The sequence below is a fragment of the Mirounga angustirostris genome, unplaced genomic scaffold (genome assembly GCF_029215605.1).
Source record: "Mirounga angustirostris isolate CCGP_5_RB_7025 unplaced genomic scaffold, mMirAng1.0.hap1 SCAF_18, whole genome shotgun sequence".
Taxonomy (NCBI): domain Eukaryota; kingdom Metazoa; phylum Chordata; class Mammalia; order Carnivora; family Phocidae; genus Mirounga; species Mirounga angustirostris.
The window spans coordinates 446,917-589,837 of NW_026991726.1; the positions used below are offsets into that span (position 1 = coordinate 446,917).

The 142,921-nt window shown below is 45.0% G+C and overlaps 1 protein-coding gene and 1 long non-coding RNA gene across 5 annotated transcripts; one reads left to right on the top strand and one right to left on the bottom strand.

The window, feature by feature from the left end:
• Nucleotides 1-1,150: 1,150 nt before the first annotated feature.
• Nucleotides 1,151-22,089, bottom strand: LOC135363071 (uncharacterized). The gene is made up of 7 exons (XR_010408793.1): nucleotides 21,140-22,089; nucleotides 20,214-20,889; nucleotides 7,370-8,039; nucleotides 5,754-6,697; nucleotides 3,524-4,008; nucleotides 2,096-2,294; nucleotides 1,151-1,846 (listed from the first exon to the last, which is right to left on the bottom strand). It is a non-coding gene; the product is annotated as an uncharacterized LOC135363071 (long non-coding RNA).
• A 257-nt stretch (nucleotides 22,090-22,346) lies between these two features.
• On the top strand, nucleotides 22,347-119,577 carry LOC135363104 (TBC1 domain family member 22A-like). Of its 4 annotated transcripts, XM_064583794.1 has the most exons (6): nucleotides 22,347-22,553; nucleotides 38,461-38,517; nucleotides 39,503-39,843; nucleotides 45,022-45,198; nucleotides 113,562-113,739; nucleotides 119,552-119,577. In XM_064583794.1, the coding sequence occupies exons 3-5, from the start codon at nucleotides 39,666-39,668 to the stop codon at nucleotides 113,576-113,578; spliced, it is 372 nt and encodes a 123-aa protein (XP_064439864.1). In that variant the 5' UTR covers nucleotides 22,347-22,553; nucleotides 38,461-38,517; nucleotides 39,503-39,665; the 3' UTR covers nucleotides 113,579-113,739; nucleotides 119,552-119,577. The 4 variants fall into 4 exon arrangements, with proteins under 4 accessions (XP_064439864.1, XP_064439861.1, XP_064439862.1 ...); XM_064583791.1 differs by lacking the exons at nucleotides 113,562-113,739; nucleotides 119,552-119,577 and adding an exon at nucleotides 56,370-56,743; XM_064583792.1 differs by lacking the exons at nucleotides 22,347-22,553; nucleotides 113,562-113,739; nucleotides 119,552-119,577 and adding an exon at nucleotides 56,370-56,743 and having other exon boundaries at nucleotides 37,920-38,517.
• The last annotated feature ends 23,344 nt before the right edge of the window (nucleotides 119,578-142,921 follow it).

Genomic DNA, 142,921 nt, shown 5'->3' on the forward strand with positions numbered 1-142,921 from the left:
ACCTTGGCCAACCCCCCAGTCAAGGGAAAAGAAAGGTCTGTATCCGGGTGCGTGTCAGCTCCTCTTGGTATGAACGTGCCTTCCTGGGTGGGACTCAGAGCGTGGTTTGGACCAGAGTCAGGTGAAACCTTTCTCTGGCCTTGCTTTGTGGTGTGTCTTCCAGCTTTCTTCATTTCCCTGTTTTCTGTGTGGGCCACAGGAGTAACCAGCCATTTCCTGTCTGGGGTCAGGCTGTGGTGTCCCAGCAGGAACAGGGGTCTCCGCCCCGAGATTGTGCCCATAATTCCTTTTTTTAAAAAAGATTTTATTTATTTATTTGACAGAGAGAGACACAGAGAGAGAGGGAACACAAGCAAGGGGAGTGGGAGAGGGAGAAGCAGGCTTCCCACGGAGCAGGGAGCCCGATGCGGGGCTCGATCCCAGGGCCCTGAGATCATTACCTGAGCCGAAGGCAGACGCTTAACGACTGAGCCACCCAGGCGTCCCTGTGCCCATAATTCCTAAAGTGGCCTCTCTGATTACATCTGATCTGTAATCAATCGGGGATTTCAATATCGAATAAGGGAAATTTTATGACAAATAAACAGAAGAAAACGAGTCCCCTTTGAAAATAAGTGGGCAGACACAAAGGCTCCTATTGCATGATTCCACGTACAGAAACATCCAGAACAAGTAAAAGAATAGGGAGAGAAAGCAGCTTAGGGGTTTCCAGGGTCTGGGCTGGGGGAGAAATGGGCAGGGGGGCTTCTGGTTCGGGGACTCCTTTGGGACACGAGATATTCCGCAGCAATGTTCTGGGGTGTGGTGGCACAGCGTTGGGAATGTACTTATGCTCATCACATGTTCAGTTGAAAACAAGTAATTTTATTTAAAACAAATAATAAACAGTATACAGAACATGAAAATGAACAATATGAACCAGAACAATATGAACCAGAGAGAAAGAATATAGGGGGAGGGGGTGAAACAATCTGGCGGGGCGTCGGGGTCCGGCGATGGAACTAAGGGCAATTGTACAAGGAGCTCTCCCCGCAGGGCTGTGGGCTCTGGATGTGGCTTTGGGAGCCCTGCGGGAGCAGGAGTAGGGGCAGGGGTTGGGATAGGGGCAGGGCCAGGGGCAGGGCCAGGTGTAAGAGCAGGGCCAGGGGCAGGGGCAAGGGGAGGGATAGGATCAGCAGTCGTGGCAGGTGCAGGATCTAGGGCAGGACCTGGGTAAGGAGCAGGAACAGGAGCTCCGGCAGGCGCAGGGGCAGGGGCAGCAGGTCTGGCAGGGGCAGGGGCAGACACAGGAGCAGGAAAAGGAGCAGGAACAGGAGCTCAGGCAGGGGCAGGGGAAGGGGCAGCAGGTCTGGCAGGGGTAGGGTTATGAGCAGGAGCAGGGTCAGGGACAAGAACAGGAGCCCAGGAAGGGGCAGGGGAAGGGGCAGCGAGTCTGGCAGGGGCAGGGACAGGAGCAGGAGAAGGATCAGGAACAGGAGCTCAGGCAGGGGCAGGGGAAGGCGCAGAAGCAGGAGCAGGAACAGGAGCTCAGGCAGGGGCAGGGGCAGGGGAAGGGGCAGTGGCTCTGGCAGGGGCAGGGGAAGGGGTAGGAGGAGGGGCAGGAGCTGGGTTGGAGCAGTGGCAGGTGCAGGATCCAGGGCAGGAGCTGGGTCAGGGGCAGGATCCACGGCAGGAGCTGGGTCAGGGGCAGCTGCCAGTTCTTCCTGGTCTGCGTCAGGCTGTCCGTGGGTGGGTGCTGGGTCACCTGCCTGCTCCTGGTCTCCTGCTGAAGTCGCAGCCAACACCCCTCCGTCCAGAGCTACCGATGGAGTTGGAATGGGCTCTAGCTCCTCAGGTGGTGGAGCAGCTGTGAGAGGAGAAAAGCTCACCCCGTGCCCGCTCTCCGTGGAGACAGAACCCACCCAGGGCCTCCCAGAGAAGCCGCAGCCACGAAGGAGCCCTCCCCGGGGCGTCTCCCCGACCGCAGTCCACCCGCTGGGTGCTCTGCGCCCAGTCGTTGCTCCAGGCCCCACACCAGCCTCTGGGGGCTCGTCCCTGTGGGGCCAGCACCGACCCATCCCCACACACCACAAACACCCAGCCCCAGCCTTCTCACCCTCGGGCTCGGTCTCCGTGGGCTCCGACTCCTAGACCACTGTCCGGTGACCAACCACCTGGGACAGTGGTCTGGGTGGTGTTGGAGGTCTTGCTCGGCAATCCCCAGCACTTGTTTTTGGGGATGCCTGTTGGGTCAACCCCGCCATCAGGGAGGAGGGCATGTCCGCCAGCCGCCTCGGGAGGTCATCCGTGGCCTTCTGCAAAGACAGGGACGGGTAGCCGGCTGGAGGCAGCACAGCCCTGCCTGGCCATCCTCACTGTCCTCCTGCCCAGTCCCCCTGCTGCTCCCAGATCAGACACAGACCTGTGAGTGCACAGCCCTGCACCCGGGATGCAGTGACCCATCCCTGCAGGGCTATCGGGATAAACCCTGGGTAGAAGGGGCAGCGCCCGCACACCCCATCCCACACAGCCAGCCTTGCCCTTGAACATGACCTGCCCACTGGGAATCTGACCCCTCATCAGCCTGCTCCTGCTCAGGGTGGCCCCACCCCGCATGACCCCTCTTTAAACAAACGCGCACACACGCGCACTCACACACAGACACGCACACACACACACACACGGAGGGGAGGGGACCTGGGGCTGCACAGGTGGATTAGACCCTGTGGGCCTGGGTGGCCGGCTCTGGGCCTCCTGGTGTCACCTGTCGGACCTTCCGGCCAAACGGCCAGAGGCGGTGGGGAGCCCTGATCGGACATCCCCAGCGGGGGCCAGCGTTTGCAGGGCGGGCTTTCTTCAGCCTGCAGCATCCAGATTTAGGGAGGCAACAAGCCCACATGTTCATGGTTCGATGATCTCCGACGAAATGAGCTGGGCAGGGGGCTGTCTCTGGAATGTGGGTGTCTGGTTACCGGGGTTCCAAATTCTGTTGGACTCTGTTGTCAGGGAAGTGAGGTCACCACTGCCTGGGGTCCCCTTACCCAACTTCCTCCTCACACAAGACCCCCGCCCCCGAGGGCCCCCTCCCCCAGCTGCTCAATGCTCCCCCTCCCACCATGCCCCATCCATACAGTGACTCCCTCACAGCCCCCCCACAGCCTTCCCAAGGCCTGGGTGCAGCTGGTGTCCCCGCTGTGAGGACACAGAGCTGGCTTCAGACTGGGCTCCTGTGCGTGCCCAGGGCTGTGACCCTGGACAGACCCTGTGCCTCTCAGGGCCTCCCCAGGCTCCCCATCTGCACAGTGGGGTGTTCTGGCTTCTACTCCTAGGGACGCCATCAGGGGTAGGACCTCTACATACATTCCGGACCTGCTATCACAGGAGGCTGGGGCACACTTGGCAATGCAAGGAGGAGCCAGGGGCTGGGCGGGACATGGAGCACAGCTCAGAGGGGCCTGGGTCTGCTCTGGGGTCTGGGCAAGGCCACCCCCCTCCTGCCTGTGTCCCAGCCCCCATGGAAAGGTTGTAATGAACTGATTCTGACCTTGTCCTCTCACAGCACAGACTTCCAGGGGCTTCTATTAGGGTTAGGCTCAGGTCCCAGGGACTCATCTGTGCCCATGTGCTGAGCAGTCCCCACAGTCGCTCCCAGCATCCCCGAATCCTGGTCACAGATCCCTATGGAATCACCTCCCCTCCGGGGTGGATGGCCTGTGTGACCGCACTCTCAGGAAGAGAATGGGGCCAAAGGCTGGGATGTCATTTCCAAGCTGATGGAGGAAAGTCTGTGACTTCTTCTGGTTCCCTCTGTCGTGTGTTCATTCTCTGTCTCCTTCTCTGTTTCTGTCTTTGTCTCTGTGTCTCTCACAGGAGCAGGATCTGTGGACTCCAGGGGTGATGTGAGAAACCTCAGAAGCCTCTCTTGTCCGTGTTTCCCTCTTCTGTCCTGGGGCTCCGTTCCTTCCTAAGGCCTTGTCACCCGGACCAGAGCACTGAATCTGGACCCTCTTCCAAATGGAGGCCCGGAGGCTGCAACAAGGAGGGTCTTGGCCTTGGTCCCCAGGCTAGTGGTCAGTGCTCTGCCACGTTCTGCGTACCCAGGTCCTCAGCCCCCCAAGCCCCCAGTCTGTCCCCTGCTCCGAAGGACCTCGAGGGAGTACAAAGCATTTTCCCAGGACTGGGAGCACAGGGGGTCGGGGATGGAGATCCAAGGCCAACAGGCTCTCCCACAAGCCTGTGGGACCCTAGGGACACTGCATCTCTACAGCCCAAGTGACAGAAAAGTAAGCTGAGGCCTTTGTGCTGTAGCCCCTCTGGACTTGGGGGTGGGTATCTCTTCCTGCTTCCAAGTGCCCAGGTTGGTGATGGACACTGGAACCCAGACCCTGTCCTCTCCCAGTGCCCTGGCAACCGCCCTGGGCCCCTTGGGGACCCCTGACCCTCAGCCTGGCCTGTCTCCCCTCCCCATGCTATGGATCTGTGTCCTTGCCAGGAGTCCTGATGCCCTGCCCCATGGCCCAGCTGTCTGCAACCTGTTTCTTCTTTCCCCCCTGTCACCCACCTCGCTCCCAGGGTTTCCTCCCCTTCTGACCCCCAGTTGGGCAGTCAGAGTGGTGTGTGTGTGGGTGTGGGTGTGTGTGTGGGAGTGGGTGTGCGGGTGCACGTGCCTCTACGTGCCTGGGGATGCCAAGGTCATGTCCCCACATGGGACGGGTGGGTAGTTCTTCCCGACGATCTGAGGGGCTCTCACCCCCAAAGCAAACCTCATGGGAGGGTTGGGACTGGCCTAGGACTGGAGAGCAGCTCCTTGGAATCTGCACCCCTGAGTTGTCCTGGGCCAGTCCCTGCCTCTCTTGACCCAGGTTCCCAACTGTCCCTGAGGGTCGGACGTGGAAAGGCTTGAACGTGGCTGCTCCTCCAGGGGTAGGTGGGGGACAGGTGCACCAGGCTCACAGGCCTCCCCACCAAGAGGGCCAGCCAGGTGTGTCATGGCCAGGTGTGCACAGACGACCTGCCCACAGCTCCTGGACCATGAACCAGCCCTGCGGCGGGTGTGCACGAGACCCATGGCTCCACACCTGACCGGTCCCCCGCGTTCCCTCACCACCTCGGAGACAAGGGCTCTTCTTTGTCCTAGGGCCTGTCATCCTTCAGACAATGAGAACAGAGGGATCCGTATGTAGAGGAGGCCGGCAGGGCGTCCCACGCAACGTCGTGTGCCCATCTCTGCTTTGTCGTCTAGGCTTAGCGGCGGACCCCCACCTACAAAGAGGCCCGCGGGGCAGGGACATTTGTCTGCCCTGTTCCCTGAATTATGGAAAATGTCTAGAAGGGGCTTCCTGTCCATTTGTGGAGTTGATGAAGCCCAGCCAGCACCTTCTAGATGTCTGAGTGGCTCTGGGGCCCCTCTGCCAGCCCCCAGGGATCCCTGGTCTGGCTCCACCCAGGATGGGAGCCCCAGATGGAATGTGAAACCTCCTCACAGCCAGGAATGCGGCTTTGCCCGGGACACAGGACAGCGAGGCTTGGGGCAGAGAGCTCCTTCACGGTGGAGAGGAACCGCCTCAGCCCCAAGCCACCCTCCCCGTGGGCTGGCCACAGGGTCGGGGAGTGGTCCCAACAGGCCCGACGGCAACCCCGTGTGTGGGGCCTGGCCTCGTGAACGCAGGGTTCCCAGGAGTCACCTGAGGTTCGGAGAGGGGACGTGCCAGGCCCGAGACACACAGCCCGCAGGTGAGGGGGAGCCTCCGGGAGGGACGGGGGGCCCTGCTCACCTTGGTGAGCAGCAGGTGTGGGAAGGGCTGGGGAGGCGTTCCTCGGGGAGGTGCTCTGGGAGAGGGGTCACAGGAGAGGGCCTGGCCCGGCTCCACCAGCTTCCTCATGCTGTCAGCACGGACCGCCCACAGCCTCTGGTTCGCCCCCAGCGGCAGGGCCCACTCAGGTTCACGGTGGTGCTGATCTGTGGATAAAGGAGGGACAATTCACAACACAGAAACTGCAAAACTATTCCTGTCTGTGTCCTGAAGTGCAACAGAATATCCAAATTGTTTCGGATCATCTTCCACGTATGTGAAGGGTGATTTTGTACCTGGCCAAGGATGGGGCTGGACCGGGTGTTTGTGTCTGTGTGTGAAGGATCAGGTGTGTGTGTGTGTGTTTGAAGGACTGGGTGTGTGTGTGTGTGTTTGGCGTGTGTGTCTGTGTGTGTGTGTCTGTGACGGGAGCAGCCCAGACCCCTTGGGTTGAGATCATGGCCACGTAAGGGGCACAGCCATCGTGGCACCCCGGGTCGTCAGTGTCCCGGATGGCGTCGGGGCAGGAGACCCTCCAGGCACTCCCCGAGCCCGGTCCTGGAGCGCCGTCGTCCCCACACTCCCCCTGAGGAACTTCATTAGCGTGGCTCAGCGTGGCCGGTCGGCTCCCTCCTTTTGGGTGGACGTGGCGCAGGTGCACTCTGGGTGGGCGGGGCCCTCCCACCAACGGTGGGTCGGAGGCAGGTGGATCCTGCGCAGGCACACACGGCCCAGCAGACGGCGCTTGCGCGGGACCCCACCTGCCAGCAGGCCTGAGCAACCCCGAGGGGCTGGCTGTTGCCTTGGTCCTCCTTGTCCCGATCTCCACTGCCTGCTCAGTGACCCTCACGTCCTCTTAGGCCGGAGGCCAGCCCCAGTCCCGCCAGGGAGGGCCGCTGGACTGACTGGACGTGGAGACCTGGGGACTAGAGAGAAATGAAATATATGAAATATACCCCCGCTGCCGAAATGGCCCCCACGTTCCACTTCAGTGTTCGTCTCAGTGCATGGCGGGGGGGGGTCAGGGGAGGGTGACGGGGACAAGTGTGGCAGGGAGGAGGTCAGGCCGCCTTTTCCTCCTCGACATCCCCTCCCCCTGTCTTCCTGGCAGCAGCCCCTCTCCCCAAAATCTGGCACTCAAACACCTTCATCTCCCTGCTTTCAACCCCAACCCATCCTCCTGAGGTGGGAGTCACTGACCCCATCTCCAAAGTAGAAAACGGAGGTCCCAGGAGTTCCCACAGGAGCTTGCCAGTCACAGGGCTGTGACATGGCCCTGCTGTCGGTTTGAACCCAGCTCAATCTGACCCAAAGCCTGAGCTTACAGAGGAGCCGGAGGAAGGAGCCTTTGAGCCCAGGCTTGGAGGTGAGGCCATCCTGGATGGGGGTCATAGGGAGGGAGGGCAGGAGTTCTGAGGGGCAAATTCCTGCCGGGCTCCCTGGGGGACGAAGGCCCTACAGAGGCTGGAGTGGGCTGAGGGGTGCACACTGGGGAGCATGTCTAGACCAGATCACGCAGGGCTCTCTGGATATTGGGCAAGGAGTCAGGGGACACTGCGGGTTGGGGGGTTCAGGGGACACAATCCGGGCAGTCTTACAAGAGCCACAGCTTCGTAGATTTAGAAGGAGCTTGGTGGGCATGTTATTGTCCCCACCCAAGCATGGATCACCAAGCAAGCACCAGCCGGAGGTGAGGAGGCTGCCGCAGTTTCCTCCTCTGTAGAGTGGGGGCCGTGGTGGTCGTCTGAGTCCTTCCAGGCCTGGGCATGCTGCCTGGAAGGTCCAGAGGTGGCTTCTTGTCAGAGTAGCTAGCTGTTCCAGTGAGATCAGTACTCAGAGACGTCTGAGTCAGGAGACCAAAGGGACGCCCCACGTGCCCAGTTCAGCAGGATGCTCTTGGACATGGTGCCGATCTTCATGTCCAGGCTGATGGGGTTGAGGCAGCGGCGCCCACCTGCTGCATGGAGAGCGGCAGGGAGGAGCCGTGGTTGCAGACCCCGAGACACGGTGCTCGTGTGAGTCCGAGGCTCCCACAGATGTGATGGAGGCTGAGGAGAGGGAGGTGCTGACAGAGGCTGAGATGATGCCTGAGGTCTCCAGCGACGACTGGGAGGTCAACTCCGGAACTTGAGGAACGGCAAGGCCAGCAGAAACACCAGACTGTGTAAGGCAACCCCGGTCAGCATCTAGCCCAGAAGCTTCTAGAGACTGAGTCTTCTTGGCCCCTTGTGGCTGTGGAGTGGGGACCCAGGCTCCAGGAAGGGATGTCTGCCAGGGAGAAAGGGTGGGACAGTCACCTCCTTTTCCTGGCCATCAGGGATCCTGGGACAAAACCCACACTAATGTCGTCCACATCTCCATCGGGCTGGAGGAGCATGGAGAGCGGGTAGGCGATGTCCCTGCTGCACAGATAGGGGCTGCATCTGAGCTGGTCCCAGGACTTGGAGTGACCGCTCCTTTTGGTCTTGGGTGTTGTGTTGGGAGTGTGGTGGCAGAATGGAAGGGCTGACTTTGCATTGATCCGACATCCTGGGTGAATGGGTGCTCTAGGGTGTCCATGGGCACAGGTGGCTGTGAGCCATACATGGGAAGGTGTGAAGGAAGCACACAGAAGACAGTGCCCTGAGCTATGCAGGTTTTCTGCTCATGGGCAGTGCTCCTTGGCAAAATTCAGCTAGTCTGCTTGTTCCTAGAGCACAGAAGGCCCCTAAGGTCGTGAGTGGTTCATGGGAAGACAGGTCAGTCTGTTGCTGGGCATCATGCCTGGCAGGAGGAGAGCTTCAGCCTGAAATGAACGTCTGGGGGTGACCTGGAATGCCAGGTAGGGTAGAAATTGCCAAGGTAGCCTGATCCACTCCAGTCTGTATTGCTTCTCTACCCAACAACCCAGACCTAGACAATGGCCCTCTGGCTGGCTGGCATCTGGAACGGTTAGAATGTTCCTCTGGTTCAGTCGAAGGAGAAGATCAAAGTTAGTAGAGCAAAGGAAACTATGAAGATTAGGGCAGAGATACATGGAAGAGAAGAGCACGTGAGAAAAATCAGTGAAAACAACAGTTCTTTCTTTTGCAGATTTACCAAAATTGACAAAGAGACAAAAATGGAACCACTTTATACCAACCAATTGGCTCCCTGAGATGAAGCAGATCATTCTGAGAAGCACACAAACTACCAAAGTGACTCCAGAAGAAATGGAAACCCTGAGCAGACCTGTAATAAGTAAATAGACTGAAGCAGTCATGAGAACTTCCCAAGAATGAAAAGTCCAGAACCTGATGCTTTCCCTGGTGATTTGTCCCACACGTTTAAAGAAGACAGAATACCAATCCTTCTGAAAGTCTGAAAAAAGTACAAGAGGAGGGAACACTTCCCACGTCCCCCTAGAATGCCAGCATTGTCCCGATTCCAAAGACTGACAAAGACCTTACAAGAAAAGACAGTTGCAGGCCAAAATCCATTATGAAGAGCGAGGCAAAAATCCTCAACAGAATTCTAGCAGATAGAATCTAGCAGCACATTGACAGGACTCTACATCATGACCAAGTGTGATTTACACCAGGAATGCAAAGGCTGTTCAACGTAGCTAACCAGTGTCCTAGACCACATCCAGAAGAAACATGATCATGTCAATTGTTGTAGGATAAGCTTTGACAAAATCCAAACCTTTTCATAACAAGTGTTCTCAATAAAATAGAAATAGAAGATTCAATTGTGGTAAAGGAGAGGTGCCTGGGTGGCTCAGTGGGTTGAGTGTCCGACTCTTGGTTTGGGCTCAGGTCATGATCTCAAGAGTCTTCAGATTGAGCTCCAGGGAGGGCTCTGCACTCGGTTGGGAGTCTGCTTGGAGATTCTCTCCCTCTGCCCCTCCCCACTCTTGGGCTTGCATGCTCTCAAATAAATAAATAAATAAATAAATAAATAAATAAATAACTCTTTAAAAATTATGATAAAGGATATTTATGAAAAATAACTCATATGTATATCATCCTCTGTGGTGAAAGACTGAGAGTTTTCTCCTTAAAATCCCCAAAAAGTCAAGGATGCCCATGTCCACCTCTTCATTTCCATATTGTCATGGAAGTTTGGTCAGAGAAATTATACAAGATTAGTTACTAAAAGCTCACAAATGGAAAGGAAGAAGAAAAAGTTTATTTATATAGGATATGATCTTCTATGCAAATAATCCTAAGAACTGGAAAAACTCTGTACGAGATTATAATATTTCCCGAAAGGTATGAGCAGAGAAGACCAACACATATGGATCAATGGGATAGTGCTGAGAATCAAGGAATACATACATGTACAGTCAGTTTTTTTTGAGCACGGAGACCAAGATCACTCAATGAGGCAAAAACAGTGTATGCAACAAACGGTGTTGAGAAACCGGATATCCACATACGATGGAGTGAAGTCAGAGCATTCCCTTCCACCCTATAAAAAATGAACTCCACATGGATCCAAGAATGAACTTTAAGAATGAAAATTCTTAACACTCAGAAGGAAGCTAAGAGCACCTAGGGGCAGATCTTCCTTCCCTTGGATTTGGCAATATGGTGTCTCTTGTATGGCACCCGAAGCCCAAGCAACAACAGAGAAAACAGAGACACTGGACTTCAACGTTGCTAAAAACTTTTGTGAATGAAAGGGTAATCTCAAGAGGATGTAAAGAAACCCAAAGAATGGTAGGAAATATTTGCAAATCTCATACGAGTCTTGCATCTAGAATGTGTACAAAACTCCTCCAACTTAAGAACCTAAGCAACCCTACTGAAAATAATAGACATTTCTCCAAAGAAGATAGTCAGACGACCCAGTGAGCACATGGGGCGATTTTCCTCATGAGATCGTAGGAAATGCAAGCCAACAGCACAGTGACATGCCTTCCCCCACCCAGGAGGAGGGGCTCCAAGATCGGGTCAACCTTCCTTTTGTAAATTTCCACGAAAGGAAGCAGGCAGAATCCTAGAGATGTTCTTCCAGTGGTGACCCCTGTGACGCTCCTGGATCCGAGTGGTGCCAAGGTGGACTGCAGCCAGCGCTACAGTGTGCTGCCCAGATGCGCTCCTTGGGACGAAGGCTCTCGTTTCCTCCGTGGCCGGGAGTGCTAGCTGCTGATGGCTCAGAGAAGTCCCTCTGAGGAGCTGCCTGCAGCTGCAGGGCCCCCCTCCCAGGGGGCAGCCGTGCAATGACTGGTTTGTGCACAGTGCAAAGGCTCCACCCTCTGGTCTCAATTCAGGATCTCTCTCCAGGTGGCCCCTCACCGTTCAACCTCTCCTCCCCAAGAAGCTGCCTGCACACAAGGATCAGCCATGCCCAAGACTCCCCTGTTACCCAGCGCTCCAATCTTTGTCTCCCTGCTGCAGCTGTGATGCTCCCTCTCCCTGGAGCCACTCCTTGCATTTTGTCCCATCTTGCCCGCTCGCCTTAAACTACAGTCACAGGTCTCATCAATTGTCCCGACCCCTCCACGCCTCTCAGTGAACGCTGCTCATTCATTGTCTCATCCTTTTCCAAGAGTGTGCTCACAGACACAGCAGTAAGAGCTCCGTAATCAAACATTTTATACATGGGAGAAGTCATAAATAATAGAACAACAGCAGCATGCATTCCCTCGGCCATCAGAAATAAAGCATAATCAAAAAACTGAAGCCCCTTGACTTCCTTACTTACTGATCAAAGTCCCCACCAATACCCAGAGGCAACCACTCTCCTGAATTTAGTGTTTAGCATTCTTTTTTACTCTAAAAGAATGGAATTAGGGGTGCCTGGGTGCCTCAGTCGTTAAGCATCTGCCTTCGGCTCAGGTCATGATCCCAGGGTCCTGGGATCGAGCCCCACATCCGGCTCCCTCTTCCGGGGGAAGCCTGCTTCTCCCTCTCCCACTCCCCCTGCTGGTGTTTCCTCTCTGGTTGTCTCTCTCTCTCTCTCTGTCAAATGAATAAATAAAATCTTAAAAAAAAAAAAAAAGAATGGAATTAAATAGTGCATGCATCCATATTCAACTTTTTTTTCATTTAACCTTGTGAAAATCATTTGTGTTGATATATGTAACTAATTTATTCATTTTGTTACCATATAGCATCCTATTGGATAGCTATGTATCATTTACCAATTCTCCTAGAGATGACTTGATGACCTTCCCCGCTGCCAGCAAAAGCAGCATGTTGCAGTGAATGTTCTTGTCTTTGCACACTTGGGCAAGCTGCTCTAGGGTACACACCAAGGGTGGAATTGCTGGGTTGTAGAGTATATGCATCCTTAACTACTAGAAATTGCTAGATGGCTGTTGAGAATCACTAAATCAATTTATACTCCCACCAGCAGTGAATCAGTTCATTCTGCACCGCTCACAAATCCACATCCTTGTCAATTTTGGCATTGACAGATTTTTAAGTTTTAGCCCATCTGTCATGTGTGAAATGGCATGTCCTTGGATTTAATTTCCATTAGCTTAAATCTTAGTGAAAGTGACCTTCTTGTTTGTTGGGGCACCTGGGCAGCTCATTAAGCATTTCCTTTGGCTCAGGTCATGATCCTGGGGTACTGGCATCGGGCCCTGCGTCAGGCTACCAGCTCAGCGGGGAGTTTGCTTCTCCCTCTCCCTTTCCCCCCTCCCCCTCTCGTGCTCTCTCTCTCTCTCTAATAAATTTAAAAAAATTATTTGTTGCACAGGGGTGCCTGGGTGGTTTAGTCTGTTGAACTTCTGACTCTTGATTTTGGTTCAGGTCATTATCTCGGGGTCATAGTTTTGAGCCCTGTGTGGGCTCTGCGCGCTCAGCGGGGAGTTGGCTTCTTCCTCTCCCTCCTCATCTGCCACCATCCCCCATCCCCTCTCTCAAATAAATAAACAAATCTTTTAAAAATTATTTGTTGCACAAATAAATACAAAGTGCTCCACTCATTCGTTCTGGTTCATGCATCTGTCCTGTTTGATGCCTGCAGAGATCCCATTCCTAGACTGTACATATGTTATACTCACTTTATACACCTGGCCTTCTACCAAAGGCTTCTTTTACATCCTATCCTTACCAAGCTCCCCAGCCAAAATCCATTTCTGGGGATTGTTTCTTCTTGGCTTTGTGTTTTGATTATGTTGCCATGATGCTGACCTATTCCTGTGACTTTGCCCTGGCAGATCCTCCCATCTCCTTGTCTGGAGACTAATCTGTCCTCTAACCTCGTGCTTGGCTGAGGTCTTACATCCGTGACCTTGACCCAAGTCATCCTAAACCAATCATAAACGTAGGCTGCAAACAGGCTGACCCCTTGCTCTCCTGTTTCTGATTGGCACTACTAACCCTTTGCTCAGTGGGTCCTGAAGCCTTCATCAATCTTGGTGTCAGTCTTGCTCCTTCCCCCAGGAGACCTGAGGCAGGAAAGCATCCTCAAGCTATAGGGACAACCGATCTAAGATGCTATAATTGCATCCAGCCAGTCACTAACTACTGTCCATTTTTTCTCTGTGAACTCTACTTCCATCATCTTCGGTCCTGCTGTCACCTCGCTGATTCTTTTTTTTTTTTAATTCTTATGTTAATCCCCATACATTACATCATTAGTTTTAGATGAAGTGTTCCATGATTCATTGATTGTGCTCAACACCCAGTGCTCCATGCAGAATGTGCCCTCCTCAATACCCACCACCAGGCTAACCCATCCTCCCACCCACCTCCCCTCTAGAACCCTGTTTGTTTTTCAGAGTCCATCGTCTCTCATGGTTTGTCTACCCCTCCGATTTCCCCCGCTTCATTCTTCCCCTCCCGCTACCTTCTTCTTCTTCTTTTTTTTTTCTTAACATCTATTGCATTATTTGTTTCAGAGGTACAGATCTGAGATTCAACAGTCTTGCACAATTCACAGCGCTTACCAGAGCACATACCTTCCCCAGTGTCTATCACCCAGTCACCCCATCCCTCCCACCCCACCCCCCACTCCAACAACCCTCAGTTTGATTCCTGCGATTAAGAATTCCTCATATCAGTGAAATCATATGATACATGTCTTTCTCTTTTTGACTTATTTCACTCAACATAATACCCTCCAGTTCCATCCACGTCGTTGCAAATGGCAAGATCTCATTCCTTTTGATGGCTGCATAATATTCCATTGTATATATATACCACATCTTCTTTATCCATTCATCTGTCGATGGACATCTTGGCTCTTTCCACAGTTTGGCTATTGTGGACATTGCTGCTATAAACATCGGGGTGCACGTACCCCTTCGGATCCCTACTTTTGTATCTTTGGGGTAAATACCCAGTAGTGCAATTGTTGGATCATATGGTAGCTCTATATTCAACTTTTTGAGGAATCTCCATACAGTTTTCCAGAGTGGCTGCACCAGCTTGCATTCCCACCAACAGTGTAGGAGGGTTCCCCTTTCTCCGCATCCCCGCCAACATCTGTCGTTTCCTGACTTGTTAATTTTAGCCATTCTGACTGGTGTGAGGTGGTATCTCATTGAGGTTTTGATTTGGATTTCCCTGATGCCGAGCGATATTGAGCACTTTTTCATGTGTCTGTTGGCCATTTGGATGTCTTCTTTGGAAAAATGTCTGTTCATGTCTTCTGCCCATTTCTTGATTGGATTCTTTGTTCTTTGGGTGTTGAGTTTGATGAGTTCTTTATAGATTTTGGATACTAGCCCTTTATCTGATATGTCATTTGCAAATATCTTCTCCCATACTGTCGGTTGTCTTTTGGTTTTGTTGACTGTTTCCTTTGCTTTGCAAAAGCTTTTTATCTTGATGAAGTCCCAATAGTTCATTTTTGCCCTTGCTTCCCTTGCCTTTGGCGATGTTTCTAGGAAGAAGTTGCTTCGGCTGAGGTCAAAGAGGTTGCTGCCTGTGTTCTCCTTTAGGATTTTGATGGACTCCTGTCTTACATTGAGGTCTTTCAACAATTTGGAGTCTATTTTTGTGTGTGGTGTAAGGAAATGGTCCAGTTTCATTCTTCTGCATGTGGCTATCCAATTTTCCCAACACCATTTGTTGAAGAGACTGTCTTTGTTCCACTGGATAGTCTTTCCTGCTTTGTTGAAGATTAGTTGACCGTAGAGTTGAGGGTCCATTTCTGGGCTCTCTATTCTGTTCCATTGATCTATGTGTCTGTTTTTGTGCCAGTACCATGCCGTCTTGATGATGACAGCTTTGTAATACAGCTGGAAGTCCGGAATTGTGATGCCGCCGGCTTTGCTTTTCTTTTTCAATATTCCTCTGGCTATGCGGGGTCTTTTAAGTTTCCATACAAATTTTAGGATTATTTGTTCCATTTCTTTGAAAAAAGTGGATGGTATTTTGATGGGGATTGCATTGAATGTGTAGATTGCTCTAGGCAGCATTGACATCTTCACAATATTTGTTCTTCCAATCCATGAGCATGGAAAGTTTTTCCATTTTTTGTGTCTTCCTCAATTTCTTTCATGAGTATTTTATTGTTTTCTGAGTATAGATCCTTTGTGTCTTTGGTTAGATTTATTCCTAGGTATCTTATGGTTTTGGGTGCAATTGTAAATGGGATGGATTCCTTACCTTCTCTTTCTTCTGTCTTGTTGTTGGTGTATAGGAAAGCCACTGACTTTTGTGCATTGATTTTATATCCTGCCACTTTACTGAATTCCTGTATGAGTTCTAGCAGTTTTGGGGTGGAGTCTTTTGGGTTTTCCACATAAAGTATCATATCATCTGCAAAGAGTGAAAGTTTGACTTCTTCTTTGCCAATTTGGATGCCTTTGATTTCTTTTTGTTGTCTGATTGCTGTGGCTAGGACTTCCAATACTATGTTGAATAGCAGTGGTGATAGTGGACATCCCTGCCGCGTTCCTGACCTTAGGGGGAAAGCTCTCAGTTTTTCCCCATTGAGAATAATATTTGCTGTAGGTTTTTCATAGATGGCTTTTATGATATTGAGGTATGTACGCTCTATCCCTATGCTCTGAAGAGTTTTGATCAAGAAAGGATGCTGTACTTTGTCAAAAGCTTTTTCTGCATCTATTGAGAGGATCCTATGATTCTTGTTCTTTCTTTTGTTAATGTATTGTATCACATTGATTGATTTGCGGATGTTGAACCAACCTTGTAGCCCAGGGATAAGTCCCACTTGGTCATGGTGAATAATCCTTTTAATATACTGTTGGATCCTATTGGCTAGTATTTTGGTGAGAATTTTTGCATCCATGTTCATCAGGGATATTGGTCTGTAATTCTCCTTTTTGATGGGGTCTTTGTCTGGTTTTGGGATCAAGGTAATGCTGGCCTCATAAAATGAGTTTGGAAGTTTTCCTTCCGTTTCTATTTTTTGGAACAGTTTCAGAAGAATAGGTATTAATTCTTCTTGAAATGTTTGGTAGAATTCCCCTGGGAAGCCATCTGGCCCTGGGCTTTTGTTTTTTGGGAGATTTTTGATGACTGCTTCAATTTCCTTAGTGGTTATAGGTCTGTTCAGGTTTTCTATTGCATCCTGGTTCAGTTTTGGTAGTTGATACATCTCTAGGAATGCATCCATCTCTTCCAGGTTATCTAATTTGCTGCCATAGAGTTGCTCATAATATGTTCTTATAATTGTTTGTATTTCTTTGGTGTTGGTTGTGATCTCTCCTCTTTCATTCATGATTTTGTTGATTTGGGTCATTTCTCTTCTCTTTTTTATAAGTCTGGCCAGGGGTTTATCAATCTTGTTAATTCTTTCAAAGAACCAGCTCCTAGTTTCGTTGATCTGTTCTACTGTTCTTTTGGTTTCTATTTCATTGATTTCTGCTCTGATCTTTATGATTTCTCTTCTCCTGCTGGGTTTAGGCTTTATTTGCTGTTCTTTCTCCAGCTCCTTTAGGTGTAGGGTTAGGTTGTGTACTTGAGACCTTTCTTGTTTCTTTAGAAAGGCTTGTATTGCTATATGCTTTCCTCTTAGGACTGCCTTTGCTGCATCCCAAAGATTTTGAACAGGTGTGTTTTCATTTTCCTTGGTTCCCATGTATTTTTTTAATTCTTCTTTAATTTCCTGGTTGACCCATTCATTCTTCAGTAGGATGTTCCTTAGCCTCCATGTATTTGAGTTCTTTCCGACTTTCCTCTTGTGATTGAGTTCTAGTTTCAAAGCATTGTGGTCTGAAAATAGGCAGGGAATGATCCCAATCTTTTGGTACCGGTTGAGACCTGATTTATGACCTAGGATGTGATCTATTCTGGAGAATGTTCCATGGGCACTAGAGAAGAATGTGTTTTCCGTTGCTTTGGGGTGGAATGTTCTGAATATGTCTGTGAAGTCCATTTGGTCCAGTGTGTCATTTAAAGTCTTTATTTCCTTGTTGATCTTTTGCTTACACGATCTGTCCATTTCAGTGAGGGGGGTGTTAAAGTCCCCTACTATTATTGTATTATTGTCGATGTGTTTCTTTGCTTTTGTTATTAATTGCCTTATGTAATTGGCTGCTCCCATGTTAGGGGCATAGATATTTACAATTGTTAGATCTTCTTGTTGGATAGATCCTTTAAGTAGGATATAGTGTCCTTCCTCATCTCTTATTACAGTCTTTGATTTAAAATCTAATTTGTCTGATATAAGGATTGCCACCCCAGCTTTCTTTTGGTGTCCATTAGCATGGTAAATGGTTTTCCACCCCCTCACTTTCAATCTGGGGGTGTCTTTGGTTCTAAAATGAGTCTCTTGCAGACAGCATATCGATGGGTCTTGTTTTTTAATCCAGTCTGTTAGCCTGTGTCTTTTGATTGGGGCGTTTAGCCCATTTACGTTCAGGGTAACTATTGAAAGATAGGAATTTAGTGCCATTGTATTGCCTGTAAGGTGACTGTTACCATATATTGTCTGTGTTCCTTTCTGGTCTATGTTGCTTTTAGGGTCTCTCTTTGCTTAGAGGACCCCTTTCAAGATTTCCTGTAGGGCTGGTTTTGTGTTTGCAAATTCCTTTATTTTTTGTTTGTCCTGGAAGCTTTTTATCTCTCCTTCAATTTTCAATGACAGCCTAGCTGGATAGAGTATTCTTGGCTGCCTATTTTTCTCATTTAGTGCTCTGAATATATCCTGCCAGTCCTTTCTGGCCTGCCAGGTCTCTGTGGATAGGTCTGTTGCCAATCTAATGTTTCTACCCTTGTAGGTTACATATCTCTTCTCCCGAGCTGCTTTCAGGATTTTCTCTTTGTCTATGAGACTCGTAAGTTTTACTATTAGATGTCGGGGAGTTGACCTATTTTTATTGATTTTGAGAGGGGTTCTCTGTACTTCCTGGATTTTCATGCCTGTTTCTTTCCCCAAATTAGGGAAGTTCTCTGCTATAATTTGCTCCATTATACCTTCTGCCCCTCTCTCTCTTTCTTCTTCTTCTGGGATCCCAATTATTCTAATGTTGTTTCATCTTATGGTATCGCTTATCTCTCGAATTCTGCCCTCATGATCCAGTAGTTATCTCTCTTTTTCTTAGCTTCTTTATTTTCCATCATTTCATCATCTATATTACTGATTCTCTCTTCTGCCTCATTTATTCTAGCAGTTAGCGCCCCCATTTTTGATTGCACCTCATTAATAGCCTTTTTGATTTCTACTTGGTTGGATTTTAGCTCTTTTACTTCTCCAGAAAGAGTTTCTCTAATAACTTCCATATTTTTTTCAAGCCCAGCTAGTATCTTTAAAGTGATGATTCTGAACTCTAGATCTGATATCGTACTAATGTCCGTATTGAGTAGGTCCCTGGCAGTTGGTACTGCCTCTTGTTCTTTTTGTTGAGGTGATTTTTTCCGTCTTGTCATTTTGTGCAGAGGAGAATAGATTAATGAGAGAACAAAATGCTAGCAGAGTAACCACGTCCCCAGAAAATATACTCTAAACAAATCAGAAAAGACCTGAAGCAGTGGGATAAGAAGGGGAAAGAGAGAAAAAAAGAAAAAGAAAAAAAGAAAAAGATAAAGATAAAAACATAAACAAACCAAACAAAAGAACAACAACAAAAGAAAAACCAGTATGTGATCAAATATCATCTATATGGTATATAGACCAGTGCCACACACTAGATTTGGGGTGTATTTTGGTCTTTTAGAAGAAAGTGTCTCCCAAAATTTTAAAGAAAGAAAAACTTATATATGTACAAAAATAAGGGTTGATATGATGAAGGGATGGAAAATGACTGTAAAAATGGAAATTATAAAAAATTTTATAAAAGGAATTGATAAGAAGTTGTTTGAAAAAAGAAAGAAGAGGATTTGAAAAAAGAAAAAAAAAGAAAAAAAAAGGGAGAGGATGTGATCAGGCAGGGGAATAGAAAACACCATATACTAGAGATTTAGGGTATATTTTAATCTGTTAGAAGAAACTATCTCAAAATTTTAAAGAGAGAACAACTTATATATATAAGCCAAAAATACGGGTAACTACTATGAAGGGATAGAATATGACTCTAAAAATGAAAAATAAAAATGTTTCTTTAAAAAAAGGGATTGATAAGATGTTGGTTGAAAAAGGGAAAAAGAAAAATTCAAAAAGAAAAAAAGAAAAAAAGACAGTTAAAAAAAATTAACTCTGAAAGACTAAAGAATCATGGTAAAAGAGCCATGAATTCTATGTGCAGTAGTCCCCTAGCGTTGGAGTTCTGCCGTTCTCATTGATCGGTAAACTTGGTCTTGGCTGGCTGTTCTCGCTGATCTTCTGGGGAGGGGCGTGTTGCCGTGTTTTCCAAATGTCTCTGCCGGAGGTGGAATTGCCCCGCCCTTGCCCCCTCCCGGCTAAGTAATCTGCTCGGGTTTGCTCTCCGGGGCTTTTGTTCCCTGCGAGCTTTCCGTACAGCTTTGGAGGCGGAGAGTGAAAATGGCGGCCTCCCAATCTCCGCCCTGGAGGAGCCGAGAACTCGGGGCCCCGCTCCTCAGTGAGCCCCCAGATAAAAGCCGTCAGTCACTCCCATCCCCGGTCTCTGGCCGCACTCCGTGCTCACCTGGCCTGTGACCGTGCGTCTCTATCTATGGCACCCGACCCCGGGTGGAGTCTCCAAACCCAGCAGATCCCGGCGGTGCGCTCCGCGCGGCTCCTCCCGGGGGAGGAAGGTGAGTCTCCCTGGATCTGCCGCTTGTTGGGTCCCTGCTGGAGGAGCAGGGGCCCGACTGTGCTGCGGATCACGGTCAATGGCAACCCCGAGCTGAGAGCCCGCGCCTGGGCTCCACCTCTGCAGCTGGCTTCCCTGCTCCGATCCCTGGGAGCTCTGCTGCACTCACGCACCCCCGGTCTTTCTGTGACCCCGAGGGTCCTGAGACCACACTGTCCCGGAGGGTTCCACCCCCCGCTCAGCCACCCGAGTGACGTCCCTCGGCGGAGCAGACTTTTAAAAGTTCCGATTTTGTGCTCCGCGGCTCTATCACTTGCCAGAAGCGGCCGACGGAGTCCCCTCCCCCGCCGTCTATCCTCCTGAATATTGCCGTGGATTCACTTCTCCGCACGTCCTACCTTCTAGAAAGTGGTCACTTTTCTGTTCAGAGTTGTTGCTCTTCTTTTCTTCGGTCTCCTGTTGAGTTTGTAGGTGTTCAGAACAGTTTGATCCCTATCCAGCTGAATTCCTGAGAGGAGACGAAATCCAGGTCTCCTACTCCTCCGCCATCTTGCTCCGTCACCTCGCTGATTCTTGCAATGAGCCAGAAGAGCTGCACAGAACCCCTGAGGTCCCCAGTGATGTCCACAGGGGACCCCGGAGGCTGTTAGGAGCCAGTCTATGAGAGGATTTCTGAGGCCTCGGGGCTGTATATTGGGAAGAGGTCCCTGGGGCCTTCCTGAGCTCCACTAGGAGAGAATCCCGGGAGACTGCCTGAGGCTGTGTCAGGAGGGAGTCCCTGCGGATCCACTGAAACCTTATTGGAAGATCTCCGGAGATTCCCTGAGGTCATGTAAGGACAGGATCCCGGAAGAGCTCATCAGGCTATGAACAAAGGAGCCCTGAGGATCTAGTGAGGGTATGTCAGCTGGGGATCACCAAGGATCCATTAAGATCACACCAAAGAGAAGATTCCTGGAGTTTCTATGGTGACAAAAGGGGGTCCCTGGAGAGTTCCCATGGTTGTCATTCATCCAACACACACTTGCAGAGGCAGAAGACCTAGGCCCCACTGAGCAGGATCTCACAAGCTACCTGTGGACACAGAGATCATAAAAACAGTCAGGTAAATGTTGCAGGGTGGGCGCAAGGACCTGTGGAAAGGGCATAAAATTCGGTGTCCGCGAGGTGAGCGAGCCATTCTGCTCTCCCGGGAGGGGCAGCCTTTGGGGGTGGTGGGCATACGGCTGACATACTGATGTAAAGAACCCGGCGCAGATCTTGCGTGGGGCAAGAACTCCATCAGTGCTACCCATCAGTAAGCGAGGGGCACGGGCACACTTACACATGCAGCCCAATTCTTGTCTCACGAGAGAACTGGCGGAGGTGCGTCCGCGGACTGTCCTGCAGTCGGGAAAGGCCAGGACCTGGCTTCTCGGTCCGGGTCCGCGACCAAGAGAAATCCAGCGCCAGTCACGCACGTCACCCCACATCTTCGTTGGCTACGTCGAGTTAAAAGAAGCAAACACCGAAACACCGAAACATAACTTCAGCAGCTGTCATTTCACCACGTAACCAACGCAGACTCGCTCTTTTCAAAGATTTCACTCACTCGAGCGAGCTCTCGAGCGAGCGAGGGCACCAGCCGGGAAGGGGCAGGCGGAGGGGGAAGCAGAGTCTCCCCGCCGAGCGGGGCCCGACGCGGGGCTCCAGCCCAGGGCCCTGGGGTCACGACCCGAGTCCAAGGCAGACGGCGGGCCGACGGAGCCGCCCGGCGCCCCACCAGTGTAGACGGACTCTCCCTCCGCTCCGCTTCGTGCCGACTCTTTAAAAACCCTGCCGGGGGCTTCCTGCGCCGGGTTCCGCGACCCCCAGGAGCCCCCCGCCACCCGCTCCGCCGACCCCGCTGCCCCTCGCTGCCTCCGCGCGCCCCGGACCCTCCCGCCGCCTCGCCCTGCGGCAGAGCACAGAGCCGGACGGGGGCCCCAGCCAGCCGCCCGCACCGCAGCCGCCACACCCCCTCCCCGGCGTCGCCCTTGAATGCCGTCACGCCCGCGCCTTGCGTCGGCGCGCCTGGGCGGAGGCGTGACTTCCGGGCGCGCGGAGGCGGGACTTCCGGGAGCAGGCGGAAGAGCCTCTGGGCTCTGGGGTCACGACCCGAGTCCAAGGCAGACGGCGGGCCGACGGAGCCGCCCGGCGCCCCACCAGTGTAGACGGACTCTCCCTCCGCTCCGCTTCGTGCCGACTCTTCAAAAACCCTGCCGGGGGCTTCCTGCGCCGGGTTCCGCGACCCCCAGGCGCCCCCCCCCCCCCCCCCCCCCCCCCCCGCTCCGCCGACCCCGCTGCCCCTCGCTGCCTCCGCGCGCCCCGGACCCTCCCGCCGCCTCGGCCGGCGGCAGAGCACAGAGGCGGACGGGGGCCCCAGCCAGCCGCACGCACCGCAGCCACCACACCCCTCCCCGGCGTCGCCCTTCAATGCCGTCACGCCCGCGCCTTGCGTCGGCGCGCCTGGGCGGAGGCGTGTCTTCCGGGCGCGCGGAGGCGGGACTTCCGGGAGCAGGCGGAAGAGCCTCTGGGCGCTGGGCTCGGGCGTCCGGGGGCCGCTGAGGGGCCGCTCGGGGTGCAGGAAAGGGCCGCCGGGCCTGGCCGGCCGCGCTCGAGGTGTCGGGCCGCGGGCCTGAGGGAGGAGGAGGGGCCGTGCCCGGCGACGGGGCCCGGAAGCGGTTCTGGAGGCGCAGCAACGGCGAAGTCCCGGGCAGGTGGGTGTGACGGGGAGGCCGGGTCGGGGTCAGGGCTCGGAGGTCGGGCGGGCGCGTGGGCCCGCGGGCCTGCGGGTGGAGTCGGGGGTCTGGGGAGGGGTGAGCTGGGCTGGGAGAGGGCTGCTGGGGACGAGAGGGACGTTGGGGGGCCGGGGGGCTCGAGCGCAGGGTCTGGGCGGTGACGGGGGCTGCGCGCAGACCGAGGCTTGAAGGGAGGAGGAGCAGGTGCGCGCGAGTCTTCCCGAGGCCGCAGGCTCCCCTCGGTGACACTCCTCGGCAGGCTCTCCTCGGTGACAGCCGAAGGGGACCGACTCGGGTCGCGCTGCGGAGTTCGGGGAGTGCGGACCTGGCCCGCTGGCCGCGCGGGCTGCGCTTGCCGGGCGATCGCCTCTCCGGGGGGCGCGGCGGTGGGACCCCCTTGAATGGCCTTCTTGTCCCTCCCGCGCTCGGCTGCGCTTGCCGGGCGATCGCCTCTCCGGGGGGCGCGGCGGTGGGACCCCCTTGAATGGCCTTATTGTCCCTCCCGCGCTCGGCTGCGTTTGGCCTCGAGCTCGAGGACTCGCTCCGGTGGATTTGAGCCTCCCTGTGAATTTCCACGTACCCCACCTTCCGGCCGCAAAACCAACTCCTTTCTTGAGTCCGCAGCAGGAAGCGAATTAAGGAAAAGAAATTAAACAAAAAATGAAGTGCGTGCAATGACCCGGGTGCACCCTGGAAGCTGTTCGGCTCCAAAGTCCTGATCAGCGTGCGGCTGATCCCCGGCCCGCGCCCCGGGGAAGGTGAAGACAGTGCGTGGACAGTGCCTGGCGAACTTAGATTAGAGAGAAACGGATGTCAAGATTACTTTTTCTTTTTTAAAGATTTTATTTATTTATTTGAGAGAGAAAGAGAGAGAGCATGAGGGGGGGAGGGTCAGAGGGAGAAGCAGGCTCCCCGCCGAGCAGGGAGCCCGATGCGGGACCCGATCCCGGGACTCCAGGATCGTGACCCGAGCCGAAGGCAGTCGCCCAACCGACTGAGCCACCCAGGCGCCGCCACACTGAGGATTTCTTTTCTTTTTTTAAATATTTTATTTATTTATTTGAGAGAGAGAGAATGAGAGAGAGGGGGGAGGGTCAGAGGGAGAAGCAGGCTCCCCGCCGAGCAGGGAGCCCGATTCGGGACTCGATCCTGGGACTCCAGGATCATGACGTGAGCCGAAGGCAGTCGCCCAACCAATTGAGCCACCCAGGCACCCCCGATGTCAAGATTTCTTTTTCTTTTTTTAAAGATTTTATTTATTTATTTGAGAGAGAAAGAGAGAGAGCGTGAGAGGGGGAGGGTCAGAGGCAGAAGCAGACTCCCCGCCGAGCAGGGAGCCCAATGCGGGACTCGATCCCGGGACTCCAGGATCATGACCTGAGCCGAAGGCAGTCGCTTAACCGACTGAGCCACCCAGGCGCCCTGCCATCATCTTTTAAATTATGGAGTCTTACCAAAAAAACTGTGTCACTGGTGTATCTCTAGTAGGTGATTTGGCCAGGGTCTCACACTGCATGAGAGGTGGTCTTGCCAGTAGCCCCCCCTCCTCTATTCACGCTGGTCCTTAGGTTGTCTATTTGGCTGGGGCTTTCTTAGAAACTTCTGGGTGAAGCAGGATGTGTGATGTGGTGGAAGCACCTCTGACTTGGTTCTGTGGTCTGGGTTTCAGCTTTTTTTTTTCTATTAATCTCTGTGTGACTTTCACCAGGTCATGTCACCCCTGGGGCCATCAGTTTCTGCCAGTGTAACCTGCTGAAGCTGGATGAGACCTAAGTGGCTGAGATCTCCAGGCACATATTTGTTCGGTCTGGTCCGATTCTCTTTGATGAGCACGAGAGAGGGCCTCTTGGAGGAGCTTTGAGAGTTTGAAAATTCATTCATTCAGTAGATATTTGTTTAACCAACTCTTGGTGCCAATAACAGTTCCAGGGGCTAGAGATACACCAGTGAACAAAACAGATCAGAACCAGTGCTGTCTCAGAGCTTACAGCGGAGCTGGAGGGGCAGAGAATAGAGACCATGACTAAGTTAAGAAGAGAGTTACCCCTGAGAAGGTGGGAACTGTTATCCTGTTATTGAAACCTCAAGCAGAGAATTGGGATTGGGAGGCGTGTGGAGTGGGGAGGGTTTCCCGGTGATAAGGTGGCCAGAGAAGGTCTCACAGAGGAGGTAACATTTGAGCAGGACTCACAGGAGGGGAGCGAACAGGCCCCCTGGGTGGCTGGGAGGACAGTGGTCTGGGCAGAGGGCCAGTGGAAAGTCCCCGGTTGGGAGCGACAGCGGTGTGCTCGAGAAGAGCGGGGGGCCTGGTGCCTGGAGCCAAGGGAGGAGGGGGAGAGTCCTGGGGCACGAGGTCCGGAAGCTGGTGGGGGCAGGCCTCGTGGTCACAGTGGAAAGACGTGGGCTTTCTGTCTCTTATTCTGACGGGGGAGCGCTTTGGATGGTCTTGGCAGAGGTGAGGCAGGATCCCTTTGGCCTCTGGGTGGATGGCAGGTTAGGGGCTGGGAGGGAAGGACGGACGCAGGGAGACCAGTTCGGAGGCTGTGGTGAACGTCCGGGTGAGAGAGGACGGTGGTGTTGCAAGAATCAGAGGGCGGGTGGTGGGGATCAGGACGTGTTCAGTCTGTGACTCTCTGGGGCTGGTTCTCTCTTGGGCCAGCGACCCACTTGGCTCCGAGGGGCGGCTGCCCTCTGCAGTTGTCGGTGGCACTCTTGCCACACTTAGCTGTCAGTGGCAGGACGAAGTCACCGCCCACCGCGGTGCGAGTGCAGGCGGCCCTCCGGCGTGGGTCCGCCGGGGCCGCGAGCGCTGCGCGCAGGAGGCCGTGCGGGCGGTGGGGCCTGTGGAGGGCAACCTTTGTGAGCGGGATGGAGGCAGGAAGGGCCCAGACTGAATCGGCAAGGCTGTGGGTGCTTGGGGTGGAGCTGGAGGAGAAGACAGCTCACGGTGTTGTGGCTCCGACAGCTTTCAGCTTCCAGCGGCCACAGCCCGAGGAGTCTCCGAGCCGGTGAGACATCAGCTCCACCGTCACTGTAACAGGCCGCCATCACTCATCAGCTGAGGGGAGGACTTGTTGGGGGGACAGTTCATTCGTTCAGAACGCATTCTGTGTGCCAGGTCCCGTGCTGAATGCTGAGCCAAGAGATGTGGCTCTCAGAGGCTGCTGGGGTGAGGGAGACGGTAAGCACATTGGTAAGTTCTTCGAAGGTCATCATCTGGGGGCGTTGGCAGAAGCACAGGACCCTGCGTCAATGGAAGGCCATGCCTTTCCAGAAGAGGTCATGCCTGACCTGAGACCTGTAGGTGGAGAGGGAGCCAGCCCACAGAGATGCACAGATGCGGAGATGCGGGGTGGGCGTCAGAGCACTCCTGGCAGGGGAAGGGTGCTGTGGGGACCCTGGGGCTGGGGAGGAGGACGGCAGGAGGGGAGCCTTGTGAGAAGAGGGGTGGGAGGCGGGCAGGGCTCGGAAGGCCATAGAAAAGGGCCGCCATGAAGCACTGAAGGGTGGCGATCACCAGGGTTCTGGCCGGAGGGATGGGGCGTGGTTGCAGACTGATGAACCCCAAAGATGTCTGCATCCTTATCCCTGGAACCTGGAACCAGACCACATGGCCAAAGAGTGGAAGGTGCAGATCTGCTGACGCTGAGGTGGTACCTTTTCCTGGGTGGCCTGGTGGGTCCAGTAGAATGGAGTGAGCGCTTAAAAGTGGTCAGAATCAACAGCAGATGGACGCTTGTCTTGTCGCTGGCTCTGAAAGTGGAGGCGGGGGCCATGAGCCGGGGGGTGCGGTGGCCTCCAGCATTTGGAGTGACCTTCTGCTTGCAGCCGGCGGGAACCTCGGTCCTACAACCGCAGGGAACTGGATTCTGCCAACAGCCTGCATGAGCAGGACGTGGACTCTCCCCAGAGCGTCCAGAAATGAGTGCAGTGGCCAACACCTACACTTTAGTCCCGTGAGAACTGCCTTGGACTCTGACCTCCAGACTTTAAGATAATAAGTGTGTTTCAGGCTGTGTGTGGAGGACCGTTAGAGCAGCCACAGAAAAACCCTGAAGTGGGAGGAGGAAGGTTGGAGGAATGTGCGGGAGGGATGTTGGATGGGAAGGGTTGTGGGTAGCCCTCCGCACCTGACCCTGCAGAGTCTTGCCCTTGAATGTGGACAGGGCACCTGCTTCCATCTTCCCGGGTGGGCTGGCCCCTCACCGCCCACCTCTGCGAAGTGCATTTAGTCCCAAAGGACTGGAACAGCACTGGGAGGGCTCTTCCTCATGTCTCCTTGGGTCCAGGAACCAGGTGGAGGCCCTGCCTCTTTTTCCGGAAGCTCGGATCTGCTGCCCTGACCAGCTTGCTCTTGCGTTTTCAGAAACCTGTTTGTTTCCTTGCTTGTATTTTTGAAGTGGCTGTTTGGACGGAGTGCCTTTTTATTCCTCTCTTCCCGTGTTGCGAGGAGCCCGGGAGTCTCTCGGGTGGGTCTTTGTGTCCTGGGCGAGCGGGTCTCTCTGGGCTCCGTCTGTAAGTGGAGTTGGTCTTACTGTGCCAGCGCCTTGGAAGCACCGGGGGTGGGGGTGGGGGTGGTTTGCTATGCACACAGTTCCTCTTGCTTGTTTGTTTCTTGGTGGTCCTGTTTGATGTTACTAAATGCCTTTTTAGCTGGTCTGGAAACATTTTGAAAGATGAACTTGATGTGAATCATGTTTTTTCTCTTTTACATATTTGTCTAATGTAGCAAGTCTAGACTCTTAGGGGTTAATCTTAAGTGAGGACAGAAATGATTAAAATAAATAAATCCCTGATGATTTTGATTAAACTTTTTTTTTTTTTTTTAAACTGAGAGCAGGGGCAAGTATTCCATTCCCCGAGGGCTGTGAAGACATGGTCGGAGGTCATGGGTGGGAACAAGTCAAAGTGCCCTGGGAGCCTATGTCTGTTTCTCTGTTCCCCAGACTGCCCTGGGCCAGCCCTGCCTGCGTGCAGCACGGAGGAGGACGGTGGCGCAGTGACCGGGGCCAGTATGGGACACCCGCCCCGCCCCGGCCTCTCCAGCAGCTCTGTCTCTAACCGCTCCTCAGCTTCCTGGTGCTCAGACGTGTGCAGTTTGGAGTCTGGCCCTGCAGGCCCTTCGGGGTGCAGCACGGGTCCGCCAGGGGGGTCCTGCAGACAGCCGGGTGTCGGGATGGCCCTGTGCCGGGCCCTGGGAGCGCAGACAATGCCGAGCGAGGCTGCGGACAGACGTCCTGGGGCAGGGTTTTGTGCCACACCCCGGACGAGGCACCGTGGGCCTTGTTGTGACACTGTACGCTCGAGACTGCTTCTCTCCTGCCGGGGTCCTGACACGCGCCGCGCCGTCGGCCCTCCCTACGGCCGGGGGTTTGCAGACCCGGAAGCCTGGGCTGTGGGTGGGTGGCAGAGCTGGCTCCCACTGCTGGCCCCTGGGCTCGGCCCTCGCCCGGCTCCTCTGGCCTGGGGGTCAGGAACGCGGTTCTCGTGCGCTCGGATTTGCACAGCGTGGGGGTTCTTCAGGAGGAGAGGAACAGCTTCTTCTAATTTCACCCTGATATTCCCTCCACAGGCCAGAGGCGGAGGGGTTGGGAGGCCCAGAGGGAATGGGGCAGCCTGGGTTCTTCCCGTCTGTGGGGCCCTGGGCTTGGGGGACTTTCATTTTGAGTATCCCTAGTCTTTGTGTTCCACCATTCTGAAATGCTGTTTCCTCTTTTCTGGGGGTTACCATGGCAATTCCAGCCTGAGTGCTGAGGTTCACAGAGGTGGGTGCCCGTGGTCGTCAGTGGTTAGAACAGTGTGGACCGCCTGCAGTCACGTGAATTAAGGGCTGCAGATGCTGTTGCCGGGGCTCGCACAGCCGGCCGGGGAGCCCGCGCACCAGGCCCTGTGGCAGCCCTGCCCGAGTGTGCTCCCGTGTGCCCAGACGGTGCTGCCGAGCTTGCGTCTGTCCCAGGCCCGCGGCTCCTAAGCGAGTGAGCCGCCTCTGAGCCCAGGCATGCTAGTTCAGGGCAGAGCTGGACACTTCTGGGTCCCCGACGGCATTAGCTCTGTTCCCTGGGGACCCTCCTGGGTGTTCTTGCCCGTCCTGGCATCCATCCTCTGGGGGTCTGCAGTTCGCCGGCGCTGGTGTGTGCCCACTGCCCCGGCTGGCATGTCTGTCGCCTGCTGTCTTCCTTCTCACACAGCCTCTGCACTTGAGCTTGGCCATGCTGCTCGTGGGCAGCCCCCCTCGATACGCTTCTCAAATGTGCCGTGGAGCAGCTCTGCACCTGTTCCCGCGTATACCTTGCTCCAGTTTTGAAATGACCCTTCTTTCAGTGAACCTTTGTACTAAACTAAAAGAATAAGCCTTGCTGGCTCTAAGGCTTATGCCCAGGGGAGACAAACAGCGCTTAATTCCTGTCTTCTGGATGAGCTCCTGATCCTTCACGGAAAGCCCTCCGCAGGGTGACTGGGAATGTCACGGGGCACTGGGCATGATGTGCGTGGAGAGCAGGGCAAAGGGCAGGGTCTTGGAAAGGGGACGGGTCCCTCGGCGCCACTGTGAACATTGGAGGCAGGGGGCAGTCCGTTTGAGGGTGTTGATACACGGGGTTCTCTAGTTTTTCCAGTGAACTTGTTTGCAGGGGCTGAGGCCAGCCAGTTGGTGGGACGATGTGTTGGGCTGTCGGCGTGGGGATCTAAAGGGGGCCACTGGCCACGCTGCTTTCAGAATTCAGGCCGGCTCTGGGAGGAGAAAAGCATTTTCCTCCTCCTGTCGGGGGCGCTGGGCAGTTTGATGGGGTGGGGAAGGAGCACATAGGCCTGTCTCCGCCGACGGTAGCCGTCTGCCGGGACGTCTGCCGGGCGAGCTGGTAGTGCCTCGGGTCGGGCCGCCATGGCGTGGCTCTGGGCCCCGTTTTGTTTTCTCTTTAGGATTGTGCTCTTTCTTGGATTAGTTTTCTGTTCCCAAACCACTCACTAGAGCTGTGTGGCATTTTATTTCCAGACCAAATGTGGATTCAGAGACCGGCCTGATTTTCAGTGGCTCAGTTGGGATGGGTCAGGCCAGGGAAATGCAGGAGCTGATCAGAGGGCGCTCTCCTGTTGGGTTCTGAGAGAGTGTGCTCTGTCCTGTGGAACTTAACTCCTTCACGTGTAAAAGGCTCAATCATTCAAATATTTGTATAACGAAGAAGCATTAAATGTCTCAAGCATTTATTGGATGCCTTCTGTGTGCACAACAGGCCCTAAAGTTTGCTGGCCTGGGCCCCTGCAGGGCAGTCTGGGGGGCGCTCCCAGTTCGTGGGGCAGCGTGGGCGAGGGACGGGAGATGCTGGTGGAGGAGGGTGGGGGTGACCTCAAACTGGACCTTGAAGGACCGTCCGTTCCTATAGGTCCGTACTTAGTTGTGGGGGTGTTCTGTAGACAGGGCCCGGGGCTGGCCTGTGTGGCAGCCGAGTGGCTGCATGAAGGCCCAGCCGAGGAAAAGGTGAGCAGGAGAGAAGAGCGTGGCTAGCAGGGACCTGACCGAGGGGGCTGGGCGTTCAGACGGGGTGGGCTGGAGGCCAGCGCTGGCCCCAAGCGGGGGTGTTGGTGAGGGGAGGGGCGGGAGAGGAACAGGGAGGGTTCCAGTTGTTCCCCAAGGGCGACAGGAAGACCTTGCAGACTTTGAGCTGGGGAGTGAAGCTGTCCCCCGACTGGCAGAGCCGAGACCAGAACCAGAGGCAGCCGCGTGGGACAGTGACAGAGGGGAGGGTGGAGCTGTGAGAAGTGGTTCAGGGTTTAGGAGGACGTGGAGATTGGCTGAATGCGGGTGGCCTGCTTCAGGGAGGAGGGGAGGGGGGCCCTTGGGCTCCTGGATTGCCATTCATGGAGATTAGGTCATGGAGGGAGTTGGTGACCTGGGCAGGAGGAGAGACCGAGCCCCAATCCAGGGTGGTGGGGATAGCAGGTGGGTTTTGACGCCACAGACGTTGGCGGCCCAGGAGGGCCAGGAGCTGCTGGTGGCAGAGGGGCGTGGGGGGGTGCAGGAGGCAGGGTGCGCTCGTTAGTCTTCTGCCTGATCCGTGGGGGTTGTCCCGGGGCTGGACACTGTGAGAAGTGGGCATGAGGTGTCGCAACTGGGGCGGAGCTGACTTCCGTAGTGGACCCGTTAATGTGAGGTGGGGAGCGTGTGGCTGAGTTGCCAGTGGTGCCCCAGAGGCAGCGGTTTGAGAACCCTTTACCTAGAGACGGTCAGGAGCATCAGGAAAGCGCGTGGTTTCCCGTGAAGTGGGAAGAAGGCAGGGCTGGGGCCTCGGCTGTGGGGTGTGGAGGTCAGGAATGTGTAGAACAGTCTGAGGAGCCCCTGGACAGGCCGGCAGGAAAGGGGGTGCGGTGGCATGGGGGGATGGAGAGCAAGGTCGGGAGGGCTGGACGAGGTGCGTCTGGAGGCCAGACGAGGGCAGGAGGATTGTGGGAAGGTGGGACTTGGGGGTGGCTGGCCACCACGCTGTACACTTTCCCTGCTGATTCCAAAGCCTCCTTTCTTCCTACTCATCGTATCTTCTGTTTTCCATAATACACACCCATCACTTTTGTCTGGGTTGAGGTCTCGTGGACATAGAACATTGTAGGAGTTTTGGGCGACAGTGTAATGATTTGATACGTGTATATCTTGTGAGATGATCACCACAGCCTGTCCTTAACCTCCACCACCACACAAGGTTCAGATTGCTTTTCTTCTGGTGAGAACTTGTGAGGTCTTCTCTGTCAGCTGCGGTCAAGTCTGCGACACCGTGTTACTAACTGTAGTCACCGTGCTGCCCACATCACTTCCCCAGGACTTATTTAAGTTTGTGCCTCCTGCCCACCTTCACCCTTTTGCCTGACTCCCCCCACATCAGGCAGCCACCAGCCTGTCCCCTGTATCTGTGAGTTCACACGTTCCTCTTCTCATGTGGAGGAGCACTTTTTTGTAAACATGCTCATTTCCAAGATCTATTCCAAGAGACTGTCCATGGAGCAACCTGCTGATCGACTCAACAACTGCCCGAGTCTCTGCTGGGTTCTGGGGGCCCCAAGGAGCATGACAGGAGACAAATCCTGTCCCTTTCACGGGGAGCTCTGGCCCTGTGGGGGCACTGGACGGCCAAGAGTGTGTGGGACAGGCTGAGCGGCAGTGCCGGGTGGGGTGGCGCGGGTGTCATTGCTGGGACAGCTCGAGAGGTGCTCCGGTCTGGGTCCGTGGGGCCACGTGTGCCTGCAGCTGGCTCCGCGGGGGCCGAGAGCTCCAGACTCTGCTGTGGGTGGAGGGACGATGGAATTGTTTGCTGTGGTGATAGTGGTGTTTCACGCATTTTCCTCTGAAGCCCTCTAAAGTTAATTTCCTTGGAAAACTTACTTCTGAATATTTTATAAACCTGGGGAACATCGCTGTGTGTTAGAGCGAGCCTAATGGTAAATCAGTCGCCAATTGAGTTCATATTTCAGAAAAGCATGTTGAGCGCAGAGGGGGCGCAGCATGGTTTGTGAGCCCGGCCGGGGAGGCTGGTGGCTGGGGAGGTGGTGGCCGCGGCGGGGGCTCCCGACCTGCCCACTGATGCCCCGCGCCCGAGCTGCGGGCGAGCACTTCATCCTAATTGCCGGCATAGGTTCTTGGTTTCCTTTTAGGTGCTTAGGACACTTCTTTTCCGTACTTTCCCTTCCTCTCACGCTTCACTGTCTCAGGGCTGAAAGCAGCCCTGCTACTCCAGCCTTTCACTGAGGAACAGAGAGCCATCCTGGTTCCTGGCTCGTCAGTTTTGTTGCCGAGCCAGGGCCTTGGTGGTGGGGCGTCCTAGTTAGACCAGAGACATGTTTGCCAGGACACGCGGGAGAGAATCGCCCTCTTGCTTCTCCCGCTGCTCTGCTCACCTGTGTTCAGATGATCGCCTGCCATCGTGGGAGCCGGGGGCGGGCAGGGGTTGTCCCTGTGTCCCTGGCTCCCTGGCGTCTCTCCAGCTCCGGTGCCGCTGCCTGCAGCAGGTGCTCAGCCAGTGTCTGCCGAATGAAGGGTGCTCTCCAAGGGGGACCAGGCTTGAGCACTTGGCCATCCACAAGTGGGCACTCAGACAGCCTTAGATTCTGGTTTTTATTATACTTTCCCTGCCCGAGTTGTAAAGGTGGTGGAGCAGAGTCCTGAGGAGCCAGCGGTGATTGTTCAGGGGTCCCCGTCTCTCTTCTGTGGGCCTCCCCCAGCTGACCCGTGTCTCCAGCCTGTCCTCACCTGTGACCTCCTCTGCCTGGGGGCGCCCCTCGCTCCCACCTCCTGCTTGTGGTGAATCTCAGCTTTACTGTCTCTGTCGCCTGCCTTCCCCTTCCTGGTGGGGGCGTTGCAGGGGTGACTCCCTGTGCCTCATGCAGGAGGGGTGTGCTCTGTTGAGAACTCAGGGGCTATTGTCGGGGGGTCCTCTTCCGGGCGCCATCCTGGGGGGCATCTCTCCACCTGCCTGTCCCTGGGCTGCCCTGTGGGGTGCGGTCCTTGGTCTGGGCGCCTCCCTCTCAGCTGGATGGGAACCTCTGTGGGGCCACAGGGTTGGGTCCATGACTCATCGTGAGTTCTCGTGCATTTGTTCTTCCATCTGAGAGTCCTTCCCGGCCACCCAGTTGTGTGGTCGCTAACGCTATACACTACGTATACTATATACAGGATGGAGACCCGCCCGCCCAGAAAATGTAGCTGTGGTCCCCACTGTTGGCCTGCTGATAACCAGTGAATCCTTCTGAAGTTTCGTGGTCTTAGTTCAGGGGTGATATCATGTCTGTCATCTTCACTTGAAGCTACTAAAATGTTTTGTTCTGGGCTGGTGGCATTAGGGACTTCTGTCATTCGGGGCTGCAGAGGTAGACTCGGACCTGTTTAAAGGTCAGCCGGGTGGCTGGTGCAGAAGGGCTGCCTTGCTCCAGCCTTCGCCCCCCACGGCACAGCCACCTTCCCGGACACCCGGTCAGGGAGGAGACCCTCCTGCTTCTTCCGCCTCTCCGCCTCCCTCCCTCCCTCCCTCCCCCTTTCCTCCCTTCCTTTCAGCATCTTTGTGGAGACGTCATTTACCTGTCCTCTATTTCACTCACTTAAAGTGTACAGTTCAGTATTTTTAGTCTGTGGAGTTGGACGATCATCACCATAGTCAATTTTAGAGCATTTGCCTCACCAGCCGTGACTCCCCAGTCCCTCCTCCCCAGCCCCTGGCTGCCACTCATCTGCTTTCTGTTTCTGTAGACTTGCTTATTCTGGACATGTGCTTATTCGTGCGTGTGGGATCATATGAATGTGGTCTTCGTGACTGGTTCCTTTCGCTGCGCGTGATGTTTCCAGGCTTCATCCACGTGGGAGCGGCTGTCAGCCCTTCATTCCTTGTTGGAAGCTGACAGTATATTCCGGCGTGTGCCTGGTCACCCACCGATGGGCCTCGGGACTGTTTGCGCACTTTGGCTATTTGGAGTTGAAGCCGTTGCATCCTCTTCCCAGCCCCAGAGTCCCCTCCACCCCCAGCCCTCCGCTCCCATCCTATTCTCCGTTTGTTTTCATCACCATCATGAGCTGGGAGTTTTGACCACCATGTATGTATCTGACACGGTAGATAGTTTCATTTTCTCGTTTTAAAAACTTTTTATAGATGACATCATACTGTGCATATTCAAGTTACTCTTCAGTGGTAGGCTTGTAAGTTCACCGATCTTGGTTCTTGTAGTTCCTTCGTTTTTATTGTAGTTAGTATTCCATTATAGGTGTATGTTCCAGTTTGTTGGAACTCAGTTGGAACTCAGTTGATAGTGGACAAAGGGATAATGTGAATTCATTCTTCAGTTGATGATGGATAAAAGTTTTTCTTAATTTTTTTTTTTCTTTTTAGCGTTAGCGACATCGCTGAACCTGCCTTCTGCGTCCTTACACAAGGGGTTTTCATGGCGTGTGCCTAGAAGTGGCATTATGTCGTGTGTATCTGCTTTTTGTGAGGAATCACTGGGGTCCTCTTTAAAGCAATGAGTTACTGTGGTGTTTTTAAGCAGTACAATTCATTAAAAAGTTTATTGGTGAACATATTTTTTAAAGAAAGATTTCATGATGTGCTACTTATTCTTTTAAAATGGCTTTAGATGAAGCCTGTTTTTCTTTTTGGCTATGCAAGACCAGATAAAAATGCAATTTTAATAAGATAAAATGAGATGCCTTTTAGTCTGAGCTTGAACTTTGCTGGAACATTTTCTGCTCAATAAACACAAGTGGTGTGCCCATGAAGAATTAATGCACTGGCGCTTTCCTGGGAGGCAAGGGGCCTGCAGCTTGTGGTAACACTGCAAGACCCATGGAAATGCCTTGCACATAGAGGGCAGAGGCCCACTGCCTGCTGGTTTTGAGCCCTATTCGTGTACTGAGACATAAGGGAAGGGTGCAAGCCAGCAAGGTAGGTGCATAGTACCGGTGAATGCTGTCTGTAGGTCACTTGGCGGTAGTCAAGCTGCTGCCATTTATGGCTGTCTCATTTCTTACACGTTCTTATTCCCATTTCCAAGACGAGGAAGCTAAAGCCTAGAGCAATTACCCAGGCCCTTTGCTTCTTAAAACAGGAAACCTACCAAGGTCGGGGAAGCCTCCAAGAGATTTCTGGAAAGGGACCACGACAGAGGGGTTGTGCATGACCTCCGTGGGCTGATATTCTTTCTTTCAAACAATGACAACAAACCCCCAAACCCTCCTGGATTCTGTGGGTCAGACTGGTCTCTTTTCCATGGTGTCACTGGGAAGGTTCAGAGGCTGGGAGGGAAATCAGAAGAAGGCTGGTGACTCACGCCTGTCGAGGTTGATGCCGGCCGTCATCAGCTGGGACACCCCCTTGAAGCTGTTGGTTCTAGTGCTTACATGTGGGCTTCTTCAAAGCCTGGTGGCTGGGTTCCAAGGGAGAACCCAAGAGAACCAGGTGGAAACTGTGCTGCCTTTAAAAACTTACATCTTCATTGAGACTCACATATAATAATAGTTCACCCATTAAAATTCACGTACAACACCATTCCCTCATTTAAGGGGTGAAAGTCAGTGGTACTGCGGTGTATCCGTCGCCACAGTCAACGTTAGAATATGTTTGTCCCCTCAGGAAGAAGCCCTGTAGTCTTCTGCTGTCACCCCAGTCTCCCATCCTCCACCCAGGCAACCACTAGTCTCCCTTCTGTCTCCCTTCTAGACATTTCATGTCAGTGAGATCATAGAATAGGTGTTTTTTTTTTTAAGATTTTTATTTGTTTGACAGAGAGGGAGTGTTAGTGAGAGCAGGAACAAGCAGGGGGAGTGGGAGAGGGAGAAGCAGGCCTCCCTCGGAGCAGGGAGCCCGACGTGGGGCTCGATCCCAGGACCCCGGGATCAGGACCTGAGCCGAAGGCAGACACCCAACGGCTGAGCCACCCCGGCGCCCCAGAATAGGTGTTTTTTCATGACTGGCTTCCCACGCGTAGCGTGATGGTTTCAAGGTTCTTCCGTGTTACAGCGTGAGCTAGCACTTTATTTTTTAGCTGATGACTATTTCACTGAATAATATTCCAGTTTACCATGTTTTTGTTGTCCAAGAACATTATAAATGCCAATTCATTTTTTTTATTTTTGTAGGTAAACTTAAAGGTTCGTGCGAGTTTGGAGTCCAGTGTGCTTGTCTTTGCCTGCCTCGTACTCCTCATAACCCCGTCGCAATGTGGGGGCTATCGAATGTCCGTTAAATTTTGCTGAAACATTTTAGGATATAAAAGGGAACATTTTCTGTAATTAAAATGTTGTGTCACAGGCACAGACATGGAGGAATGAATGGAAAACTGAAAAAATGCCCCAGCATAGAGTAATCTCCTGCGTATTGAAGACAGTGTCCGCAAACCAGTAGGGAATAGGATAGGTTTTTAACCAATGTCATTGGAGCAGTGGATTATTTTTTAAAAAAGTTTTCTGCAGGCGCCTGGGTGGCTCAATCCTTAAGCGTCTGCCTTCGGCTCAGGTCATGATATCAGGGTCCTGGGATCGAGCCCCACATCGGGCTCCCTGCTCGGCGGGGAGCCTCCTTCTCCCACTCCCACTGCTTGTGTTCCTGCTATCGCTCTCTCTCTCTCTGTCAAAAGAAAAAAATGTTTTCTACAGTCTGTAGCAAAATAAAATAAATTCTAGGTGACTCAATACTCAAGGGTAAAAAATAAAACCACACAAGCGTGGAACTAGGACACAGTTGGAGATTTATGCCATCTCAGTAAGTCGGCTGGGCTGAATGTTCGTGCGCTCCCAAAACTCACAGGAAGCCCTACCCACCAGACTGAGGGTGTTAGGAGGTGGGGGTTTTGAGGGGGTGAGGAGGTCCTGAGGCCAGAGTCCCCCATGGTGGGATTGGAGCCTTTATAAAAGAGACCCCAGAGAGCTTCCCTGCCTCTTCCGCTGGGTGGGGACGCAGCAGAAGGCACCAGCTGAGGCCCTCACCAGATACCAAATCTGCCAGCACCTTGATCTTGGACGTCCAGCCTCCAGAACTGTGGGGAATAAATGTCTTTGTTTATAAGCTGCCACATGCGTGGTATTTTTGTTATAGCAGCCGGGATGGACTAAGACAGTTGGGGGTGGGCCTTTTTAAGTAGAGTCCTCAAAGGAGAGCCCCGTGTAACGCATAAAAGTGAGGTTGACTTAACCACAGAGACCTTTAAGCTTCCATAAGCCAAGAGGATGGCTTTGTCACCTGTCTTTCACCATTCTGTTCTCTTTTGGTTTTCTGCTGCTGCTGTAACAAATCAGCATAACCCTATTGGCTTATAATACACACTTGCTGTCTTATAGTTCTGGTGCTGGGCTAAGATGAAGGTGTTGGCAGGGCTGCAGTGCCCCCGAGACCCGTGCTCTTTCTCATCTTCCTGCCGTGCCCGCGTTCTCGGGTGGTTGATATCTCCTGCTCATTTCTCATGGTGGCATGAGGCTGGGGAACCTCTAGGCCTCACATGTGTGTTCCAGGCAGATGAGGAAGGGCCCACACTGCTGGTGACTGAGCTGCGCTGGGTCACAGGGCCTCCCCTGGCTGGACGCCCCCGCCGAGGAAGGGGTGCGGGTGCGGCCACTCAGTGGACCGCCCTGGTGTCTGCCACGGGGGCTGTTTTGTTTCCATCTGTTTTCCAAGTTTACTCTGATGAACAGAAGACTTTATTTTTAAATTTAATTTTTATCTTTTTTAAAAAGATTTTACTTATTAGAGAGGGAGAGAGAGAGAGAGAGAGAGAGAGAGAGAGGGCACGAGTGGGGGAGCAGCAGTGGGAGAGGGAGAAGCAGGCTTCCCGCGGAGCAGGGAGCTCAATGTGGGGCTCGATCCCAGGACCCTGGGATCATGACCTGACCTGAAGGCAGACGCTTAACCGACTCAGCCCCCCGGGCGCCCCCAGAAAACTTTTATAATAAAATCATTAAGTCTTTAAAAAACACATTTATCTTCTTTTCGTGATTCTGCATTCTGTTTTTGATGAAATGGCAGCAGATGGGAATTTCCAGACGGGCATTTCAGCATTAGTTCGTAGTCCTGCCGCTGGCACACGGTCCGGGAGCAGAGGCTGCTGGAACTGGGCGATGCTGAGTGGCTCCCAGCTCCCAGCAGCCTCGTCGGCAGCGGCGCCTGAGGCCCTGCCGATGCGGTCAGGGCTGCGGCTCCCCGGGCTGAGGCCCATTTGCCCGGCAGGCTGAATGCCCCGTTGTGTGTGTGGCGTGGACCTGTGTGGCGCCATTCATCCCTTCCAGACGGGCCCTCGGGACCCGTGGCAGCTGAGGGAGAGTTGCTGCTCAGGCGTGTAGGTTACTGGGAACTGGTCCTTTTCCCGAGTTAGTGTGGGCTCTTGAGGAAGCTGGAGAGAAGCTAATCGGTTTTCCTTTCTTTTTAAACAGCATCCAGCATGTGTACGGCGCCCAGCACCCCCCCTTCGACCCACTGTTACACGGCACGTAAGTGAGGCCTGTGGTCATGCTGCATCACGCACGCGCCTGGGCGTCCTGGTGACCCGCCGGCCTCCTCGGGGTCCTGAGGGGAGCAGCGTGGTCTTCCCTCGAGCAGACACGCGTCAGGGCCTCGCACGACTGGTCCTCCGGACAAGGGCAGAGGAGGAAGCCCAGCCCAAAGTGGAGGAGAGCACGAAGCTGGCACCCCCTTAGCTGACGGGAGGTCCTGGCCCCGGGCCTGTTCTCGGTGGTCAGCTCACTTCCCTTGCCCTCCACTGCACGCTCTGCCCCTGTGTCTGGCTCCTCCACCAGAGCCATGCAGGGGGCTGGTGTGACCCCCCGCCCGTGCTGGCGGGTGTCACTGGGCCCCCCGCGGGGGCTCTTGCCCTAGTGGTGCTGTGTCGCGTCTGCACGCCGAAGGACAGCCGCTCCTGCCCCCGCCGCCCCCACTGCTGCCTTAGGTTTGCGGGCACTGGCCCGTGTGAGGTTTGGGGACTCCCTGTGAATGCCGTGACTGCGGTGCTGGGGTTCCTCCTGAGTGGCTTCTGTCACTGAGCAGAGACTGCTCAGCGGTACTGCCCCTCGAGAGCCTCTCCTTCCTGCGCCCGAATCCTAGGAGTCCTCTTCTGTTTTTTTTTTAGGATTATTTATTTGAGAAAGAGCGAGGGCACAAGAGTGGGGGGGGTAGGGAGGGGGGCGAGGGAGAAGCAGACTCCCCACCAAGCAGGGAGTCGGATGTGGGCCTCGATCCCAGGACCCCGGGATCACAGCCTGAGCCGAAGGCAGACATTTAACCGACTGAGCCCCCTGGGTGCCCCAGGAGTCCTCTCTCGGATGCCTCTTTGGGTTGTGCTTGCTCTTCACCCTCAGCTCAGTTGACACTGGAAGCTTGAATGTGCACCTTTCATCCAAGGGCTCCTTTCTGACCGGTCGTGGGGTGAGTCCGCTCCAGCCTCCGAGGGGACAGCTGAAGTCTGCCTTTGCTTTGCAGCTTGCTCAAGGGCGCGCCGAAGGTGCCCGCCACACCTGTGAAGGCCAAGAGCATCAGCACCTTCCCGGAGTTTGGGAGCAACACCAGCGACGCCTGGGATGCCGGCGAGGACGATGACGGGCTCCTGGCCGTGGCAGCCGAGAGCCTGAACACCGACGTGGTCATGGAGACGGCCCACCGCGTCCTGCGCAACCACAGCCAGCGGCAGGAGCGCCGCAAGCCGCAGGAGGCGCCGGGCCCCGAGCAGGAGCCACAGCCTTCCGCAGAGCCTCCTTCAGTCCCGAGCGGTGACCTCCGGCTGGTGAAGTCCGTCAGCGAGAGCCACACATCCTGTCCTGCAGGTGGGCGGGGGCGCGAGGAGATGACGTGCAGTGCTGCGAGGGAGAGGGGCTGGAGGCCTCTCGGTGCGGGAGGTTAGCGGGCGTTCCGTCCTCTTTGCCACAGGAGCTCGTGCCCTTGGAAGACCTTGGGGTTGTGATCCACGTGCCCACAGGCCTTCCCAGGCAGGAGAAGCCGTAGACTTTTCTTTGTGTCCCCAGCTGAGTGCTTCTTTCTCTCCTCCGGGTGGAGGGTGTGCTGTGTGGCTTTCGTGGCCTGGCTGTGAGAGGCCCACAGTGAGCACCAGGCCCCAGGGGACTGTGTCTCCCTTCTGAGTGTGCCCCGGTTGTCCCAGGGGGGCATTTCCAGCTCAGGGGCCAGGCCAACTGCACGTTCAGAGGCTGCACCTCCTCCGGCAGCTTCCAATGACACCCCTCCCCCGCCGGGACACCTGCACGTGGCTCAGAGTCTGTAGGGGGCAGAGTCTGGGGTGTGGAATGACTGCCTCCAGGTCATAAACTCAAGGATGCGATCAGCGCATGTCTTGTACCCCGTGCCTGGTGCTCAGTAGCCTTTCTGGAGACGGCTCTCAGTAGCTTTGCTTTTTGTTTTTGGGGGTGTCTATGATGTAAAACAACCCAGTGTTTGATGAGCCTCTGTGATGGGCCAGACTCTTAGGGCTTGGGGTGCCCCCAGGAAGTCCCTGGCCTGGAGTGTGTGTTCTGGTGAGGGGGACAAGCACCGACCTACACGTTGGGTCAGTAAGGAGGCCTGAATCGTGCGGGGAGGAGACAAGCGCCCTGGGTCGAGACAGAGGTGGGAGGTGGCGACAGCAGCCTGGACCTGGGGCGTAATCTTCAGTCAGAGCGTCCAGATGCCCTCCTGAGAAGGTGACACGAGCATCAGTGAGGTGAGGCAGTGAGGCGTGGGGAGCTGGTGGCAGAGGGGCCGGCCTGCACCGCGGCGGACTCACGGCCTCCCTCTCCCAGGGTCTCTGGGGGTCAGGGGGACTGCCCCTTGTTTACAGAGGAGAGAAGAGGGCATCGGGCAGCCTCAGCTTGCCCTGCTGGGACCACGGAGCTGGCGTTCATCCCCCTGTCTAGTTTTCAGAAACCCGTCCCGGGAGCTGACTAATGTTTGGAACATCACACGTCTTCGTGGGTGAGAACGCTGTGAATTAGTTCCTTTGACCAGTTTTCATATTGGAATCTGAACTGTTTTTCTCCAAAATAGGCTGAACTTCAAAGTATTTGAGTTTAAAAATGAAAATCTGGTTAGGGCTTCTGCGAGTGGGTCGGGGTTCCCCGAGACTGACGCATCCTATGCCGATTACCGCCTGCGCGCCCCGGCCGGGCAGTGCCCTCAGCCTGGGTGCCTGTTCAATTTGGCAGGCGCCCCGGATTCCTCTGCCCTCTGCTGTGCCCCACGCCTCTGGGGCCTGGGTAGAGCCTCTGTGACACCTGCCATCTGAGCAGTTGCTGGGGGGCGGGCCTCAGCACCCGTAGAGGTGGGGGCCCATCTCGGCTGAGCAGGCAGGCTCCTGTTCTCTCAGGCCGTGGGGCTGCTGCGAAGAGCACCACAGGCCGATGGTGCATGAGCAGCAGAAAGTTAGGTCTCCTCGTTCTGGAGGCTGGAAGTCAGGTCAGGCGGCCAACACGGTTGGGTCCTGGCTCTCTTCGGGGCGCAGACAGCTGCCTTCTCACAGTATCCCAACATGGGGGAGACTAGAGAGGGGAAACAGACTGTCTCGTGACTCCTCAGGAGCACCGATCCCATCAGGGGACCCCACCCTCCTGACTTCCTCTAAACCTGAGGCCCTTCTTCCTAACACCGTCCCGTCTGGGGAAGGACTTGCGCATACGGACTTCGGGGCCTCACAGCATTCAGCCCATGGCCAGGTATGCAGTTGGGCTGCATCCTGCCAGGGTGGGGAGCCTTGGGGTGGCCTCCTCCTGTAAAAGCCAGGTGAAGGATGCCCCAAGCGGCTCATGCTGGGGAAGGGGCCGATTACTGTGTTTGCCTCTGCCTCCACCCGCTTGCGCATCAACCATCTTTGCTTTGCTTTCTGAGCAGGCTTTTTGTGAGCAGTTCATTTCATGATAGCAGCTAGTGTTTGTCCATCGCTTACTGTGGGGCAGAGACTGTCTCGGGCCCTCATCGTGAACAGATCCCTCTGACTTTGCAGCCAGTCTAGGAGAGAGCTTACGGGGGAGGTATAGGGAGGTCACGTGGCTCGTCCAGCATGCTGAGCGGTGGGGTAGGGTTCAAGTCCAGGGCGTCTGAGGCCAGGGCCTGCTGCTAGCTGCTGACCTCCCCACAGAGAGCAGGGCCTCTTCGCTGGTGATGCCGCCCCCAGGGGACATGAGGTCCTGTTTTAGGACCTTTCCTGTTAACATCTGGGGCAGGGAGTGTGTGCTCCTGGCATGAAGTGGGCAGAGACCAGGGTGCCTGGCCCCCAGGGGACTCTCTGGCCCGACCGTGCACAATGCCAAGGAGGGGAGGGCCGCTCTGGAGCCCGAGGTGGCCTCTCAGGGAGCCGACCCCACGGGTGGCTGGCAGTGGTGCGCAGAACTCGTGGGCCTGTGTTCAGTTCCCTTGGTGGGCTGTTAGTCGTGGGGATGGCTTACTCGGTGTTGGCGCTAAGACGACCACGTCAGCCCTCATTCTTACTGGGCTGGGCCCGGCGCAGATGTGTTGACTGGCAGGCAGTCTAGTGGGGAAACACAAGGATCTGAGTCTTTCACCTCCCTGGGTGGAATGGAGCCTTGGAGTGATGGACAGGACCCAGAAGCACCCACGGGTAGAAGTCCCAGTTCAGTCTTGTTGAGGAGGGCCAGGACGTGTCAGGGAAGGCTTCAGGGAGGAGGTGATGTCTCTAAGGTTACCCGTAGGGTGAGGCTCCAGACTTAGGAGGTAGGGCCATCCCAGCCGAGGGGAGGTGCCGGGTGGGCTGGGCTGGCTGACTGCACACCTCATCTACGTGGTTTGCAAGTTCCCCCAAGGCAGGGACCATGTCCCATTACCTTTGTTTCCCTTTGGGGTCCTGTGTCATTACGTGAATGTTGCTGAGCTAAACTGAGGTGTCTTCAGGGCCTGGTGACCGCGGGCTCTCCCCTCCTCCATGTTCTGCCCCACTCTTGTCCCTGCACCGGCCCCACGGCCCAGGGCCAGGCCAGGCCTCTGTTGAGGTGAGGGACCTGTGAGTGCCATTTCATGTGACGGTGCTCCTCGGAGCGGAGTTGTGTTTCTGGGGCCTGGACGCTGTGTTTCACGGGGCCCAGTCTGATCAGAGTGCTGCCTGCCCTTCCCACTTCCGGCATTGTGTCGGTGCCTGTCCCTTTATGGTGCGCCACCGTGGGAGCTCACGTCACCCCACGCAGCGTCCACAGGGCCTGCTGGCTGCCCTCGCCTTTGGCCTTCAGCCCTGGGTAGATGACAGCCTGAAAGTTCCGGGATGCTGCAGCAGGGGTCTCCGGCTGGCCTTCCCCGCGCCTCCTGCTTACCTTTCGACTGTCCTGACTTTCTTAATCAGCGTCTGAGGTATCTGTACCTTTGTATCTGAAGTCAGATGCCCTTTGCTTGGTCTAGGGTGCCACTGGCGTAATGGGGAGCCTGCGCCTTTGGCTGCGAAGGGCTCAGTGGGCGTGGCTGGGGAGGACTGTCCATCGCTGATGGGGACTGAGATGCAAGTGGGTCCTGGGTGGACACTGGCTGCCCCGGAGGGGGACACTGATGTGTTTTCCACTTACAGTAGCAGGGAGACCTGCTGTTGACCTTCCTGCTTCCTCGGGGGGCAGGGGGCATCACTGTGCCTTGCAAACCCTGCCTGTCCCATCTTAGAGGGGGACCGGATGTGTGCTCTGCTCAGGACGACGTGGTCCTTACATGTCGGAGTAGATCACAGGGATGCTCTCTAAGATGGTGGAGAAGTAAAACTCAGCACGTTTGGTTCCGCGTTAGAACGGGGAATCCCTCCCCCCGCCCATCGTCTTTCCTGAGGAATCATGACGCACAGCAGAGTGGCAGATTCCGAGGGCGGGGAGGAGGGGGTCTGAGCATCGCTGCCCTGGGCCTCCCGGAGGGCAGGCCGGTGGGGACACCTCCTCCAAGCGAGGGGTCAGCCCTGCGGAGGGGCTGGGACTTGCCCTCACCTCGACGCCCACCTCTCCAGGCTTTTCTGGAAGCTTAACTGGGCCAGACACTGCTCCTCTGTAGCCTGAGGGTTTCTGTGTGAAGCCTTTCCGGGCCGCGATTTTAGGGTAATGAGTCAGCTCTGCGGGAAGAAGGGGGTCGGTGGGAGTCTGACAGCGGCGGCCAGGAGCCGGCATGTTTTCTTCACTTTGTTTGGTTCCCGCCCCATCTCCTGGAGTTGGTTTTTTCCTCTACTTTAAATTTCAGTTCTGGGAGATGTGACCATTCAAGGGTATTTAGACCTGGGGGTGTACAGCCTGGTGCTGCCTGTTCCTGTGGGCCCCTCGTTGGTCCCTGGTGGCTCTTTCTGAGTGGGTGTTGGGCCTTGGGCTCTTTTCTGTGGCTCTTCCTGGTCCGGGTTCCTGGATTTAACGCACGGTTTCACTTCGGCCCTGTGTGTCCCCGTCGGTGGGCCTTTGTGCGTGGTGGTAGGTGGTGCCCTGGGGCGGGGGGTGCTGGGCAGGCCTGCAACCTGCTGCCCCTCCCCTGCTTGCATGCGCTCTAGCTTCCTGTGCTTTCTCTTGGTGATGGTCCCTGCCCGCCTCCCTCATGGGGCTTGGGGAGATCCAAGGGGTGCAGTGCCTTTGTGGGCTTCATGCTCCTCCACGTGTGGCTCGGTGGCTTCCTTCTGTGCTCAGGCCCAGGTGAGCCCCACAGGCACCAGCAGATCCTTGGGTTGTGTCACCTGGGCAGGCCTGCTAGCAGTGGGGGAGCCGGGGGGGTCTGGAGTTTTCTGGTTGTCGTTTTGCTTTTGTGTGAGGCATGTCTGTTTTCCCAGGGAGTAACGCTCTACCAATAAGGCCAGTGGGCTTCTTGGGTGTTCACTAGTTTCACTTTATTGCCCCGGTCACGCGGGTCTGCACTGGCCGGTTAGGGGAGGAGGGGATGGCTGTGGCACGGTGGCGTTCCCGAAGGGCAGGTGGCGCGGGTGGGAGCCTTCTTACTGGGGAACAGGGCCGTGGGGGGGGGTCCAGGAGGCCATCCTCACCCCCTGCGCGCTCTCTCCGCAGATAGCGCCGGCGACACTGCTCCTCTGCAGCGGTCCCAGTCTCTCCCACACTCGGTGGCGGCCGCCGTGGGTGGCACGTCTGACCCCAGCGCCCTCAGCAGCTCAGCGTTAAGTGAACGAGAGGCCTCCCGGCTCGACAAGTTCAAGCAGCTCCTTGCCGGCCCGAACACAGACCTCGGTGAGTCCCCCGCTGGCGGAGGGCACGTGCACCTGCGCCCCCACGTGTGGTTTACTTTGTCAGAGGGCGATGTGTTTGTGCCGGCCTGCGCGAGTCACAGAGATGAGCCGTTTGTCCTTGAGGTTTACTTCAGCTGTGTGTTGGTCATGGGCTTCCGGGGCCATTGATCCGGTATTTTCTGTTCTGTTCTATTTTTTAATGCTCCGATTGAACTCCTTTGGCTTCTTGGGGCTGAACTGGTTTGCTCCACAGGACTGGCCAGCTTGGTGTCCCTGCTTTTCAGAGTCTTCGTGGGGACAAAGAGCTGGTGACCAGGGTCCTGAGTGCTGCTGACTTTACACCTTCCTTGGTGTAAAGTGTGGGATAGGCCGTGAACACCGCGGGAGCCCAGGCGGGGCTGTGGTGGGCGGGCCAGCAGGGGGCCGTACAGTCAGCAGTGTGGTTCTCGGGGGTCACCATGGCCGCGGGGCCGCTCTGCCACCAGGCTCTGAGGCAGGTGCTCGCCTCCAAGTCCATTTGCTGGGCTTCCCCTCGAAGCCGCGTCCTTTCCTCGGTACGTCTCATCTTTGCGGAGTGCCACGCTGCATCGGGCATCTTGCTGGCTGCGGGGGCTCTCCGGAAGGTGGGATGTGGCCGCGGTCACGAGATCACGCATGGTGGAGGGTGGGTGCCAGGGTGGCACGGAGGGCTGGCGCGCCTCGGCAGCAGTGCCCCGCTCCGCCAGCAGGTGGCGCGTGAGGCACGCGGCTGGGCTGCCCAGCAGGGAGGCGGGCGGAGGCGGAGTGAGCATGGAGCTGAAGGATAGGCCGCGTCCCTGAGGATGCTGCTCCCCTTGTGGGTGCAGAAGGGTTCCTTCCCGCGAGTTTCTGCGTTTTCATTTTCCTGATTGATTTGCTCACGCACACGTAAGACAGTCACGCGGCAGCAGAGGATGTGCGGTAAAAATGTGTCGCTCTCCTCTTCCCCAGGCCTGCTTTCCCTCCTTCGCGTGATTCCAGGTGTCTTCTTCCAGGGACAGGAAGGGAGGCCTCTCGTTCTCTTAACGCTGAGCTGCTGAGGGCGCTGGGGTCAGATCACGCACATGACGATGCACGTGACGTCTTAAACCTTTTATTTTGGTGTAATTTCAAATGTAGAAGAAAGTTGCAAGAACGGGTTAGGGTTAGGGTAGGTGACCCTGTGACCCATGCAGCCCCACAGTCAGCATGTTGGAGCCAGGAACACTCCCCCTGTGCTGAGCTCCCGGGCAAACCCTGCAGGTCCCCTCCCCTGGCTGACCCCCTGAAGGTTCTGTCCCCACCTGCCATGAGTTGGAAGTCCCCACAACCTCCTCTTCAGGTTTGGCTAATCTGCTCCAGTGGCTCATGGAACTCAGAGAAACATGTGTGATTCTTGGGCAGCCATGAATCTCAGCTTCTTCATGATGGGGGGCAGCCCAGCAGCTGAGTGACCATGCAGGGCTGCCTCTGCTTTTATTTCATTTTTTTATCAGAAAAGCAAGGGCAGTTGCCTCAAAGCGTGGGAGAGGAGGACAAAGGGATGGCAAGTATCCTGAAGCGGTAAAGCAGTCCTGCACCCTCCCCTAGGGGCAGGCACTCAGGGAGGCAGTCATGGGATAAGGGAAAAGCAGGATGTTTGTGCTAGCAAGCACCAGGTGCAGAAAGGGGACCTGAGGGTTACATTCTTTCCTAGCTCCTAACCTGTGCCCTGCCCCTGGGGATCATGGGATCCTGCTCCTACTGGGCCCTTGCGTTCAATAGTCTGAGAACAGGAACGCTGTTGACCTTTCAGCTGCTTCCACAATCACTCCTGAGGGCTTACAATATATTTTCTAAGAATAATTCCACACTTCCTCCGTGAGGTGGACTACCTGGTATGCACAGAGGTGGACATGAAGTTCTGCGACCACGTGAGTATGGAGATCCTGTCCCCCCTCTTCGGCACCCTGCACCCCGGTTTCTACCAGGCAGCCCGCAAGGACTTCAGCTACAAGCATTGGCCACAGTCCCAGGCACACATCCCCAGGGACAAGGGCGACTTTTATTACATGAGGACCTTTTTTGCGGGGTCGGTGGTAGAGGACCAACTGACCTTAGCCTGTCACCAGGCAATGGGGGTCAACCTGGCCACTGGGATTGAGGCTGTGTGGCACAATGAGAGCCACCTGAACAGGTACTTGCTGGACCATAAGCCCATTAAGGTGCTGTCCCCAGAGGACCCGTGGGACCCTCAGCTGCTGGGCTGTCCCCGAGAGGACCTGTGGGACCCACAGCTGCTGGGCTGCCCCTGGAGGACCTGTGGGATCCACAGCTGCTGGGCTGCACCCCATCATGAAGAAGCTGAGATTCATGGCTGTGCCCAAGGATCACCAGGACATCAGCAGTCGTTATTACTTGAGGAGTCATTTTGGTGCCCACCAGGTCTGTCACTTGAGTTAACAGATGAGCCCGAAGGAAGGACGTCATCAGTTAGGAAGTACAGACGAAGGTCAGAGTGGAGGTGGGCAAAGGCATCTTTAACTCAGAGAGCGGGGGAGCCCCGAGCTTCTTCTACACACCTTGCCCTGCTCATCGATTCCAGCTGCCTGGCTCTGAGTTCTGTCCTTTTAATGAACTGGTCATCTAGTAAGTAACATGTTTCTCTGAGTTCCATGAGCCACTGGAGCAGATTATTCAAACCTGAAGAGGAGGTTGTGGGGACTTCCAGTCTGTAGCCCATAGCTCAGAAACAGGGGTGACCTCTCTGCCCAGCCACTGGCTGACCACTGAGTTAACAGCACAGGGATTCAGTGGCCACACACAGCAAAGAATACAGACTTGACAAAGTGAGTTCAGAAAAGTCACTAAGCCAACAGTAGCAACTACAATGAGCAGCAATCATGAAGCCTGGAGTGGGGAAGGTCTGATGTTCAGGATGCTTCCATTATAATATTCATAATCACACCCTGGACTTGTCACTGGGGCCAAGTCCCCCGGCCGGGGGTCAGGGAGCTCCTACATGTTCCACGTACCTCTCTCTGGCTCCCCCAGCCGTGCACAGTCCTATGCTGCTTCCCAGCAGAGGTCGGTTTTAACCAAAGCCAGGAACATGGGATGGGTTTTCCTGACTCCCCACCCCCTGCCCCGCAGAGCTGCAAGAGAGGAAAAAGATTTCCTCAACCCTGTTAAGGTCCCCGGCTGAGTCTGGAAATTGACAAAGACAGATGAACAGGAGAAAAGCAAGCAAAATGTATTGGTTGCTTTGGTGGGAGCCTCACAAGACCATGAAGACCAGCAGAGGTGACTGGAGCAGACAGCTCTTCTAACTTTTAGACAAAGAAGCAGTAAGTGTGTGAAGAATTGACAGACGCAGGGGTTTGGACTAGGGCTCGTAAACGGTAAAGAAGTAACTAGGAAGATAAGGGTTAGTTGAACCAGGTGTGTGTGTATAGACCCCGTGGTCCTAAATTCCTTGACTCTGGTGATAAGCACGTCATCTCTGTGGTCCGGGGCGAGAAAGTTCCACATGGCAGTCTTCTGACCTGCTTAAGGGAAAAAGGGCTGATGGCTGGGGGTCAGAGAGACCTTCTTGCTTTGCTCTATGCAAAAGTTCTTTTAGCTTCTGTATTTATTTTGCCAAGGTGCCATATTCGGGGTAGTGTGTCCTGACCCTCACTGGCCTGGTGCTGTACTCTGCCTCCTAGTATCAGGACATTGGATGTGCTGCCGTGGAGACCTTCCAGCCCTGGGGTAGCCCCTTGTCCAGGGAGGCACCTGCCTCAAGGGGAGGGTCGCTAAGGGTGGCCGCCCCTCCTCAGGGAGATTGGGTGGGAGAATGCAGATCTTACTTCGAGAAACTGACTTTATTTGCTGAAAAGGTCTACCTGATAGTGGGATCATACGGGAGTTCTTTTTTTAGTATTTTGGGGAAGCTTCATCCTTTTCCCAGCATGGGTGTGCCAACCAAAGTCAATTCCAGATGATTTTTACCTATAAACCAGAGATTTTGCAAGAACCTCTCCAGCACAGAACATGAGGAGAACAGTTTCAAGACCTTAGACAGGCAGAGATTTCCCAGGATGCAAAATATACTAACCGTAGGAACAAACTGGTGACTTAGAAACTATGAAATGAAGAACTGGTTCTCCTTCTTCCATTTCTGGCTAGTGTGCTGGTCTGTGGCTCGATCTCACCTCAGGCAGCTGAAAGGTTGACCTCCCAGGTCAGCTACCACTGAGATGGCTACTGTTTCTAGAAATTCTTCGGGGTGTGGCCGGTTTTCCCCACCTGTGCACTGATCAAGTCGGCGACCTTGGACAGTGGAGCCACGGGTCCTCCAGGCATGGTTCTCCCCCAATGCCCCAGTAAAGCCATTCCACTGAGGGTTTAGGGGGACCGGAGCTGCCCCTAGGCAAAAACACCAGAGGTTCTCACTGTCCCTACCTGGCCTTCAGATGCTCCTCAGTTACTCCTGTGCCTCTGGTGTCTTCCTGGAACCCTGACCTGGCTGGTTTTGGACAGTTTGTCCAGTGGTACCCTCACTTTCTGGGAGGGGGATTTGCTGGAATCCGCAGTGTGTCCTGCAGCCCCACCGGGATCACTTTTTGAAGGCACGTCGCCTGGGCCATCTGAGGACTCAAGACTGTGGGTCTGTGGCTTGGAGGGATTCTGAGCAGCTGGTGGGATTCTGAGTGCTGGTGGGATGGGAGGGCTGCAAGGCCCAGAGGCAGGTTTCCAGGAAGCTGTCTGGGGTCCCCGGCATCCTGCCGTTTTTGAATCAAAGCCCTGAGATCTTTAAAATGCCAGCAACATTACAGCATGGGCCAGAGAAGCAAATGTCCCTGTGCACCCAACACCACCTAAACTATTGGCCATTTCTTGTCACTTGAGTTGAGTAGAAAGGATTGGGAGTCAGGGCTTGAGGGGGGTCCTGGGTCAGACTTTGTGTTTGGGGGACAAAGGTCATCCGGACAAGCTTGTGCTGAGGCTGAGGAGGGGGTCTGTGTGGAGACCCCAGCTGCAGGCACTGCTGTCCAATGATGCCCCCTCAGCCCGACCCAGTGCACCTGCTGCTGGGGGAGAGCCTGCCCCCTCCTCTCTGCCTGAGGGCTCTCTCCTGCACGAGGTGTGCCTCCTCCCCTGCCAGTCACTGCCAGCCTGCAGCCTGGGAGGGTGGGAGGGTGGCTACCCCGAGTTCCTTCAGCTGCTCGGGGAGCGCCTGCCCCCTCCTCTCTGCCTGAGGGCTCTCTCTCACACCAGGTGCCTCCTCTCCTGCCAGCCACTGCCAGGCTGCAGCCTGGGAAAGTGGCTATCCCGAGTTCCTCCAGCTGCTGGGGGAGCGCCTGCCCCCTCCTCTCTGCCTGAGGGTGTATCCTGTACCAGGTGCCTCCTCCCCTGCCAGTCACTGCCAGCCTGCAGCATGGGAGGGTGGATACCCTGAAAACCTCCAGGCCTGTGGACAGAGTCAGTGCAATGTGGTCTCCCAGCAAGTCTGAGCACCAGGCCCCCACATTGCTCACTCTCGTCCTATGGGCTCAATGTGCCACATCCTCCCTCAGGCTCCCTGGGTCCGAGTCCTCCTCTGCTCGTGGACCATCCTTGGCCCAGGCTCCACACGCTGGGACTGGGAGCGGGTCGTCTGGACGTTCTGGACTCTCGCTTCTGTTCCGGTGACACGGGCACAGGCCGGCCTCACAGACTGCTCAGAGGAGACTCAGCACAGGACGATGCAGGTCGCTGTAAGGGGAGATGCCAAGTGACCCCAGAGGGAGCGCACAGGCCTTGCAGAAGGCGCTGGGCTCATGGGGCTCAGTGTGGGATGCGGGCGCCCAGCCAAGGGGCATGGGGAATCCTGGTGAGGGCGACCCTGGCAAGTGGGGGAGGGGGAAGCCACGGAAGGGTCTCAGAAGAGGGAGGAGACAAGGAAGAGGACAGGACAGAGCTTCCCAAGGAGGTCGATGGAAGGATCAAAGGATCACAGAGACCCTTGGGGAAACTCGGAGGCCCTGGAGATGTTGGCTGAAATGCTGTCATTTGGTCAGAAAAATTGTGTCACAACTCCCCAGTTGACACTGGATGATTTACTCTTTGTTGTTTCTAGGAATCAGTGCGCACCTGCCATTAGAACTCACATGGCATGAAGTCTAGGACATACTTACTTTTCATCACTTTTCAGGACGAGATTTTTCTAGAGGAGGTGCTAAACACGGGTCTCTCCATTCTTTTCTTTGTGCGACTGGCCTGTTTCCAGGAGCAGATTCCTAGTGCTCATCGCCAGAGCTAGCCGTGAGGACTGCCCCCCATCACCTCCCACAGTGGACGTGACCATGTGGGTTGGGGGGTGCTCACTGATGAAGCCCCAGTGCTCAGTACCCAGCAGGGACCCCAGATCCTGTGCTGAATGAGGGAGGATGGGAGTGAGGGAAAGAGAGGGAGGGACGATGGGAGAGAAGGAGGGGAGAGAGGGAGAAAGGAAGGGAGGATGGGAGGGAGGCAGGATGGGGAGGGGGAGGGGAGAAAGGCAGGAGGAAAGGGAGGATGGGAGGGGTAGAGGGGAGGGAGGGAGGCAGGGAGGATGGGAGGGAGGCAGAGAGGCAGGGAGGGAGGGAGTGGGGGAGGGAAGGGAGGAGTGGAGGGGAAGGAGAGAGAGGGGGGGATGAATAAGTGAATAAATGACGTAGGGAGGGAGGGAGTGAAACCACAGAAGCTGGATCTGTACCTCAGGAGCCATTATTTGGGGTGAGGTCCGAGGGCATCACAGCCTGGGTCCTGGATGGTGGCTCAGGGCACGTCCATCTGTCCTCCCAGTGCTGCCCTTCCTTCTCCTTGGACCCGGTGTCATCCTGGATCCTCTCCACCTCCTCCTCCTCCAATTCTGAATGTTCCCAGGAACAGGGTGGCAGGAGGGGTCTCAGGAGGGGCTTCCCGGATCCTGTGCCCCGAATGACAATGTGACAGTGGCTACAGGGCATTCTATCATGAGGACTGGGACCATGGATCCCATCCATCTCCTTGGGCATTAGCGTTGTTCCATTCCCTGCTCTCTCCACCACCGCTGTGATGAACACTCCTGAAAGCAGATCTGTGAAAAACCGAGCCAGAGTTTCCGGGGGTGAGTCCGAGGCCGAGCATGCCAGGTGATGGGTGCACCTGCAGCCTGGGATGGGTGATGCTCACTGTTCTCCCAGACAGGGGTGCCCGTCACCCTTTCCTCCAGGGGACCTGCATTGGACCTCCACTTCCTCACGTTCTCCCCAGACCAGACACCTGCCAGTCTGAGGGTGATGAGCGCTGCCTCCATAGGGTTTCCTTTGCCGGAATCCTTCCCCGGGAGCTCCACATCTCTGACACATATTCCCTGCATGCCTATCCTCCCCCTTGGACTGGCATGTGTTTGGTCTCCATCCCTGTGGAACCCAGTGACTTGGAGCGTGGTTTGGACCAGAGTCAGGTGAAACCTTTCTCTGGCCTTGCTTTGTGGTGTGTCTTCCAGCTTTCTGCGTTTACCTGGTTTCTGTGTGGGCCGCAGGAGTAACCAGCCGTTTCCTGTCTGGGGTCAGGCTGTGGTGTCCCAGCAGGTACAGGGGTCTCTGCCCCGAGATTGTGCCTGTAATTCCTTTTTTTTAAAAAGGTTTTATTTATTTGCGAGAGAGAGTGAGAGGGAGAGAGATCACGAGCAGGGGGAGTGGGAGAAGGAGAAGCAGGGTTCCCATGGAGCAGGGAGCCCAATGCGGGGCTCGATCCCAGGACCCTGAGATCATGACCTGAGCCGAAGGCAGATGCTTAACGACTGAGCCACCCAGGCGCCCCTGTGCCCATAATTCCTAAAGTGGCCTCTCTGATTACATCTGATCTGTAATCAATCGGGGATTTCAATATCGAATAAGGGAAATTTTATGACAAATAAACAGAAGAAAACGAGTCCCCTTTGAAAATAAGTGGGCAGACACAAAGGCTCCTATTGCATGATTCCATGTACAGAAACATCCAGAACAAGTAAAAGAATAGGGAGAGAAAGCAGCTTAGGTGTTTCCAGGGTCTGGGCTGGGGGCGAAATGGGCAGGGGGGCTTCTGGTTCGGGGACTCCTTTGAGACATGAGATATTCCACAGCAATCTTCTGGGGTGTGGTGGCACAGCGTTGGGAATGTACTTATGCTCATCACATGTTCAGTTGAAAACAAGTAATTTTATTTAAAACAAATAATAAACAGTATAGAGAACATGAAAATGAACAATATGAACTAGAACAATATGAACCAGAGAGAAAGAACATAGGGGGAGGGGATGAAACAATCTGGTGGGGCGTCGGGGTCCGGCGATGGACCTAAGGGTAATTGTACAAGGAGCTCTCCCCGCAGGGCTGTGGGCTCTGGATGTGGCTCTGGGAGCCCTGCGGGAGCAGGAGTAGGGGCAGGGGTTGGGATAGGGGCAGGGCCAGGGGCAGGGCCAGGTGTAAGAGCAGGGCCAGGGGCAGGGCCAGGTGTAAGAGCAGGGCCAGGGGCAGGGGCAAGGGGAGGGATAGGATCAGCAGTCGTGGCAGGTGCAGGATCTAGGGCAGGACCTGGGTAAGGAGCAGGAACAGGAGCTCAGGCAGGGGCAGGGGCAGGGGCAGCAGGTCTGGCAGGGGAAGGGGCAGGAGCAGGAGCAGGAAAAGGAGCAGGAACAGGAGCTCAGGCAGGGGCAGGGGAAGGGGCAGCAGGTCTGGCAGGGGTAGGGTTATGAGCAGGAGCAGGGTCAGGGACAAGAACAGGAGCTCAGGAAGGGTCAGGGGAAGGGGCAGCGGAGTCTGGCAGGGGCAGGGAGAGGAGCAGGAGAAGGAGCAGGAACCGGAGCTCAGGCAGGGGAAGGGGCAGTGGCTCTGGCAGGGGCAGGGGAAGGGGTAGGAGGAGGATCAGGAGCTGGGTTGCAGCAGTGGCAGGTGCAGGATCCAGGGCAGGAGCTGGGTCAGGGGCAGGATCCAGGGCAGGAGCTGGGTCAGGGGCAGGAACAGTAGTAGGAGCTGGGTCAGGGGCAGGTGCCAGTTCTTCCTGGTCCGGGTCAGGCTGTCCGTGGGTGGGTGCCGGGTCACCTGCCGGCTCCTTGTCTCCTCCTGAGGTCGCTGCAGGCACCACCCCTCCGTCCAGAGCTGCCGATGGAGTTGGAACGGGCTCGAGCTCCTCAGGTGGTGGGGCAGCTGTGAGAGGAGAAAAGCTCACCCCGAGCCCGCTCTCTGTGGGCCTTTGCGGAGACAGAACCCAGCCCAGGGCCTCCCAGAGAAGCCGCAGCCAGGAAGGAGCCCTCCCTGGGGTGTCTCCCCGACTGCAGTCCACCCGCTGGATGCTCTGCGCCCAGTCGTTGCTCCAGGCCCCACACCAGCCTCTGGGGGCTCGTCCCTGTGGGGCCAGCACCGACCCATCCCCACACACCACAAACACCCAGCCCCAGCCTTCTCACCCTCGGGCTCGGTCTCCGTGGGCTCCGGCTCCTGGACCACTGTCCGGTGACCAACCACCTGGGACAGTGGTCTGGGGGGTGTTGGAGGTCTTGCCCGGCAATCCCCAGCACTTGTTTTTGGGGATGCCTGTGGGGTCAACCCCTCCGTCAGGGAGGAGGGCATGTCCGCCAGCTGCCTCGGGAGGTCATCTGTGGCCTTCTGCAAAGACAGGACGGGTAGCCGGCTGGAGGCATCACAGCCCTGCCCGGCCATCCTCACTGTCCTCCTGCCCAGTCCCCCTGCTGCTCCCAGATCAGACACAGACCTGTGAGTGCACAGCCCTGCACCCGGGATGCAGTGACCCATCCCTGCAGGGCGATCGGGATAAACCCTGGGTAGAAGGGGCAGCGCCCGCACACCCCATCCCACACAGACAGTCTTGACCTTGAACATGACCTGCCCACTGGGAATCTGACCCCTCATCAGCCTGCTCCTGCTCAGGGTGGCCCCACCCTGCATGACCCCTCTTTACACACACAGACACGCACACACACGCACACTCACACACAGAAAAGCACACACACACACACACACGGAGGGGAGGGGACCTGGGGCTGCACAGGTCAGATCAGAGCGTGTGGGGCTGGGTGGCAGGCTCTGGGCCTCCTGGTGTCACCTTTCTGTCCTTCTGGCCAAATGGCCAGAGGCTGTGGGGAGCCCTGATTCGACATCCCCAGCGGGGGACAGCGTTTGCAGGGCGCTCTTTCTTCAGCCTGCAGCGTCCAGATTTGGGGAAGCAGCACCCGAACATGCTTTTTGTTGGAGGGTCTCCAAAGAAATGAGCTGGGCAGGGGGCTGTCTCTGGAATGTGGGTGCCTGGTTACCGGGGTTCCAAATTCTGTTGGACTCTGTTGTCAGGGAAGTGAGGTCACCACTGCCTGGGGTCCCCTTACCCAACTTCCTCCTCACACAAGATCCCCGCCCGAGGGCCCCCTCCCCCGGCTGCTCAATGCTCCCCCTCCCCCCATGCCCCATCCATACAGTGACTTCCTCACAGCCCCCCCACAGCCTTCCCAAGGCCTGGGTGCAGCCGGTGTCCCCGCTGTGAGGACACAGAGCTGGCTTCAGACTGGGCTCCCCTGCGTGCCCAGGGCTGTGACCCTGGACAGACCCTGTGCCTCTCAGGGCCTCCCCAGGCTCCCCATCTGCACAGTGGGGTGTTCTGGCTTCTACTCCTAGGGAAGCCATCAGGGGTAGGACCTCTACATACATTCCGGACCTGCTCTCACAGGAGGCTGGGGCACACTTGGCAATGCAAGGATGAGCCAGGGGCTGGGCGGGACATGGAGCACAGCTCAGAGGGGCCTGGGTCTGCTCTGGGGTCTGGGCAAAGCCACCCCCTTCTTGCCTGTTCCCAGCCCCTGTGGGAAGGTTGCAATGAACTGATTCCGACCTTGTCCCCTGGTGACGCACACTTCCAGGGGCTCCCATTAGGTTTAGGCTCAGGCCCCGGGACCTCGTCTGCGCCCACGTGCTGGGCAGTCCCCACAGTGGTTCCCGGGCATTCCCGCATCCTGCTCACACATCCCTGTGGAATCCCCTCCCCTCCGGGGTGGATGGCCTGTGTGACCACGCTCTCAGGAAGAGAATGGGGCCAAATGCTGGGATGTCATTTCCAAGCTGATGGAGGAAAGTCTGTGACTTCTTCTGGTTCCCACTGTCGTGTGTTCATTCTCTGTCTCCTTCTCTGTTTCTGTCTCTGTCTCTGTGTCTCTCACAGGAGCAGGATCTGTGGACTCCAGGGGTGATGTGAGAAACCTCAGAAGCCTCCCTTGTCCGTGTTTCCCTCTTCTGTCCCGGTGCTCCGTTCCTTCCTAAGGCCTTGTCACCCGGACCAGAGCAGTGAATCTGGAACCTCTTCCAAATGGAGACCCGGAGGCTGCAACAAGGAGGGTCTTGGCCTTGGTCCCCAGACTAGTGGTCAGTGCTCTGCCACGTTCTGCGTACCCAGGTCCTCAGCCCCCCAAGCTCCCAGTCTGTCCTCTGCTCCAAAGGACCTCGAGGGAGTACAAAGCATTTTCCCAGGACTGGGGGCACAGGGGGTCGGGAATGGAGATCCAAGGCCAACAGGCTCTCCCACAAGCCTGTGGGACCCTAGGGACACTGCATCTCTACAGCCCAAGTGACAGAAGAGTAAGCTGAGGCCTTTGTGCTGGAGCCCCTCTGGACTTGGGGGTGGGTATCTCTTCCTGCTTCCAAGTGCCCAGGCTGGTGATGGACACCGGAACCCAGACCGTGTCCTCTCCCAGTGCCCTGGCAACCGCCCTGAGCCTCTTGGGGACCCCTGACCCTCAGCCTGGCCTGTCTCCCCTCCCCATGCTATGGATCTGGGTCCTTGCCAGGAGTCCTGATGCCCTGCCCCATGGCCCAGCTGTCTGCAACCTGTTTCTTCTTTCCCCCCTGTCACCCACCTCGCTCCCAGGGTTTCCTCCCCTTCTGACCCCCAGCTGGGCAGTCAGAGTGGTGTGTGTGTGTGGGTGTGGGGGTGGGTGTGCAGGTGCATGTGCCTCTACGTGCCTGGGGATGGCAAGGTCATGTCCCCACATGGGACGGTGTGGGTAGCTATTCCTGAGGATCTGAGGGGCTCTCACCCCCAAAGCAAACCTCATGGGAGGGTTGGGACTGGAGAGCAGCTCCTTGGACTCTGCACCCCTCATTTGTCCTGGGCCAGTCCCTGCCTCTCTTGACCCAGGTTCCCAACTGTCCCTGAGGGTCGGACATGGAAAGGCTTGAACGTGGCTGCTCCTCCAGGGGTAGGTGGGGGACAGGTGCATGCAGGCCTCCCCACCGAGAGGGCCAGCCAGGTGTGTCATGGCCAGGTGTGCACAGACGACCTGCCCACAGCTCCTGGACCATGACCCAGCCCTGCGGCAGATGTGCACGAGACCCATGGCTCCGCACCTGACCGGTCCCCCGCGTTCCCTCACCACCTCTGAGACAAGGGCTCTTCTTCGTCCTAGGGCCCGTCATCCTTCGGACAATGAGAGCAGAGGGATCCGTATGTAGAGGAGGCCGGCAGGGCGTCCCACGCAACATCGTGTGCCCATCTCTGCTTTGTCGTCTAGGCTTAGTGGCGGACCCCCACCTAGAAAGAGGCCCGCGGGGCAGGGACATTTGTCTGCCCTGTTCCCTGAATTATGGAAAATGTCTAGAAGGGGCTTCCTGTCCATGTGTGGAGTCGATGAAGCCCAGCCAGCACCTTTCAGATGTCTGAGTGGCTCTGGGGCCCCTCTGCCAGCCCCCAGGGATCCCTGCTCTGGCTCCACACAGGATGGGAACCCCAGATGGAATCTGAAACCTCCTCACAGCCAGGAATGCGGCTTTGCCCGGGACACAGGACACCGAGGCTTGGGGCAGAGAACTCCTTCACGGTAGAGAGGAACCGCCTCAGCCCCAGGCCACCTTCCCCGTGGGCCGGCCACAGGGTCGGGGAGCGGTCCCAACAGGCCCGACTGCAACCCCGTGTGTGGGGCCTGGCCTCGTGGCATGCAGGGTCCCCAGGAGACACCTGAGGTTCGGAGAGGGGACGTGCCAGGCCCGAGACACACAGCCCGGAGGTGAGGGGGAGCCTCCGGGCAGGACGGGGGGCCCTGCTCACCTTGGCGAGTAGCAGGTGTGGGAAGGGCTGGGGAGGCTTTCCTCTGGGAGGTGCTCTGGGAGAGGGGCCACAGGAGAGGGCCTGGCCCGGCTCCACCAGCTTCCTCAGGCTGTCAGCACGGACCGCCCACTGCCTCTGGCTCGCCCCCAGCGGCAGGTCCCACTCAGGTTCACGGTGGGGCTGATCTGTGGTAAAGGAGGGACAATTCACAACACAGAAATTGCAAAACTATTTCTGTCCGTGTCCTGAAGTGCCACAGAATATCCAAATTGGTTCGGATCATCTTCCACGTATGTGAAGGGTGATTTTGTACCTGGCCAAGGCTGGGGCTGGACCGGGTGTGTGTGTCTGTGTGTGAAGGACCAGGTGTGTGTGTGTGTGTGTGTGTTTGAAGGACTCGGTGTGTGTGTGTGTTTGGCGTGTGTGTCTGTTTGTGTGTGTCTGTGAAGGGAGCAGCCCAGACCCCTTGGGTTGAGGTCATGGCCATGTAAGGGGCACAGCCGTCGTGGCACCCCGGGTCGTCAGTGTTCCGGATGGCGTCGGGGCAGGAGACACTCCCGGCCCTCCCCGAGCCTGGTCCTTGAGCGCCCTCGTCCCCACACTCCCCCTGAGCCCGCACCAGCCCTTACAGACTGCCTGGTGCACGTGCCCCACGCCGGGGAGCCGTTGAGGGAGGCTCCTGTTGACCAGCTTGTCCCCAATTTCTTCCATGGGGCTCTGCGAAGACAGTGAGCGGAGCCCTGCCCGGCCGTCCTCACCGTCCTCCTGCCCAGCCCCACTGCTGCCCCCAGATCAGACACAGCCCCGTGCGGGCACAGCCCTGCGCCCGGGGTGCAGTGACATGTATCGACAGGGCTCCGGATCAACCCTGGGGAGAAGGAAGCCGCCCCAGCACAGCCCGTCCCTGTGCCTTGTCAGAGGAAACCGGCCTCCCCCAGCAGCGCTGAGCTGCCTCGAGACCTGGCTCTCGTTCTCGGGCTGCCTCTCACTCTGCCAGTGGTGCCGGATCGGGTGGGAGAACTGGTGTGGAGGTGGCTCTGCTCTGGAATTCACCCCGGAGCTGCTTTTGCCTCCGGAGGGGGACCGCGGGTCGGAGCTGGAGGGGCTCTAGTCGGCGGGGCCCTGACCGCTGTGGCCTCAAGATCGGGTCAACCTTCCTCTTGTAAATTTCCACAAAAGGAAGCAGGCAGAATCCTAGAGATGTTCTTCCAGTGGTGACCCCTGTGACGCTCCTGGATCCGAGTGGTGCCAAGGTGGACTGCCTTAGGAGGTTTGCGGGCACTGGCCCGTGTGAGGTTTGGGGACTCCCTGTGAATGCCGTGACCAGTTTTTACCATCTTGATTATGGTCTTCCATAATTTTTTTTCCAAAAGGATGATACCAAATTACTACTTTTTTTATGCATGCTTTTTAAACTTTTTCTCTACTGTATCTTCTGAAAGTACCTTCCCATATATTTCTGTTTTTTTTTTTTAATTAACATAATACATTATTTGTTTCAGGGGTACAGGTCTGTGATTCACGTATTTCTGTTTTTAAGGAATTAATATTTCTAAATTTTCAGTGACTGAAAACATTTCCATGATATAGATGTACCATTTGACCAGTTCTTCACCTTTGGACATTCAGGTGTTTTTTTCCCCTTCCTCTTTCTTACTGTCTTCCTGTTACTTCATTCCTTCTTCTTTCTGTCTTCCTGTTATTTACTGGTGATAGAACTTTTGTTTTTGGGTGTCCAGAGTTATTTGTTCGCTGGGCATAGAGTTATTTTATTAAACCCTAGTGTGGACTTTGGGTAGGCTGTTGCTTGTGAGAGTGCCACTTTTTGTGTTCAGGTATGGACCCATATCTTATGTGTATCTGTCTTCCCAGCATGTAGCATTTGCCTGGTACAGTGGGTGCTCACTAAAGAATTATTGTTGAGTTCCAGAAATATAAGGGCCATGGGACAGATATTTAAGTATTTACCACGTATTTAAGGCCCTATATATAGGAATGAATAAGACAAAGATTGTCCTTGCTCTCATAAGCTGAAATACTACTCTCTACAACAAGTTTTATGTTATAAAGATGACAAGCCTCTTAATGTGAGGATCAATTAAAAAACCTTAAAGTTGGGGCACCTGGGTGGCTCAGTCGGTTAAGGGTCTGCCTTCAGCTTAGGTTTTGATCCCAGGGTCCTGGGATCAAGCCCCACATCAGGCTCCCTGCCCCTCCCCCTCCACTCCTGCTCTGTCTCTAGCTTTCTCTCTGTCAAATAAATAAAATCTTAAAAGAAAAAAAAACCCTTAAAGTCACACAATGTAGGAGAAGCAGTCTACGTGACCTATAGCGTGGTTACTTTTCATGCATGTGGCTAATTGAGGGTTGACTAATTGATTTTCCTGTAGATGATATTTCTTATTTAGGATTGTCCACTAGGGTTACTACAATGGAATGATTTTTTTCAGGTTCATACTTTTTGACCCTTTCAAGTAACTAGAATCAGTTAACTAAAATTTAAAATTTCATACCTGAACATAATATGTTATACTTAGCTATTATAGAGAACTCAACAGATCTTTTAGGATTGGGTTTGGGGGCAATAGGAAATATATCCCAAAATATTTTTGGTTTTTCTCTTGCACATTTTAAAATATGATTAAACAAAGATTGCAGCCACGGAGATTTTTTGTTGTAAATTGGTGTTTCAACACTGCCAGCCGTCCACGCTTTTTGTGGTCCCACTTATAAAAGTGGAAAGTGAAGGGTGAGTGGCTGCCCTCTTGGGCAGGCACATAATTAAAAAAAAAAAAATGTGTGTGCCCCAGCAGAGCTATATTAGAGTTTCATATAGCTGCCTTTTTCTTTTTTATTGTAGGGCCAGCTCTCAATGTTGCAAGAAAAAATAGACCATTTGGAGCGTTTGCTAGCTGAGAATAATGAGATCATCTCAAACATTAGAGACTCGGTCATCAATTTGAGTGAGTCTGTGGAGGATGGTCCAAAAAGTTCACAAGGCAATTTCAGCCAAGGTGCTGGCGCACCTCTTCTGCCATCAAAACAGTTGTCCCTTGTAGTGGACCCTGAAGACTGTTCGTTCGCTTTGCAAAGTGGAAGTCGGAATTCAGATGTGCAGGTAATGTATGCATTCGTTAATGATCATTGGGATTTTCTTGCTTTTCTTTCTTTTTTGATCTGGTGTCTGTTTTAACTTAGTAAGTTGCTTAAACTCTGGATTCTAGTTTCTGTTTTTGTAAAGTGACTGGATTAGTCACATGACCATTAAAGTTGTTTTTAGTGATAAAATTCTGTAATTCTTTATTTCCCTAATTATTTTTTTTATTATTTTATACTTTGTGATTATGGCCTTTTTGTATGCTTTTTAGGTCTTATTTTGTCTAGTAGATGAAGACTTTTAGAGGTTTGTTTAAATTTGACCAAAGAGATTTTCTTATCTTCCTATTAAGAGTATAAGAAAAGCCTTATTCTTACTATATATCTTTTATACATTATAGGTTTCACACAGTGTAGGGTTCGATACCTTCTGCTGAATATCTCTTTGTGAGAGAGGGAAGGGAAATATTCTAGAGCTGTGCTGTTCAGTATGAAAGTCACTGTCCACGTGTGGCTCCTGAGCACTTGAAATGTGGCTAGTTTGAATTGAGATGTGTTCTAAGTGTTGAAGACTTACTATGAAAACGAATACAAAATACTTTGTTTCATTTTACATATATGTGGAGATAATATTATGAGTATATTGGATTAATTTAATTAATTAATTTAAAAAATTACGGATTTGCCTTGCATTCTGTTTCTCTTGGATAGCGCTTTTCTAGAGGGTGGTGGAGTTGTAAACTAGGATAAGAAAGGACTTCTGCTTTTCTTAAATTTAAGGTGTGTCAAATGTGCTCTGTTCTGCCAGTTAGCAGAGAGCTGTGTTTAACCTGTACCTTAGACCTGAGCTCAAACTTGGTGACGAGTCTGTACTCGTCAATTAATTTAATTTAATTTAATTTAATTTTGTTGGACAAAATGGGTTGGCTCTGGCCTTGCTTTGGAGTAGATGTTTCTACTAACTTCTGGGGACAGAGAATGTGATAGGATCTTGAAGCCTGTGGCTCACAGACCAAGCCAGCAGCTGGAGACAGAGTTGGCCAAGCCTTGTGCCCATAATCTTATCAACTAGTGTGTGGTCAGGTTCCCACACTATCAGGATTCTGTGCTGTGAAGGTATATCTATTTTTGTGAGTCTTGGCTTCGTATAGGTTTTAAATAAGTACCTTTTAAAGGAGAACAACAAAACTCTTTTTGGAGGGGGTTGTTAAATCTGGGCTGGACAGAAACAGCCGTATTGCTGAAGAACCCCAGAAGGCAGGCAGAACGAGGCAGTGGGGTACAGGGCGAGCTGCAGGGCCGGAGAAAGAACCAGAAGGAATAACAGAGACTGTTAACACATCCTCCTTTCCAGCTGGTTCCCTTTATTGACTCATCCTTGGGAGCATTTTATTTTATTTATTAAAGTCATACATTCTGAAGTGAGAGATATGTTGTTGCCTTAAAATACTTTGCATTCACTTTTTACATAATTTGCTCGGTATCTTTAAGTTTCTTTGTAACCCGCTTATATATTTTATAATATATAGTGATTTTTATGTAATTAAAATTTTATATATAATTTTTACATAATTTAAATTTTACCAAAGTCAAATTTTGGTAAAATCAGTTTTGGGTTCTTTGTCACATTTAGTATTATAGAGGATATGAAAAATACCAGCTTTTAGGTTTTTTTTTTTTTTTCTGCAATATTTTTTCCTTTGTGTCCAAAAAGATTATTACCTCAGACTACTACATTGGAAACATAGAGAGCATTTGAACATTTAAAAATTTCCATTTTTACATGATTATGCCTCATTCACTCAGTTGTAGTTTTAGTTTTAGAATGAAAAAGGTGAACATAACATTTGCTAAATGAAGGAACAGCTGTAGATGCATTTCCATTCAGATACAGATTTTAAAATATATGTGATTAATTGTAAAATAAAGACAACTCAAAGTAAAAAAAATCATCAGTATTGCTTGTGAAAATGCTGAAATATTTGGTCATAATCACATTTCATCAAGAAATTTTTTCTTTGCTGTTTAGTTCCTATCAGTTTCCACTAAAATGTATTAGAAGAAAAGCAGGGCAAGAAGGAATTGAATGAAATTATTTTTCATTAGAAGCAGATGGAGGAGGGGCTTATTTATCAGGATAGTTAAGTAACACAGTAGCATTTTAAGAATTTGAATGGTAATTAAATGTTTTCTGCCTTAAACTGTTCAGTTAATGTCTACAGAAATAGTTTTATCTAGTAAAATACATACACAGTGACTAGCTTTGAGCAAATATTTTCCAACATTAAGTTCAAATTAAAAATGGTAATACATGGTTAAATTTACTCTTTTTTCCCCTATATTTTGTCTTTTGTATTTTTAGATGTTGGATGTTTACAGTCTAATTCCTTTTGACAATCCAGATGGTGGAGTTTGGAAACAAGGATTTGACATTAGCTATTTATTTAATGAATGGGACTCTAAGCCCCTTCAAGTCTTTGTGGTGCCTCATTCCCATAATGACCCAGGTAAAATTTACACTTCAAAAAAACTACAGGTTATTAAGCCCCTGTACACACAGAGTATTTTAACGAGAATCTGGTAGAGCTGATTTCTCAAGTTTTTGAGACACTATTTGCTGACTTGTTCCAGCAACGTATTCCTTTTATTTTGAGTTTTTATCAATTTATGTGCCATTCATGGATAGTACTTGTGCGATGTGAAATAGTAATAAACACAAGAAGGTCTTTGTTTTGGGGATGAAAAGTTGAATTCACTTAAGGTGCTGACTGTTCATCGTAGTTACTTCTTGTAAAATACTGCGTGGGAGAATTATTTTGTGTTCATAAACTGTGCACTAAAAAATGCAGAATTCTCATGGGAACGTTTGAATCTTTAAAATGGAAAAGCAATGTAAAGTGGTTAAGAGCCTTGGTCAGGTGGACATGAGTGTGGAGTCCCAACCCCATGGTGTGAGACAACTTTAGGCAAGTTACAGAATGTGAAAGTAAGTATTTTCGCGGGTAGAATCAGAATAAAGTATCTACTTTATAAGATGAGTTGTAAAAGCGTGATGCATGGCCCCGGTAACTCCTGTCATTATCATTATTGTTATTATTTCATATGACAGCTTTTGTTATTTATTGGGGCTGGAGACCTTTTCCTCCAAGGTAAGGGAGAATTGCTAAAATTACAGTGGGAAATGTGATTCAATGTATAGATTTGTTAGTGTGAGTACACTGGCACAGAGTAAATACTTCATGAATTCTGTTGCAGAATTTTTGGGGGAATGTACTTCAAAAGACTTCCTTTGAGGACTGACTTACACTTCTATTTGTTACTTTTCTCAATTTTTCCATTTCATCATTACTAATCAGAGGCACCATTATTCACCTAGTACTTTGAAGGTTTTTTTCTTTACTCCCAGCATTCATTTATCTCTGACTTATATCCTTTCCCATTGATTTATTGGCATATGTTCCCTTCTGTTTCTAAGACAGTAGAACTTGTTGCTTTAGGTCTGGATGGACACATGATTTGGTGAAGTTGTGTGTGTCTGTGTGTGCGTACACACGTGTGCTGCTTTGGATGTGAAAGGTACTCGGGCAGTTTGGATGCTGAAATGTTTGAATTTCCATAAAACTTCAAAATTCAGTATGCACAGAGGTCTGAAATATGTGAAATCAATATTATTTTGGAAATTTGTGATGAGCATATGTCACACCAGCTTCCGACTTGGTTTCTCTGTCTTTGGTCTTAATGTCTTTATCTTTTCTTACAAATACCCATCCATCTTATTAACCTTTCCTCTTAAATGTTTTGCATCTTCTTCCTCCTTAATCTTAGCCTGTCCCTTCAAATCCAAACTCCGATGGCCAGGCATCATGGAAAGACTGCAGGGATCTGGAGCCAGGCAGAATGAGGCAGGCATCCTGGCTTGGCTGTATACTGGCCCCAAGTCCTTTGGGCACATTTGTGTGTCTGTCAAATGCAGATCATATGGTAGATCATCTTAAAGCAGGAGTTAGTTATGAAGTAAATACAAAAGGTGATGAAAATCACACGTAATTAAAATTCCTTTAGCTATTTACTTACTTGTATGCCAAATTAAATAGTACATTTGCATGTAGGGTATGTGTACTGAAAAACAGGTCTTTGTTTATATCTAGACTTAACAGTGAGGTGAGGTGCTCACACTTGATACGTGGGATCTGAGTTTGCCTGTAGGACTACAGATGATTGATTTTCTCTGTAAATCTCATTCACTCTGAAATATTCCCTTATTGAGTGAAATGGTGGCAGAGCCCCTGTAGTATTTAAATTGTTCTCTCCTTTCTTCTCTGCCAGTTCATTTCTTGTCTCTTAATTGGGTGTGTGATGTGATTCCATTGTATCCAGTTTCTTATAGGGTCGTCAATACACTTTGCAGTATGTCTTGCAAGTCCTCATGTGAACCCATTTCTCCAACCTTTTAGATTTTTTAAAGACTTTTATTGTCTCTTCCCCTTTTCTGCCATCCTCAGTTTCCACCAATCTCATTTCTTGTAATTCTAGAACACGCACGCTTAACTGTAATAATAAAATTTGTGGTTTACCGGGCAGTGTGCCAAATGTTTTATAAACATTGAGTGCTCAAAACAACCCTAGAAGGTGAGTGTCACTATTCCTGATGAAGGCGTTACCAACTTGTCAGACTTCCAGGGGCAGTAAGTGGCATCACAAGAATTCCTTGTTACTTTACCTGGACCTCCCACCTGAGTACACTCAAGGGACAGAGAACATGTGCCTCCTGTTCAGTCTGTCTCATTGCCTAGCCCAACACGTGGCATATAGTAATCGCTAAATAGAGACGAGGCCTTCCCGACCTTTCTCCATGCCCCTCTGAAGCTTCTTGAACCTTCCATACTTGCACACAGGCAGAGATGTCAACGTTTACAGCACTTCTGCTTTGTCTCCTCACTAGAATGCAAGCTCAGTGAGGGCTCACACTTTGTCTTATAACCAGCAGGTCACTAATGCCCAGAAGAGTCAGCAGCACCTGGTACTGACTCATTCGGTTCAATAAAATAGTGAACCAGGGAATGTGATTCTGCAGACTCAGAGGAAACATTGGACCTTGACATTCACATTTCTTTAGCTTCCCTCCATCTCTTCTTCCTGTTGTCTTATTTCTGTTCCTTAAAAAAAAAAAAAAATTTAAAATGTGCTTTGTAATTTTAAATACAAACAGCAGATGATAGGAAGCTCTTCAAGGGCAGGGATTACCTATGCCTTTGAGATTTTGTTTGTTTGCCTTAGGGGTTCCCGCTGTAGTTAATGTGTTGTTCCGTGGGGAGATTTCTCTAATCATTGGTCCTGACTGCTCTAAGTGAATCTGTCTGTTGGTATCTTTGCAACCAGAGTTGAGTCTTTTTGTCTTAGTAAAAGATGTTAATGACCCTTACCCTCAGGCCCTCCTCCACTTGAGGAAGAAATAATAGTCTGACACTGACCTTTTATTTTTTTATTTTTTAAAGATTTTATTTATTTATTTGACAGAGAGAGACAGTGAGAGAGGGAACACAAGCAGGAGGAGTGGGAGAGGGAGAAGCAGGCTTCCCGCCGAGCAGGGAGCCCGATGTGGGGCTTGATCCCAGGACCCCGGGATCATGACCTGAGCCAAAAGGCAGATGCTTAATGACTGAGCCACCCAGGCTCCCCCATGGACTTTTTGAAAGCGAAAGCGATAGCGATTTTTGCTACCAGGCAAAATAGAGAACAGAACCGCTCGCTGGCTTTTCTTGATAATTTTCACCGCTCCTTCACAAAAGTAGAGTTTAGGTAAGCTAAATCATTCTGTGAAGAAGTAAATCATTCAGATCATGAAGAAACCTCTTTTTCAGTGGAAGAAAAGAGATAAGTGTGTGCACAAACATTCCAAGTCAAAATGTGACTCTGTAATGGGAAATCTTTGTATAATACTCCTAAATGAATGTGCAGTTAGGCGGTTTACTTTCTAAATGAGATTTATAGAGATTTGTTTGCATTTTCTGCAGCAACAGTTTAAAACAAACTTTAGCTTAGTGGTTTGTTTCATCGGAGTTTTGTCTGTTGGGGATAGGAATGTTTGAAATAGACTTATGAAAGATTCCTATATTGAGTTCCCTAACTTTAGGAATTCTGTTGCTGTGTTTTTATATATGTAGGTGTTTTTCTTTTTGGATCGAGTTCTGATATCTCACAAGACAGATAAATTTCAAATTATGTTTCGTATTTTAATTCCTAATCATGCCTTCTTCCAGTCTATGAGGACATGTAACAATTGTCATACAGCATTTTGTATGGTTTACATGAGTTAAAACAAAATTGGAAAGGAATTGTTAAGTAAATGCTGATAACTTTGTACTGTTACGCTTTTGAAAAGTTTTGAATCATAGACCATGAAATTAAATGTTAGTTGATTGATACATGTTCATGTTATATTTAATAAGCTGATTAAAACAGCACCTTTGTATCTACAATCTTAATTCTTTCCTTCCCACTACTTAAACTGCCGAAATATTTAGTTAATTTTCCTTCAAAAAAGTCACAGTGTGTAGAGAGTAGATAAGGTATACTAAATGGAAAGTTGGACCGCATATTGTTAGTTAAGCAATTTGTAAGATGAACATTAGAAAATAATCCCCCATGTGGTAGACTCTGAATCAGAGAGACCTAGGCACAAGAGCCACAGTGGAAAATCATTTTATTTTGTGCATTTGCAGTTGTTTTACAGAGTTTTTATTGATTCAAATGAGTGAGTAGGATTTTTCACTTTTTTTTTTAAATTAAGGAAACAGAATTTTGCATTTAGCATTATATGATAATTTGAAATGAGTGTATGTACCCTTATTCTTTTTTTTTTTTTTTAAGATTTATTTATTTATTTTAGAGAGAGTGGTATAAGTGGGATGAGGGGAGAGGGAGAGAGAGTCCCAGCAGACTCCCTGCTGAGCGCAGAGCCAGACTTGGGGCTCAGTCTCACGACCCCGAGATCACAACCTGAGCCAAAATTAAGAGTCACCCTTAATCGTCTGAACCATGTAGGTGCCCCTATGTGCCCTTTTTCTTAAAAAAAAAAAAAAAAAAAAAAAAAAAAAAAAGCGAGAGAGAACAAAAACGTGAGGAAATCGCAGTGTGGCATTATTTTAAAGGTTTTCTGCTCATGTATTGTTCAGCACAATCAGAAGAAAAGAGTTCTGGTCAGCCATAGTTGGGTAACACCCAGTGGGTGAAAGCAGGGGAGACTTGCAAGTCCATCTGCCAAAGGAACCTGCTGAGTGGAAGGAGATGGTCAGGAGAGGGCCATGTCTTTGTGGGCACAGTTTGCGGAGCACTTTGTTTTGTTTAATAATTGAGGGATAAAATGAGTTCTTCGGTTTTGGCCACTGTGATGGGAAATTTGAGTTTCTGGAGCTAAAATGCATGAGGAAGAACTGAGTGAGAACTGGTATTCATTGCCTGTCTTGTATCAGGGGAGTGTTAAGTGTGTGTTGCTTCATGTAATCCATTCTGCAACCCTTAAAACTGGTAAATTAAACCCTATTTACCAGGTGAAGACAGTGAGGCTAGGGTCGGTATACTAATGTCTTCGAGATCCATCAGTTATAAATTGGCACAGGATGGCGAATTAAAGCTCAGATTTGCCTAATTCTGAGATCTCTGTTCTTTCTACTTACCATGCTGCTTCTCAAGATATTTTATTTAGTTCAAATGATTTTCTTGCTTTATGGGCGTTAACTAATTTGACACATTTATCTGAACCTTGGGTTGTTAATAGAGTTGCCAGATTTTTTTTTTAAAGATTTTATTTGTGGGCGCCTGGGTGGCTCAGTCGGTTAAGCGACTGCCTTCGGCTCAGGTCATGATCTCAGGGTCCTGGGATTGAGTCCCGCATTGGGCTCCCTGCTCGGCAGGGGGTCTGCTTCTCCCTCTGACCCTCCCCCCTCTCATGTGCTCTCTCTCATTCTCTCTCAAATAAATAAATAAAATCTTTATAAAAAAAAGATTTTATTTATTTATTTTAGAGAGTGCTCGAGCAGGGGGAGGGGCAGAGGGAGAGAGAGAAAATCCCAAGCCGAATCCCCGCTGAGCGCAGATCCTGACTCAGGGCTTGATCTCTCAGGACCCTGAGATCATGACCTGAGCCAAAACCAAGAGTCCGATGCGTCACCGACTTTTCCATCCAGGAGCCCCTTGAGTTGTCAGATTTAACTTTATAAAAAAAAAATGTAAGTTAAGTTTACATTTCCAATAAACGATAATTTTTTTAGTGTGTGTTCTAAATATCATAGGGAACACACAGTAAACATTTATTCATTATTTATCTGGAATTCAAATTTAACTTGGCATCCTGTATTTTATCTGGCAATCTTAATTTGGATAATACTGGCATTAAGAGTTAAATGTTTACACAGCACTTTAGAATTATCTTTTTAAGCGATCTCTCAAATTGGTGTATTGAGGTTCTTTTTCAGGGGGAGAGTGCTGATCGTTGCGGCTCTCCCTGGACTGCATTCCTTAGGAGCATATACATCAAGTAGCACCTAGAGATGTAGGTGATCACCAGACATGTCCCCACCCTCCTGTTTTGGTTACTTTTGTCTGTCTGTCCGGTCTGGGTGCTTCAGAGCTCACCGATGTGCCAGTTATACAAATAATTGCTACTGCCTATGAGACTTTACTGTGTTTCAGGCACTGTTCTCTTCACGTATTAAATCCATTACTGCTCTCAGCCACTCTATGACAAAAGTCCTATTATTACCCTTATGTCACAGATGAGAAAACTGAGGCAGAAGAGAGTCCAAGTAATGTGTTGGTGGCAGGGCTGGGCTTGAACCCAAGCTCTGGACTCGGACTTGTAGCCACTATTTAATATTGTTTCTGGAAGGTAATACTTCTGAAACCACAGGCAGAGCTTCTAGGAAGAAGGTCTTCTAAGTGTTTCCGTGTTAGATGTCATCCACTTTAGTATGATTAATCATATAAAACATTTTATGAACTATCTTGCAAAAGTAGACACCTCACCACACTGTTTCCCATCCTTTTTTCCTTCTGGTCTATCCTTATTGAAATGGATGTTCCTGTCCTTAAATACTACTTGAGTACATGAGATGGTGAGTGGTTTTCCTCATTGCTGCATATTTTACAATTAGCAAGTCATTTAGAAGCAGTATTTTCCAGCTTTTAAATGGTTTCTTTTAGAAACTGATAATTTGCCCCACATTTGCCCTGACCGTAAGGCTAAATAGCCTCATATCCTAAGAGTAACTCCTCGAAGGAAGTCACTTTTACTTTTACTTCTAATGGTTTCTTTCATATTATAGACACTTCTCATTTTTTCAGACCACTAAGCCCTGTTTGGGGAAGACGTAGTAGGCCTAAAGTGTCCTACTCAGTGTGAATTGATGCTCATGGATGGAGTCCTTAACAAGGGAGGGAAGTAACTTTAGCCCAGATTTATAAATTATTGTGGAGGTTGATCTCACAATGGCAGGTGTCAAATATCGAGGTATGCAGGTCTTTTAAAGGGCATTTAGAAAAGCAATATAGTAAGGGGTCACAATTGGACATTATACATACAGCTGCAGGGTGAACAAAACCCCAGCTGTCCTAACGGTAATGCAGATGGCTCCCATGGTGTGGGATAGAATTTCCAGTGAGGGCATCTTACACGGGTTCAAAAAGTGCTGTATCTCAAACAGCTTCGTGGACGTGAAGCTGATATGATTTGAAAACTATTAGATGACACTGAATCACCTGGGAAAAAGGTGAGGTGATTCTGGAAACCTGAGTTCAGAAGCATTTATAGGATTCAGCAGGCTTCTAGGTTTCCAAAGACTCACAGGTCTTTGGAAAACCTCAGCTTCATCTTTGAGTCTCTCTCTCGTCTCTCGGGAGCTTCAGTCAGTTAGCATCTTCTCTTCATTTTGCCTCCTTGGTGTCATAAACGTTTTCCAGCAGAATTTTTGCAGTGGCCTCATTTCCTGTTTTCTACTTTACCATCTTCGTCTATCCTTTACACTCACAGCACACTCATTTTTGAAAGCACAGATCAAAAGACCTTAACTTCCTTCCTCCTAGATTTTCAGCAAGAATCAAAAACAGTTTAGAAGATTTTCGGTGATCTGACCCCCACTTCTGTTTTTATTTCTCTCTGTACTCCCAGCGTGTAAGCTGCCACACAGCCATACCCACCTGCCTTCTCCCTGAAACTGACACAGACCTTTGTGGTTTTGTGTGTTTTCCACATGCTCTTCCTTCTGTTTGGGAACTACCACCTTTTTCCTCTATCCAGATGATGACTATTCTAAGAATCTCTCTTCTGTCCTCCTGGTAGGAATCCACCACTTCTATATTCCCACGGCATTTCGCTCATATTTCCACTGTGGAATCTGTTTTCATTGATTAGCTTTATTGCTTTGCCTTATTAGAGGCTTGGTTTGTGTTTGAATGAATAAACTGGAACAAGACGTTGGTGAAAACTCTTTCACAGTTTATCAGGGCAGGGGGAAACAAGCTTAACTTATAATGGAAATGTTGGAATTAAAATTAATCAGCAGCGGATTTGAGTTATGATAATACCAGTTAAGATGGTGCATGATACCTTAAGTGTAAGAGTGGCTATTGCAGTCAACTATGGAAGGATTTGACAAGTGATGGAAGAAACCTGTTGATCATATGTTGATAGACAATAACTTCATTACTAAAATAAAGAAGCTTTCTTATTTTATAAACCTTTATATTTGTTTCTTAATTTGAGACTATTATGTTAAAACAGAAGTAACCTGAAACTTAAGTTATAGTTTTTACATGTTTATTATCTGGATATAATTATTTTTGATTCAAAATTTACTATGCTCTCTTAACATTCAGTACCTATTTAACTTTGAGTAGAATAAATGTAGTCATTAAAAAAATCATTATTGTAGCAGTTAAAATCACAACAGTGTAGCAATGATTTGAGGGGATGTGTGTTTTATTTATTTATTTTTTATTTATTTTTATTTATTTATTTTTTAAAGACTTTATTTATTTATTTGAGAGAGAGAGTGAGAGAGAGAAAGAGCACAAGAGGGGGGAGCGGGAGAGGGAGAAGCAGACTCCCGCTGAGCAGGGAGTCCGATGCGGGACTCAATCCCGGGACTCTAGGATCATGACCTGAGCCGAAGGCAGTCGCTTAACCAACTGAGTCACCCAGGCGCCCCCGAGAGGATGTGTGTTTTAAATTATCTTAGGGCTGACAGAGCTTTTTTAAATATAAAATAGAACCTTAAGAGATAATGACCAAAGATTATTAGGTTAGCATCAGAACAGACAATGAATGCATTAGAGCTAATTGTGTATGTGTGCAATGTCTTTTCCTTTTGGTTTCATTTCCAGTTGGAGTAATAAATTTGTATTTATATTTCATATACCTTTTTTCCCCTATCCTTTTGGCCGTGCATTTCATTCATCTATCACATACTTACTGAATTCTTGATGGTGTAGGCTTCATACTAGGTGCTGGCTTCATGAGAATTCAATGCTTTGAAGTTCGGGTTATAGGTTCTCAAATTTGTAGGAATTGGGGCAGAAATACCTGGAGGTCCTCAGGCCCTTTGTATAAACATTTAAAAGTTATAAATCAAACTGATACATTGCTAAATAAGGATAGGTCTTTTCATCCTGCCTTGAGAAATAGCACCATTATCAGGAAGGCCATGTGTGGGTTGAGATCGATCAGGCTCCAGTTCTCTACTGGAATGTGTTGGTGCATGTGGGAAGAGCCAGCCTATAGTAGCCCAGCCCTGTCTCCCAGAAATGGCCCTGTCCTAAACCAGGCCCTCCTTTGCAGACACTCCAGCACTCTTCCCACACCCCTGCAAACTGCATTCCCCCTGCCCATTGCTCAGGCGAGGGAGGTTACCACCTGCAGGTCGACTTCCCTATAGAAAAACCTATAGAAGGCCCTTGGTGGGCTCTAGAAACTGGCTTGAGGCTGTTTGAACACAGATTTCTGGGCCCTGGTACTCAGAAGGGCAGGTCAGGGCAAGTCAGGGCAGGCTCTGGGTGGGCAGGTTCTTTGCTTTGGGAATTTATTGTGTGAAAAGAATGTGGTCAGAGGACGAATAGGAAGATCCCTCAAGTGACCAGGGCTCAGGAAGGGATCCCCTTGCCCAAGTGCTAAATTGGTGCTGTGTATGCTCTTGAACCGAATAAAACTGAGTGTTCCTTGAGAGGATCAGAGTGCCACAAAGTCTTTAGATTTTGAAGCAAGATCAAGAGTCAAATTTTAAAAAATAGTGTTTTGTCAGTGAACAATTACGAGGTGCTTAATTGTTCACAAGCATTAAAAATAGGCATTGGGTTGTCAACTTTATTAGGCTTTATATTTTAAAACTTAAAAATTTTTATGATAAAATAGTGATAGCAAACTTGGAGTTATGCCTGCTTTAAAGAACTTCTAATTATGTATTCTTTGTTTTAGATATTTCCCCACTTACTAAAAAATGGTGACTAGCTGTTTTATGGGTTAAAGTGTTGTTAGAGGGGAAAAAGAGTAAATGGAAAGGTATTCTTCGTGCTATTCTAGCCCTGGTTCAATTTCCAAGTGTATTCAAGGGAAAGAAAAAGGCTGTGAATTGACCACTTAAGTAAATCAGTTTGCAACTCAATGTCCTAGGATTATTAAATCCAGAGGTAGGAATATAATTTTATGTCACAAAAAATCATCCCATACAACTTTTCATAAAATACTGTCTTTCTGATTGGTCTTATGTTAATATACAATTGTAGTTTTACAGTAATTGAGGAAAAGAAAGAGCCAATTCAGTGTAAAAGGGAATACTTGATTATTGTATAAGAGCAATAAAAGCTAATTTACTGTTATATTACTCAATATTGAAAGCTACAAGAGGCTATCTTTTAGTTCATTCTTTATTAATTGTGTTATATTTTAGTGATATTAGTATCTATTATAGATGAGTTTTATGGAAAGCTTTTAAGTTGACATCTCAGCATGTATTTTGGCTCACGTAAATATCTTTGACATATTTTCTGCATGATTGTTGAAGGGCAAATGAAGTGTTGAAGGCAACATGGATTAATCAGTCACTGTGATTTCTTTATGAAAACTCCTATGATAAACTATTCTTTGAAAGGGTCTTAGCTAATAACAAATTATAACTGATGAAAACAAGTAATTGTACTTAAAAAAGAAAAAAAAAACCCTGTTACTTATTCAGCTTCATAAAGACAGTTTCTTCTAAATTTGCTTTCTATGCTAGATTACTAGAGTTTTATTATTAAATTAATTTTGGAGTCATTCCATTGTTAATAGCTCTTTTCTTTTATTGAGTTAATAGCCAAATAATTAGGGCTTAGTTTTGACCTTTGTTATAATTTAGGTAAAACACCTATGTGTGATGTCTTAAAGACAATAATTTGCACAGAGACATTTCAGGAATTTACATGGTCCTCACTGCACATGTATAATAAGAGCATGATGCAGAAGGAGAGGTCACTTCCAAACATTTGATTTTAGCTCAGTCTTGCAATATGGAGGTAGATACATGTTAAATTAAATATTATAATGGTCCTTGGTAAAATAAATTCTCCCCACAGTGCAATCTTTGTTTTTCGGATGGTAATAACACTGATTTTTTCTAGGGCTAAATTAGTTTGCTAGGGTTGCCATCCCAAAGTACTACAGACTGGGTGGCTTAAGCAACAGAAATTTATTTCCTTACAGTTATGGAAGCTGCAAGTCCAAAATCAAGGTGTCAGCAGTGTTGGTTTCTTCTGAAGGCCTCTCATCTTGGCTTGCAGATAGCCCCCTGTCTTCGCATGGTCTTCCCTCTGTGTATGTCTGTGTCCTAATTGCTTTTTCTTGTAAGGACATATTGGATTAGGGCCCACCTTCATGACCTTATTATACCTTAATCACCTCTTGAAAGACCCTGTCTCCAGATACAGTTGCATTCTGAGGTATTGAGGTTTAGGATTTCAACATAGGAATTTTGAGGGGACACAATTCAGCCCTTAATAGGGGCATAGAATGAATTCTTTGCAAACCAAAGTTTTGGGTTACCAATATGTTTAAGATGTGGAACAGTTTATTTAAATGTTTTAAATAAATGTGCCCTTTTCAAAATTTAGTTGTTAGAAATATCTTTTATTTCCTCTTTTACCTGTTTTGATTGTAGAGATGGGGAAGGGTCCATTAAAGACTGATGAAGGTGATAATAATAATAGCAACTAACATTTATCAAGTCCTGTGTTATATCCTGGACTCTGGTCTGAGCACTTGATGTTTTTTTGTCTTGGATGTTGGCATGGTCAGCATTAGCAGCGAGTTGGAGCATGCTAGGGGTAGGTTGGCTTTTCTTTGCTTGTCCTTGGGAATCCAGATGTGGATCTTGGCTTTGCGGTCTGGGGCAGGAGTCCCAAGTTTGTACCTTTGCTAAGCAAGATGGGATTCTTTGCAAACCACTATTTCATGAGCTATCTTTGAATTTTCTCTCTATATAGGCTTTTTATTTAAACATGGAAAAGTTAAACTATCCATGTAGTATTCTTTGGTGACTTTAAAAATAACTTAAAGGTGTCCCAGATCAAGAAAGTCCTCGTAAAGAATATTTTACACTGAATTCCTCTTTGGCTTCTGGCTTCATACCTGTCGCTTTGTACATGCTCACTAAATAACTATGGAATGAATGAATAGATTTTAGTTAAAGCAAAAGGGAGAAATACAGAGTGTCAGTGCCCTTTTCAGAAGCTCATATTTACATTGTCAAAATAGTTGCATTGTCTTCTCTGCCCTAGCACATTTTATTATCTTCCAGCTAATACAGTATATTTCAGATATTAATTATAAACAAAAGAACTAACCAGTTGACCCCTTAATAGTTTAGTCTCCCCACATGTTTGAGGTTTGGAAAAAATAGAGCAGTAGTTTAGCCTGGATGTATAGAAACTCCTATCTCTCTATAAGATTTCATGGATAAGAGGTTGTTCTTTGGAAGGTCCACGTGGCCAATAGATAGCTGGGTATGATTTTGCCTCAGCAGCTCATCATGTTGCTTTAATGCTCTGCCAGATAGGGCTATGCTTGGACCTATGGGTCTTGTTAAAAATGTTTCTTTATAGGGATGGGGCACCTGGGTGGCTCAGTCAGTTAAGCGTCTGCCTTCAGCTCAGGTCATGATCCCAGGGTCCTGGATTCGAGTCCCGTGTCAGGCTCCCTGTTCAGCGGGGCATCTGCTTTTCTCCCTCTGCCTGCCACTCCCCCTGCTTGTGCTCTCTTTCTCTCTCTCTGTCAAATAAATAGAATCTTATAAAAAGATGTTTCTTTATAGTGAAATTGCAAATATCTTTAGATAAAACTTCCAGGATATTTGAGAAAAGTCTGAGAACTAAGTCCTCAGTATCTACAATTTTCTTTTGAAAAAGACTTGACATACATGTATACACTTGTGTTGTTTGATTAGTGTCAATTTGTGCTTCCAAAAAATGGAATAATTTACAGCCTTTGGAAACTAATGCCCGTTCTTGGCAGAATTCTACTTCTCTGTATTCATAATAGTGCTATTAATTACCTTACTGCTTTGCTGCTGACTTTTAGATATAGTTTATACTTTTCTTTTTCTTAATTTAACTTACTAAAATGGGTAGGGAGTTTCAGATGTGGTATGAAGGGATACAGTTTTCATTACATTATGAGTAGTACTGCCAGCTTGTTAACGCTGTTCAGATTTTTAGAATTAAAGCAAATTCCTTAAATTAGAGATAAATTATAAATAATTGAATTCAATACTATAATTACTAAGCATAAATAAATGCTTTTGGGCCTCAGGTCATTTTTCTCATTTTTTCCCTCATTTCTATCTGAATTTGTGCAGTTTTCAGAGTGTTTTGTCATTAGTGACTTTTTGAGTTTCGTATCCATTGAAATGGAATTTCACCACTTGAAACATTTCTGAAATTTTTAAATGTGTCTTAATATGAATGAAACATCTAAGGGTATCCAAAGGTGATGCAATGGAATGTGACTGAGTTGAAATCAGACATATGAATCAGACCTTTGTTCTATATTTGTGTCTTGATTTAGGTTGGTTGAAGTCTTTTGATGACTACTTTAGAGAGATGACTCAGTATATTTTTAATAACATGGTCATCAAGCTGAAAGAAGACTCACGGAGAAAATTTATGTGGTCTGAGATTTCTTACCTTTCAAAGTGGTGAGATACTATAGATAAGCCGAAGAAGGATGCTATTAAAAGGTTTGTTTTAAAACTGTTTTTTTGTTTGTTTTTTTGTTTTTGCAATTTGGTAATATTAAACATTAATTATACAGTGAAACAAGACTTGAATTTTTAGAAGGTAAAAATTCTTAGCCTTATATCTGAAACTAAAATATTTCTTCACATCCTTTTTTCCCTGATTCTAGTTCATCTCTGAAAAAGTGACTTGAAACTTTTCTGTTGAAGTCCTTATGTTCCAACTTTGTCCCAGAGATTGAATTATTAGGTCAAAGGGGCTTAATATTTTAAATGGTTTTTGAAGCATCTAATCAAAGTGACCCTTGGAAAGATTGTTTCAGAGTATTCTTCTATCTTCCATATAGAATTGTACCAATGTCTCTGCCTAGTTGGCCACCAGTATAATTTTTTTCTAAAACTTTGACCAATTCGATGGTTGAAATATTTTAATTTGGATTTTTGATTACTGATAATGTTGCATATTTTCTCAGTGTGGTATGATGAGAGAATCTGTTCCCTATGTGTCCCTCCCTTCTGCTCCCAAGAGTTTAAGGATTATCATAGCATGAATTGCTTTCTTTTATTTATTTAATATCACACATATAGCACTTACTGTTTTAATGCCTGTTCTGAGCACTTCACAAATGATAACTGATAATCCTCGCAGCAGTCCTGTGAAGTAGGTACAATGACTGTCCTCGTTTTACAGATAAAGACACCGGTTGTCCGGGGTCACCCAGCTGGGACGCGCCTCGCTGGCGTGCCATCCGGGGCCGCCTGTCCAGCCCCACAGGCTCTTCCCTCCCATGCTGTGCTCTGCTGCTGCCCTGAGATGTAAATTGTCTGTTTTTTTTCCTACTTATTTGAAGTGCCATCTTTGTTGTATTTAAATATGCATTGATTTCTGGGTTTTCTGACCTCTTTCATGGACTTTTCTGCTTGACTCTGATTGTCGTGGCTTTAAGATCTGTTTCATTAATGGGCAATTTAAATCTCCCTTTGTCTTTCTTTGCTGAAAAATTCTTTTAATGAGTGACCACTTAATTTTCCCAAGGAGCTTTAGAATTAATTTGTTAAATTCTTCCTACCGTATCAAAAAAGAAAAGGATTCTGATGGAAATTGACACAAACTAATTTAAAGATAATTTGGAGGGATTTGGTTTTCCATCATTAACCATCAGAACTTTTTTTTTTTTTTTCTTGATAGGGCACAGCATTCAAAAACTTTGCTAGTGATACACACACACACGCACACACACACACAGAAGAGATGGGAACCTAATAAAGATGCTGGTAGAGATTTATGTATGTTAGGTGGTTAGAAATAACATAAATGCTACAATAAAAGACCTGAAGTTTATACTTGTAGACGTGGATGTCAGAAAGAGTACAGATTTTGAGTTAGTGCAAAATGGTAGAAAGTGGGTTATCTGAAATCTGACAGGAAGTTTTTTGGCATATGTGGATGATTGTGAACACAGACAGTGAATTGAAGTAACTGGTAGACCTTGGAGGGTGTGTGTGTGTGTGTGTGTGTGTGTGTGTCTTGTGTATCCCTATGTGGCTGGGTTCAACTGGGTGCAGTTTTCTGCCTTCTTCACTTCTGTTTCTCAGGGACAAAATTTCACTTAAGCAATACAAAATTTGCTCCCTGATATAATCATTCACTTTGGAATAAATTTTTTTGAAACAAGCATTTATAGCAGAAATGACTATACCTATTTTTTTTTTGCCACTGTTCCCCTGTCAGCTCCCTTTTATTTTTAGGGATTTTATTACTTTTTAAATTTAGTACATAAGGGTCTGTGCCCGATCTTTGCTTACTAGCTCATTCGGTCATGCATTCTGCAACTGCCCCAATGGATATCTCCAATGGGGCAAGAGCGACGAGGTTTGGACACTCATGAGCTGAGTATTTCTTTTTCTTGATCATAAATTCTAACTCTCACCACTGACAAATAATTATCTTTTCTCCTTTTAATAACTAAAATTACTATAACTACCACTCACTTGTAGTTTGTTTGGATTTGCCTGATCTCTGTGCCCTTTTTACATTAGAGGGAATTCATTTAGAACAGTAGTTCAAATGGTTAGGCCCTGGAATGAGGCTACCTGGGTTCAAATTCTGGCAACTCCCATCTATTGTGTGAACTTTGGGCAAATTATCTAACCTCTCTGTGTCTCATTTTCTTTGTCTAGTGAGGATAATATTGGGACCTATTTTATTTGGTTTTTATGAAGATTGAATGAATACAAATAAATGCTTAGCCCAATGCCTGGCATATTTTAAGTCCTTAATAAATATTAAAAGCTCTTGTTATTTTAGTTTTTGTCACTTTGAGTCTTTCTCTTGGACACTCAGTGTAGAACTTTAGTTCCGAAGTCATCCTTTTTTTTTTCTTTTAATAAAAGAATTTAACTGTAAAATATATGCTTTCTTTCTTAAAAAAGCTTTTTAATGTATTGCTTCAGTGAAGATAACCTTCCCCTCCACTTCCCCGCTCAGACATTTTTAGGATTTTTAAAATTTTATCCATGAAATTCTAAATTTTGACCATGTATCTAGGTATAACTTATTATTAAACTTTCCATCTGTCAATTCAAACATATCTTCGGCTTATGTGTTCTGCCCTTACTATATACTGTTTTTATTTTCTCTGGGGATTAAATTTTCTAGTTATTGAGTCTCACTTTTCCACATGCATTTTTGATTTCTTTGTTATATTTACTGTGTTTGGGAGATTTTTCTTAAGGGTTTTAAAGATTTTCTTAAAGATTTTTCTTAAGGGTTCTTTTTTTCCCCCACTTCAGATTCAGTTCTTTGAGGGTATGAAACATGTTCTTTTCTGGCTTTGGTTTTAACTGTTTTTGTTTGCTTGTTTGTTTTTTACCCCTCAGTTCTGCATTCTTTATATGGTACCCTGTAAGTCCAAGTATTTTTGTCCTTTTTATTCATCCTTGAACAATAACAGATGTATATACACCTAGAATTTGTCCCAAAACAGAGAGTGTAACTGGCCTCAATTCCTTCCTGTTCTAACTAAATACCTTGTTTCCTTGTTGTGGGTGTTAGTTCATATTGACTGGCCAGCGTCCATTCCCCCTGGTTTCCTTTTGGGAAATGGCCTCTCACACATGTCAGATCCTCCATCTTCCTGCCTCAGGTCAGACAGGCCAGCTATGACCTGAGCTCAGCTAATCAGTGTATTACTGCCCAGCATTCTGAGTTGTTAGAAAGTGAAACGAGGGTGGACAAAAGGAAGCAAGGGAGGCAGACGTAGAGGGAAGGTTGCAGGTCATCCCTCACAGCCCTGGTGCGTTCATAAGACTCTTCCTGTCCTGGGACATGGTCCCTGTGATCCCTGTAGCATGTCCTCTCATTTTCTTCCAGCCCTTCGTTAAGCTTGGACTTGTAGTCCTCAGTTTTGTGTGTCCAGGAGAGTGTCCCAGTGCATTTCCTCTCTGGAGTCGGCAGGTGTTGTTGGCAAACAAGAAAGCTAGCTGATGTATTCCCCCTCAGATCCTTTGTTGGAGAGCTGGATTCTGAAAGATTGCATGAGCATCAGGGACCCAGCAGCTGGAGAATATGTCCCTGTCATGAAAAGGAGTGGCCGAGGGGAAGAGAGTAGCTGGGGCTGTGGGAAGATGGGGAGATTTATGAAGTGTTTGTTCTCTGCTGGGTGAAGCTGCGGAGGCCAGGATTAGCTTTCTCCATTCAGCTTTCTCTTTTGTGACGTGTAAGCCAAGTAAGAGCTTTGGCCTGTCTGAAGGTCCTGCTTCACAAGAGTATAGGAGACTAGAGTCCAGCTACCTCCGAAGGAAAGTGGGCTTGCTGCCTGCTGCTTTTCGTAAGGTGAGGCCATGCTTGTTTCCTCCCAGGATGGCTGCATTAGGGAGCTACCCTCTGCAGCAGTAAGGACCTTGGGGTTGAGAGGCTTCTCTGTAGGATGAGCTCTCAAAGAGCCCTCAGGTTGAAGTATGGAGATAGTGATTAGTGTCTGTCCCAAGATACAGCTTTGCTTCAGTCCTTGGCCCTCCAAATTAGGGGCTGTTGCCCAAATCTCTCAGAGTCCTTTCTCTTTATGATTTGAGACTCCATGTTGATTCTTCTTGTAGGATGATGGCAAGTTAGTACTTGAATTATTTTAGTTTCATCTATGTAGTATCTGTCAGAACCACCGCCAATTTTATAGCATGAGGATAGTCCCCTTCTCCTTATTCTAGCTGGGTGCATCTCTCTCTCTCTTTTTCTGCTCTGTTGGCCATTTTACTTACGTTGAGCTGTATGAAATTGCCGGTATTTCACCATTTTTGATGTACAAATTAGCAATTTCATGGGATTCAACCTAAGATTAAGGATAGAAAATGGTAAGATGTGGTAAGGAGTGGGAATACAAATGAGAATCTAATGCTCAATTCATTGTCTTAAACTTCTTTTGACAGATGCTCTTTTGGCAGTGGGAAATATTCTGGAATATAGGCCTGATCTTGATGATACCATTTTGCTTGAAGAAAATATTGTTTTTGTTTTTTTGTTCTTTTTGTTTTGTTTTGTTTTAAGATTTTATATTTATTTGAGGGAGAGATAGAGCACAAATGGAGGGGCAGAGGGAGAGGGACAAGCAGACCCCTCTGCTGAGTGGGGAGCCTGACAAGCTCAATCCCAGAACCCTGAGATCATGACCTGAACCAAAGTCAGACGCTTAACTGATTGAGCCACCTAGGAGTCCCAAAGAAAACATTGTTTTTTATAGCAAAGTTAAGGCAAATGAGTTTTGTTTCTGGTCAAGCTTTGTCAGAGTTTTCTCCCTTCTTGGCATCATCATACACTTTTATTCACTTATTACATTTATCTGTGGAATTAGGGTCATAGCATTTTTTCCCCTACTTACTTAAACATAACATTCTTAGTATTTCTTGCCTAAATGTATGTTTTGGGGAAAAATTAATAGATGTACAGGTGTGCTTTCAGTATTTAAAATTCTGAGCTTGTACTAAGTGGTGTTAACTGATAGAATTTTTTTGACTGCTAGTATAATGCTTATGCAGTGGCTTATTTTTTCCTTTTTGAAGATGAGTCTATGGATTCTATGTCTGTACCTAAATTTGCAAGCTATCTATTGCAGAACAGAACCTGTTAATTCCAGCAGAGTTCCATGTAAGCTTTTATTGTCCCTGAAGAATACCAATTGATTGTGGGAACTTAACAGAAACATAACTCAAATGATCCCCATAATCTATTCTAGCAGTGACTTGTTTGATTCTCACCCCCTGTGGCAGCAGTCTTCAGCTCTATAAGCTTTTAAAAATGAGAATCTAGTTAACTAAAGGGAGATCCATGCAAACAACATCTAGCCTTTTGTGTGTGTGTGTGTGTGTGTGTGTGTGTGATTCAAAGTAATTTAATCAATTATAGTCATGGTGCCTACTTGTAACACATATCCAGTGGATTTAAAAGAAACTTCCTCCCATTAAATAATCAACACATTTTCTGTCTAGGCTTGTTTTATTTTTGAAAATGACTAGGATGTTAACATTCTTTTTACTTTTTAGGCTTCATATTTGAATATTCTTCAGCTAAATGCAGTTAAATACTGCATGATGTTTATAATACATCAAAATGTGAATCCTTATTCAGAATCAAGCAGCTGAAACATTAACCTTAGCATTTCTTTTGACTAGCACCCAGCATATTACATACTTATTTTTTTCTCTCTGGGCACTGAGACACTGAAACAGTTTTTACGGTGCATGTGCTCTTGCTGTTGAGACTGGTGTTCAGTGAAGAAGCTTAATGAGTTGTTGGAACCTAGAACAGTTTGTGTTCACCGAAGTCTTGACCAGCTTCTGTGTGGACATTTTGGTATGAAATAAGGCTTCATATGTGTGTGGGGAGGAAAGGTATCATCAGTGAATGGTTATTGAAGTGATGGTTAATGAAAATATTTTATCTTCAACACATTGCTGGGTTTCATTGCTTTGCCAAGAATGCACAATCTTTTTTTTTTTTTTTTAAGATTATTTGTTTGAGAGAGAGCGCATGCATGAGAGAGAGAGCACTAGCTGGAAGGGGGAAGGGGCAGAAGGAGAGGGAGAAGCAGGCTCCCCGTTGAGCAGGGAGCCCAATGTGGGACTTGATCCCAGGACCCCAGGATCATGACTGAGCTGAAGGCAGATGTTTAACAGACTGAGCCACTCAGGTGCCCCAAGAATGGAAAATTTCTAATCTGTCATTCTCTTACATCTTTTTTCCTAGGTTTATATTTAAGTGAACCTTGTACCCTATTTTCTTAACTATCTGTTTGCTTATTGAAATCAGAGAAATGGGGGCACCTGGGTGGCTCAGTTCGTTAAGCGGCTGCCTTCGGCTCAGGTCATGATCCTGGGGTCCTGGGATCGAGCCCCACATCGGGCTCCCTGCTCAGTGGAGAGCCTGCTTCTCCCTCTCCCTCTGCCTGCCACTCTGCCTACTTGTGCTCTCTCTCTATCTCTCTGTCAAATAAATAAATAAAATCTTAAAAAAAAAAAGAAATCAGAGAAATGGTTGAGATCACTTTCTTAAATAATCCAAATCCAAACTTATTGATGTGCATTTCAGGTTTCACTATAAAAATGTACTTTTAAAGTTCTCATACAGGTTAATTTATCATACATTTTATACAGGTCAAATTTTACGGTGCTTGACCAAAGGCTGCTGTGAAATTTGCAGAGCAATAAGAAGTTACAGTGTGTCTTGTGATGTTCAGAGCACATTGCAGATTTGGATTGAGTTTAGAGGCTAAAGATCCATAGCATTTAATCAAAGGAATCAAAGCAATTCGCCGGTGTCTAAAATAATCTTAGTTCTCATAGTTGAAGCAGCAGCATATGTGTATTTGAAGAAGTACGTATTTCACCCCACTTCCTCCACTCCCAGTTTATTTCCAATGAGGCAGCTTTGTGCAGCTTCCACCCCTCAGCCACTCCGGCTGCTGGCTTCTGTCTACCTCACGGATACTGGCACAAGCCACGAGGGGCTTCTCAGCTGCTCCATCCACTGGATGTTGGCGCCGTCCCCCTGAAGGCTTTCTTTGCAGCGTCAACACTGACCACTTCACTGTCCTTGAAATTCTTTCTTTCTTGTCTTCTCTGACCCAGAGCTGTTTGTCTCCTGTTTCTCTTCCTGCCTTGCTGAGCATGCCTTTTTCATCCCCTCAGTTTCCTCCTCTGCTCACTTCCTCCATGTCCCTTTCTCGCCTGTGGGGTCGTACCCCTTGCTTCTCCTCTTCATCCTGCAGGCTCATCCACACTGTTATTTTAATTACTAGGTGTTTGGGCTGCTTCCAGATCTAGAGTGCCAACCTCAACTTCTTTTTTCCCTATTTAATGACAATAGTAACAGCTAACACTTCCTGAGTGCTTAACGTATACCAGGCATGTTGTAAGCACTTACATGTATTTATCCAGTCAGTCCTATAGCTTTCTTAGGAGTTAAGATGAGTTGAGTTTCCTTATGAGGAAACTGAGGCAGGGGTGTAAAGGAACGCACCTAAGATTCTCCAGCTAGTGAATAGGTCATGAAGACCAGAGCCAGGCAGCCTGGCCCCAGAATCAGTGCTGTTAAGTATTGTGTACTCTGCCTTTTCCATCTGCCATTCAGGCCAAATCCAGTCAGTCCCCTAAGCCTTGTCACTTACTCCTCTTTAGTATTTCTGTGCTCTGGACCCCAGTTCCAGGCCCATTACTCTGTGTTTCCTGCTATTATGAAAACCTCCAGCTGGTCTTCCTGTGTCTAGCTCTGTCTCTTCCAGGTGTCCTCCATTCCTCCCACAGAGTTAGGTTTCTAATGTATCGTTCTGTCCATGTCACTTCTTGACTTTAAAACACTTCAGTGATGCTTCAGTGTCAAAAGGTACAGACCCATCTCTTGTCTGGCACACACTGGCTCTTGCTCTGATTCCTCCCTACTTGTCCATCCTTCCCTCTGATCACTTCCTGCCTCACAGTCTATTCTTAGCCCTGCTGAGCTGCGTGGCTGTCCTCAGACACATGTTATTTCTTGTTTAGGAATTTGCCCATGAGTTGAGCTTAGAATTTTTTTTTTTCCTTTTGTGCAATGGATAATCTCAGTCTTATTCATTTTTCAAGACTCAGCTGAAATATTACCTTATTTCTGAAGCCTTCCCTTATTTACTCCATCATTCATTCAACAAATACTGTGCTAGACTCCGGGGATACAGGAGATGAGGAAGACAGACCTGATAGTAGCAAAAGAAACAGTCAACAAAACCAAAAGACAACCAACAGAATGGGAAAAGATATTTGCAAATGACATATCAGATAAAGGGCTAGTATCCAAAATGTATAAAGAACTTATCAAACTCAACACCCAAAGAACAAATGGATCCAGTCAAGAAATGGGCAGAAGACATGAACAGACATTTTTCCAAAGAAGATATCCAGATGGCCAACAGACACATGAAAAAATGCTCAACATTGCTTGGCAGCAGGGAAATCCAAATCAAAACCTCAATGAGATACCACCTCACACCAGTCAGAATGGCTAAAATTAACAAGTCAGGAAATGACAGATGTTGGCAGGGATGCGGAGAAAGGGGAACCCTCCTACAGTGTTGGTGGGAATGCAAGCTGGTGCAGCCACTCTGGAAAACAGTATGGAGGTTCCTCAAAAAGTTGAAAATAGAGCTGCCTTATGACCCAGCAATTGCACTGTTGGGTATTTACCCCAAAGATACGAATGTAGGGATCCAAAGGGGTACGTGCACCCCAGTGTTTATAGCAGCAGTGTCCACAATAGCCAAACTGTGGCAAGAGCCAAGATGTCCATCGACAGATGAATGGATAAAGAAGTGGTGTATATATATATATACAATGGAATATTATGCAGCCATCAAAAGGAATGAGATCTTGCCATTCGCAATGACGTGGATGGAACTGGAGGGTATTATGCTAAGCGAAATAAGTCAATCAGAGAAAGATAATTATATGATCTCACTGATATGAGGAATTCTTAATCTCAGGAAACAAACTGAGGGTTGCTGGAGTAGTGGGGGGTGGGAGGGATGGAGTGGCTGGGTGATAGACATTGGGGATGTATGTGCTATGGTGAGTGCTGTGAATTGTGTAAGACTGTTGAATCACAGAGCTGTACCTCTAACAAATAATACATTGTATGTTTTAAAAAAAAAAGCAGGAAGGGAAAAATGAAGGGGGGAAACCGTAGGGGGAGATGAACCATGAGAGACTATGGACTCTGAGAAACAAACTGAGGGTTCTAGAGGGGAGGGGGGTGGGGGGATGTGTTAGCCTGGTGATGGGTATTAAAGAGGGCACGTACTAAATGGAGCACCGGGTGTTACATGCAAACAATGAATCATGGAACACTACATCAAAAACTAATGATGTAATTTTGGTGATTAACATAACATAATAAAATAAAAAATAAAAATAAATAAAATAATAAAATAAGGGAAAAAAACTTAGTATCACAATAAAGTGTTTGCTTCTATGGAAGCAAGAAGGGTGTCTTGGGAGGCTTCCTGAAGCAGGTGGTATTCAGGCTGAAACCTGAAAGGGGTTATAATTAGCCAGTTACGTAGGGGGTGGGGAAGGAATTCCAGGTTATGAGAGCAGAATTGTGATTATGGGCCAGGGATTATTAGCAAGAGCTTGGCATGTTCAAACACCCAGAAGAAGTTTATGAGGCTTCAGCAGTGAGGAGGAAGGTGTGTGTGCTCGGGCTGGTTAATGTCTGGTCATCAAGGAGATGCAGATTATAACTACTACAAGATTCTATCCCAAACCCTTTAGAATAGCTACAATCAAAAAGCCTGACAACACCAAGAGTTGACAAGAATGTGCAGCAACTGGAACTCTCATATTGCTAGTGGGGATATAAAATGGGACAATTGCTTTCTGAAAAGCCACCAAAGTTTTCCAAAGTAACACATACATAATGAGACCTAGGAGCCCCCTGCTAGGAATTTACCTAAGAGAAATAAAAACATGCTCACAAAAGGACTTGTTTAGACATTTTCATGGTGATTTCACACTGGAAACAGTTCAAATGTCCATCAGCAAGATAATAGATGAAAAAAGGCATATTCGTGCAGTGGAATTACTGCTCAGCAGTGAAAAAGAATGAATTACTGAAATACATGGTAAGATGGATGAATCTAATAAACGTGTTAAGCAAAAAAAGCCTGACAGAATAATAAATATTGTGTAATTTTACTTGATGAAGTCTAAGAGTAGCTAAACCTATCTATTATGATAGAAATGAAGTAAGAATGTCTTTCTTTTTTGGAGCAATTGAGGCGGGAGATAATTGGAAAGGGGCATGAAGGAACTCTCTGAGTTAATGGAAATAGTCCATATCTTGTTTTTGGTGGTGATTACAGGGGTATAAACACTTGTCAAAACTGATCAAACCAAACACACGTGTATTGTGTGTTGATATCTCAAAAGTCCTTTAAATACAGTACAGCCATAAACATGATGATAGGTCTGTTTATTAACATGGAAAGGTGTGCATTGGTATAGTATTAAGTAAAAGAAGTTGGTCAAAAACTGTGCCTACCATAACCCCTTATGCATTTATAGCAAGATAGTGAATAAATTTTTGAATTTTATTCTTTAATCTCATATATATTTTGATTCATTATGAATGAGCATTTTATTATTTTTTTTGGAAAATGATAGAATGAAGTAATATTCCCTATACAGTGAAATATTTAAAGACGATCCTCTTTTTTTTTCTTTTCTTTTTTCTTAAAGATTTTATTTATTTATTTGAGACAGAGAGAATGAGAGAGACAGAGAGCACATGAGAGGGGGGAGGGTCAGAGGGAGAAGCAGACTCCCCGCCGAGCAGGGAGCCCGATGCGGGACTCGATCCAGGGACTCCAGGATCATGACCTGAGCCGAAGGCAGTCGCTTAACCAACTGAGCCACCCAGGCACCCTTGTTTTCTTTTTTCTTAAGTTTTTGTTTAAATTCCAGTTAACATACACTGTAATATTAGTTTCAGGTGCACAATATAATGGTTCAACACTAACGTGCAACACAGAGTGCTCATCACAAGTGCATTTCTTAATCCCCATCACTTATTTCACCCATCCCTCCACCCTCCTCCCCTCTGGTAACCAGCAGTTTATTCTCTATAGTTAAGAGTCTCGTTCTTGGTTTGCCTCTCTCTCTTCCCCCTCCCATGATCATTTGTTTTGTTTTGTGTCTTAAATTCCACACATGAGTGAAATCGTGTCATATTTGTCTTTCTCTAACTTACTTCGCTTAGCATGATACGCTCTGACTCTATCCTCGTCATTGCAAATGGCAAGATTTCATTCTTTTTTATGGCTAATATTCCATTATGTATATATATACATATATATATGACGGCTTTATCCATTAGTCAATGGACATTTAGGGTCTTTCCATAATTTGGCTGTTGTTGATAATAGTGCTGTAAACTTTGGGGTACATGTATCCCTTTGAATTAGTATTTTTGTATCCTTTGGGTAAATGCCTAGTGCAGTGCTGGGTTGTAGGGTAGTCCTATTTTTAACTTTTTGAGGATACTCCATACTGTTATGCAAACTGCACCAGTTTGCATAAAGAATATCCTCTTATTAAAACTTAACAGAAATGGGGGTCCTTGGGTGGCTCAGTCAGTTAAGCATCTGCCTTCGCCTCGGGTCATGATCCCAGGGTCCTGGGCCCGTGTCAGGCTTCCTGCTCAGTGGGGAGTCTGCTTCTCCCTCTCCCTCTCCCTCTTCCCCCGCTCATGCTCTCTACCCCCCTTCTCTCTCTCTCGCTCACATCAATAAAATCTTAAAAAAAAAAAAGATTAATTGAGCCATCTAATATTGGAAATATTCTTAAATAACATTTCATGATTATTTTATGCTATAGCTATGTTAGTTTTCAATGTTTAGGAGAAATTGGTATAATATTTATAGTTTAGAAAAAATTTTTCATTTAATTAATGTGTTAATGTAAGTCCCAAGTGTATAAAGGGTACACAGTGAAAGGTAAGAGATGAACCACTCTTGTCTCTTTGCCATCTAGTTCTTCCCACAGAATGCAGCTGCTGTGAACTCTATTATAGATATACAGGAAAACATATGTACATATACCTGTGTGCAAATACATGTTTATTATGCAAATGATAGCATGGCACGCACATTGTGCTGATCTTTTTCTGAATGAGTCTTTTTTTATTGTAAAATATTCATAACGTAAAACTTAGCATCTTACTGATTTTATTTGTACCATTTTATTGCATTAAGTACATTCACATTGCTGTGCAGTCATAACTATCATCTGTCTCTAGAACTTTTTCATGATCTCAAACTGTAACCGTACCTGTTACACAATAACTTGCCACTCACCTTCCCCGTCCTGCCTCTGGCATCAACATTCTACTTTCCGTTTCTGTAAGTTTGACTACTTTAGGTACCTCATATGAATGGAATAATACATGTCTTGCTTTGATTTCACTTAGCACAAAGTCTTCAGGGTTCATCCATGCTGAAGCATGTATCAGAATTCCCTTCCTTTTTTAAGGCTGAATAATGATATTTTATTGCATGAATATACCACATTTTACTTATCCATTCATCCATCATTGGACATTTGGGTTGTTTCTATCTTTTGGCTATTGTGAATAATACTGCTGTGAACATAGGTGTTCAAATATCTGTTCAAGTCCCAGCTTTTAATTCTTTTGTGTGTATATCCAGAAGTGGAATTGCTGGATATGTAGTAATTCTATGTTTGAATTTTTGCAGGACCCCTCATGTTTTCCACAGCAACTGTACCCCTTTACATTGCCACCCACAATGTTCAATAGCTCTGCATCCTTGACACCTATTTGCTGTTTTTTTTTTTAATCTAATTTCCATCCTAATGGATATTGTACCATGCTTTTCAATCTTAATATATCTTGGAGAACCTTTCAGGAAAGAAGAGCCCTTCTTTTTAAAGACAGTATAAAAATCTATTTTTTGACTCTTCCCAGTGGGTGACCATGTAGTTTTATTTCTGGTCTTTTGTGAATGCATGGAATGTATCTTTATATTTAGTGTGTATAATGCTTCTGTTTATTTTTATACTTTATTTTTTGACTTAATTTGAATGAACATGTATAAAAGTGTATATGCATTTTACAATTTGATAGTTACTGCCAGAAATGTGTAACAATACCGATTTCCATACATCTTTGACCTCATAGTATGTTACACAACTTTTTGATCTTTCCAATATGATAAATAAAAGTGACATCTTGAAGTTTTAATTTGCATTTCCTTATGAGTGAGGCTAAATTTCTTTTCATTTTTGGGAGGCCATCATTTCTGAAATATATGCTGCATATTCTTTGTTCACTTGTCTTTTGAGTTATTGGTATCCTTTTTAATAGGAACCCTGAGTGTTAAATGGTGAGGAAACTAGGTGTGACTCCTGCCCTCACGGAGCTTACAGTCTATGGAGGGAGAAAGACAGTAAACATATAGTGTGTAATTAAGTTTTGTGATAAATGTTATAAAAGGAAAGTTTGGGGCTTTATGACAGATAACTGTATAGGTGGCTGAGCTTTAGACGAGATGTGGTGGCTAGGAAAGGCTCCAGGTGGATCCACAAGAGCCGGTGAGGCAGGTGTTGGGAGGGAAAAGATGCCAGGCAGAGAGCGCGTGGACAGTGAAATGAAAGGAGTGTGGCTGGAATGAAGTGAGGAAGGAATGATGAGAGAACACATTTGCCATCTGTCCCTCACGTTCTAAATCTTTATATAATTTATTTTAGAAAGAGAGAATGTGTGAGCAGGGGGAGGGGCAGAAGGAGGGGGAGAGAGAGAGAATCTGTAGTAGACTCTGCACTGAGATGAGAGCCTGACCTGGGTCTCGATCTCGCCACCCTGAGATCATGACCTGAGCTGAAACCCAAGTCAGATGCTCAGCCAGCTGTGCCACCCAGGCGCCCCCTCGTGTACTATAGTTTTAAAGACAGGCGCCAACAATATTCAGAAGTATACGATGAATATCCCCAATTAGTATTCTATGAGGGGTCTTAAAACAGGTTTTATTTTTGTTCTCATATATTAGGTACTTCCCATGAAAGGCGTATGAATCAGGCACATGATAAGCAAATGTTTTTAGGCTATTAATTGATTTGTTGGGAGCCTCCATCTTTTGAATTTTCCACGTAACTAAATTTTTATTTAAGAATGAATCCCTGTACATCATCTTATATTATTTCATATTTCCCCAGATGTGTGATTACAAATTCAATTCGTTTTCTCATGTGAAATTAATTTGTGGTTCTTTGAAGCTGGCTAAATGAAGCATTTTTTACTACTAAGTTATCTGTAACCATTTCCGCATTAGGGAAAAAAGCTCTTTGAGTCTATCTTTCTATGTGTGACCAAGTTCCAAATGTGTGATGAGTCTACAGAGGGGAAAAAGTGACACTCAGAGAAAATGATTTGCAGCTTCGTGTGGTCAGCAAGGACATTCTTAAGTGTAAATTCTGCATCTTAGGCAAATTGAGCTGTGACAGATATGCTAAGCCTAATTTTGATCGGTTATTTTGTTAAGCTTATTATACCAAATTCCTAGGCAATGAAATAGTAGAAACAGAAATGTGTAATGCTGTTACCAGTGGTTACAAGTCAGCCATTTGAAAAAGTGAAACAGGAGTGTTGTTAATGTTGAAGTTAATGCCTGGTTTCCTATTTTCTGTATGTCTATATTCTTCTCTTTCCCTCCCTTTCCCTGTCTTTTCACTTTTGTTTCTAGATCTCATGTTTATTAGGAAATACGAGGAAAAGTGTACATGCAAAAATTTTGCCAGAAGCCAGTCTCTTGGCAGAAACGATGAATAGATCCGATGGAGTGGGCATGTCTTTTTCGATTTTGTATTCCTCTGGGCCAGAGAAATAGCTCAGTTTTGCTCGTTGAGCACTAAGTGCATGGACATTGGAAGCACCTGTATTCTACGTGACTTTTTCTGTAGCTGTAGGTACTTCCCATTGCTTGATTTAAAAAAAAAAAAAAATCAAAGTCTCAAATATACAGTTGCGGTCTGTCTTAATTTTATTTTCATCATGTTGCTAACAGTGGCAATTTATAAATATATAAATAATATATACTTAATATATAATATATATTTAATATATATTTATTTTATATATTATATATAAATAATATATATACAAATAAAAAAGCCACCTTTTTGTAGGCTACCATAGCCTTTCTATTATTGCTTATAAATATTTTTCTAAGTCTTTCCTGAGGTGGTGTTTCTGTAGACTGGCAGTTCTACTTTTTGTACTTGTTACTAAATGATGAAGATCATTGCTGTGTTTCTCAATCATCAGGTTAATGTTTTCCTCGTGTTTCTTTGGACCTTTTTTGTTTTTCTGTCATTCATGAGATACTTAACTGCATATATTCTAGAATACAGGCATATACATGGGAATTTTGTGCCCTTCTCTCTTCTGCAACTGCTGTGTGTGGGTTTCTGGTTTGGTTTGGTTTTGGTTTTGGGGAGTGTTTTTGCCTAACACAGTGAATATTTAATATAAGACCACTCCTTCCTGCCTCTAGGAGTCTTCCAGTTTATCATCTGTTTTTCACCATTCTTATGTATAGACTAGGAAAACCAGGCAGTTTAGTGGAATAGGAGTACTCACCAACCTGATTGTTTGGCCAGGTGTCTAGTCATTGTTATATTGCTTCGTACTTCATATCGTGTTTTTTTTTTTTTTTTTTTTTTTTTTTTTTTTTTTTTCCGTTTGGTTTTTCTTCTGCTTGGTTAGAGAAACTATCCTACGAAAAGCTAAAACCTGTGTCCTTTCTGGCCTGCGACTGTGACATTCATGCCTGTTGTGACCTATTCATATAGTTTTTCTTAAAAACCTATATGAGCATGCTCTTTCAAAGTATCAGTCTTTTGGCTTATATGACATAATAATTTGGCTTTCTTACAAGTTTGTTTTAAATCCCTCTGAGTGAAGCTTTTATAAATAAAACTATATCCCATTCTTTTCCAGTAATGTAATTTGCTATTTTAATCATATAAATATTTAAAAAATTTATTTCTCAGCTTTATATTCTGGCCCACCAATGTGTCCTTTTCTGAGTAAGTCGCAATTACATGGTAGCTTTTTAACTGTAAAAATACCTTTTACCAAGTGGGAGCGTAGGTTGCACCTCATTACTGTTTTCTAGAATGTTTCAGGCTGTTTGCACAGATTTATTCTTTTTATCTTTCACATTTCTTATTGCCTCTATTTCCTTTTATATTTTCCTTCTGCTTGGTCCTTGACTCTCCTTTTGATTGTTTTCTCCTCACCTCCTAGCTTCTCTGTTTCCTCTTTGTTTTAGTCCCTCCAAGCTTAATTTTTCTATCAGCCTCTTTTCTTGAACTTTTCATCTTCGGTTAGCTCCTTTGGGGTGTCTCACCATCCTATCGGACAGCCTTATCCAAATTTATATTTATGATCCCAAAGTGACCTCCCTTCTCACCTCCACTGTGTGTGTCACACTACGGTGCCGTTAGACACCAGGAATTAACACCCAAGACATACGTGCTTTCGTCCTTTGTTCTATTGCCAGTCATTGCCCAATTCCCATGGATGATTTTTCATGAGACACCTCCTTTCTCTCCTTCCTCTTCCATATTTCCTACCACTTTCATATTTTTTAAAAAGATTTTATTTATTTCTCTGAGAGAGAGAGAGCAAGCAAGCAAGCAGGAGCAATGGGAGAGGGGCAGAGGGAGAAGCAGACTCCCCTATGAGCAGGGAGCCCGACACGGTGCTTGATCCCAGGACCCTGAGGTCATGACCTGAGCCGAAGTCGGACACTCATCTGACTGAGCCACCCGGGGGCCCCACCACTTTCATATTCTGGGTCGTACCACCTCACACCCAGATTGTTCAGACCCCTTTCCACCTGGCCCCTTTCTGTCCAGTTTATTTTGCATATGTCTGTGAGCTTCATCTAATCTAAAACTTTCTGTCAATACTGACTTTGAGCCGAGAGTCTCGTTCAGTCATTCATCATTTATCTCACAACTGTCAGAGTGCCCCTTACATGCCACACACACTTCTCAGTGCTGGGTGTGGATAAGTGAGCAAAACAGCAGGTGCTAGGGCGCCTGGGTGGCTCAGTCGGTTAAGCGACTGCCTTCGGCTCAGGTCATGATCCTGGAGTCCTGGGATCGAGTCCCGCATCGGGCTCCCTGCTCGGCAGGGAGTCTGCTTCTCCCTCTGATCCTCCCCCCTCTCATGCTCTCTCTATCTCATTCTCTCTCTCAAATAAATAAATAAATAATTTAAAAACAAAACAAAACAAAAAAAACAGCAGGTGCAAGTCCCTGCTCTCTGGGAGCTTACATTCTGCTCTCATGGTGGGTGGGGTTGAGGAGGGAGAGGGAGGAGACATACATGGAAACGGAACAAGGTAATTCTGGTTGGTGATAAATGCTATCGTGTGAGAGTGTGGTAGTATGGTGGGAGAACTGATTTAGGTTGGGTGCTCAGGGAGATTTCTCTGGGCAGGTTTTATTTGGGCTGAGACATGAGGACACCTGGGACCAATCAGTCTGGGAAAAATAGGAGAGAAGAAAATAAGTAGGTAAAAAAGATCGTGGAAAGCATTTTAATGCATGGGAGGCTTTTCCTGCCTTCCCAAAATTGACAAGTCAGTCTTTAAGATAACCATTGCATTCGAATAAGAACTCAATACTGATCACAGACATCTGGGGCATCATGGGGAGGAGGAAGGGATAGACTGTTTACAAATGGACCTGGGGAAATTAGTTAATGTATATAGTAGGTATGATTCTTTGCTCGCTTAGCTGTTTCTTGGAGTCCATTCATGCCTGGGGATAGGGATCATGTAGCAAAATAAAACTGAGATGAGAAATTCCATCATTGGAGTGTTTTTTTTTTTAAATTTTAATTTTTAGACTTCTTAATCTGTAATTTCTATTAACTGTTCAGAAGCAGCAAAGACTTTGTTTTGACCAATTTATTTCTGAAATTTTCCAAAAGATCTCTTTACTGGAGTGCTGAGATAAGGAGCCACGTTTCTATATTGATGGCCAGAGTTTAAATCCCAGATCTGTCCTGACGTCTCAGGCTTCCACGTACTGGTCATAAGACTTAAGAGCTGGGTCTGGGCCAAGGCCTCCAGAGTGTGGCTAAATCTGGCAATCACCAGAAAGATAAGAAAGAGAACTGACTGGAAGCAGTTTGACAGTAAGAATAGGATAAAATAGCCTTGGATTTAGTTGTGTTCTTAAAGAAATGTGGGGTTTTTTTTGTTTTGTTTTGTTTTTGGAGATTCCCAGTTTGTATATTGTTAAGTTTTTGATTTGGGTCTCTGAGAATCTAAGGTTTGACTGGACATTTGGGGTTTTTTAGGCACTATAATGAGCCATCATAGTGTCCATGTGAAATTTGTTAGTTGGTGATTCCCATGGCAATACAGGATTAAATTAACATTTAAAAATTTTATACAAGGAATTATTCATTCATTTTTAAAATTTGTGTCCATTATCCACTCTCTCACTGGTTGTATGGTTATGCACATGTTTGAATAAATCAGATGTTGTGTTAATGTAGTGGATTCTGTTATAGGCTTTGTAGGAAAACGTTTATCTTCTATGCCTCTGGGCTGCTTTAACAAAATTTGGCTTGGTACTCGGCTGTTCAGGGTAGGTATCCGGTGATGTGTATCCTTATTAAAGCTGCTTTTCTTTCTGGAATTCTACACAATTTCTCAAGCCATCTTACTGCAGACTGACAAGTCTATGGCATTTAAGGTGTTTGCTTAAATTCTTGACCTCTATACTTCCTCAGGTACTTCTTCAAATTTTTAATAGTCTGCGATTTTGTTTTTTTTTTTTTTGAGGAAGGGATCTTCTTGTAACAATTCAGTTGTTCCAGGGGTGGGGAATCTAGTTACCTTGTATGGCATTATGGCAAAGGAGTACCCAATGGACAGATAATGGTAATGTTAGAGCTTTTCACTCAGTAATGTAAAATAAACTATATAGACACATTTTAACTGAATCTGGAGCAAAGTGCTTTATGATGTTTTCTGTATTCCCAGAGGCATATGTTATTTACTGGCTTTACCTTTATTATTATTCCTTTTGTGTAGTTTGCATGATTAACTTACCATTGTCAGAAGGACTAAAATGAATATTGATATTCAATATAGGTATATTGAAACAAATATCATGCTTAAAACGACAGCCCTCCAGTAAACATTCAGGACATACTGCAAGTAAAGCACCTTGCTAGGTGCTTTGTAAGATTCAGAAATAAATCAGATGTGTCTCCTGACATCAGGATCTTTGAAGTTGTCTGGGAGATTATAACCTTATGAAAAGGAACTTCCAAAGTGACCTGCAGAGGCTTTGCCTAGGAAGGAAGGGTCACATACACACGCTTCACTAAGGATGTTTTATCACCAGGGCCCCAAAGTTGAAATTTATTCCCTGGTTTAAAAAACTTTTTTAGTAACTCATGTAAGTAATGGTTATACTTGCTTAAGGCCTGTCCCTGATGTTTACGCTATTTTAAATCTTTTATTTGAACTTTTCTTGTATATGTTATTGTAAACTCCTATATTTATTTTCTCTCTAGTTTGCTACAGAATGGTCAGTTTGAAATTGTGACAGGTGGCTGGGTTATGCCTGATGAAGCTGCTCCACATTATTTTGCCTTAATTGACCAACTAATTGAAGGACATCAGTGGCTGGAAAAAAATCTAGGTATGTATTGACGTCTTTTTCCTTCATTTGGACTACTTTGGGCAATTAATTTTGGGGAACATGAGATGAGGCTCTATTTTATTTTTTTAAATAACTGATTTTCCCAGTATTTTTTTTATCCTTCATTAATTTATGATGTTTCCTCCATCATAAGCTAAGTTGCATAAATATAATGTGGTCACTTTTAGTGTCATCTACTTTGTAATCTATTATTTTGTGTACTGTTTTATTAATTTTTAGAATAATTTTCTTCTAACAGTATCCCATTGGGATTTTAATTTTATATTAGTTAAGACTGTTGGTTAGAAGAGGCAATAACCTAATTTACTTGCCAAAGAAAAAGAAGAACAAAAGGAAGGTATTAGTTTTGTCATTGAGAATTCAAGAGGTACGGTAGGTTCAGGTAAAGTTGGATTATATTGTTTGGACACTATCTCTTTTGGCTCTGCTTGCTTGCTTGCTTATTTATTTATTTATGAGAGAGATAGAGGGTGGGGGAGGGGCAGAGGGAAAGGGAAAGAGAGAATCTGAAGCAGTCTCCATGCCCAGCATGGAGCCCTACTCGGGGCTTGATCTCACAACCCTGAGATCGTAACCTCAGCTGAAATCAAGAATCGGATGTTCAGTCGACTGAGCCACCCAGGCTCCACTTGGCTCTGCTTATTTTTGCATGGCCTTAGTCTTCTCCTGGTTCTCTTCACATGGTGAGTAAGAGGGCCATAGGCAACTAGGATTCTCATCTTCCCAGTCTAATCAGTAGAAGTTTTTCTTAATGTCTTACCTAATTGTCTCACTTTGGATTAAGTGCATAACTCTGAGCCAGTTTCTGTGGCCAGAGGTGTAGGGGCTGAAATCATCAAGCCCTAGTCAGTTTATTGGAAATGGTCATGCGGGAGAGGGGTTTGTGGAAGGCATGGTCCGCTCTACTGGAACCATGTGAATAGGTCCTCCATGGGAAAGAGGGATCTTGTTACCACAAGACATGGGGAAGAGGACACTGCCCTGATAAAACCAGGTGTTCACTACAACTGGTAAGAACATGGGACTCATTTAAATCTTTGCAGTACCTAGTATTTGCATCCTGCAATGTGGTATGTAATTCTTTTCAAATATTTCATATCTGAGTACAATTTTGTAGCATTTAGGAAATCCAGGTCCCCAGACACCAGCCAAGGGCAAACCTTCCAAGCAAGACCTTTCTAAAGATAGCACTTTCAGACCTCCTGTGTTACCTCTTTTTTGTGTACAGGCGTGATATCTGCAGCTTATTCTAATAACAACAACAATCACACCAATGATATGGCAAAAGAAAAAGTAAAGCAAATATGTTAATAATTGGTAAATCTGGTGGAGGAGTTTATGGGAGTTCTTCATATTTTTCTTAAACCTTTTCTTTTAAGTTTGAATTATTCCAAAATATAAAGAAAGAATGAATGGGGATGGCAGGGATTTTATCTCTAACACAGAAAAAAATTTTAATTAGGAAAAAAATAGGTAATGCCAAGAAGTAAGTCCAATAAAAAACATCTATCCTTACCACACAGATACTGTGGAATTGTTTCACTGTGTTTAAACTGTGTAAAAACAATGTAGTTTATGCTAATCACAGATGCTACTGTGATCATGTATTGAGTTCTTTTCCTTCTGGAAGTCCAGAATCTTAATATGTACTGCTAGGCTGAGGATGCCTCCATGACCAGCCCCCAACAAATACCCTGAACGCTGAGTCTCTTCAGGAGCTTCCTTGTTTGATAGCATTTCACTTTTGTCACAGTTGTTTCAGTTGTCACAACATGGAGGGATTGAACCCATCCTTTGTGACTCCATAGGGAAAGGACTGTTAGAAGCTTGTGCTTGGTTTCCCGTGGACACTGTGCCCCCTGTGCCTTTTCCCTTTGTGGATTTTGCATTGTGTCCTTTCACTGTAATAAGTCATAGCTGTGAGTATGACCATATGCCGAGTCCTGTACATTTTCTTAACAGCTCACTAAATGGGGGTGGCAGACTTAGGGACCCCCTACACAGTGCCACTTTTCTTAAATAATTATGTTCTAAACCAGGAATATTTCTTTTATAAACTTCAGTTTGGGGATTTTTTTCTTTATGTTTAGCTTTTATTGACATATAAGTTCTATGCAGTGCAACATGCAAATCTTAACTATAGAGTTCAAGTTTTGGCAAATATATATACCCAGTTAAGCCACTTTTTCATCACCCCCGAAAGTTCCCTCATCCTCCTCAACTCTCCTGCAGCCAACTGCTCTCTGATTTCTATCACTGTAGATTATTTTTGCCTGTTTCAGAACTTCGTATATATGGACTGACTCCTTTGGATCCATCAGTTTTTGCTCAGCATAAATTTTCTTCTTAAAATTGTGTTGTCTCCAATATCATAAAATTTATCCACCTAAAGTATACAACTCAGTAGTTTTTAGTCTGTTCACAGAGTTGTGCAACCGTTGCCACCCTCTATTAGAACATTTTCAACATCCCCAAAAGAAATCTCTTACCCATTAATAGTCACACTCCTTTCTTGACTCCACCCTTCCCTGCCCCAGGCCCATGCCGCCACAAATCTACTTTTTTTTTTTTTTAAGATGTATTCATGTATTTTAGAGACAGGAGAGAGTGTGGGGGGGGGGCAGAGGAAGGGCAGAGGGAGAGAGAGAATCCAAGTAAGACTCCCCACTGAGTACAGAGCCTGACATGGGGCTCAATCTCAGGACCCTAAGATCATGACCTGAGCCTAAATAAGAGTTGGACGCTTAACCGACTAATCACCCAGGAGCCCTCTCACCTGCTTTTTGTGTGGATGGATTTGACTCTTCTGGACATTTTACATACACCGAATCATACAATATGGCCTTTGTAACTGGCTTCTTTTACTTGGCACGATGTTTTCAAGTTCATTCATGTTGTAGCATGTATCAGTGCTTCATTCCTTTTTATAGCTGAATAATACTATTTTGTTTGGAAAGACCACAGTTGTTTCTCCTTTTTTCAGTTGCTAGACATTTAGAGTGTTCCCCTTTTTGGCTACTGTGAATAATGCTGCTATACACACTTGTGTAAGGTTTTGTTTGTTTGTTTGTTTTTTGTTTTTTTTTCCCCAGCAAATATATTTTTTTAATTTAAATTCAATTAGTTAACATATAGTGTATTTTTAGTTTCAGGGGTAGAATTTAGTGATTCATCACTTGCATATAACACCCAGTGCTCATTACATCAAGTGCCCTCCTTAATGACCACTGTCCAATTACCCCATCCCCCTACCCCACACTAGCGTAAGTTTTTGTGAGGACATATGTTTTCATTTCTTCTGAGTTTATACCTAGGAATGGAATTGCTGGGTCATATGGTAGCTCTGTGTTTAGCATTTTGAGGAGCTGCCTAATTGTTTTCCATAATGGCTGCACCATTTTACATTCCCCCCCAGCAATGTATGAGATTTCTAATTCCTCTACATGTGCAACATTTGTTATTGTCTTTTTTATTTTAGCCATGCTAGTGTGTATGAAATGGTCCCTCATTGTGGCTTTGACTTGCGTTTCCCTAAAGACTAATGATGTTAAACGTTTTTTCATGTGTGTATTGGCTATTTATATATCTTCTTTGGAGAAATGTCTGTTCAAATTATTTGGCTATTTTTACATTTGGGTTCTTTGTCTTTTTATTGTTGACTTGTAAGAGTTCTTTGTATATTCTTGACGCTAGTTTCTTGTCAGACAATGATTTGCCAATACTTTTTTCCATTCTGTGGGTTGTTTTTCAGTTTCATGAAGGTGTCCTCTGATGCACAAAAGCTTTGATTTTGATGAAGTCCATTTTAGTTTTTCTTTTGTCACTTGTGTTTTGATGTCACAGCTAAGAAACCATTGTCTCACCTAAGGTCATAGGATTTACTTTGTGGTTTTTACCTAGGAACTTTATGGTTTTTAGCTCTTACATTTAGATAATGGACACATTTGAGAAATGGAATATCTTTTTGTAGCTTTGGCTGCATTTTGTAAATTCATGTTCTGTTTTGTTTTTTAAGCAATTTAGAACAACAGCGTGTTGTTTTGGATACTTTATATTTGGTCATGGAATGCTTTTTAAATTGTTCTGTTTTTTGTTATTTTCTGCCTTTGTGACCTCTGTTATGCAAATATGATCATTATAAACCTTTTGAAGTTTGAGTTATTAAGATTATCTTTTGCCCAAAATATCATAAACTTTTTGAAGTTTGAGTTACCAACATTGTCTTTTGCCCAAAATACCTGTTTTTCTAACTGTTCCCTGACTTTTCTTAAGCTTTAATATTAAATGTACTTGGAATAATCCAGTGACTAATTATATTATTCATATTACTTCTGTTCTAATTTTTAAGTCTGTTAGGTTTGTCAAAAATTGAGGGGTGTATTTTATTCTTTTTAATGACCATTTCTTGTCATTTTTCCTAACAATTTTTACTTTATTATGTATTTTGATAATCTTGCTTGATGGCACAAAATCTTTTTCATGATCTTTCCTGGTATTATTGGCAAACATACCCTTTATAAAACTTTGGCGCTTTTTTATGCTGCGCTTTTACCTAAATTTGCCCCTTACCCCTTTTAAAACAGTACTTACCATACCAAGGAAAACCCTAGTGGGATACTGGGGTCCTTTCTAGGTCTCTGCCTAGCTCTCACCTCCTTTCATGTCAGAGTTTTAAAAAATATGGTTTACATTCTTCCTTTTCTGTATCATCACCTCCCAGGGACTCTTAAGTCCACTGCAGCTAGGTTGCTGCTCCTGTGGATCATGTGAGTTTGATAGGGAAAACATCCCTAACGTTGCTAAAATCTGACATCACTGTAGAATTTGATGGTGATTTTTACTCTCACTTGTAAGCTAATTCCGCCCTTGTTATTTGGGACATTGCAATCCTTTATTATTTTATAACTTAATTTTGATATAATTTCAAACTTATAAAAAGCTGCATGACAGCTGGGAAGGGCTCTTTCATATGTCCTGTACTTAGATTCATAATGCATGTTTTTCTGAACTATTTGACAGTAAGTTGGAGGCATCTTCTTTCTTTATCTTCCAATACTTCATTGTGTGTTTTCTAAGAAAATAAGGACATTTTCTTCTTAATCTCAGGAAACAAACTGAGGGTTGCTGGAGTGGTAGGGGGTGGGAGGGATGGGGTGGCTGGGTGATAGACTTTGGGGAGGGTATGTGCTATGGTGAGTGCTGTGAATTGTGTAAGACTGTTGAATCACAGACCTGTACCTCTGAAACAAATAATACATTATATGTCAAAATAAAAGAAGATAGCAGGAAGGGAAAAATGAAGGGGGGGGAATGGAGGGGGAGACGAACCAGGAGAGACTATGGACTCTGAGAAACAAACTGAGGGTTCTAGAGGGGAGGGGGTGGGGGATGGGTTAGCCTGGTGATGGGTATTAAAGAGGGCACGTATTGAATGGAGCACTGGGTGTTATATGCAAACAATGAATGATTGAACACTACATCAAAAACTGATGATATAATGTATGGTGATTAACATAACAAAATTAAAAAAAGTTAAATTAAAAAAAAAGGACATTTTCTTATATAACCAGAAGAAAGTTACCAAATCCAGAATGTTAGCAGTGATATAATACTGTAATCAAATTCATAGGCTATATTCAAATTCTCAATAGCATTTTTTTTTTTAATAAAAGGTGCTTTTTTTTTTTCCCTTTAAGTCCAGGATCCAACCATGCTCATGTGTTGCATTTAGTTATCACATCTCTTCAGTCTCCTTTAATCTGGAACAGCTAGCTCCTCAGCCTTTTTTAAAAATTTCTTGACCTTGATATTTTTGAGGAGTGAAGGACTTTGTTGTAGGAAGTCCTTTTATTTGAGTATGTCCATTTCCTCACGATTAGCTTCCGGTTGTTTTTCCTTCCTTCCCTCCCTCCTTCTTTCCCTCCTTCCCGCTTTCCTTCTTTCCCTCCCTTCTTCCCTCCTTCCTAACCTAAACCAATCTACTTTTTTTTCTTTTTAAAGATTTTATTTAGGGCGCCTGGGTGGCTCAGTCGTTGAGCGTCTGCCTTCGGCTCAGGTCATGATCCCAGGGTCCTGGGATCGAGTCCCACATCGGGCTCCCTGCTCGGCAGGAAGCCTGCTTCTCCCTCTCCCACTCCCCCTGCTTGTGTTCCTGCTCTCGCTATCTCTCTCTGTCAAATAAATAAATAAAAATCTTAAAAAAAAAAAAAAAAAAAAAAAAAAAAAGATTTTATTTATTTGTCAGAGAGATAGAGAGCACAAGCAGGGGGGGTGGCAGGGAGAGGGAGAAGCAGGCTCCCCGCTGAGCAGGGAGCCTGATGTGGGACTCGATCCCAGGATCCTGGGATCATGACCTGAGCTGAAGGCAGTCGCTTAACCGACTGAGCCACCCAGGTGCCCCTAAACCAATCTACTTCTTTTGCTCGAATATCACTGCAGTGATGTTCTGTTGGCCTCAGTGCATCCTGTCAGGAGGCACATGATGTCTCCCTGTTCTAATACTGGTGCTGCTAGCCTTGGTCAGTTGCTTAATTTGGGTCTCTTAAGTTTCTTTGCTGTACTGTTACATCTTTCTTCTTTAATTAATAACTTATTTGTGGGGGACACATTGAGATTAGCTAAATATCCTGTTCCTCATCAAACTTGCCTGTTGTACTTTTAGGATCCATTGATGGTTTTCTAATTCTGTCATTCCTTCTATAATTATTAGTTGGCATTCTACTGAAAGGAATATACCTTTCCTTTTTGTTTTCCTTTATTTCCTATTTCTTTTTTTATTTTCTTTTTATTTAGGGCTCATGGATCTCGTGGCTTCTTATTTTATTCAATGGGTTATAACCCAGTACTATCATTGTTTATTTTGATGCCCCAATTGTCACACATTTGGATAGTGGAAGCCCCTACAGGCTATCTCCTGAGTTATTTTAATATGTTCTGATGATTCTTTGACCATTTCTTTACTTTATGCTGTAAGTATATGTTCCAGGCTTATTTTGTATTTTCCCAGCCACCGTCCTGGGATGAGCCATTTCTTTAAGGTTATTTTTAATAGAGCATAGTGTTTAGAAGTCATCATCTAGAAGCTAAGGTGTGCTCATTGGTCCTGAGGTGTTACTGTATCTAGGCCCTCCTGGGGCAGAGCTAGAAAATGGCTGTGGGTGTGGGTGTGTGTTACAAAACTGTAAGTTAGTGCTGATACCTCCTATTTCAAGTCAGGGTTCTAAAGTACATTCTGCTCTCCCACATTTACATATTTGGTAGTTCCTTAACAGTGTGAACCCTGGCTCCCTGGTCTTAATTTGCTCAACCTTAGAATACATGAAAAGTAGTTCCAGAATTGTTAAACCATACCACCACAAAAAACCAAAAATACTAAATTGAGTGTGATTCAGTGAAACAACTGACAGCACAGAAATATGAGCTAAATTGGGTGGCTCAGTCAGTTAAGCATCTGCCTTTGGCCCAGGGTCCTGTGTTCAAGTTCTGCATCAGGCTCCCTGCTCAGCAGGGAGTCTTGCTTCACCCTTTACCCCTCCCCCCTGCTCGTGATCTCTCCCTCTCTCTCTCTCTCAAATAAATAAAATATTTTTAAAAAAGGTTTCTTTACAGTTGTTAGAGGTGAATTACATATGTGAAAAGCAAAAATATGTGGTCAGTTCTTTGAGTTTTGACACATATTCTTGGTCCTCTGAGAGTTCTGACTTTTTCTCCTCAGTCTCCTTTGCTGGCTTCCCAGCTCTGTGTTCATCTTCAAGATTGTTCCACAGAGTTCTTCCCTCCCCTCCATATTCTGATACTCTGTGTTACACCTATTTGCATGATATTCTGTGCAGTCAGGATCAAGATAAACTCATTTTTGTAATCCTAGAACCTCTCATAGTCTAGGTATATGGAAGTGCTAACCAGGTGTTTGAAAAAAATGCACATAGTAATACTATGTCTATAGATTTCTATAGGTTGCATGTACAAGTTTGCTTTTGAGTATCCTGAATAAATAAAAGATCAGATTTGTATAATGCCAGATGACTAGTCTTCTTTCATTAATTCCAGTCTTTACATTTATTATGTTTATTTTTTACATTGTACCCTATGTGAAATTGAGCTATATCTTTAGTCAATGGCTCTTAACAGTTGCTGTTAGTCAGTTGTGGAAAATTCCATTAATCCTTTCTGGGTAGAGAGAAAGTACCAGCATTATATTATATTATAATTTTATTATATTTCACTAAGATTTAACGAAATATGGTGCAGTTATTTTGGTCACTTCTGCTACTGTATAAAAAGATGATTTGAAGCTATTGTGAGGTATGAAAGACAGCCTGAAAATTCCTTAACATTGGGATTGAGGAGTCCAGGTTGAAATAAGTTAGCTTACTTTTCCTTATTACATAGCAATTTGCTGGGTTATCCACCTCAAAGGAAAACAAGACTGTGAGGTCTTAGAAGGATGGGGGCTAGGTCCTGTTTGTTTCTCTAGCTCCACTAAATGGCAGGAGCTTTCTAGTGTCTATGAGATGGCAGAGTGCTGATTTCAGTGCCGGTTGATTAACCTCTAGTGCGATTCCTCTGCCTGGGAAGAAGACATGGCAGGGGCAGCATCCTCCCGTCTGGGAGCCCTGCTGGGAACGTATGCTCAAGGGGAATGCTGGGCAGATGCCTTGTCCTCAGACCCAGAATACCATAGAACTCTGATGGCTCTGAATGGATTGTGACTTCTTTTCGTTTCATTATCAGTTAAAAAAATAACACTTATTTTCTTTATCGACAGGAGTGAAACCTCGGTCCGGTTGGTCTATTGATCCTTTTGGACATTCACCAACAATGGCTTATCTCCTCAAACGCGCCGGATTTTCTCACATGCTTATTCAGAGAGTTCATTATGCAGTTAAAAAACATTTTGCATTGCATAAAACGCTGGAATTTTTTTGGAGACAGAATTGGGGTACGTAGGGTGTGATGAAAGTGGAAGATCTCACTTGACCTAGATGTTATTTCATAAGGGTTATGAACTCCTCCTGTTACGGGCTTTATTCAGAGTGTCAGTCTTGAAAATTAGGTTGCTTCAAGATATACGTTCTTACGATTTTTTTCCCAGTGTATTGGTGTTAAGATTCTCTTAAGCAGTGGTGAGGATATTTATCTATAGAACACCGTGGATTCTTTTTTATGCCTAAAGGAAGTAAATAAATGTAAGGAATTAGTCTTTTGCAAATAATGCTTTTACATGCTTCTGTTTTGAAAAGGACTTGTTTTATCACAAAGTTGAACATGTGTGAGAACTTATATCCAGTCCTTTATTTCACATTCAGCCTGTGTTTCCTCCTTCTGTCTTTCCTGTCTCTGCATCTAGTAAGAATTGCCTTTTAAACCATTAATCCTGTCCTCCTGAACAGCCCTCCTATTACCTGTCCTGCTTGTTTTCACGCTGTATTCTGTGGGTGCACAGGTGTTCCCAAGGTCATACTTCTACAGCTCTTTGCTGAGGGGTGGGAAGGAGACAAGATTTAGGCTTCTTGAGAGGTTTTTGCCTTTCCCAACCCCCATTTAATTCAGAATACCTTATTATTTCTTTTTCTTTATTGAGTTCTTTATTCTGGGCCATGCATTGTACTGTATGCTTTATATCTGCTCTCTCACTAGATCTTTATCCTTTATCTTCTCTTCTCTCATTATCCCTCTTAAATGGTGAAGAAATGGATGCTTAGAGCTGTGAAGCCTTTTGCCAAAGTCGTACAGGTAGTAGGTACAGAGGCGAGATCTGAATCCAGCTTTGTGTAGTTCAGAAGCCCAGGCTTTTAAGCCCCTGCCATTCACTGCTTTCCCGGTACTGGGCTTTCCATAAGATTTCATCCACAAAAAGGGTTTCGTTGCTAAAACAATGTTCAGAAATTACTGCATTGCATCATACTTGTTTTCCTGTGTAAGTTAGATCCCCCCTTAAGTGTTTTCAAAAAATCGTTTGTAAATCTAGACAGTAACTTCCTGATACGTACTGCTGTTTTTTCAATAAGGAAAGAAATTAACTATATAATTTTTTATTCTGGAAATTAAAACCTGTAGGGAAAACGAGAACTTGTAGGGGGTTATATCCTGTATAGTTTGATCAAATGCAAAGAGCATATTAATTAAAAAAAAGGGATTGTTAATTTGAAGAGGCCCTAGTTAACAGTATTGTCTACATTCAAATTGCCCATAAATACCAATCAGCAAGAAAGTACTGAGTACTTTTATGTACTTAATACCATGCTTGGAAGAAATACAGAAAACTTCCTTGCCTATCAGGAAATTATAGTCTTAATTTGATGAAAGACAAGACCAACAGCAGCAGATAAACTGAAACGTGTAAATGAGCTGCTAAATAGTATGGCTGAGGCGAAGGGGTGGGGCTGTTGAGTGTCTTTGATCTACTGGAGAAGGGAAGAGGAGTTGTCACCGAGGGCCTCTGTGCGGTTAGCAAGCATTAGTGACCAGATCCGTGATGTCACACTCGAGTGTGATTCAGTGAAGCAACTGACAGCACAAAAATATACAAATTATAAAAGCTTTGAATTTTGGAAAAGAGCTGGTAATTAACTAAATGGAGCACGAGATAGAACTGGAATATGTTAGCACTTACCAGATAGATTTGAACATGTTGCTTCAAAATTATGCTTTGGAACTCATTTGAGCTTCTTTGTGTGTTCTGGTTCTTAATGAAGGAGGTATTTTCATTTTTCAAAACGTGCGTGTTGCTTTTTTGTTTTCGTTGTTGTGTCTGTCTTTGTCATAAAAGCATCACATAACCCATTGCTGAAAAGTAGAAATCCACACTTTATAAATAAAGAGGGAGAGGTATTTACAGTTCAGGAGCCTAAAAGGTAACCATTTTTAACCCTTGCTCAAGTCCTCCATCACTGGGTGGTAGGCTTCTGACCTCTCAAGGGCAGTGATAACAACACTTGCTGGCATTGGGGATTTAATTAAAGACAGTTCTGCATCAGGAACCAGTGCTCCCTTTCAGTATATTTTTTGTTTGCTTCGTTTTTATTCTTGGGTTGGTTTGTTTGTTTGTTTGTTTGTTTTGGTTTTAAGAAGTACTTCCCCTTGTCCTGTGCTGCTTTCTTGGTGAAAAGTCCCGGTGGCTCTTCATTGGTGAACAACGGGGAGACTCTGTGAACTCTTCCGGTTGCCCTTTCTTCTCCTCACAGCGAGAAATAGATAGGAATTTGCCCAGCATTCTCGCAAGCCTCCCTACTTCTTCCTTTCCTCCTTTTATTCTCTTCCTCTCTCCTTCTCTCCTTTCCTCTGCGGCTAGTGTCATGGTCTTCCCCAGTGTGTCCCGTTACTGATGTGGGGACAGATGTGGCAAGGAGCTGGCAGCCAGGGATGGACACAGCCCATATTTTTGGATGAGCCAGGGATAACTTTTGCTTCTGTTCGTTTGTATCTTTCCAGGCCAGCACACGCTGGTCCGTGATGGGTCTCTGCTCAGTTTAGATAGAGGAGGTAGAGAGAGACTGAGATGTGAGTCTCTTCCTTCAGGCTGGTGGTCTTTAAATGCCACTGGAGTTTATGTATGAGTAGTAGTTAAGTAGGTTGTAGATTTAGGGTGGAGCTTGCATTATATATGTAGAAAGTACTGGCATTTTGAACAGTTTTGGGAAAACACAATTTATAAATCCAGGTTTGTCTGTTGGCTCTTTATTTTAGATCTGGGATCTGGCACAGATATTTTTTGCCACATGATGCCTTTCTACAGCTATGACATCCCTCGTACGTGTGGACCTGATCCTAAAATATGCTGCCAGTTTGATTTTAAACGGCTTCCCGGAGGCAGATTTGGTTGTCCCTGGGGAGTCCCCCCAGAAACAATACATCTTGGAAATGTCCAAAAGAGGTATGAAAATATGCATTTCATTAAGACAGCATCTTGAGCAAAGCAACAACTCTGCTGCTCTTTGCTAAAGGGTTCAGTAGCCAACATTATCCATGCTCAAGGTACTTATTCAACCAGATCTAAAGCAACTTAAAAATGCAGAGCTTTGACTGTGCCTTTTATGTGTTATAACTTAATGGAAAATGAACAACAGTTGATCAATATACAATGGAGAACCTATAACAGTCTGTTATTACCCTCTCCTTTGCCCTCATTATAAAAGCCTTCTGCTGCTTTTGATTGATCTCACATACTTTAGTTGATAATAAAACTTCTGGTCTCTATTGTATACATTGGTAAGAAAAGCAACCCAACTGCAAAAACAGGTTTATTGAAATGGAACACATAAAGAGTATAATTATCTGTTCTTTTAATACAATTTCAATAATAGTGGATGCTGCCCAGCTCTGATGAATACACTCTTTCGATCATTCTGATATTTTTGACTTACAGACAATTTTTAATTAGGAATATTTATACTTAAAGATAATTACTTAAATAAAAAAGGGATGAATCATTTTTTTTAGGAAGAAAATTATGCTCATGACGGAAGCATCTCATTACCTATACTTGTCATTTGTTTGCTTTTAAAGTTTAATTTCTTCACTTAAAAATTACTGGTGTATAATGCCTTTAAATAAGACATTGTGTTGCAATATAAACCACTCACCTCTGGCAGAAAAATGATACAGGCTTTTATTTTATTTTTTTAGATCGATCATGTTATTTATTAAACACATGAGGAGATTTTTGAGAGTGAGGGGGGTAGCTATAAACAGTTAAAGTAGGATGACAGCCATAAATTCTGCAAACCACAACATTCATTAACTGTTTTTAAGACCCTGGAATTTCTGGTTTCTGAAAACCTACTCTGCCTAGGTTCTTGTACATGTTATCCTTAAAAATTTTTCAATAACATGATGGCAACACGAGTGTAGGAATATTTTTAAACTCATCATATTGTGTACACTAATTGTATAACAATAATTATGTGCAATTTTTTTTGCCATTTGTAAGTTTGATGGTTTTTGGGAACTCCACGCTCATGTGAATTGCTAAGAAGAAGCCAGGCATCCTGCGTTCCACAGGAGGGTTAAATGGGCAAGGATGAGGCAGGTCGGTAGTTACCAAGCATGGCTGCCCAAATTACCCAGGGAGCTTTCAAAAAATCTCCAGCCCAACAAAATGAGAATAGGGTGCCAACATAACCATGCCCCCAGGTGGTTTCGAAGCACAATGATAAAGCCTTTTAAATAAAGTAAGATCTTTGCACTGTGCACTATCAAGTCTATTTATTTTAAAAATTGCTTCTTTAAAAACTGGAAGGAGAAGGTGAGATTGAGTCTCTGCCTTGAGTCAGTCCTTGTGGCCATAAAATATTTCATTGAGGGTCCCTCACTCTGGCACACACAAAAGTATTTTAACATGGCAGCCTTTAACATAGATCACTTCCAGCAAAATCTGATTTTTATGGTTATTTTGAAAAACTGTCCCAAGATTAGGGATCAACCTGGTTTCATTTTATTGGTTCCTACAGCAGTGAAGATCAGTGAGGAAGAGTGAATAGCGTGCTTTCTGGGCTTAGGTTAGTTAGGCGGAGGAGAATAATGCAGTGTATTATGTGGCAAAAGGTATAGAGCTAGGCAGCATATGCTCTTCTGTAGCTCAGGGGGTCAGAGATAGGGAATTTCTTTGAAGGTAACCAGATGCTTTAATTGGGGCTCCCAGTGCACCAAAGACCTTGTGAGGCTCCTCTTTTTCTTTTCTTGGGTGTTGCTGAGAGTACCTGTTTAAAGTGCATTATTGGAGGGGGGAAGCTATTTTGTGTAATCCTTTTGCTGTGTCCCATCTGACACTACAAAGATTGCCCCCCAGGAACATACCTTGTGCTCAGTCAGTTCCAGTGAATCTGCAAGTGATTTCCAGGCACCTGGGGGCATAGAGATGAAAGAGTCTATTTAATACTTCTGTAGATTTTTTAAAAAACTTCTTATAATTCTTGAAATCTTTACTGGTTACTTCACATCCAGATATCACCGTCCTTTTTACTTTGTGATTAATGGGGAGCAAACACGGGCATTCCAGCTTAGTGGCACGTGATTTTTAATACCCTAAAGAAAATGAAATTTAACTACACTTTACAGGTGATAAAATTGGTACTGTTTAGTTCAGCAGGTTCCTCTACTTCGCAAATAAAGAGGTACCATTCTTTATCACGTTGAGTTTTTGTTCTCATACAACGTATTTTACATATGATGGTGATTTATGTGTCAAATGATACAGGATGTTCTAGGAAATTTTTTTTCTTGGTTCTAGTTAAGTTGACATTTCTAGCCTGGTAGGAGTGAAGAGCAGATTGCTGCTGTACATCTTCAAGTGTGATATTGGTCATTTCATTTGGCATTAGTGTACAATGTATTTAGTGAATATCCACTCTCTACCGGGTAGTGTAGATTGGTCTCTTGAATTCCGTGTTGACACCTTCTGAGCAGGAGCTTGGGAGTTAGGACAGATGCTGAATGGAAGACTCACACTTAATGTTTGTGATTCTTTCCTCTTATGTGTCATATGCATATACACACAAGATATGGTATATCTAGTAGTAAACCTTGGCATTCATTTAAGTGATCACTTATCCTTTTCTATGCTGTTTGCCTAGGGGAATCTGATTGGATGCTCAGTCATAGTGTATCTTTCTCATATCTGATTTATATGTTTGGTTTTTTTCTCTTATTTTTCTTTCTATTTGATTAATCTCATTAGACATGTATTTTTTTAATTATAACTAACAATCCAAGGTTATTTTTGGTTAAGTGTGGAATATTAGTAAATTATTAGTAAAAATTAAGTACTCTACTGAACGCTAATCTCAGAAAACTATGTTATGTAAGAACATTATGGTTATATTTTACTCACCAAGTTATTGAATTTTGCTAATAATTTAATATTTGCAAAGCAGTTTCAGAGACTATCAGTATAAAAAGATCATGTGAATTTCTAAATTTAGTTAAATGTTTTTAATTCTATAAAATACTTTGTTCCATTATTGATGGTCTTTGAGTTTCTTTCGTAAGTTTTTATATTGTGAATTGGAACTTCTCGATAACCCTAGAAATGAAAATTGGAATACTGGGTAAAAAGCACATTAGTCATTTATCACTGATTTCTTAAGCTTGGCATTACAAACATAGAGAACTACTCTGAGTTCTTCATCTGCTTATTTAATTTCATTTTTAGAAGCCATTCCTCTTAAATACTTTGTATTCCTAGACTTCCTCAAATGGTACCCCGGTTCAGCATTCAGCAGTTCAACCCCAAAGGTTTTCTGCAGAATACTAGAATAATATGAAATATAAAAACACATCAGCACATTTAGTATTTAGCTGACCTTTGGACTCATGGGTTAGATCTGAGGAAGGTAGAAATCAAAAAAGCTATTTGATCTCCAGAACTTTATCTGTTGATCAGCCCTGAGAAGGACACTGACAGATATCCAGTTTACTGATGGCAGGTGTTAAGTGAGTTGTTTTTCTTCCGTTTGAAGAGGAACTCAGGTTCTATAATTGGTTTCATTCAAACTATTAATTTTTTTATGTGTAATCAGGCAAGTTTAGATCAAATTAGAGAAAGGCATCTTGAGTCAAAGCCAACTTCAAAGTTTATATAGATAAGAAATCCTTATTGTCTTCTTGGACTAAATTATTTTAAAATACAGGCAATCTGGGATCCAGTGTCTATGGCCAGGCTTCAGGAGGCCATTGATGTTCCCAGTAATTTTATGTCAAAGTTGGTATGTGACTTTATTTCTCTAAGGATAATCCATTGGAAACCTGTGGGTTTTTCTCTCTGGTAAGAATTTATGAATATATTTTTTAAAAGATTTATTTGTCCATTTTAGAGAGAAAGAGCAGAGGGGAGGGGCAGAAGGAGAGCGAGAAAGAATCCCAAGCAGACTCTGCGCTGAGCACAGGACCTAATGCGGGGCTTGATTTCATGACTTAGAGACCATGACTGAGCCAAAACCAAAAGCCTGGATGCTCAACCAACTGCGCCACCCAGGCACCCCAAAATTTATGAATATTTTAAGTGGATAATGAAAATTAGTATAGTAGTTTTAAAAAATCTGCCTTATAAATCATACTAACCTAGAATACAGGTAAAATATACAACAATTTCTTTTAACATAATACACTTTTTAATGAGTTGCCCCATTGTCCTTTTCTTAGTACTGTTCTTATTTTCCTTTTTCTTTTGTAGGGCTGAGATGCTTCTAGATCAGTACCGAAAGAAGTCAAAGCTCTTCCGTACTACAGTTGTCCTGGCCCCACTAGGAGATGATTTTCGCTACTGTGAACGCATAGAATGGGATCATCAGTATAAGAATTATCAGCTGCTTTTTGATTATATGAATTCTCATCCTGAGTATAATGTTAAGGTAATTTGAAAATATTTAATTATGATACTGTATTTGAAGTTGAGCCTTCATTATTAAATGAGGCTAAAACACAACAGCCTTAGTTTCTTTGTCCCACATCCCAATATTTCCTAGAATATGTAGTTTGTATGTAAGAGTGTAGTTCTTAAAGAGGAAAATTATCTAGTACTATAGTTGCATTTCTGAAGTTGTCCCTTTCCCCCCATTCCTACAGCATTAAAGAGACTTTACTTTTATGTAGTTGTAAATATGCACCTACTAAGTTGTGATCTTCAGTTTTCAGTGATGTCCTGTTTTTCTACCAGCATCAAAAGTTTGTTTCTCTGACGGCTGCATCCTTGTGGTTTTAGTAATGTGACGGGCAATGCAGATGAACGTGTCATGAATTTTGCAAATTAATGTCTTGTGTCCAGAGAATACACTAGCATCTTTCTTAGTTGAGAAAACTTCCAAAATTAATCATTTACCTGTAGTTCTTTCTCTTTTTTTTTCCCCTTTTGGAAAATTTTGAATGTACCCTAAAGTTTTGAGAACAACTTAAGTACCCTTCCCCTGACCCCTGCCTCCCCATATCCATAGCTCAGCTACCACATTGATCAACTCAAGGTCACTCTCACTTCAGCTGTGCCTCACTGTCCTCTCTCACCCTCTCCCAGGGATTATTTTGGAGGAAATAGTAGTCATGTAGTTTCATCTGTAACCATTTCATTATGTATCTAAATGATAAGGACTCTGTTTAAAAATACAATCATAATGCCACTATTATATCTAAAAAAATAACAATAATTCAATATTATCATATATCCAGATAGATTCAGATTTTCCTGATCACATACAGGCATTTTTTTTTTAAGCATATGTTTCATGAGTCAGGATTCAAACAAGAGTCCTATATTAGACCCTATATGAGAAAATTACCCAATGTGTTTATTATATTCACATACTAACCTATGAGACAGTAGAATATTTGTGGAAATACTACAGAAAGGAAGAGATGTTACTGTTTAGGAAATTAGAAAGCTGATGATAGGTCACATTTTATGTAGGGAGAATTCAAGTTTATTAAGTAAATGTAAATAATATTAAATAGTTAAATAAACTTAAATAAAATGCCAGGTGTATTCAAGATACTTACAACTGAATTTCTACCAAATTATGAACTTTAGGTCTATGTTTAAATCATCTCTATAATCTCCTCAAAGATGAAGCTGATACACAAACATTTACTTAGGGGATGGCATATGCAGATGGGTATTTTATCCCTAAGTACATCTTCCTAGTGAATGGTTTTGAGATCCATAAAAGGATCTACCACTCATTCTAAAGAATTAAAGTACTGATTTTTGTATTTTACCTATTTCCTTCTTTGCCCAGTAGGGCAATTTGTAAAGTCACTTTAAAAAGCATCCAACTCTTGATTTTGGTTCAGGTCATGGTCTCAGGGTCACATACTTAAGATTTCCTTCTTGTATCATTTCAAAAGAAAAAACACTAACCATGATGATAGAAGGGAAGATAAGGTTACTTTTGTAAGATTTGGCAATGATTTGAATGAGCGGGGGGGGGGGGGCAGGGGGAGGGGAGAGAGAGACTCTCAAGCAGACTCTGTACTGAGTGCGGAGCCCAATGTGAAGCTCATTCTCATGACCCTGAGATCATGACCTGAACCAAAATCAAGAGTTGGATTTCTTAACCAACTGAGCCATCCAGGCGCCCCACAGTATATTCAATTTTAATACTGTATATTATCTTTAATATCCATTTGATAAATACATCACGATTTGTCCATTGTATTATTGATGGACATTTGGGTTGTTTCCAAGTTTTGTGTATTACAAATAAAGCCATTTTGAATATTTTGTGCATGTTTTTATATACATGTATGTGAATTTATGTGGGTATAAAATGGGATAGAAATTTTTGGTCACTGGGTATGCACATGTTCAACTTCAGTAGATATTGCCAAATGGTATCCCAAAATAGATGCACTAGTCGTTGCATTGTATGACAATTTCAGTTGCTGTACTTCCTTACTCAGATTTTTTGTTAGGATTTTTTTTTCATTTTTATTTTTTTATGATCGATATGATGGTTTTATTTTATATTTCCCTGGTAGTTAATGAATTGAACCTCTTTTCATAAGTTTATTGCCATTTAGGTATCCTCTTTTGTGAAGTGACTATTTAAATCTTTTGATGACTTTTCCTTAAATTGGGTTGTCTGTTTATTTTGTACCATTTATAACTCTTTTATATATTTTTGTTTGAGTCTTCCTTCAGATAAAAGTTATGCAAATATTGTCTCCCACTATGTGAGCCTGTTTTTTAATTTCTTTCTTAATGCTGTCTTTTGATAAACAGAAATTCTTTGTTTTAATTAAATCTAACAGTATTTTCCTTTCCATGTCATGTTCTGCTTAAGAAATTTTTGTTTATACCCCATAATTATGAAAATACGCTTCCTATGAAGCTGTCCTCCAGAAGCTTTATTGTTCTACCTTCAATATTTAGGTCTGTAATCTGTTTGGAATTGATTTTTTTGTGAATTGTATGAAGACAGGGATCAAGGTGCATTTTTGCCCATATGGGTATCTACCACCATTTATTGAAAAGACCAGTGTGCCCACTTTACTGCAGCATCATCTTTTTCATTAATTTTGAGTGAAACTATTTGTGTGGCTCTTGTATAGACTCTATTCAATTTTGTCTATTTAGTCTCGGGCTGTCTTAATTACTATAGTTTTAGAATGGATCTTAATTTCTGATAGCATAAGTCTTCTAATTTTGTTTTCTTTCTCAAGATTGCATTGGTTTTCTTTATAGTTCTGTATAGGTTTAAGATCGATTTTTAAATTTCTACCAAAAAAAGTTGGAATTTTGATTGGCATTGCATTGAACCTATAGATCAATTTGAGTACCATTAACTTCTTTACAAATATTAGGCCATCCATGAATGTGGTATATTCCATGTATAAAAATACAGTTGACTTTTGCATTCTAACCTTGTACCCAGTAACCTTCATGCATTTCCTTTCTTTCTGGAATTTTTGTCACTCAAGTGTTGGCTGCTTTGATTGTCCTTAGATACCTTCAAAGAAAAGCTTTTTTTCTCTCTGTGGTTTATCTAGTATCTGTTCTCTGTAGGATGTTTGAAGTTATTTTGTCCAAGCCAGAAGCTTCAGTTTATTATTTTCTTTTAATGAAAGGAAAAACCCAAGTAAGCAATTGAATTTAGATGGCTAAAAATTGACATTGTACCAACCAAGCCAGTCAGTTTCCCATTGGTCATCACTTATTTAACAATTTATGTATTTTTCTCATATGTTGCTCTGATAGAGGAGTTTGATTATGTTTAAGATTAAGGTTATGTTAAAGATATAATTTGTTGCCTTTTGAAGTAAAAAACATCTACTTTTTTTTTTGGTTATTTGGAATACGTACTTTGAGCTACCAAGAGACTATAGAAAAATTCACTCTTAAATAATTTCTTTTGAAACTACTCTAGGATAGATACAGGATTATATATCAGTCCTTTGAGATTGAATTAAATTTGTGAGAATGCTCACCAGGCTACTTAAATGAACTTTGCCTGGGGCAATTGCCAAGAAGGAAATACTTTCATCTTGGCTAATACCAAAAATTAGTTACAATATTCTAAAAGGGTATACTTTGTTGTTAATATTAACTCTGTAGCATGCCACAGTTCCCTAAAATCTGAAAATGAAGGGAATTTTTGTTATCTCATAGAAATCCCTTTTTATATAGATGAGAAAGTGAGTCAGAAATTTAGATTGTTGAAAATTTTTTACTTTTATCAGTATACTTCCCTGAGCTTGTCTGTACTATTGGGCCTGAAGTTAATGCTGTATTTCTTTGCATTTGTGACCCTCATGGTTATACACACACACACTTATATTCTGCTTCTTAGAATGTGTTAAGTGAGTAATAAATAACACTTAATTTTTGAGTACTTACTATTTGCTATTAACGTTTTCTTTTAGAGAGAGAGCATGCACTTTGGGGGTGTGGGGGCGTGGGGATGGGGAAAGGGAGAGAGAGAATCTTAAGCAGGCTCCATGCCCAGCACAGAGCCCAATGTGGGGCTCGATCTTATGACCCCGAGATCATGACCTGAGCTGGAACCAAGAGTCAGGTGCTTAACCAACTGGGCCATCCAGGCACCCCTGCTATTAACTTTTTAAAGTGCTTCACTTTAGTTAACTTATTTAATTCTCTGAACATTTTCTGGTAGGTACTATAATTATCCCCATTAGAGATGAGGAAACTGAGGCACAAATATATTAACTTGCCCAAGATACATTGTATTTGGTGAAGCCAAGATAAGACAAGGTAATATTGTTGAAAATTGCTTTTCTGTGATGTAAACATAAGGATTTAGAAATAATTATCTATTTTGCTGTTATAAAATTTATTGTGTCACAGGTACATGATAACTTCTATTTGTCTTACTAATATCATCATGTTTCCAGCTGAAATTTTGCCTTTGCAATAGAAAAATGATAGCTAAAACTTAGACCATTATTCCCAGTTGTGTTTCTAAGCATTTTACTTAGAACCCTATTAGCTGTAACACAGACACAGAGACAATATATAAATATGCTCAAAACCACATTGTTAGGTAAATGGTAGAGATGGAATTCAAACCAATGCTATCTGGATCCAGGTTCTGTGCTGTTCTTAACCACTCTTCTAGAGTGCTACTCACTGTTTTTAACTACTCTTTTTTTTTTTTTCTTAAGATTTTATTTATTTGACAGAGACACAGCTAGAGAGAGAACACAAGAAGGGGGAGTGGGAGAGGGAGAAGCAGGCTTCCTGCAGAGCAGGGAGCCCGATGTGGGGCTTGATCCCAGGACCCTGGGACCATGACCTGAGCCAAAGGCAGATGCTTAATGACTGAGCCACCCAGGCACCCCTGTTTTTAACTGCTCTTAATTATTTTTCTGCCACATTGAATTAAAGTAGCTTTTAGTATCTGTGTGTGTGTGTGTGTGTGTATCTGTGTGTGGTAGGAAACAACAAAAATAGCATCTTAATATTCAAAGAAATACATTCCCTGTTAAATTCTCTGTTTATCTCTAAAAACACTGCCTTTTAATATCTGTTTACATGGTGTGGTATAATACTTCTTTTTTCCTTTGATTTATGGAATAGCTTGGGCTCATAAAAATGGATTTATGTTCTGTTAATTTAAATCATTAGTCAAAAGACCTTTTCATTTGAGCAGTCAACCTTGCAGTTCTTGTCACTCTTTGTGTTTTACTTCTATTCAATGTTACCTGCTGGTAGAGAAAGTCCATTTTTTTAATGACCTGCTGTTCTTAAAGTCTCCCTTATGAGAGCTCAAGCAAGGGGGATGGGGAGGCCAGGGGTGTGTATGTGCATATGACATATGAAAATACTTAATGGTTAACCAAACTGTATGTAAATGTTTTATTTTTGCTGCTTCCTCCCATCTTTTATTCATCTCTGAATTATTCTATTCCCTGACCCTTGCACACTTTGAAATTCTGGAGATTGGTAAGGTGTTTTCAGATCCACAGATTTGTATATCTCAGTAGTTCTTCTAACCCCTTAGGGGTGTAAGTTTTATTTTAGTTTAATTTGGGACCTGATGCAAGTGAAAGAGCTACTGTATATTTTTCCCCCTGCTTTTGAGTTTTGTAAAATCTGAGCTAGAATTTCATCTTAACTGGAAAGCGCATCTTAAATATTTACTGTTAACTTTTCCTTTTAGTGCTAGAAGTAATTTTAAGGTAGAGATGAATAAGTGTCACTTTTTTTTTTATTAGATACAGTTTGGGACTTTATCAGATTATTTTGATGCACTGGATAAAGAAGATGTAACCATTAGAAAGAATAGCCAATCCATGTCCCCTGTTCTAAGTGGAGATTTTTTCACTTATGCTGACCGAGACGATCATTACTGGAGCGGCTACTTTACATCCAGACCCTTCTACAAACGAATGGATAGGATATTGGAATCCCATCTAAGGTACAAAATTTACGTTTAGAAAGCTACATTAATTATTCACCTTTTTTATGTGATCATAGCACATAGCATAGCATAGAGTTTTGCATAATATACAACATGTATGCAGTATTGGGATGTGTTTAATGTAATTGTGAAATTTTAATGCAATCAGAGCTATGTCTCTAGTGCATAATCAGATTATTATATGGGCTTTTGTTCTGAAAAAAGCAGTTTATCTGATTAGACTTTCTCTTGTATCTTATGTTTTATATGTTTCTAATTAATTACTGGTATTGTTTGCACACCGTGATAATATCCAGTGGCATTGTTATGTGTGTCTGCAGGTCAGTAGCCAGACAGACTAAATTGCTGGAAACAAGCAAGGGTCACAAGGAACAAACAGGGCCTCTCTGTGGCTAAAATGTGGGCCTCAAAGTACACAATCTAAAACTAATGCATTTTATATGTGGGAGAACTTCAGAGGCTCCACCTCAGTTCTTATTTATTGAAACATAGTTCTATAGGTGTGATTCTCTGCTTAGAAGAGCAAAACTTGAAAGAGATGAGAACTGATGGCGGCAGAGTGATTGGCTGAAAAAGCATAGTGACAGGGAGAAAGCAGAAAAGTCAGGAGAAAACAAAAACGCTCTAACCAGCGTTGTCCAGTAGAACTTTCAGTCACTGTCCAACAGAACTTTCTGCAGTGGTAGAAATCTTCTGTTTCTGTTTTCTGCACTGTTTAGTATGGCCACTTGCCACATGTAACTGTTGAGCACTTGAAATGTGACCAGTGTGGCTGAGGAAGTGAACTCTTAATTTCCTTTAATTTGAGTTGATTTAAATGTAAATAAATAATCACACGTGGCTAGTAGCTATCTTTGTGGGTCCTGTTGCTTTTTGGTAAGGATGAACCACCCTGGGGACTCCTGGGGCTCTCTCTATGTGTGTGTAGCGTGGGAGCTTAATTCATTTTCGTGATGAGTTCACTTTCAGCTTAGTTCAGATCATGAATTCATGATGATTAATTTTCATGATGAATCTCAGTATTAAAAATAAAAAGTCATGTTATATCTACCTTCTTCTCCGTACTGGTAGAAATAGTACATTTTGGAAAGCCCTTTTATAAAGATCATGAATTTCTCCCAGAGTTGTACTTTGGTATAGTAGTGTGTTTTTTTTTTTATTTTTACTGTTTCATGCTGTCAGCATTATTTCAAAAGCCTGATCTTTGCCTTTTTTTTGGGATATTCACAAATGTGCCAGATGGATACATATTCCTGTATTTGTAATAAAATAGTATTTCTATATTAGAGAGATTGATGCATTCTTGCCCAATAGAATATTAATTCTCTATTATGTTACTCTAAACTACCTATGATAAAAACAGAGAAAGTACTAAGTAATGTAGAGATTCTTTTGGACTACTGCACTTTTTTAAAAGTGTCAACTATTTTTTAGTGACAAAGAGTTACAAATATTGATTCAATTTTAATTTATTGAACATATTTAAGGTGAAGTACTTAGTGTGAGTAATAATATATTTTGAAAATTCTGCTTTAAAATAAAATGACAAAAAACCATATAATAATGACAAATTTCAAAATGTAATCAACTTACTTGAAAATAAGTTTATTGTCTGATTATAGATATTTCATCTTGATGCTCATTTGTAAAACATTTGGATAGGATAGAAGAGTATAAAGAAGAAAATATTTTTTAAACCCCCTTTTTACATTTTGGGATATCTATATGTATAGGTACTCTTTGCAAAGCCAGGAATATGTGCTATGGGTATAGATGAACATATATACACAATTTCTTTAATTCAAACTTAGTGTTTCTCCTGCCATGAATTTTAGAAAGATTAGAATTTAAAGGCAGAGATTATTTAGTATCTTCTAATTATTTCAAAATTTAAAACAATTCTTTTTTTTTTTTGAGTACTTTAAATTTATCCTTTTCCTTATATTGTGATACATTTTCAAGCTGCCTTGGTTTTCTCTCCATCCTTCTTAATATGTTTGGCATAAAGAACCTTCTTAAACTTTTTACTTCATCAAGCCATCTCTTTTTTTTTTTTAAGATTTTATTTATTTATTTTTAAAGATTTTATTTATTTATTTGACAGAGAGAGACACAGAGAGAGAGGGAACACAGCAGGGGGAGTGGGGGAGGGAGAAGCAGGCTTCTCGCTGAGCAGGGAGCCCCATGTGGGGCTCGATCCCAGGATCCTGGGACCATGACCTCAGCTGAGGGCAGACGCTTAACGACTGAGCCACCCAGGCACCCCAAGCCATATCTCTTTTTTAAAGAACTTTTTCGAAACCTGTCTTGAACCATATCCTCTGATGAAAAAAATAAAGCATGAAAATGATAAGTCCCCATATTCTTGCTCAAAAACTACTCGTAAGCCCAAGTGTTTTTTCTTTAAAATAAACGAGAAGCGACAGCATATGTTTTATCACCTTTCAGTTTATATTGTTACTTTCCCTCTAGTTGTCGAATGTTCTCATTCAGCACAGAGACTAGCTGTTGTCACTGAGCTGTCAGGCCATCGCTTTCTGCCTCTCCTTCACTGTTAGTCTCCCACTCATGTGACCATTTCTGCACCGTCTCTCCTTTAATGTATGTATGTGAGAGTGAATGGCTTTCTGGTGATGAAGTTCCTGGTATGTGTCTGGGCTGATCTTGGAGAAAAGAAAGGGCAGCAACCATTATCCACTTTTTACTGCTGTTTCGAGCTTTTTTTTTTTTTTTCACTATGTTATACATAAGTATACCTGTCTCGCTGCCAGTGGGTACTGGCTTCTTTCCAGGACCATCTAGAACAAGCGCCCTTTATATCAATTTAGACATGATGTTCTCTGATGATTGATAATCTAGATATATTAGATGGATACCTAGATGGTTTTATAGGAATGTTTATTATCAATATCTTTTTTATCAATTGTGCTGAAATGTGGATTTTTTTTTCTTTTTTTTATTCTTATGTTAATCCCCATACATTACAACATTAGTTTTAGATGAAGTGTTCCATGATTCATTGTTTGTGCATAACACCCAGTGCTCCATGCAGAATGTGCCCTCCTCAATACCCACCACCAGGCTAACCCATCCTCCCACCCCCCTCCCCTCTAGAACCCTGTTTGTTTTTCAGAGTCCATCGTCTCTCATGGTTCGTCTACCCCTCCTATTTCCCCCGCTTCATTCTTCCCCTCCCGCTACCTTCTTCTTCTTCTTTTTTTTTCCTTAACATATATTGCATTATTTGTTTCAGAGGTACAGATCTGAGATTCAACAGTCTTGCACAATTCACAGCGCTTACCAGAGCACATACCCTCCCCAGTGTCTATCACCCAGTCCCCCCATCCCTCCCACCCCAACCCCCACTCCAACAACACTCAGTTTGTTTCCTGCGATTAAGAATTCCTCATATCAGTGAGATCATATGATACATGTCTTTCTCTGTTTGACTTTGAAATGTGGATTTTTTAAAAAATGCATTTAAAAATTGTATCAGTACCACATATTTTAAATAGTAAATGTTTGTTTTGAAATAAGAATTAATGACTGTTTTATACAATTAGGGCTGCTGAAATTCTTTACTGTTTCGCCCTGAAACAAGCTCAGAAATACAAGATAAGTAAATTTCTTTCATCATCCCATTACATGGCACTGACAGAAGCCAGAAGAAATTTGGGACTGTTTCAACATCATGATGCTATCACAGGAACTGCAAAAGATTGGGTGGTTGTGGATTATGGTACCAGGTAATATAATTATTAAAAAGTGATTATAAAACAATTTTTTTTTAATTTTGGGTCACAGGCTTATATCTTTGATGAAATTGTTAATGTACATCAGACCATATCAATAATGACATCCCTTATAAGTATTGCTATAGAAAAACAACATCAATATTCAAAGCATTTTTCAAGAATTGTATTGAGAATGTACTAGCTGTCCTAACTTTTTATTGCAGTGCATTTCTGCAAATGGAGTAGTAAAACATTATTATAAAGCTGATTCTGTTTTCTCCCAAGTATAATGTGGTAATTGGGGTTACCTTGTTGACCAGGGATTTGGTATCAAATAAATCATAGCTATAATCCAAGGAGATAAAGAGCCATACTTGATTGTATAGCAGTTTAATTTCATCCCATTTCATATCCAGTTGTTCTCAGCCTAGAGTTTAGCCAGGAAGTAGAAGAACCTAGAAACTTTGACATATATAGATGATATAAGGAATTGGGATGAGAAGGGTTGGCTTGGGTATTGATATCAAAACCATCTTCAACTCTTAGAAGGTCTGTGAGATGAGTGAGGGAGGGGAAGCTCAGTTATTTTCACATTGCAGGATTGGAAACAGTGAGTACAGGCTTTAGCTCAGAACAGCAGGAGACTTTGTAAATAGTGCTTCCCAATAATCAAAAGGCTTACCTTTTGTGATAGTGAGATTTCCATCATCATGCCCTAGTTTGGGTAACCATTCATTAGGATCATTGTAGAGGAGATTCCTATGTTGGGGAAGGAGTTTTGACTATTATTTCATTATGGCTTAGTTATTATTTCTTCCAGATTTTTTTCCTATCAAAAATGGTGTACTTCAATAATATTTTAAAATTGTTAAAGTGTGCTCTGATTTTCTTATAATACAGATTTAAGAAGTGAACCTCTTTTTTTAATAAATGCTCTCTCCCATATGTTAAAAGTGTATACAACATATAAAGTCAACATTACAGATTGATCCACAACTGATATCACTAATCATTATAAGTGTTAATTAAAATTTTAGTTATAGTATTTTGACTGCCTTTCTAGATATTTGAAAAACAAATTCTTGAGGTTTCATTAGTTGACTTGAATCCTTGAAAATATATTCATGGTAGCATCTTGAATATCTTCTCAGTTTTCTTGTGGCAAATGTATTTGGCATCTGTTGAGGTTGAGCTGGGCTTAAAATGGAAAACATTCATTGGCTGATAATGATAATTGGTTTTTCTCCCACAGAAGGCATTTTTTAAAATAAGGTCAGATCCTCCATTTTTTTCCTTTTCACCTGCTCCTGTCTTCTTGGTTTATTGAATTTAAAAGTGAGGCTTATATTCAGAAAAGAGTTCCTAAGAGGAAATGAAGAAGTCATTCTCCTATACTGTCTACCTGCTCTCTCTCTGGCTGCCATATTGAAAGAGACTTGGGTACAGGTCATTGAGTTTTTGCAACTGAACATTTTCTATCTCATAACCTTTCCAGAAGGGCTGTCATTAGTTCCTCCATATGTTTGGTTATGCTTTTAGCTTATAAAAACATCACCATACAAAATTGCATCTTAGAGAAAAAAGACAATAATTCTCAAATTATACTTGACATTTGTAAATTTGCTTTGCGAGCACTTCACACTTCATTGAGAAGTCATACACAATTATCAAGTCATTAGCATAGACATTTTAAGTAGGAAATTTCAAAACACAAGTTAGAGAGTTATAAACAAAGAGGCAGCTAGCATTGGGTGCTCTCTTGTTCTTAGACTGTTGACTGTTTATTCAAATGTTGGCAGAAGTGTCCCTGTGAACAAGTGTATGAGTTAAGGATTGCATTTGGCTGCTAGTAATAACAACTTAAAACTGAATAAATCCTATCCTACTTATTTTTATGCCACGTGGAAGAAGTCTGCAGGTCCCCAGTTCAGGTATAGCAGCTCTACAGTGCCGACAGGGGTCCAGACCCTTCTAGCTTTCTCTTCTGCCATCTAAAGGTGATTCTTACTTAGAGTACTGCTCTCAACAGTAGATTGAATGTTTATATAATTATCACCTGGAGAACAAGAATACATCATGGCTATTTGAAGGTTAATTCTAAACATGGCATGAAAAAATGAATTAGAGGGGGACAGTGTTTGTGATGGATGTTCAGCCTAAAAGTGGATAATGGGGCTATGTGCAAGAGAAGAAATGGTAATGAGATCAGTTACAGAAATATTTAGAATTCTGCCTATTTCTATGTTGTAGTTAAGGTAGGTAGGAGAAAAAAATGAACAAAGGGTAAGTATGAGGGCCCATATGTATAGATCAAACTTCACTGACAAACATGATAGTATCTGCCTGAAACAGTAGTAATGATACCAGAGTAGAAAACTGTGATTTCTAAGTGATGGTCCGGTTCAGTGATAATAAAATACGGGCATGTTAGAAAATTAGAGGCTCTGGGAAATCCCACAATGATGAATTGTTGAAACATTAAAATTTTGCTTTACCCAATGTTTCCCAAACTTATTTACTGTGTTTAGTCTTGTTTTGCTTTAAACAGAATGGCTTTATGCATCCTGAGAAAGCATTTGGGGAATGCACTACCAGTTCTTAGTGCTTACCTCGTTAGAAGACTGTGCATGTGCCTTTAGGATACAAACATTGATGTGTGGCATTCCCTCAGTTTAAGCTCCAGTGCACTGTAATACATATAAGTTTTTAGCTGATGGAGAACATGACTTTTTTTTTTTTTAAGATTTTATTTATTTATTTCACAGAGAAAGAGACAGTGAGAGAGGGAACACAAGCAGGGGGAGTGGGAGAGGGAGAAGCAGGCTTCCCGCTGAGCAGGGAGCCTGATGCGGGGCTCGATCCCAGGACCCTGGGATCATGACCTGAGCCGAAGGCAGACGCTTAACGACTGAGCCACCCAGGCGCCCCTTCTTTTTTTTTTTTTTTTTTAAAGATTTATTTCACAGAGAGAGAGACAGTGAGAGAGGGAACACAAGCAGGGGGAGTACAACATGACTTTTATTCTTCAGGTTCTGACAGCCTAATAAAGATTGCCATATAGATAAAAATAAACTTAAATCGAGGGGTTTGTTCCTATAACTGAATTGTAGTCACTCATATTGTCTTTTAGTCTGGTGAAAACACTTGTTATCACCTAGGAAAACATTTGAATAGACTAAGAAACTTAGCTGGATGATGGCCTGAACTCACATGCAGAAGACTTTAACACTATGTATGTATAACACATTTGCATAGTTAATTAACTTACTGATTGTGATCACTTACATCTTTGAAAGTAATCTCAGTGCTCTGCAAAAAGAAGTTATTTTTAATTCTCTTAAACATTTTTTGTCGTTGCATGCCAACAAAAATGTTCTTAACATGTAGGTCCAAAATTGCGTCCTGTATTGGGGAAAATAATATAATCACTCTATAAACATGAGATTCAATGGCTGATTGAAAGCATGTTTAGCCAAGTTTTTCGACAGATTTCTTCAGTGGCTTTACTTAGGGTTACCTGTTCTATAAAGCTTTAAAGAAACAAGATGGAACTTGAAAAAAAAAAAACCTTCAAATTCTTTTCCCACGTGTAGTGCTTCAGCAATAGTTGATACTGTACCAAGATTATATTCCAGAATTGATCTTGAGTAGGTTGATTCATACGCATCTCTTTGGTTCCTCAGACATAAAAGTACAATTGGAATACAATTAACAATTTTAATGACCAAGAAAAGTAACAAGGAGAAAGACAATTTCATTATCCAGACCTGTGAAAACTTTCTCTTTTTTTGAACAAGAACATGAAACTAAAGTCAACAAAATATTTATTTGAAGTTTTCAGGAATTTGAGTTTTTTGAAGTATGTATACTGAACGAATATTCTTGTGAGTGACAGTTAATCTCATGCTTTCTTTTGCTGTTTCAACATTTGTTAAAGAATTTTCTAAAGTAAAGGACCGAATCACTTTTTTGGTAACAAAGCCTTAAAGCTATTGGAGTGATCATGTTGAATATTCTTAGTATTTGGCATGATACTTGTAGAAAGTATCGGTAGTTTGATTAAGTTTACATGTTTCAGGTGTATACAGAAAGTTTTCTATTTTAAATGAATCCTTATTAGTGAAATCTTTTGACTAACTTTTTTTTCCTAAGTACTTAGTTCTGGGCAAAGAAGAGTCCGTTCATTATAGCTTCATTATAGGTTTCACTTTGTGAATACAGGGTGATGGTGGTTTGGCCATTATTAAAGAAACTGAAAATATTGTATACTGATGTTTGAATTGCTTCTCAGACCAGTAAAAAATTTTGGTTCACAGACTCTTTCATTCATTAACGAATTTGAAGAAGATAATTGGATATTCTGCACTACTTCTTATTTTGAAGGACAAAAACTCGTACAACTCTTACTCTTTTGATAACCTCCTAGACATGGTTAGTTGCTACCTTTTATATTATCATAAAAATGTGTGATTCTTTTGTTCTTGATTCAGAAAAGGGGGTGAGAAGCTGAGTGAAAAGAAACCTTGAAAAATAGTGATTTCCTTATACATGATTTGAAAGAATTTGTATCATTTTATATGAAATACCTATGTGTTCTTCTTTCCTGTAAGTGTGTCTGTATTTGATTTATGGTGTATATTTTGTTCTGACTAAATCTAAGCATGAAAACTAATGAACTTCATTATGTGGAACATACAGCTTTGAGAACACTATTAATATGGTACTGTAAGGTAACTAGACGCTGTAATTAGTTATTTTGCTTGGCTTTAATTAGAAGCCCCTGAATTGTCTTCTGGTTTCAGGATGAGCCCATGGAGCGCTGTGAGCAGTGCTCAGATGTGTGTAACAGCAGAGGAGCAGTTGAGGAATTAAAGACTAGCTATTAGCCCCACCTCTGTACCTGATTGCATGGGCCTGAAAAAGTTGCTTAACATCTGTGAGCCCTCATTCATTTTTCTGTTAGATGGGATGATTCCTGCCTTGGCTTGTATCGTGGTTAGGATCAGGGGAGCCAATAAAACAGAACATACTCTGAGAGGAAGAATATACTCTTCAGCAGCAAGGAAGAACAGTGGGAAAAAATGGGGGATTGCAAACCTCTTTAGACTTCGATTTGGCAACTCAGATGTTTTAAAACTGTAATATTTTATCATTAGAGTCTATTGTGAGCCATAGGCTTTGAAATTTTACATGTAATTGGAACTTACACATCTGGAATCAGAGATAGTAAGTTCAGTATTTTCATATACTGATGTTTGCAATCAAATTATGGTTACATATTTTCATGTTGAAGTAAAAAATCCAATAAATGGACATACATTGCTTAAGGATATGAAACCTGTGATACAAAGGTAAAATAGTGAAACTTTTTGCAAAATGATCTTTAGAACTTTGATTTACTTGGTTCCTAATTGGACTCTAGTAGTCCGTGTAACACATGCCGTACTGAAGTCTAAAGACACACCCATAAAAATGCACACACACAAGAATTACTTATTTTGAACTTTGATGGACCTTTATGTAGCTAGAAGGAGGACACCATTGTGTCCTTTTTAGGATTTTTGTAAGTACTATTACATAGCTAGTTTTGAAACTTAAGTTTTAAAAGTAAAATAAAAAATTTTTGTTTATTTTTACAGGATTTGAAACAAAACTCACAAGGTTCTCTACCACAAAAAACTGTAATAACACTGAGTGCAGAGCCAAGGTAAATACATAATTTCTCATACACTTTGCTACTGTTCTGACTTGACTTTTTTGCTTTTCATGTTTCTTTTCCCTAGCCAGGATATACTTTGAGGCAGTATTTTGTTTAATAAATTTATTAATTTAAAACAATTTTTTGAAGAAATGGATTTTTCTCCCATGACTGTCATGTTCAATGTTAATAGTTAACACAGTGTTTGATACATTAATTGCTGAATGAACAATTACAACTATTTTTTTACAGATATTTGGTATGGGATCATAAATATGATTTATGATTATGTTTTTTCTTAACCCTTTGTTAACTTATCTTTTCATTGATCCCTGATCCCATTTTTAAAATGAAGGAAGAAACTTAATTATGAAAAGTTCCTACTATAAATTGCTTACTAGATAACTGTCATTGTGCTGGCCAGACTGTCTCATTTTGGCATTGTGGATTTATGTTAAGGCAAATGGGAAGGGTGTTCAGTTGACCTGAAAATGGGGCGATTAATTGGTGGCTGCCTCTGATTTATAAAGAAATGTTTTGTGTTTTTATTGGTAATCATTTAACTAAGTCTTCTGTTTTAAATGACCAAATATCACTAGGTCAGTACCCACTATCCCCAGATACACACTATATTCTTATATAATATAACTTTTTGCTATCTAAACTGAGAAATTTAGTATGTACAAATTGTAGGATAAAAAAATAATTGTAAAGGATAATTCATTATTTTAGGTATTCTTTATTAGAATTATTTTAAAATAAATGGAATCAAAGTATTACAGAAAATTTACAATTGCTAATAAAATTGACATTTTGGTTACTCAGAAAATAAAGCCTTAGTTTGCTAAATCTCTTCAGGAAGTAGAGACTTAAAAATGTATACAGCTCATACCTTAGAACAAGAAGACAGGTATTTTTTAGTAACACTAAAGTATCACTAAAGTAATGGTAAAGAAATCCTACATTTCTTTCTTTTGGCCAGAAAAAGAAGGGATTAACTGGAAAAGACAGTTTAAGTCTCAACTTTGAAGTCCTGTTGCAGGCTTAACAGCTTTCAGGTTGCCAAGTCATAAGAGAGTAATGATACTCCCATTACAAAATGTTTTCTTTGTCTTAAAATATGTAATATTTTGATGTAGTTGAGGTTGTGTGGCTGTTCCTTAAATATTTTGCCCCTAATAAACTCTGGTATTAGGCATAATCCCCCTTTTTCTATTTTGGTAGGGGAAGATCTTTGTTTCTGCTGACTGTAAGAATGCCTTATGCTTGCTATAAATAATTTATGCCCCTTCCCCACCCCATTAGTCTTCCTCTGGGTGAATGGTAGGGTGGGTGGGATGGAGCCCTAATGGGTTACAAACCCTATGGCTTTTCTTCTTCCTCTATTGTCCTTGCTTTAGCCAGGAGTAAGTGGTATTTTAGCTCTACTTATGCTGGAGGAAGAAAGGAGATCCCGGTGTATTAACTAAGAAGAAATATATTTTGAGCTTTAATATTGAGGAGTTTTAATTATACATCAACGTAAATAGCATTTTGGGGACTATTAGTAAAATGATCGCTTTCTGATATTTCCTTTTAAAGAGTTTGTATTTAAATAGTGTTCTTCATCTTAATATTACTCCTTCACAGTTCTTTTCTACCAAATGTCAGTGCTACTACTGTTTCTGTAGTTAGGTGAATTGGGAGTACTTAGGATTGTCAAGTTCTTATTTGTATCTTTATTATCTGTTTTGTACTTGAGGACCTCATGAATAGAACTACTTATACTTCTGGTTTTAAAATCTATATTTTACTTGTTAGCCACAAATAATCTGAGCTGATCTCTCAACAAAATCAGAGAAGAATGGAGGAATGACAGTGGCCTTTAAAATGGAAGAATTTCATAGTTTTATTTAGCAGATACTGAAAGTGATATCATTGCACTTCTCAGTCTTGAAGTTGAAAGTTTCAGGAGTATGGTCATGAGTCTTTCTCATGTTCTTCATGAATCCCTATATAATGATCTAAGGCTTAGCATTATTTTGGCGATAAGAATAATTCTTGTTTGAGCAACAATTTATTAATCTAAATAAAACATGCATTCTCAGTGAGAGAGACATCCTCCTTAGGAGGGTAAAAAATGGTTCTTGGGGAGTTTGAAAAAAAGTATTTTTTTTAAATATATAAAGCATAAAAATAGTACTCAATAGTACAATAACAGATATACTTTTAAGTGTATTAAAATTGTATGGGGGGATGATTAACAAAAAATGTCTAAAGAGTCTTTAAGGAGTTATGTGAAAAGTCTGAGAAATACTGATCTAACTCACACAATTTCATAGCTATTTTTTTTTAAGTTTTTATTTATTTGACAGAGAGAGACACAGCAAGACAGGGAACACAAGCAGAGAGAGTGGGAGAGGGAGAAGCAGGCCTCCTGCTGAGCAGGGAGCCCGATGTGGGGCTCGATCCCAGGACTCTGGGATCACGACCCAAGCCAAAGGCGGACACTTAATGACTGAGCCAGCCAGGCGCCCCTAACTCACACAATTTCAATAATACATGTAAATGAATTTGATCATGCTGTTTGGCAACATTAGTTATAGCTATAACCTAACATAAGTTAGTTTGGGAGTCTTTAAAAAGGAGTGGCTAATCTGCTCATGGGGATGTGGTACATATCTGTGAGCCTGATTGAGTTCACAAGGTTGGGTAAGCTCTATAGTATATGCATTCATAGTCTTTATGTGGAAAGAAGGTATAATTGAGAGTTAAAAGTTAGGGCACCCTGAACAAGTCATAATTTTTCTAGCCTTAAATAATCCTTTAATGTACCGAGGTGTTTCTTTTCCTCCAAGGCCCAATTGTAAAAAAAAAAAAAAACTGTAGTACAAAGGTTTACAGGATTAGGGACGTGGAGGACATAGAGGATGGAAGGTAAACTCCTAGGACAGGCAGGGATTTCAGTCTTCTCTCAGTGTTTAGTACTTGAGGCAGGATGGAAGCAAATATCACCACAGCACAGGACGCCAAATCATGTGTTTTGACAACGTGTGAAGGAACTTTTTTTTTTAAATGTGGATAATTTGAAATGCCACGGAGTATACAACTGAAATCTGAAACTTCTGTAAATCTGAAAATTTAATTTTTCAAGTAGAAAACTTTTAGTTTGAGAGCAATTTATTCAAACCCATTACAAATTTACCATTAAGTGCTTTTAATGTTTAACAAGGCGTTTATTGGTAAGGGATTTTGGGCCAGAAAAAAGAAGGGATTAACTTCAAATGAAACCACCAACCATGTGGAGACACAAAAGAAGTCCTTGTTTTTGGGGCTTGGGTGACTTTAGAGTATCAAACAGATATTAAAAGTACTCAGTTCCAGAAAAGGCACTCAGTACCTCCATTGTCATGTGCTTGTTGTAATGGTTCTTCCTGGATGGCTGCCCAGCACCTCTAATTTAATTTCCTCTTGTTTTCTCCATGTGTGCTTTCTTTTGGATCCTAATCTTTATTAATAGCATCATTCTCTTTTTGGTTGTCTAGGTGCTGAAAAATAGTCTTTATATGGAAAGCAGGTACAATTAAGAGTTAAGAGTTAGGACACCCTGAACAAGTCATAAATTTTCTAGCCTCTAGAACCCACTTTGACTTCTACCTTTTCTTGTTCTTTTAAGTTTCATCAGCTGGAAAGTGTTTTGAATTTTCCCCTCTGCTCACCTCTGACATTCTTCGTCTCCTGTCTTCCTATTACTTTCTGGTTTTAAGGCCTCTATTATGATTTTTTTTTTAAATGTTTTACTTGAACTACTGCAATGACTTCCTGCTCTTCTGTCTTCAGTTTCTCTCTGCCCCTAATTTATTGCATGTAGTTGTCACAGGAATCTACCCATAGCGGAACGCAAGAAAGACACCTGGGTGGAAGCAGCAAGGCTTCTAGGACCTAGCCTCAGAACTCCTAGAAGGTCCTTTCCACTACATTCTTAGTGAAGCAAGTCACTAGCGTCAGCCAAGATTCAGGGGGAGGGAATTATTCTCCATTACTTGAAGGGAATGATGGCAGTCATCTTTGGAGACGGTCTACCACAGTTTATCCACTGGCCACTACAATTCACATACAATTCACCATGTGCACAATATTCCACCTCCTCCCATGATGCCAAAGTGCCATCCCATTATGGTACTGGCCTCAAATTTTCATCTAAATCAGATCCAAAATGACTCAATCATGTAACTGGGAATTGATGTTTTCTTATTTCTCTCAGTATAATAATTATTTGAAGTTAATTCTGCTAGACTGTAAACTCCTTGACAGTAGGAACTATTTCTTTTATTTATTTCTCCCACCATGCCTGTGGAATTGCAGTCAACATAGTAAGAATTGAATAAAGACTTGTTGAAATACAATTAATTACTGATTGAAGAGACTATTAAACTTCAGACACCAGATATGCGTAGACATTCTATGTGAAGATGTGGTATCCTGGTATATCTTCTCTCCAAATAGTTCTTTCATCTAGTATTTGGAGTTTGGATGCCAGAGGGCTTCTGAATACACTAAATAATACTACAAGCAAAAATAAATAACAACTCAAAGCTTTGAATTTGCTCAACATTTGGACAACTGTTCATTGGAGATTATAGAGTTTCATACCATGGGACCTGAAAAATTTTAGGTTGCCTCTCAGCATCATTGCATTCCTACAGAATTACCTTTGTTGAGATTGCTTTCTTGAAGGCTCTTTAGAATGGGTGGGTTCAAAAGATACTCCCAAATATCTAAATGAGTTGACTTGATCAGATGACTTTTTTTCTTTTTTAGATTTTATTTAAATTGAAGTTAGTTAACATACAGTTTATTATTAGTTTCAGAGGTAGTATTTAGTGATTGATCAGTTGCCTGTAACACCCAATGCTCATTACATCAAGTGCCCTCTTTAATGCCCATCACACAGTTACCCCATCCCCCCACGTCCCCTCCAGCAACCCTCAGTTTGTTCCCGGTAGTTAAGCATCTCTTGTGACTTGCCTCCTTCTCTGTTTTTATCTTATTTTATTTTTCCTTCCCTTCCCCTATGTTCATCAGTTTTGTTTCTTAAATTCTAGATATTAGTAAAATCATGGTATTTGTCTTTCTCTGACTAACTTATTTCACTTAGCGTAATACACTCTAGTTCCATCCACATTGTTGCAAATGGCAAGATTTCATTCTTTTTGATGTCTGAGTAATATTCCACTGTGTGTATGTATGTATATATACATACACATCTTCTTTATTCATTCATCAGTGAGTGGACATTGGGGCTCTTTCCGTGTTTTGGGTACTGTGGACATTGCTGATCAGATCAGTTTTTACACACAAGACTTTCTGTTGTTGCTGACTTAGAGTATTTGCCTGATTCTGCATTTTGTGTTTTTAATGTTGTTATCACAAACCATTCTTCTCACAGTAATTATCTATTAGTGTAATGGCATTCAAGACTTTAAATCATTTTTTCATCTGTTACCATATCATCAGTGTATTTTTAGACCAAATCACACTGTATCTAATCTTCCTACCAGTTGTTTAAACGTAAGTTTTAAATGAAGTAACCAAATTCACAGCCGTACAGTTACTGTTTGGAGTGGAATTTCTCGGGAAATAGAATTCTCACCATTCAGATTCTGGCAGTGTTATTTATTATAATATAGACCTGGTAGAGTCATTTATAGCTCAAGAACTGAGCTGAGATTCCGCTACTTGAACGAAAGTGGTTCTAATCTGAGCACGTGGCGTCTCCTGAGAGAGCTGTGAACGTCACGATGCACCTTACTTTGTACCTGGTGGTTTTTCTTGGGGGAGCTGGAACAGTGTTAGCAGTGATAACTGTGATGAGTAGTGTAAGAACTGTGCTTTATTGCTCATGGATCGTAACAGTGTGAGCTCAAATCTTGTCATGCACTAGAAAACTAGTACAGAAATGTCTTCACATTAGTTAGCAGAAAAACAAATGTACAAAGTCACAGAGATTGAGGGTTTCTGTCCTTGATGATGAAGGGCTGCCTTTTAACATTATCCCAAGGGAATTTAAAGTAATAATAGAATACATGATTTGACTAGGATTTGACACTCTGGATCCTCTGCAGGTTCTGTTATTATGAGAGACTTTAGAACTTTTCTTTTAATGGGGCAATTGTTAACTGAGAGTACTGGAGACTCTTAAAAATAAAAAACTGAGTTCTAGTCTAGTAGAGGTCTGTCTGGGTATTAATAGCATAGTCTATTTAAGAGTTAATGCTCATTACTGGTTTTGAAGGCATTCCTAAACTCTCCTCTGAGATGCTTTTTTGTTTAAGTATTTCTTGCTTGTGAAAGGTGTTTGTGTGTTTTCATCTATGTTGCATCCGAGTTACATTTTATTCATTTTGACTTGTTTCAAGATATAGATTGACCGGTTCTCCAATTATCCAGAAACACGTTTCAGCCTGTGTGTAATGTGGGATATTTTTAGAAAGGATGTCTCACCCAAAAGACTTGAGTAGAATACAGTACAGTACTTTAAGTAACCAAAATTTCCTAGGGAGTTGGAGATACTTTCAACATGATATATTAGTTAATTTTATGTTATAACTAGTTTTAGAGCAATCATGTCTGGATCACAACATCAAATAATCTTATCTGGTGTTTGCCATTCTAAATCAGTCATTTGCAGGCTTGTCTTTTGCCTGACTTTCTTCAAGGAGATATAAAGGTCTCTGGGGGAGAGAATAGAAAAGGTCCTACCTTTCCCACAACAGTCTCCCTACCCTTAACATTTCTATTTATTTTATGATATCAGAAATGATGAGTATTAATTCCAGAAATACTGTTTCAGCCTTACATTGACTTAGATGAATAACACCTATTCTATGAAAAAACAAAAAAGTTGACACTTTGTTTTATGTGATGGCAGACTAGGGACTCTGAGACTGACTCTCTCAATTTCCTATTAAAACTCATGAAAACAAAGATGATGATCAACAATCAGAGGAACACCAAATCTTGGTTTGACAGTCAGCCTATTGCCACAATTTAAGATATCCACAAACTATAAAGTTGATCAACTGGACTGGAAAATACAATTACTCACTGACCAGTGGTAAACAGTTAGAAATAATAGCTACATTGCAGGTCTCTAGAAGCAGGTGTGGAGATTGATTCCTTTTCCTTTTTATAATGTCTACCCCCAAAGCTTTGAAATTTGTGTACCTACCACCTAGAACAGAGAACTAATATTTTAATACAGGGACAGGGCTACTTTTTGAGGCTGTTAAGGAGATAAAGTAACTATTCTTTTCATTCTCTCTTCCTAAGGTTTCTGTTAACCAATCTCCATTTAATTGGCCAACTAGATCAACTGATTCACTCCATTCCTTTTCTGTGCCCATGATAGCCTGACCTTGTCCCTAACAGGCCACTAGCTAGGGAAACTGGTACAATTCTCTCCCTCTGGTCTTTCCGTTGAATTGTATGATTATCATGAAACAATTATTTATTCCCAGATCAGTTGTTCTTGTTATTTTTCTTACACAATTTGATTAATTTTTATTGAACTGATGAATTATACAAAAGATTGTTTTTTTTTAAATGAAGTTGGGTTCTTTAGAAATTTTCAACAAATGTGAGTCACTGGTGAGATGCCTAAAAAAAATTGGGAAGAAGTCATAAAGATGTAGAAGCAGTCTGTACTCATATGGCTTAATATTTTTTCAAGTGGTGAAATTCTTGGTCTGCTTTAGAAAAACCTAATCTGGAAACCATACATGATTAATCACATGCATGGTTATGCAGAAAATATGACACAGGACTCCAGTTAGTGGTCCCATAGTTAAACCAGAAGCTTTGCTCTTAATATCAATAGATTAGGAAATGTTATATATATAAGTATATATAAAACATATATGAAAACATGAATTATTAAGTCATATGTGTGTAACTTAAAATTGTACTACTTAAACTTTAACTTTCAAGTCAACTTTATCTCTTTCAGTTAATAGGTCTATTGCCAGCCTTAATCACACTTAAAAGAGGGCTTCCATTGTGTCTGTATTTCACAACCAATTTGGAGACTGAATCTGACAGAAATAAAATAGGCAGGTGCAGCCACTCTGGAAAACAGTGTGGAGGTTCTTCAAAAAGTTGAAAATAGAGCTGCCGTACGACCGAGCAATTGCACTACTGGGTATTTACCCCAAAGATACAAATGAGGTGATCCGAAGGGGTACGTGCACCCGGGTGTTTATAGCAGCAGTGTCCACAATAACCAAACTATGGAAGGAGCCAAGATGTCCATCAATAGATGAATGGTTAAAGAAGAAATGGTATATATATGTGTGTGTGTGTATGTGTGTGTGTATACACACACACACATACACACACACAATGGAATATTATGCAGCCATCAAAAGAAATATCTTGCCATTTGCAACGACGTGGATGGAACCAGAGGGTATTATGCTAAGCGAAATAAGTCAATCAGAGAAAGACATGTATCATATGATCTCACTGATATGAGGAATTCTTAATCTCAGGAAACAAACTGAGGTTTGCTGGAGTGGTGAGGGGTGGGAGGGATGGGGGGCTGGGTGATAGACATTGTGGAGGGTATGTGCTATGGTGAACGCTGTGAATTGTGTAAGGCTGTTGAATCACAGACCTGTACCTCTGGAACAAATAATACATTATATGTTAAAAAAAGAGAGAGAGAGAAAAGATAGAAGGAAGGGAAAAATGAAGGGGGAGGGGGGAACCGGAGGGGGAGATGAACCATGAGAGACTATGGACTCTAAGAAACAAACTGAGGGTTCTAGAGGGGAGGGGGGTGGGAGAATGGGTTAGCCTGGTGATGGGTATTAAAGAGGGCACGTACTGAATGGAGCACTGGGTGTTAATATGCAAATAATGAATCGTGGAATGCTACATCAAAAACTAATGATGTAATGTATGGTGATTAACATTACATAATGAAATAAAAAAAAAGAAATAAAATAGGCAGATACAAGTGGGGAACTGATGGTAGAGCACTGACCTAGGGAAGTATCCGTTCAAGGAAATTACTATTGACAGTGGCATGGGCCAGAAGGATACCCATGATAGTCTTTGCTGAAGAAAGAATCCCTCCATTTGTTCACCAGAGTTGGCATAAAACAATGAATATACAGGCATAGCCACCTTGGATGGTAGCCCTTTGGACCTTTGCAATCAGGCTGGTTCTATGCATGTGGACTTACATTCCTTATTATATATTTTATATATTATATAACTTACTCTTCTCCATCACTGCATTTTTCTTCCCCTCCTTTAGGCATTATTAACAAACTGGTTATTTAATTTATTTATTTCTTGCTGTCTGTCTCCCTTGCTAAAATATTAGCTCCATGATGGCAGGGAACTACCTTGCTTTTGAATCCCCTGGCAAATCCCTTGCTTTTGAATCCCTTGCCAAATACTCGTCAAATAAACTAACTCTAGGTAAGAGAGGGGCTTTAATGCCAAAATAAAGACCAAGAGTACCTTTAGCATACACAGGGTCTGGATATCTGCTTCTGTGAGGGTAAGTAAAGGGAAAGTTATCCTAGCAAACCTTTGCAAAGGCTCTACAGAACGACAGAAAGTAGCGCTACATGAAGACTCAGAAGAACAATTTACCTTTTAAAATGATTTATTACAGAGACCAGGAAAACATTACAAAAAAACCTCTTTGGAGTTCTCAAAAAATTTGAGTCATGATCTCTAAGAAATCTGAAACGGGAAACAAAGAGCCGAGATGAAAAACTGGTGAGATGATACGGGGAAGGGACAAAAGGGAAGGTTATTGGAGGGGGCGCGATGAGTGAGCATCTTTACAAGTGATACTGAAGAGTGAGGCCGACATTGTGAAAGAGTGTCCAGTGACACGAAAGAAAAAAACCCATGAGATGCTTTGCAAGAATGCAGAGAAAAGGAAGAGGAGTGGAAACAACAGGAGAGAAGATGATTGGTATGCAGGATAAGATTTAAACAAAAGACAGTGATTTTCTTCAGGAGAAAAAAATGGAGCAGAGACAATGATCAAAGACAGAACTGATGAAAAGTTTTCTGAGCTGAGAAGGTCTGACTTTATAGATAAAAGGGTTAAGTTCTGGGTAATACAAATGAAAAGAGGGTCACTCCTGTTATGTCTTGGTAACTTAGTCCAATTAAAAGGAAAGGGACATATTGTAGAAGTACCCAAGCAGAAAGATATATACTGTGTAATATGGAACAAAAGCTAAACAGACTTAGGTTTCTTCTCTGTAATGAGAAGACTATAGAGTTTTTAAATCATTTTATACTCACAGTTATCTTTTATATGTGAAAGCAACAAAAAAAGACATTTTCAAATATGAAAACACAAAATGAACCATGGGTACTCTTCTTTTTGAATATTTTCTTGATAAAGTCAACTCAGCTGACTAATATTTGAATCAAAAGTAAGAAGGCCTTGAAAATAATGAGACATCGTGAAATGCAGATCATGACTGGAAATTTGGTTACCGGAACTGAAGCTAGGTATGTACTGTAGAAAAAGCTACAGGAATATAGATCTGTGACTTCAGATTATGTTAACATCTAAAAGAGGTGGAGAGTCAAGAGCATATAAGAGATCTTAAATAAGTAATTGTTTTGCCTCAGGAAGATTTAAAAGATAAAAGCTCCTGGTGAGAGTGATATTTCCTACTCAGTTGCCTTCATTTATTGTCCATGTACTGGTGACTCACCACATCCATATCTCTTCTGAGAAAAGTTTGCCAAGTTCTGCCCACAGGCCAGATAGGTAGCTCCGTCGGGATGGTCCACCTTTACCTCCATTTCAGTGCGTATAAAACTGAACTCCTGGGGCGCCTGGGTGCCTCAGTCATTAAGCGTCTGCCTTGAGCTCAGGTCATGATCCCAAGGTCCTGGGATCAAGCCCCACATTGGGCTCCCTGCTCAGCAGGAAGCCTGCTTCTCCCTCTCCCTCTGCTTGTGTGTGTGTGTGTGTGTGTGTGCTCTCTCTCTGTCAAATAAATAAAATCTTTTTAAAAAAATTTTTTTTAAATTAAAAATAAAACCAGATTCCTACTCTCTACTCAAATATTCTGTGGTCCTGAGCTCCTTAATAAAATTTCAGCAGCATCATCCAGTTACCTGGGCCTCAATTTTTGAGTGATCATGTATTCCAGTTTTTCATTAGTGTCCCCTCCCCTTCAGTCCCTGCTCATCTCTGTCTCTTTCACTTTCTCCTTGTACCCAAACAAATACCAGGTCTTTTCATTCTACTTCCTAAACGTATCACAGTTTTGTCCGCTTCTCCTTAACTTCAGTACCAGTGCCCTCCTTTAGGTTGCTACTGTCTCTCCCCTGAGTGATGGCGACACTCCTGTAACAGGTGTCCGTCCCTCCCTCATACATTTGTTGGAGGAATTAAATAAGGTTACGTATATGAATTTTATAGTGTAGAATCTGGTACTTAGTAGGCATTTAACGGATACTAGCCATGATGTTTCAGCTGCTCAAAACTCTTCTTTTGTCCACTGCCCTAAGGCTAAACTTACAGACTCTTTAACTTGAATTATGTGTCTACATTTTGGTTTCTCTAGCATCATCTTTCACATTACCCCAGCCTGCACTCTGTGTTTCAGCCCTTCAACTATCAATTCTCTTAACATACCATGTTCTCTTACTTCTAGACCTTTGCTGCCTGGAAACAAAACAAAAACCCCCTACCAGCACATCCCCAGGCGCGCACGCACACACACACACACACACTCTCTTTGCCTGATTGACCCCTGGTTATCGTTTAGGACTCAGCTTAAGTGTTACATTCTCTGGAAACTTTTTCCAGTATACTTGAGTCATATTAGGTGTCGTTCTTGTATGCTCCCATGGGACTGTGTGTCTAACCACTGTTGTCCCACATAGCACATGTATAATATTCCTATGAAGATGCTTGCTATAAACCCCGTGAAGGCATAGGTTGGGTCTTATTCATCATTCTTACATGACACCTAGCAGTCTGTCTAGAAAGTAACCCAGTAATACGTGCCAGGAGCGTTCAAACTAGGCATTGCACTGGAAAAAATCGATCCTGTGTAGAGATGAAGAGAACTGTGGGCAAAACCTTTCTCTCAGCTTTATCATCTGAAAAAATACTTTAAAAGACTTAAATGTTCAATAATAATCATCGAGGAATTGGTCAAATAAACTATGTTCATAAAATTCTATATAAAGTTAAAGAAGATGCCTGTGCTAGCATGTATTTTGTAATAAAGAGCACTCCCACTCTGCCTGCTTGTGTTCCTTCTCTTGCTGTGTCTTTCTCTGTCAAATAAATAAAATCTAAAAAAAATAGAATAAAAAAGATAATAATTTTTATGTATACAAATAATATATATGTATACTCTTTTGACAAAAGTGTCACACATTATAGTATATGTATATAATGTAAAATCCCTCTAGAATCTGTGCGTGGTCCCTATCCACTACTCAAGAGAGGTAATCAGATACCTGTGTGCACCCTCGGATCACTTGCATTCTCTCTCTCTATCTCCTCTCTCTCTCTCACACACACCTCTCTTGCATGCATATCTGCAGAAAGGTATAGTATTGTGTTTGGTTTTAGCAAAAAGTTCATCACACTGTGCAAATGCTCCATTCACCTCTTGCATCAGATATCTTTCTTTGCCGGGGCAGAGAGCTACCTCATTCATTTGCTACAGAGCAGTCCAAAACGTGGATGTACTGGTTTTATTATTCATTTGTCTGTTGGTGGGCATCTAGCCTGTTTCCCCATGTTTCTACCCTTGGCACCAGTGCACAGTGAACATGCTTGTGCTTGTGATTAGTGTTCATCTTAGGTAAATACATGAGATCACAGTGTCTTTAATTAGTATATATTACTTTATTGGCTTCTAAAGTGACCGTGACATTTTTAAAGAAAATATTTCGGATTGTTTTGAAGAAGTTTTGTATTCTGGCAAGCCTGTCCCATAATTATTTTTTATTATTTTTATTTTATTTTACTGATAATGTATTTGTCTCCTTTAGGTAGCACTTGCAGCATATCATCCCAGATCAGTACCCTCTCCCTTTCTTAAAAAATAACCTGGAGGTCTCCTTTCTACTTAGAGTCACTGCAAAGCTTCTCCAATCCATGGTCCCAAAGTAACTTTAACATTCTCTAGTGGTCAATTTGCCAGTGAGACATGATGGCCGAGAGGCTTAGTGCTGGTTCTGTCAGCCTTGTGATCTGGGGCAAGGTATGTTCTCCTAGGCTTAGGGTCAGGATTGAATGAGTTACTGTATGTAAAGCATATGGCGGGGCATATGGTACATAGCGGGGACTCAGTAATTGTTGGCTGATTCTTCCATGTAGCTGCTGCCCGTTACTCAGCAAACACTATCTGCCTATTATGTGCTGGGAGCATAAAGATAAATAAGACATGGTCCCAGTGCTTGAGGAGCTTACATTCTAACATGCATGTGTTTGCTCAAAATCTAAGTACTTATTCCCTTCTTTCTATTTAAACTCTGTCCATGGCCTAGTTTGCTTTCCTCCCATGTCAGCTGACTTCTGCATCATGAAGGACAGCCTCTCACATCTTAACTCATTCTCTTTAATGGTGATTCAGCACCTACTACATCCCCAAATTATTGTTAAAAACTGGAATGCAGAGATGGTGTGTAAGACAATCTGTAAGGAGCTAACAGGCTCCAGGGAGGAGAAAAAAAAAAA

Excerpts from the sequence above, each read along its gene's own strand:
- LOC135363104 (XM_064583791.1), top strand. The coding sequence starts at position 39,666 with ATGGAGACGGCCCACCGCGTCCTGCGCAACCACAGCCAGCGGCAGGAG. Across the intron at positions 39,844-45,021 it reads CCACACATCCTGTCCTGCAG|ATAGCGCCGGCGACACTGCT; the intron begins GTGGGCGGGGGC and ends CTCTCTCCGCAG. Across the intron at positions 45,199-56,369 it reads CGGCCCGAACACAGACCTCG|GAGCAGGATCTGTGGACTCC; the intron begins GTGAGTCCCCCG and ends TGTCTCTCACAG.